Genomic DNA, 144,179 nt, shown 5'->3' with positions numbered 1-144,179 from the left:
GGTTAGAGAGAAAGATTAAAAACTTTCATTTAGTTTCACCGAATCAACAAGCTTGTCAGGCAGGCTTTCAGGTTCAAACACTGATGACATTTATTAAACAGGCAAGAAGCAAGGAACCATGCAGAGACAGAGTTAAATTTAGCTCATGAGGAGAACGCATGGAGCTGCACACTTAGTCACAGTCTGGACCTACGTTCTAAGGTACAGCTCCCGCGTCCCTCTATTTATTCAGGAGTTCCACAGTCAACATCAGTGAGACTGCCTCTAAAAGGAGTGGTCACATATATTATGCAAAGCAGGTCCAGTATGCACAATACGTGATGGAATGTGCTGAGGGCCTTGTGATTTCCTTCTTTTTGCTTCGTCTGCGTGCTGACATCTTATCTTCGTTGAGGTCCTTGAAGTCCTTGGCTGTGAGCGGGCTAAAACAAAGATAACATCTGTGGCTGAGGCCACCTCTCAGACAAGAAGTTTTGTCCTTACACCATACTTGCCAACCTTGAGACCTCCGATTTCGGGAGGTGGGGGATGTGGGGGATGTGGGGCGTGGTCGGGGTGGGGCGGAGGAGTGGTTGGGGCGGGGGGCGTGGTTAAGAGGGGCGGAGTATAATTCACCAACTCAAGTATTTCATATATATATATATATATATATATATATATATATACATATATATGTGGGCCTACCGAGGATGTCGTAGTGGTTTGTGTTGTGGTTTGAGCAGCCCTTTGAGACACTAGTGATTTAGGGCTATATAAGTAAACATTGATTGACATATATATATATATATATATATATATATATATATATATATATATATATATATGTCAAGTATTTCATACATATATATATATATATAAAAAAAAAAAAATATATATATATATATATATATATATATGTATGAAATACTTGACTTTCAGTGAATTCTAGCTATATAAATTAATTGTATTATATATATAATTAAAAGAATTAGTTGAATTTCAGATGGCACCTATCAAATACACAGTAATAAAAACACAGTTGTTCTACTAACTGTACTGTGCTTTCTGGTTACTAAAAAAAAAAAAGAAAAACAACACTTACCTTTCACTATTTGAGTAACCTTTGTTCTGCCATTTGCGTACTGGCGAGAGTCACTTGCCGTCAGGTGCACAACACCACGTAAATCGTTGGCCAATTAAAAAGCAACCCCATAACGCTATAGCCAACATTCACCAGGAGATGGCAATAGACACCATAGATTCACTCTATCACAGACGGCGTCCCCATGGCTGTAATTTCCTCGGTCTTCTGCTTCGTCTCCTTGTGTGTGCAGTTTTTTATTAAAATCCGTAGATGTTGTAACGTGATTGGGCCGGCAAGCTGTTTATATAACAGGAAAGCGGACATGAAAACAGGCTGTCCCCACTCATGTCCGCAAGGAGCTGGAGGGGGCGTGGCCTCCAGCTCCGACTGAATTTCGGGAGATTTTCGGGAGAAAATTTCTTCCGGGAGGTTTTCGGGAGAGGCACTGAATTTCGGGAGTCTCCCGGAAAATCCGGGAGGGTTGCCAAGTATGCCTTATACACAGATAGAAAAAAATGCAGCCTCAGACTTTACGGATACTAAAGTTTGTGTGGTAATATATATTACCCAGGCGGTCTTATACTACACTGTAAACCCGAAAGGGTAAGCAGAACTAAAAAAAAAAAGTGAGGCAAACAGTTTCCGCATATTTTTTGAGTTCATAAACTCAAATATTTAAGTATATCAGATGTTAAATATTTGGAGTTTATGTTAAATGTACTTTGAAATTATAATAGAATTAAACTATAAACCGGGCAGCACGATGGTAAAGGGGTTAGTGTGTCTGCCTCACAATACGAAGGTCCTGAGTTCAATGCCAGGCTCAGGACCGGGTACCCCGGCTTCCTCCCACCTCCAAAGACATGCACCTGGGGATAGGTTGATTGGCAACACTAAATTGGCCCTAGTGTGTGAATGTGAGTGTGAATGTTGTCTGTCTATCTGTGTTGGCTCTGCGATGAGGTGGCAACTTGTCCAGGGTGTACACCGCCTTCCGCCCGAATACAGCTGAAATCTAGCCTTTAAATAGACTCCCTTTTTAGACCAGTTGATCCGCCGTTTCTTTTCTTTTTCTTCTATGTCCCACTCTCCTTTGTGGAGGGGGTCCGGTCCGATCCAGTGGCCATGTACTGCTTGCCTGTGTATCGGCTGGGGACATCTCTGCGCTGCTGATCCGCCTCCGCTTGGGATGGTTTCCTGCTGGCTCCGCTGTGAACGGGACTCTCGCTGCTGTGTTGGATCCGCTTTGGACTGGACTCTCGCGACTGTGTTGGATCCATTATGGATTGAACTTTCACAGTATCATGTGAGACCCGCTCGACATCCATTGCTTTCCTCCTCTCCAAGGTTCTCACAGTCATCATTGTCACCGACGTCCCACTGGGTGTGAGTTTTCCTTGCCCTTATGTGGGCCTACCGAGGATGTCGTAGTGGTTTGTGCAGCCCTTTGAGACACTAGTGATTTAGGGCTATATAAGTAAACATTGATTGATTGACACATTGAAATAGGCTCCAGCGACCGCCCGTGACCCCGATAGCTGGATGGAAACTTTAAACCAATTAAGCCAACTCAAAAATGTTCCTCCTTGTGTCTGTTGCCTGAAGAGGAAGTGCAGGCAACTGCTACAAAATAAAAGCACTTCCTCTGTGTGTGCGTGTGTACGCGCGCACGCGTGCATGTAATCATTTATACATACATACACACGCAGAGTATAATAACAAGTGTGGAAGTCGCTTCCTACTCGTTCCACAATTACACACGCCGCAGGAGCCCGGCGAGCCGTTTCAACCAAGTTTTTAATGTTCATATAATAAGTCAAAAATCTTTTCAGGTGTTTTCTCTCTACGGGCTTTCCAACCTCCTCTTCTCCACTGGGCCGCTCACAGTTAAAGACAACAGATGATTAGATTACCACGTACCACCTGGGAAATCTAATCACCTGCCAGCTGTCTCTCGCCGTCAGCTATCCGATGGTGCTCAGCCCTCAACACCATCGACAGAGGCGCTGACCTTTTCTCCTGCAGGCGCGCTGTTCACACTCTCCCTCCACAAACACAAATCTATAATGCGATTGATTGGATCCACTATGGACTGGACTCTCACCGTTATGTTGGATCCACTATGGAGTGGACTTTCACAATATCATGTTAGACCCGCTCGACATCCATTGCTTTCGGTCTCCCCTAGTGGCGGGGGAGGCGGGGGGGGGGGGGGGGGGGGGGGGGGGGGTCCTCTCCAAGGTTGCTCATAGTCATTGTCACCGACGTCCCACTGGGGTGAGTTTTTCCTTGCCCTTATATGGGCTCCGTACCGTGGATGTTGTTGTGGTTTGCGCAGCCCTTTGAGACACTTGTGATTTAGGGCTATACAAATAATCATTGATTAATTGATTGATTGATTCATTCATTCTTAATTTATTCGTTTTATGATTCGTACTTGTCCAGGGTGTACCCGCCTTCCGCCCAAATGCAGCTTAGATAGGCTCCAGCTCACAAACCACCCCCAGCAACCCCGAAAGGGAAAAGCGGTAGAAGATGGATGGAAGGTTCACAATAGTTGTAGATTCCTAAAGTAGCCTTAAGCTTGACGCTCCTCTACTATCACATTCACTCCGCTTGCTGCGGCAACAACAAAACAAAACTCCCGACGTTCTTCTTCGTTTGTATGGTTTACTTGTGAACTTAATAATTCAAAACATAAAACAGTCACGATGTGGGAACAAATGAATGACAAAATAAAGAGAGTTTGTTGCAGTACTAGTTAAAAAAAGTATGAATGAGGATAAGTATGAGTGAGGTCAAAAAACTGTGTGGCTCGATTCCACCGCACCTGACAGCCATTACCCATGACACCTTGCGTCCAAAAACCCCCTTACCACACAGATCCTTCCGCCATATATGCACTTAAAACAGTTACGTCATCAAATCATTTTGACAAATGTAATCATTACAATTAAAGTGAGCTTTATATAATTACTCTAAGCATTCAATATATCAATTTTCTTATCATGCAAATAAAGTAAATAGTCCCATTTTGACTGAATAAACATAAAGCACCTTCAATAAAATGTAAATTAATTTAAACATCATTTAGGCTCCTACATTACCGGCCCCTAATTGTTATCAATGTCCTTGAAACAATTACTTAAATGTGTTAACTCAAAATTTAAGGTGCCTAATGTTGAGACGCATTTTTAGTGCCGTCTCACCCGGGCCGGGAGCAGGAAAACAATTCGAGGAGGCAGGAGTTGAGTCGAGTAGAAGTATTTTATTTAACGCAGTCTGCAGACAGCGGAGATCGTTTAGTACTCTTGAACATTAGTACCAGGAAAACCCAAAGCGATCTGTCTGAGAGTTTGTTGTACAGCATCTATATACCCTGTGCCAGTAGTTATCTGATAGGTCAGTCTACTGACTGACGTCAGTTGCTATGTGTCTCGTGTCTAGGAACCTCCCTTGGTCTCCTGTTAAGTTGGTTGTTGCTCAAGCATCTGTTTCCTGTTAATGCAGTGTTTGGCACACTGAGCCAAATTGAGGTCAGGACGTTTGCTTTTTAGACCAGTTGATCTGCCGCTTCTTTTCTTTCTCCTATGTCCCCCCCTCCCTTGTGGAGGGGGTCCGGTCCGATGACCATGGATGAAATACTGACTGTCCAGAGTCGAGACCCAGGATGGACCGCTCGTCGGGACCCAGGATGGACCGCTCGCCTGTATCGGTTGGGGACATCTCTACGCTGCTGATCCGCTTGAGATGGTTTCCTGTGGACGGGACTCTCACTGCTGTCTTGGAGCCACTATGGATTGAACTTTCACAGTATCATGTTAGACCCGCTCGACATCCATTGCTTTCGGTCCCCTAGAGGGGGGGGGGGGGGGGTTGCCCACATCTGAGGTCCTCTCCAAGGTTTCTCATAGTCAGCATTGTCACTGGCGTCCCACTGGATGTGAATTCTCTCTGCCCACTGGGTGTGAGTTTTCCTTGCCCTTTTGTGGGTTCTTCCGAGGATGTTGTAGTCGTAATGATTTGTGCAGTCCTTTGAGACATTTGTGATTTGGGGCTATATAAATAAACATTGATTGATTGATTGATTGCTTTGTACACTCATTACTAAATAGCCTTAATACTTCTCAAAAAGCTTGTAGTCCTTGCCCCATTCCAGTCGGGGTCTTTGCTTCGTCGCCATACTTCTTTACATGTCCTCTTCCCCTCTTCACATGGAACGGACCAAAGTAGTCCACACCGACTCTTGTGAAAGGTGGATCGTCAGGTAGGACCCTGGTGAGAAACCTTCTGATGGCTCCAATGGCTCCAGGTATCTAACATTTTTGACATAGATTTGCCATCATGTCATTCCTTCCGGCGTGAGCTGTTAGCTCATGAATGTGTCTCAACACAAGCCTTGTGATGTGTGAATCCTTAGGCAATATAGCTTGCTGCTTGGAGTTTTTAGGCATTGCTGCACGGCTCAACCTTCCGCCAACTCTCATAATTCCATCTTGAAGAATTGGATTTAACTTGAAAAGTGAACTACTTTTCTTTACTCTTTGATTTTTCTCCAGCATCGCCCAATCTTCCTTGAAACTTTGTCTTTGGCAGAATTTCACAATTTCTGTTTCTGCTCTAGTCATGTCATCACAAGCCAGATACTTTCCTTCAACATCTTTCTTGAATTCAAGCATCTTACTTTCTTCTCCTGATCTTCTTAGTTCTTTTCTCTTTTCCTTTAGCTCTTTCAGCAGATCTTTGAGTTTTAGAAACCAGGCTACAGCACGCTTCAATGCTGTCCAAGAAGAATAATGGTTTATCCACTGATCCACAAAATCTTTGGCTTCTCCTGTTTGAATGGCATATGCATGAGTCACTTTTTTGACCTCTAGGTCGTCCATATCCAGCATTCCAGGATCTGGATTTTTAGGCCACTGGTCTTGTGAGCTGAGCAAAAAACTTGGTCCTGAAAGCCAGCTCTCATTTTTTTAAAATGCTTCCACAGTCTGTCCTCTTGAAACGTGATCAGCGAGATTCAGAGTGGTGTTAACATATCTCCACTGAGATGTTCTAGAGTGCTCCAGGATTGCTGCGACCCTGTTTGCAACAAACGTCTTGAATCGGGTACACTCACTGTTTAAGTACTTGAGCACCACCGTGCTATCCGTCCAAAAGATAGACTCCTGTATTTCCAGCTCAAGCTCTTTTCTCAGAAGCTTATCCATCTTTGTCGCAACTGTGGCTGCAGTTAATTCCATTCGAGGAATAGTCGGAGATTTTAGGGGCGCCACCCTTGTCTTTGCCATGATCAAGGTGGATTGAGCTTCACCTGTTGAAAAGCGTGTCAGCAAGTAGCTTGTGGTTCCGTAGGCGTCTTCACTTGCGTCAGCAAAATGATGAAGCTGCGCAAAGGCTGGCACACCAAACTTCTTCAACTTGACGCATCTGTCAACTCCAAAATTTTCAAGCTGTGCCAAACTTGAGATCCACTTTTTCCATCTCTCAATCACTGTGTCAGGCAGGTCTTGATCCCAATTATATCTTTGCCGACATAGATCTTGCAGAATTCTTTTAGCAGGCAATATTACTGGAGACAGAAAGCCCAAAGGATCAAAAATTGAACTTACTATGGAAAACAATCCTCTCCTTGTGTATGGTCTATCTTTGAGGTTGATCTTAAACTTGACGTGGTCTGATTCGGCACACCACTGGATGCCTAATGTTCTCTCTATCGGCAGGTAATCTTCATCCAAGTCCAGATCTTGAAAGCCCTGTGCTTTTTCCTTTTCTGGGATCGAGTTAAGCAACTTCCTGCTGTTGCTTGACCATTTTGTCAGCCGAAATCCTCCTTTTGCCAACATTTTCCTCAACTCAGCACACAGGGTAATGGCTGTATCTTCATCAGCAACTGACTTAAGGCAGTCATCCACATAAAAATTCTTGTTGACAGACCTTGCCGTTTCCTGTCCAAACTCATCCACAAAGTCTGTTGCACATTTTTGAAGTGCAAAGGTTGCAACACTTGGTGATGATGTTGCGCCGAAAATGTGAACTAGCATCTTGTGTTCAACGAGATCCAGCTCGTAGTTTCCATCAGGCCACCAGAGAAACCTCGGGAGATCAGTGTCTTCATCGCTTACTCCAACCTGATGGAACATGGCTTCCACGTCCGCCATAACCGCCACAGACTCCTGGCGAAATCTTATAAGGACTCCTAATAGTGAGCTGGTGAGGTCAGGTCCCTGCAGAAGCTGTTGGTTTAATGAAGTACCTTGAAAGCTTGCACCGTAGTCGAAGACAACACGTAACTTCTTTTTGGTTGGATGTCTTACTCCATGGTGAGGCAGATACCATGTTCGCCCCTCAGCAGGTTTGTGCTCTTCACCTTCAAGCTTTACTGCGTAACCTTTTCTTAAAAGGTCATCCATGAACGCCATGTACTCTTGGTAAAACTTGACGTCTCTCGAAAATCTCTTCCGTAGGTTCAGTGCACGTTGCTCTGCAATTGCCCAGTTATTTGGCATAGACAAAGGCTTCTTCTGTAAATTAATTTAAACAGCATTTAGGCTCCTACAATAGTATTTCAATGAAGAGGGTTGTTGGCCTGTCGCTGGAGCCTATCTCAGCTGCATTCGGGCGGAAGGCGGCGTACACCCTGGACAAGTCGCCACCTCATCGGAGGGCCAAACAAGTTAATATTTATCAAAAATAAAAATAAAAGATTTGATCAACTTAAAGGCCTACTGAAATGAGATGTTCTTATTTAAACGGGGATAGCAGGTCCATTTTACGTGTCGTATTTGATCATTTCGTGATATTGCCATATTTTTGCTGAAAGGATTTAGTAGAAAACATCGAGGATAAAGTTTGCAACTTTTGGTCGCTAATAAAAAAGCCTTGCCTGTACCGGAAGTAGCAGACGATGTGCGCGGGACATCACCGGTTGTGGAGCTCCTCATATCCTCACAGTGTTTACTATCATGGCCACCAGCAGCGAGAGCGATTCGGACCGAGAAAGCGACGATTTCCCCATTAAAAATGAAAGATTCGTGGATGAGGAAAGTGAGAGTGAAGGACTAGAAAGTAAAACAAAGGCAAGGACAGTGGGAGCGATTCAGATGTTATTAGACACATTTAGTAAGATAATTCTGGAAAATCCCTTATCTGCTTATCGCGTTACTAATGTTTTAGTGAGATTATATGAAACCTGAAAGTCGGAGGGGTGTGGCCACGGTTGTGGTGACTGCCGGTGTCTCCGGTGGGAAGAGGTAAAAGAGAGTCCGCAACTGCAGAAGGACGCAAGCTCCGCTCATGAATACGGTAAGAGCCGACTTATTACCACAATTTTCTCACCGAAACCTGCCGGTTGACATGTGGTCAGGAACCATGTTCGACTGACCGCTCTGTTCCATAGTAAAGCTTCACATTCGGGAAATGTAACCAAGGAAACACCGGCTGTGTTTTGGTTGCTAAAGGCAGCTGCAATACACCGCTTCTCACCTACATCTTTCTTCTTTCACTTCTCCATTATTAATTGAACAAATTGCAAAAGATTTAGCAACACAGAGGTCCAGAATACTGTGTAATTATGCGATGAAAAGAGAAGACTTTTAGCCGTGAGCGGTGCTGGAAGAACATGTACGCTACATTCCGCTACGTTTTCAACAAGAAACTCCGCGGCAAATTTAAAATTGCAATTTAGTAAACTAAAAACGCCGTATTGGCATGTGTTGCAATGTTAATATTTCATCATTGATATATAAACTATCAGACTGCCTGGTGGGTAGTAGTGGGTTTCAGTAGGCCTTTAAAAAGAAGGAAAATGTTAGTCACACTCAACACTTTTAAGTAAGTACCGTACAACTTATTTTTTTTTTTACAACTTTTTAAGTTTCCACTACTTATTCTAATTAATTATTTTCAAGCATTCGGGTATGGTGGCAGAGGGGTTAGTGCGTCTGCCTCACAATACGAAGGTCCTGCAGTCCTGGGTTCAAATCCAGGCTCGGGATCTTTCTGTGTGGAGTTTGCATGTTCTCCCCGTGAATGCGTGGGTTCCCTCCGGGTACTCCGGCTTCCTCCCACTTCCAAAGACATGCACCTGGGGATAGGTTGATTGGCAACACTAAAATTGGCCCTAGTGTGTGAATGTGAGTGTGAATGTTGTCTGTCTATCTGTGTTAGCCCTGCGATGAGGTGGCGACTTGTCCAGGGTGTACCCCGCCTTCCGCCCGATTGTAGCTGAGATAGGCGCCAGCGCCCCCCGCGACCCCGAAAGGGAATAAGCGGCAGAAAATGGATGGATGGACGGGTATACAGTGGCATACTCACTCCCACACTCCACCACCTAAAAGGTTGTCCTCACTTGGTTTTTCCGCACACTTTCACCCCCAAAAACTAGAACATAACTTCTCTCATAATCCTGTCTTGCCCTCTCACTGCCTGCTCATCACTGCTGGGCCACCGGTGAAATATGAGCTGCCCGTCACTTATTGATCCCACTCTCTGAAGATAGATTGATCGCAGAGAAGACAAAGCAATCGTGGTGCGTCCTCGTTCCACGCCGCAGACACGCTTTGCCCATGGCTTAAGAAGCTTGCAACTGATTCATGTGATCAATTTGGAACAGTGTTGCACCGAGTCGGATTTTGTCGCAGTTTCGCTTCAAATAGGCGAGCTGAGGGAAGAGCAGTCTCACAACACAGATTTGTCTGACAACTGGCTTGGAACTAGGAGTTAGTCTGTGTGGCCATCAGTCAGGGCTTCTTTATATGCTATTGCAGTGGTTCTCAACATTTTTTCAGTGATGTACCCCCTGTGGACATTTTTTTATTCAAGTACCCCCTAATCAGAGAAAAGCATTTTTGGTTGAAAAAAAGAGATAAAGAAGTAAAATACAGCACTATGTCATCAGTTTCTGATTTATTAAATTGTATAACAGTGCAAAATATTGCTCATTTCTAGTGGTCTTTCTTGAACTATTTGGGGAAAAAAAAAAATAATAACATATTTCCTTGAATTGCCGCAGGGCATATAGTATGCGCCTGCCTTGAATTACTGCCGGGTCAAACTCGCTTCGCAAAATAATTAGCGCATGCTTAGTATTACCGCCTGGTCAAACTCGTGACGTCACGAGTGACACTTCCCCTGTCATCATTTTCAAAACGGAGGAGGCTGTTTTCAATACCGGTAATTTGAAATCGCATAAAGGGGAAGAAGATTAAGAGCTTTTCAGTAGGATTTAAGGTCCAAGCTTACATCACACTCAAATTTTTACTGCATGCCTTTGGTAAGTGCAGGGGTGAGAAGAGGTTTTGAATTAATTAGCGCCCCGGCGGAAATTCAAGGAAATACAGTAACTAAAAACTTGTTGAAAAATAAACAAGTGATTCAATTATAAATAAAGATTTCTACACATAGAAGTAATCATCAACTTAAAGTGCCCTCTTTGGGGATTGTAATAGAGATCCATCTGGATTCATCAACTTAATTCTAAACATTTCTTCACAAAAAAATTAAATCTTTAACATCAATATTTATGGAACATGTCCACTAAAAAATCTAGCTGTCAACACTGAATATTGCATTGTTGCATTTCTTTCCCCAGTTTATGAATTTACATTCATATTTGCTTGAAGTATTATTCAATAAATATATTTATAAAGGATTTTTGAATTGTTGCTATTTGTAGAATATTTTTTAAAAATCTCACGTACTCCTTGGCATACCTTCAAGTACCCCCAGGGGTATGCGTACCCCCATTTGAGAACCACTGTGCTATTGTATAGTATCATGGTAGGGTATAGTATACACTCGAAGTTCAGTTGGTCGCGCGTTAAAACAATGATCGCCGTTAAAGGAACTTATAGTTAACGCGTTAACATTGACAGATTTAATAGAAATCCATTATTCTCTGCTTGGTGGATAGTGCACCCCCCCCCCACACACACACACACACAACAGACTCAGTGTCAGTTTCAGAGTGTCCGCCCTGAAATCGGTAGGTTGTGGGTTCAATCCCGGGCTTGGGATCTTTCTGTGTGGAGTTTGCATGTTCTCCCCGTGAATGCGTGGGTTCCCTCCTAGTACTTCGGCTTCCTCCCACCTCCAAAGACATGCACCTGGGGATATGCCCCTCCCACTTCCAAAGACATGCACCTGGGGATAGGTTGATTGGCAACACTAAATTGGCCCTAGTGTGTGAATGTGAGTGTGAATGTTGTCTGTCTATCTGTGTTGGCCCTGCGATGAGGTGGCGACTTGTCCAGGGTGTACACCGCATTCCGCCCGATTGTAGCTGAGATAGGCGCCAGCGCCCCCCGCAACTCCAAAAGGGAATAAGCAGTAGAAAATGGATGGATGGATGGATAAACAAAGTGCAAAGTCATGGGCTTATTCAGATTCAGTAAATAACTTAAATTTGGAACACAGCATCATCGTTTTCACAGCTTTTTTGTTATTAGAGGTAGAGAGCGTTTTATTGTAAACTTAAAAAATGGACGTTTGTTTTTTATTGTAAACATTCCACAAGATGGTGTCATTTCCCCATTCTTTGAAGTGACATCAATCAATCAATCAATGTTTACTTATATAGCCCTAAATCACTAGTGTCTCAAAGGGCTGCACAAACCACCACGACATCCTCGGTAGGCCCACATAAGGGCAAGGAAAACTCACCCAGTGGGACATCGGTGACAATAATGACCCAGTGGGACGTCGGTGACAATGATGACTATGAGAACCTTGGAGAGGAGGAAAGCAATGGATGTCGAGCGGGTCTAACATGATACTGTGAAAGTTCAATCCATAATGGATCCAACACAGTTGCGAGAGTCCAGTCCAAAGCGGATCCAACACAGCAGCGAGAGTACCGTTCACAGCGGAGCCAGCAGGAAACCATTACAAGCGGGGGCGGATCAGCAGCGCAGACATGTCCCCAGCCGATACACAGGCAAGCAGTACATGGCCACCGGATCGGACCGGACCCCCTCCACAAGGGAGAGTGGGACATAGAAGAAAAAGAAAAGAAACAGCAGATCAACTGGTCTAAAAAGGGAGTCTATTTAAAGGCCAGAGTATACAAATGAGTTTTAAGGTGAGACTTAAATGATTCTACTGAGGTTTTATCTCGAACTGTTACCGGGAGGGCATTCCAGAGTACTGGAGCCCGAGATGAAAAAGCTCTATAGCCCGCAGACTTTTTTTGGGCTTTGGGAATCACTAATAAGCCGGAGTCCTTTGAAGGCAGATTTCTTGCCGGGACATATGGTACAATACAATCGGCAAGATAGGATGGAGCTAGAGCGTGTAGTATTTTATACGTAAGTAGTAAAACCTTAAAGTCACATCTTAAGTGCACAGGAAGCCAGTGCAGGTGAGCCAGTACAGGCGTAATGTGATCAAACTTTCTTGTTCTTGTCAAAAGTCTAGCAGCCGCATTTTGTACCAACTGTAATCTTTTGATGCTAGACATGGGGAGACCCGAAAATAATACGTTACAGTAATCGAGGCGAGACGTAACAAACGCATGGATAATGATCTCAGCGTCTTTAGTGGAGAGAATGGAGAGAATTTTAGCGATATTACGGAGATGAAAGAAGGCCGTTTTAGTAACGCTTTTAATGTGTGCCTCAAAGGAGAGAGTTGGGTCGAAGATAACACCCAGATTCTTTACCGTGTCACCTTGTTTAATTGTTTGGTTGTCAAATGTTAGAGTTGTATTATTAAATAGAGTTCGGTGTCTAGCAGGACCGATAATCAGCATTTCCGTTTTATGTAAGGCTTCACCTTGCTCGTTATCAACCCCCCGATTATTGCATCCAAGGGCTTCATTTACCTTGACTTTCGTTCATTTTGTTTTCTTTTCCCGTTGCTAGTATCTGGTTCTAATTCCTAATACAGCGGCTGAAAGGCTCAAGTAGGTTCAGGTGCTTATTAAACTTCTCCCCTAAGTCAACTACCTGCGTGAGTGCGCGCCCATGATAGCTTTCACACGAGTAGAACCTACTGGGACAACTCCAACCCGTCAATGTCATTACTCCTTCAATAAATAAAGCCTATAAAGTTTGTTATCCTGATTGTCATTCTGATTCTATTAGGGCAGCGTGGGTAGTTTGGATTAAAAACGGCTCTCCAACGTAGGCATTACAACTGCAAATTTGTTTTCCTAGTTCACTTAAAAGAGCCGTTTTGAAAGACCCAAGTCGTTCGCATACGCCACATTTCTGCCCCCGAGTCACACAATGGGGCGGGCACTTCCCACCGGTAGATGATTGATTGATTGATCAAAATTTTTATTAGTAGATTGCACAGTACAGTACATACACCCGAATAAGTTTTTCAACTTGTTTAAGTCGGTCCACATTAATCATTTCATGGTTTGGACATCACTGGGTATATATATATATATATATATATATATATATATATATATATATATATATATATATATATATATATATATTAGGGCTGGGCAATGATTAAAAATTTTAATCAAAGTTAATCGCACTATTTCTCTGATTAATCGCGATTAACTGCATTGTATACGCAAAGCCCAATTATGAATTCAAAAGTAGTGTGTAGTGCACCTTTATTGGAATATTCCCCCACATGAACAAAAGCGCCAAAACATTTGTTGTGCAAACACAATTTAAATCAGTCTTTGTTAAACAGTAGCAGTTAAATAGCATATTTTATGAAAATCAACTAAAAAAATGTAAATACAAACATTTAAGCTTATTACCACTGCCAGTCGGACACGTTTCCAGTGAGGGTTGGACTCCGCCAAGGCTGTCCTTTGTCACCGATTCTGTTCATAACTTTTATGGACAGAATTTCTAGGCGCAGCCAAGGCGTTGAGGGGATCCGGTTTGGTGCTTTTTGCAGATGATGTAGTCCTGATGGCTTCATCTGGCCGGGATCTTTAGCTCTCACTGGATCGGTTCGCAGCCGAGTGTGAAGCGACCGGAATGAGAATCAGCACCTCCAAGTCCGAGTCCATGCTTCTCGCCCGGAAAAGGGTGGAGTGCCATCTCCGGGTTGGGGAGGAGACCCTGCCCCAAGTGGAGGAGTTCAAGTACCTAGGAGTCTTGTTCACGAGTGGGGGAAGAGTGGATCGTGAGATCGACAGGCGGATCGGTGCGGCGTCTTCAGTAATGCGGACGTTGTACCGATCCGTTGTGGTGAAGAAGGAGCTGAGCCGGAAGGCAAAGCTCTCAATTTACCGGTCGATCTACGTTCCCATCCTCACCTATGGTCATGAGCTTTGGGTCATGACCGAAAGGATAAGATCACGGGTACAAGCGGCCGAAATGAGTTTCCTCCGCCGGGTGGCGGGGCTCTCCCTTAGAGATAGGGTGAGAAGCTCTGCCATCCGGGAGGAGCTCAACGTAAAGCCGCTGCTCCTCCACATCGAGAGGAGCCAGATGAGGTGGTTCGGGCATCTGGTCAGGATGCCACCCGAACCCCTCCCTAGGGATGTGTTTAGGGCACGTCCAGCTGGTAGGAGGCCACGGGGAAGACCCAGGACACGTTGGGAAGACTATGTCTCCCGGCTGGCCTGGGAACGCCTCGGGATCCCCCGGGAAGAGCTAGACGAAGTGGCTGGGGAGAGGGAAGTCTGGGCTTCCCTGCTTAGGCTGCTGCCCCCGCGACCCGACCTCGGATAAGCGGAAGATGATGGATGGATGGACTACCACTAAGTTATCCTGTTTGTTATGGAAAATAAATATAATCTACATACAAATCTCTGAGCCACAATCATAACATCTGAACAGGCAATTTCTGAGGTAACAGCAGAAAAAAAATTTTTTTTATCAGGGATCTTATGTTTAAAAAACCTATATTATAGGTAGTGGGCTGTTTTAGGGAATTGTTGATCAAATTATCCGTAGTAGCAATATTAATAATGTTGTGTTTATTCTGCCTAGTGCACTTAAAATAATTATGACCATATCTAGTAAATGATATGATGGGAATTTTCCGATTGTTTGCTTGGTGCTTTGATAAACTGAACGCATCATATACATGGTACTATGCTGTGATGTTGTGAGCCAGGGGAAAAAAGAACTACCCTACCCAGCATGCAACAGGAGTGACGAGCATGCATGGTAGCCCGGTAAAGGTTGTGTCGCCATGACGGCATCTTGTATGTTGTGATATGCACGCTCTGAAAGCAAATGTTAAGAACTCAGCCAACACTCCTCGTCTGCATTATTCATAAATAGACAGACAACACATATACTCCGCTGCTTCACAAGCCGCTGGATGTAGCCGGCAAAGTATTCCCATGCTAGCTAGCCGGTCTAGCAAGCACATGTCATTCAGTCCAAAACGGCCCGATCTATCCACATTCAGAATTGTCTGGCGGTCGTAAGTGATCCCGGAGTGACCACGCTGTAAGCCAGCCATGAAATTTGCAGAATTGTTCGGTATTTTTGCCAAATGTTCCATCTTTACCAAGAGCCCCTCGACGCCGGGCGACTCCATCTTGTTAAGAAAAGGCGTCAACAAAATAAAAGCATGTAAACAACATGCGCAAATGTGCGATAAAATAATTGTCGGCGTTAATAGATTGATGAGTTAACTCATAATTAACGCATTAATTTGCCCACCCCTAATATATATATATATATATATATATATATATATATATATATATATATATATATATATATATATATATACGTATATATATATGTATGTACATACATATGTATCTATATATATATGTATGTATGTATGTATATGTATGTGTAGGGAAAATCACAAGACAAAAGGGCCGTCTGCCCCTAGACAAAGAGACTGCAACTGCCGCAAAAAACCTGATTGCCCTTTCAACAGGGGGTGCTTACAAACAGCAGTCGTTTACTTATCGAAGTTTACATGCAAGGACATTAACACATCCGACACGTACGTATGATTAACCGAGGGGGAGTTAAAGGCCAGATGGAACAATCACAAGGCTTCTGCGGAATTCTACAGAACTCAGCAAGCACATTCGGAACCTCAAAGACAATAATGTCGGATATTCAATAACATGGCAAATTCTTGCATCCAGCACACCTTACAACAGTGGTAATAAAAGTTGCAACCTATGCTTAAAAGACAAACTGTTTATTATATACCACCCAGACCTGTCATCCGTCAACAAGCGCAGTGAAATTGTATCAGCATGCCGTCACAGACAAAGACACCTCCTAGCTAACACATGAGCCAATCACCACACCCTACGCCTGCCTGTACCTACCCGTTCTGTGCCCTATATAAACCATGGTATGTGAATGCTTCCATTAAAATCTCCTGATGATTGAGGGAACCCCTCATGAAACAGTTCTGTAGAGATGAAATAGTCTTGTAATTTTTTCCCACACATACATATATTTCGTTCTACCACGGTATCGAGCACTATTCTCTGGATCATCTAATTAAGACATGCACCTGGGGGTATAGTTAATTGGCAACACCTGTGTTGGCCCTGCGATGAGGTAAAGACTTGTCCAGGGTGTACACTGCCTTCCGCCCGATTGTAGCTGAGATAGGCACCAACGCCTCCTGCGACATCAAAGGGAATAAGCGGTAGAAATGGATGGATGGATATAATTCCTTCTTTTTGGAGACTTTCATAAAGAGTTACTGTGTAAGTTTGTAAATATGCGATGATTTGGTGAATTAATGTGGTGGAATAAAACGGGCAAAAATTCAGGGTCCATCGCATTTTATAGGACGTTGCCTTACATAGGACCACACAATTAAAACTTTGGGTGTAGTATGGTATGGAACATAGTATGTATGATATGGTTCACTGTCCCCTACAAGGTTTCTCATTGTCTCCCATTGGGTTGAGTTATTTCTTGCCCTGACGTGGGATCTGAGCCGAGGATGTTGTTGTGGCTTGAGCAGCCCTTTGAGATACTTGTGATTAAGGGCTATATCAGGGGTTGGCAACCCGTGGCTCTGGAGTCGCATGCGGCTCTTTAGCGCCATCCTAGTGGCTCTCTGGAGCTTTTTCAAAAATGTATGAAAAATGGAAATGATGAGGGGGAAAAAAAACGTATTTTTTGTTTTAATTTGGTTTCTGTAGGAGGACAAACATGACACACACCTCCCTAATTTCTATAAAGCACATTGTTTATATTAAACATGCTTCACTGATTTGAGTATTAGGCAAGCGCCGTTTTGTCCTACTAATTTTGGCGGTCCTTGAACTCACCCTAGTTTGTTTACATGTATAACTTTCTCGGACTTTCTAAGATGTGTTTTATGCCACTTCTTTTTCCGTCTCATTTTGTCCACCAAAATTTTTAACGTTGTGCATGAATGCACAAAGGTGAGTTTTGTTGATGTTATTGACTTGTGTGGAGTAGGGATGTCCCGATCCAGGTTTTTGCACTTCCGATCCGATACTGATATTGTTTTTGCACTTCTGATCCAATACCGATACTGGCCGATTCTGGCCTATCCGAGCATGTATTAAAGTTTAAAGTTATTTACCCTACTGAGTTGTCAGATTCATGTTGAAAAGGGTTTCAGTACCCTTGATAATAACTAGCCAGCTGAATTAGGTGAGTTTGAATAATACACAGTGGTTGGTATTCAAGGATAAACACAAAATACAAAAAAATATACATGACAAGCAGAAATGGCATCATTAAACAGTAAAAAAGTGAACAGTATAAAGTGCAAATAATGCTGTAAACATTTAAAAAAGCAAAACACACAAACAACCTGAGTGGGATAAAATGTCTATAACTCAACATCAATACTTGATGTTTAAGTTTACTCTTGAACAAGTGTAAACTTAAAAAAATTTAAAAAAATAAATAAATAAAAAGAAAACTATCTACACACTCCTTTTAATTGTTTGCCCCAGTCAGGGGGGACAAACAACTGAAGTTCAAGCATAATGGGGAGATTATTTCTAACAAAGACAAGCACTTCAAGATGCTCAGCTGTCAGCCTGCTCCTGTGTTCATCTATGATGAGTGCTAAAAAGCCTCTCACTCTCAAGAGTCATTAAAATGTCTTACAACTTTACCACCACGCTTGACTTTATTGTGGCATGTTTTGCACTCCACCTCTTCATATTTTTCAGTTTTTTAGGGTAAAATAATCCCACACAGCTGACATTTTTACCTTAACTTTTAATTCACATGGCCGTCTTAACGGTTAGAACACAGACCTGTGGATGTGTTGACGGTGTGCTGGAAAATGCGGAAAGGAGCGTAGGGAGCAGCAGAAGAGTGGAATGTATTATTTAAATTGTTGCGTTGGAAAACACGGACCGGATTTTTTTTTAAACTGGATCTGAATCAGCATTTTCCCATGCCTTGCCGATACGCATTTTTTTGGCAAATATCGGCGGCCGATCCGATCCCTATATCGGATCGGGACAACCCTAATGTGGAGTGCTAATCAGAGATATTTGGTCAGTGCATGACTGCAAACTATTTGATGCTAACATGCTATCTAGGCTAGCTGTATCTGCGTTCAAAGGACTCCGGCTTATTAGTGATTCCCAAAGCCCAAAAAAAGTCTGCGGGCTATAGAGCGTTTTCATTTCGGGCTCCAGTACTCTGGAATGCCCAGTTTGAGATGCTACCTCAGTAGAAGCATTTAACTCTCACCTTAAAACTCATTTGTATACTCTAGCCTTTAAATAGACTCGCTTTTTAGACCAGTTGATCTGCCGTTTCTTTTCTTTTTCTCCTATGTCCCGATCTCCCTTGTGGAGCTGGTCCGGTCCGATCCGGTGGCCATGTACTGCTTGCCTGTGTATCAGCTGGGGACATCTCTGCACTGCTGATCCGCCTCCGCTTGGGATGGTTTCCTGCTGGCTCCGCTGTGAACAGGACTCTCGCTGTGTTGGATCCGCTTAGGACTGGACTCTCGCGGCTGTGTTGGATCCATTATGGATTAAACTTTCACAGTATCATGTTAGACCTGCTCGACATCCATTGCTTTCGTCCTCTCCAAGGTTCTCATAGTTATCATTGTCACCCACGTCCCACTGGGTGTGAGTTTTCCTTGCCCTTATGTGGGCCTACCGAGGATGTCGTAGTGGTTTGTGTTGTGGTTTTTGCAGCCCTTTGAGACACTAGTGATTTATGGCTATATAAGTAAACATTGATTGATTGATTGATGATGTACATATTGCATCATCATGCCTCATTTGTAGGTATATTTGAGTTCATTTAGTTTCCTTTAAGTCTTCTTAATTCATTTTATATCTCATGACACACCATGTCTATGTAATATGGCTTTTAATTTTTTGTGGCTCCAGAACGATTAGTTGTTGTATTTTTGGTCCAATATGGCTCTTTCAACATCTTGGGTTGCCGACCCGTGGGCTTTATGAATAAACTTTGATTGACTGAAGTGGTAATAAATCAAACGGAATATTTTGATCATGAGTAAATGCAGTTTTAGACATAAGCATATCATAGAATCCATACATCACAACCAGTGAGGCAAACCTCCTCCCTCTCGCTATTTTATAGCTTTTTTAGTTTTGCTCATATAGTCCCAGTTGACACTTACATTTGTCACGGCCTGTGTGTGAGAAGGAGGTGCGAGCATCTGAGCAACAACCCTACAAAGTGCATCACAGATAGGTGCCATTTGATCGATCACTTCACCGAATCTCACCTATTTATATACCTTACCTGGTGTCTGCCTTTTGCATTTTCTATTAAAACTCGCAGAGCCTCTTAGAGTGTCCAACATCTTGCAGTGGTAAAGGATTGTGCAGACTGGAAACCCTTTCTTTCCTTGTCAGGACATAAATTGTTAACGGCAGGAAAAACAAAACAATGCTTAAATTACTCTTTGATAGTAAACGTTTGCCGCCAGAACAAAGTAAGTGTGCCCAGATGTCGAGTGACAATCATGCGGTTTTACAATGTATTCTGAATTAAATCACACAGAAGGGACTTGGAAGGAATGTATCAACAGGAAACATTGCATCCTCAAAACTGGAGTAAAAATACAAAATGTTCCTGTTTCGTGGGCTCATTTTTCTGTCACATCAATTATTACTTTAAAACGGGTGTCAAAGTCAAGGCCCGCGAATAAATGATCTATGCTTTTTGATTAGTATTAAAACCGGCCCGCCGGCCACAGCTGCCTGCTGCTGTTTTGCACGCACCAATATTCCTTCAGTGTTGGAGCTAGGAATTTTCAAAATGGGGTCCCAGGGACCCCTTCGAGTCATAAACATGGGGTCCCACAGTATCTTTTGTGTAAGCTGTGGAGTTTGCCCTCCGGGGGGGTTTTCGGACCACTAATCAATGCCATTAGAGCCCAGATCAGGGTTACAATACAGTTTTATTTGCTTCTTTCCACAGGTTGCTTTTCAGCGATTGTGTTTTCTGTCCGTCTTTGTCACCCTCTCGCTCTCACTCCAGCTTCCCTCCAGCTCCAACACGTCTCTCTTTCCGCTGCTGCCTTTTAACAGAGCGACAGGTGATTAGATGAAGTTAAAGTTAAAAGTTAAAGTACCAATGATTTTCACACACACTCTTGGTGTGGCGAAATTATTCTCTGCATTTGACCCATCACCCTTGATCACCCCCTGGGAGGAGAGGGGAGCAGTGGGCAGCAGCCCGGGAATCATTTTTGGTGATTTTACCCCCAATTCCAACCCTTGATGCTGAGTGCCAAGCAGGGAGGTAATGAGTCCCATTTTTATAGTCTTTGGTATGACTCGGCCGGGGTTTGAACTCACAACCTACCGATCTCAGGGCGGACACTCTAACCACTAGGCCACTGCGTAGGTAAGCAGGCCCAGGTGGGCCATCAACGCACCTGTCACTGATCTCCAAGCCGGTCCTGGCCCACCCTGCTTGGCTGCAAGTTTGCAGACCACGCCCCCCTCCACATAAGTTTTTTTGAAAACAAATGATAAATGTATGCATTATTATGTTACAGTATATCTCACATTCTATATTGTGTTTTTTGGAAAAAGGTTGTCATAAACCGGTGGTTCTTAACCTGGGTTCAATCGAACCCTTGGGGTTCGGTTAGTCGGCCTCAGGGGTTCGGCGGAGCCTCCACTGAGGAGGTCAAGACACACCTGACTCATCGTGTAGATGAAACTTCTCCCCATCAGCGTTATTATGGATACCCCAAAAGAAAGTTCCCTCTAAGTTTCCATTTGATTTGCAGGTGTGTAATTTGTTCTGAGTTCATGCACTGTGTTGGTTTTGTTCTTTGAACAAGGTGATGTTCATGCACGGTTCATTCTGTGCACCAGTAAAAAAACAACATATAAATTCGTCTTGAATTTGAAAATAAAACAACATTCTATTATTCACTAAAGGGTTCGGTGGATCACATATGAAACAGGTGGGGTGTGGTACCTCCAACAAGGTTAAGAACCACTGTCATATACGTTGCTTGATTCTTAAAAAAAAATTACAATAGAAAACACATTTTTATGCATATGTAGATTTATTCTGATATAAACATTCATTCACTTTCTTCTTTTCTTCATGGATGTAAACTTACCGCTGCCTGTATTTTTTTCCCCCTATTTTTCATTGAAATATTTTCAGAATGTGTTTTATTTTTGGCCAAAGTAAGACAAAGAAAAAAATCTGAAGTTGTCTTTATTTTTTTTAGTTTTCATGACATGATTTTAATAGTCCGGCTTCCATGTGCACGGATTGTTCGTCCATGCAGCCCCTGAGCTAAAATGAGTTTGACACCCCTGCTTTAAAATGGCCAGTCATTGGCTAGAATATTTGCTGTGCTTGCATAACCATTCCAAAAATGTTCTGAGCCAAAAAATGTATCTTCCTTTAAAAAGACACGGTCAGCAAGCTGCTAATGAAAAATAACGCAAATGAATCATTATGGAGCGAACCTTTGATGCTACACTGCTTAATGATACAATAACAGATGTCCCATAGTGGCCAAATAAACATGGTATTAGATTTAAACAGGGGTGTCAAACTCGTTTTAGATCGGGGTCCACATGGAGAAAAATCTACTCCCGAGTGGGCCGGACTGGTAAAATCACGGCACGATTACTTAAAAATAAAGACAACTTCGGATGGTTTTCTTTGGTTAAAAATAGAACGAGCACATTCTGAAAATGTGATAATCATAATGTTGTTGTTGTTTTTTTTACACATACATGTTGCAGCTAATAGTATTTGGTCCGTGTACCTTCCGTTCATTCTATTTCCGAGTGTGAAACGCAAAATCAAAAAAACAAAGTTAGGGCCGTTTTTTGATTTTTACTATATATGGCAGAGGACTTTGAATATGACCAATGTATGTTATAAGTTAAGTTAAAGTACCAATGATTGTCACACACACACTAGGTGTGGCAAAATGTGTCCTCTGCATTTGACCCATCACCCTTGATCACCCCCTGGGAGGTGAGGGGAGCAGTGAGCAGCAGCGGTGCCGCGCCCGGGAATCATTTATGGTGATTTAACCCCCAATTCCAACCCTTTGATGCTGAGTGCCAAGCAGGGAGGTAATGGGTCCCATTTTTATAGTCTTCGGTATGACTCCCAACCTACCGATCTCAGGGCGGACACTCTAACCACTAGGCCACTGAGTAGGCATGATACCTAAATGTGTGATATCACAGAGGGAGGCGGAGAGACTCGAAGGAGCCAGAGGGAAGCTGACGCGGAGCGAGAGAGGAAGAGAGCCAGAGGCAGACGACGAGCGAGCGGAGAAGAAGAGCTGAAAAGCAAGCTGGACTGAGTCTTTTATTTGCAAAAATAAACAAAGTCAATCCTTCTCAACAATGTCCCTATTTGGTGGTCCTTGGAACCCACGCGACGGCATGAGACCGTCAGAGTAACTTATCTGAACAATATCGATTTGGAGCGGCATGGCGTAGTGCAGGGGTGTCCAACTCAAATACAGAGTGGGCCAAAATTTAACACTGAACAAAGCAGTGGGCCAAGGTTGAACAATTAACCTTTTAACAAGTTTTGCATTGAATATTTAACAAGCAGGGCTCATATAACTTTATAGTGACATGCAAAATGGAGTTTCAAATAATAATAATAATAATAATAATAAATATCAATGGCATATCACATACAATTTAAATAAAAATTGAATGCCTCTTTTCTATTTGCAGCCTTCTGAGGTAGATATCAAAATATATTGGAGCTTCCCGGATGAGTCAGTGCTGCAAGGGGGTCTGGGTATTTGTTCTGTTGTGTTTATGTTGTGTTACGGTGCGGATGTTTTCCCGAAATCTGTTTGTCATTCTTGTTTGGTGCGGGTTCACAGTGCGCCGCATATTTGTAACAGTGTTAAAGTTGTTTATACGGCCACCCTCAGTGTGACCTGTATGACTGTTGATCAAGTATGCCTTGCATTCACTTATGTGTGTGTAAAAGCCGCATATATTATGCGACTGGGCCGGCACGCTGTTTGTATGGAGGAAAAGCGGACGTGACGACAGGTTGTAGCGGACACCCCCAATATTGTTGTCCGGGTGGAAATCGGGAGAAATTTGGGAGAATGGTTGCCCCGGGAGATTTTCGGGAGGGGCACTGAACTTTGGGAGTCTCCCAGAAAAATCGGGAGGGTTGGCAAGTGTGAAAAATGGCGGCGTTATAATACCGGCGGGCCAGCTGTAATGTTAATTTGATATTGCCTCAAGAGCCAAATGAAATTACACGGTGGGCCAAATTTGGCGCGCGGGCCAGAGTTTGACACCCATGGCGTAGTGGGTAGAGCGGCCATGCCAGAAACCTGAGGGTTGCAGGTTCGCTCCCCGCCTATTGACATCCAAATCGCTGCTGTTGTGTCTTTGGGCAGGACACTTCTCCCTTGCCCCCGGTGCCGCTCACACTGGTGAATGAATGATGAATGAATGATTGGTGGTGGTCGGAGGGGCCGTAGGCGCAAACTGGCAGCCACGCTTCCGTCAGTCTACCCCAGGGCAGCTGTGGCTACTGATGTAGCTTACCACCACCAGGTGTGAATGAATGATGGGTTCCCACTTCTCTGAGTGCTTTGAGTATCTAATAATAGAAAAGCGCGATATAAATCTAATCCATTATTATTATTATTATTATTATTATCCAGTTTTGTGGTATTTCAATTAACTGGAATGCAGTATAATTTGGGTCCCTATTGTAGTGAATCCCACCTGAGCTATCATAAATTAATCAAATCTTTAATGGACACGTGAAAGTAAACAATGTGATAAAGAACATTTTACATCAATCAAACTAGGGATCTAGATATCTGGTCAGGAATCTTCTCACTTTTTGGCCTTCACCTTCATTGTCCATTCGTTTTTGGTGATTTTATATCATCTGGACCTAGACGTTTGGTCCGTGACATACTGGGCGGACAATAAATAATACAGTCTGCTTTGCCAGTCCAAATTCATTCGCTGTTTTCCGTAGTCTTCCCTCGACGGCCAGGTAATACAAAGCACAAGCTACCTTTTTTTTTAATCACATCCACAGGAGCTCGCATTCTCGTTGTCTCTCCTTCGACAAATGGACAAAGTTTTTCGGTAAGTAAAACACAGCTGACCTGGAGATTTGAAAGTTCTCTTTCCCTCTGAGAAGTGTTGAATCCAAATAACTGCAATCACTTTCTCTTAAAGTATTCATGTGTGATTTCCACAAGTGTCTGTACAGACGGAAGGACAAACACGGGCATGTCTGCATGACTCAACTCCATCTTTCCAGTGATTAGCTCCCAGATACTAAACCGCTTTATTATGAAGCTGGCTCTGGCGCGTTCTTTCTAATGTCACTTCCTGTGTGGGGCACGGTCTTTTTGGCGTCTTCCTTTCCGAACTCAGATTGTAAACGATCAATGAGTCCATACAAAGCTAAGAGCCGGAGATTCAAGAAATAGACGGCGCAGTAACCCGTGGAAAAAAATTATCCAAGGAGGGGACCTTAAACAATGATTTTTTGTGGCCGAAACGGGGCTTTGGTTAAATACTTATTCGTTTAATGAGTTATCCGGCTTAATGTAGAAAGGGTCTTAGTAGATCAGGCCCCACATGTATAATCATACTTGCCAACCCTCCCGGATTTTCCGGGAGAATCCCGAAATTCAGCGCCTCTCCCGAAAACCTCCCGGAAGAAATTTTCTCATGAAAATCTCCCGAAATTCAGCCGCAGCTGGAGGCCACGCCCCCTCCAGCTCCATGCGGACTTGAGTGGGGACAGCCTGTTTTCACGTCCACTTTCCCACTATGTAAACAGCTTGCCGGCCCAATCACGTTACAACATCTACAGAGTTTAATAAAAAACTGCACACACAAGGAGACGAAGCCGATGAACGAGGAAGTTACAGCCATGGCGACGCCGTCAGAGTGATTCCATGTTGTCTTTTGCCATCTCCTGGTGAATGTTGGCTATAGCGTTATGGGGTTGCTTTTTGATTGGCCAATGATTTACGTGTTAAGTGTTGTTTTTTTTTTTAGTAACCAGCAAGCACAGTACAGTTAGTAGAACTGTGTTTTTATTACTGTGTATTTGATAGGTGCATAGGTGCCGTCTGAAATTCAACTATTTCTTATATATATATATATATATATATATATATATATATATATATATATATATATATATATATATATATATATATATATATATATATACATATATATATATATATATATATATATATGTATATATATATATATATATATATATATATATATATATATATATATATATATATATATATATATATACCCGGAGAAGGGTGAAATGTCATCTCCGGGTTGGGGAGGAGACCCTGCCCCAAGTGGAGGAGTTCAAGTACCTAGTAGTCTTGTTCACGACTGAGGGAAGAGTGGATCGTGAGATCGACAGACGGATCGGTGCGGCGTCTTCAGTAATGCGGACGTTGTACCGATCCGTTGTGGTGAAGAAGGAGCTGAGCCGGAAGGCAAAGCTCTCAATTTACCGGTCGCTCTACGTTCCCATCCTCACCTATGGTCATGAGCTTTGGGTCATGACCGAAAGGATAAGATAACGGGTACAAGTGGCCGAAATGAGTTTCTTCCGCCGTGTGGCGGCGCTCTCCCTTAGAGATAGGGTGAGAAGCTCTGTCATCCGGGACAAATTCAAAGTAAAGCCGCTGCTCCTCCACATCGAGAGGAGCTAGATGAGGTGGTTCGGGCATCTGTCATGATCCGTGGTCTGGATCATGTTTAGTTTAGTTATTTTCTGTTATTTTCGACTCCCTTTGTTGTTTGTGTACCTTTTGTGAGTTAGTTTGGTCACCATGGTAACGTATTAATTTCTCCTGCTGCCGGTTCCAGGCGCACACCTGTTTTTGTTAATTACTTTCTTATTCAAGCCTGCCTTGTCCCGTCAGTCGGTCTTGGTCCCTTGTTTGCGGTATGCAACTCTTACGTTGGTTTGTTCTAGATTTCTTGTTCCCTGATCCTGTGCTAATGTTAGCATTAGCTTCTGTGCGTTTCGGCACGCATTTATTTTGTTCTTTTGTCTGTTTTTGCACCAGTGTTTTTGTTATTAAATCACCTTACCTTTACGTTGTTGTCCGGAGTGTCTGTGTTTGCACTGGAGGAACAATCCCGCAGTAAAATGCGACCCCCACGTGACAGCATCTGGTCAGAATGCCACCCGAACGCCTCCCTAGGGAGGTGTTTAGGGCACGTCCAACCGGTAGGAGGCCACGGGGAAGACCAAGGACACATTGGGAAGACTATGTCTCCCGGCTGGCCCGGGAACGCCTCGGGATCCCCCGGGAAGAGATAGACGAAGTGGCTGGGGAGAGAGAAGTCTGGGCTTGCCTGCTTAGGTTGCTTCCCCCGCGACCCGACCTCGGGTAAGCGGAAGAAGATGGATGGATGGATTGATGGATATATATATATATATGAAATATAAATGAAATACTCGAGTTGGTGAATTGTGGCTGTAAATATATTCCTTCCCTCTTAACCACGCCCCCAACTACGCCTCCTCCCCACCCCCCCACCTCCCGAAATCGGAGGTCTCAAGGTTGGCAAGTATGTGTATAATATCCCTGACGTCTGTGAACATCACCTTTTTTTCCCCCCACAAATAGATCAATACCTGGTTCCCTGTCTTGGTCAAAATGAGAACTCTTGGGGTACAGCTTTTGTGACTGAAGCATGTGAAAAATAATGCAGTGGATCGATTCAAGCCATGCACATCTAATAGAAAAGGAAGAATGGGGTAGATTTTCCATGAATGTTTGCGTTTTTTAACACTAACTCTGCAGAGGTCTCTGTTCCCCTCACCGTCTGTGTGTTCTTCAATTGGGACCAAGGAGTTCCATCACGGTAAAATATGCACAAACATGCTCGGCAATTCTATCCTATCTATTCTGTATATGTGAAGCCTGATAGAAATATGGATCTGTTCTCCTATGGTCTGTGGCACAGTGACATTTGATTTTATGAGTTGATACACTGACTGGCCCCAATCTGGTGTCTGTGACTCTTTGGGAAAACTCTCGACAAATCGTGAGCATGTAAGTGAGAAATGTTTTCACACTGCTGGGAATAACTTTTAAATGAGAATGCAGGGGGGGGGATTGACACAACCCACATTCAAACGGCCCATGCACTTTCACCTTTAGGGTGACGTCAGAAAATCTGGGTGCCGTCCAAACTGTCGTAGTGAGTGTCTATGACAATGATTGTGATTCTGCAACATAAATGTTACGTGAGATTGCAAATGATAACCTTTCCAATAGCAACGAGTGAGCACTGAGGGAAAAGCTAACCTTTAGATTGAAATAGCTTGCCCTGTAATTTTGCTGCAGTGTCACAGTACCATCTAGCGGTGAAAGTCAGCACTACGCTTCTATGTTCTCATTGGTGGAAAGCCAGTATTTATTTATTTTCATTACACCTTGAAAATACTTCCAATTTTATAACCTGCTTGTATAATCAGGGTTAACAGCCTTTTGAATTTAAAGTGTACAACATCAATAAGTGTGCATGTATAATTTATATTCTTCCCATTTATCAGCTGTCAGGTGCAGTCCATTTTTCTTTTCAGCACATGGAAGTAGTTCCATTATGGCAGGGGTGTCAAACTCAAATACAGAGTGGGCCAAAATTTCAAACGGAACAAAGCCGCAGGCCAAGGTTGAACAAATTAACCTTTTAAGAGGGATCCAAACAAGTTTTGCGTTGAATATTGAACAAGCAATGCTTATATAACTTTATAGTGACATGCAAAGTCGAGTTTCAAATCATCCATCCATCCATTTTCTACCGCTTGTCCCTTCTGGAGCCAACCTCATCTGCATTCGGGCGGAAGGCGGCGTACACCCTGGACAAGTCGCCACCTCATCGCAGGGCCAACACAGATAGACAGACAACATTCACACTCACATTCACACACTAGGGCCAATTTAGTGTTGCTAATCAACCTATCAATAATAATTGAAAAATATCAATGGCATATCAATTAAAATTAAAATTAAAATTGGGGGGTCCGGGTTTGGTGGTAGCGGGTTTGTATATTGTCGTGTCCAGGAAGAGTTAGTGCTGCAAGGGATTCTGGGTATTACGTGTGTTACGGTGCAGATGTTCTCCCGAAACGTGTTTGTCATTCTTGTTTGGTGTGGCTTCACAGTGTGGCGCATATTTCTAGCGGTGTTAAAGTCGTTTATACGGCCACCCTCAGTGTGACCGGTATGGCTGTTGACCAAGTATGCGATGCATTCATTCGTGTGTGTTAAAGCCGCAGATATTATGTGACTGGGCCGGCACGTTGTTTGTATGGCGGAAAAGCGGACGTGACGACAGGTTGTAGAGCAGGGGTCTCAAACTCAAATACAGAGTGGGCCAAAATTTCAAACGGAACAAAGCAGCGGGCCAAGGTTGAACAAATTAACCTTTTAAGAGGGATCCAAACAAGTTTTGCATTGAATATTGAACAAGCAAGGCTTATATAACTTTATAGTGACATGCAAAGTCGAGTTTCAAATTATCCATCCATCCATTTTCTACCGCTTGTCCCTTCTGGGGTCGCTGGAGCCAACCTCAGTTGCATTCGGGCGGAAGGCGGCGTACACCCTGGACAAGTCGCCACCTCATCGCAGGGCCAACACAGATAGACAGACAACATTCACACTCACATTCACACACTAGGGCCAATTTAGTGTTGCTAATCAACCTATCAATAATAATTGAAAAATATCAATGGCATATCAATTAAAATTATAATTAAAATTGGGGGGGCCGGGTTTGGTGGTAGCGGGTTTGTATATTGTGGTGTCCAGGAAGAGTTAGTGCTGCAAGGGGTTCTGGGTATTACGTCTGTTACGGTGCAGATGTTCTCCCGAAACGTGTTTGTCATTCTTGTTTGGTGTGGCTTCACAGTGTGGCGCATATTTCTAACGGTGTTGAAGTCGTTTATGCGGCCACCCTCAGTGTGACCTGTATGGCTGTTGACCAAGTATGCTTGCATTCATTCGTGTGTGTTAAAGCCGCAGATATTATGTGACTGGGCCGGCACGTTGTTTGTATGGCGGAAAAGCGGACGTGACGACAGGTTGTAGAGCAGGAGTGTCAAACTCAAATACAGAGTGGGCCAAAATTTCAAACGGAACAAAGCCGCGGGCCAAGGTTGAACAAATTAACCTTTTAAGAGGGATCCAAACAAGTTTTGCATTGAATATTGAACAAGCAAGGCTTATATAACTTTATAGTGACATGCAAAGTCGAGTTTCAAATCATCCATCCATCCATTTCCTACCGCTTGTCCCTTCTGGGGTCGCTGGAGCCAACCTCAGTTGCATTCGGGCGGAAGGCGGCGTACACCCTGGACAAGTCGCCACCTCATCGCAGGGCCAACACAGATAGACAGACAACATTCACACTCACATTCACACACTAGGGCCAATTTAGTGTTGCTAATCAACCTATCAATAATAATTGAAAAATATCAATGGCATATCAATTAAAATTATAATTAAAATTGGGGGGGCCGGGTTTGGTGGTAGCGGGTTTGTATATTGTGGTGTCCAGGAAGAGTTAGTGCTGCAAGGGATTCTGGGTATTACGTCTGTTACGGTGCAGATGTTCTCCCGAAACGTGTTTGTCATTCTTGTTTGGTGTGGCTTCACAGTGTGGCGCATATTTCTAACGGTGTTGAAGTCGTTTATGCGGCCACCCTCAGTGTGACCGGTATGGCTGTTGACCAAGTATGCGTTGCATTCATTCGTGTGTGTTAAAGCCGCAGATTTTATGTGACTGGGCCGGCACGTTGTTTGTATGGCGGGAAAGCGGACGTGACGACAGGTTGTAGAGCAGGGGTCTCAAACTCAAATACAGAGTGGGCCAAAATTTCAAACGGAACAAAGCCGCGGGCCAAGGTTGAACAAATTAACCTTTTAAGAGGGATCCAAAGAAGTTTTGCATTGAATATTGAACAAGCAAGGCTTATATAACTTTATAGTGACATGCAAAGTCGAGTTTCAAATTATCCATCCATCCATTTCCTACCGCTTGTCCCTTCTGGAGTCGCTGGAGCCAACCTCAGCTGCATTCAGGCGGAAGGCGGCGTACACCCTGGACAAGTCGCCACCTCATCACAGGGCCAACACAGATAGACAGACAACATTCACACTCACATTCACACACTAGGGCCAATTTAATGTTGCTAATCAACCTATCAATAATAATTGAAAAACATCAATGGCATATCAAATAAAATTTAAATAAAAATTGGGGGGGCCGGGTTTGGTGGTAGCGGGTGTGTATATTGTGGCGTCCAGGAAGAGTTAGTGCTGCAAGGGGTTCTGGGTATTACGTGTGTTACGGTGCAGATGTTCTCCCGAAACGTGTTTGTCATTCTTGTTTGGTCTGGCTTCACAGTGTGGCACATATTTGTAACAGTGTTAAAGTCGTTTATACGGCCACCCTCAGTGTGACCTGTATGGCTGTTGACCAAGTATGCTTGCATTCATTCGTGTGTGTTAAAGCCGCAGATATTATGTGACTGGGCCGGCACGTTGTTTGTATGGCGGAAAAGCGGACGTGACGACAGGTTGTAGAGCAGGAGTGTCAAACTCAAATACAGAGTGGGCCAAAATTTCAAACGGAACAAAGCCGCGGGCCAAGGTTGAACAAATTAACCTTTTAAGAGGGATCCAAACAAGTTTTGCATTGAATATTGAACAAGCAAGGCTTATATAACTTTATAGTGACATGCAAAGTCGAGTTTCAAATTATCCATCCATCCATTTCCTACCGCTTGTCCCTTCTGGGGTCGCTGGAGCCAACCTCAGTTGCATTCGGGCGGAAGGCGGCGTACACCCTGGACAAGTCGCCACCTCATCGCAGGGCCAACACAGATAGACAGACAACATTCACACTCACATTCACACACTAGGGCCAATTTAGTGTTGCCAATCAACCTATCAATAATAATTGAAAAATATCAATGGCATATCAATTAAAACTATAACTAAAATTGGAGTGGCCGGGTTTGGTGGTAGCGGGTGTGTATATTGTGGTGTCCAGGAAGAGTTAGTGCTGCAAGGGGTTCTGGGTATTACGTGTGTTACGGTACAGATGTTCTCCCGAAACGTGTTTGTCATTCTTGTTTGGTGTGGCTTCACAGTGTGGCGCATATTTCTAACGGTGTTAAAGTCGTTTATACGGCCACCCTCAGTGGCTGTTGACCAAGTATGCATTGCATTCATTCGTGTGTGTTAAAGCCGCAGATATTATGTGACTGGGCCGGCACGTTGTTTGTATGGCGGGAAAGCGGACGTGACGACAGGTTTTAGAGGACGCTAAAGGCAGTCCTTTCGAGGCACGCCCCCAATATTGTTGTCCGGGTGGAAATTGGGAGAAATTCGGAAGAATTGTTGCCCCGGGAGATTTTCTGGAGGGGCATTGAAATTCGGGAGTCTCTCGGGTAAATCGTGAGGGTTGGCAAATGCGTTGTTACAGCAGCACCGCCCCTGTATAATACCGGCGGGCCAGCTCTAATCTTCATTTGATATTACCTCAAGGGCCAAATGAAATTACACGGCGGGCCAAAGTTGGCCCGCGGGCCAGAGTTTGACACCCATGCATTATGGCACCTCTGGTAGTAGGAAAGTCACTTTTGACAGACATATTTGATTGTGTGGTTAAAAATATGAAAAAAAAAATAATGTGCTAATTTCACACGTCATCTCTCTAATAATTGCCGCCATCAATATCAGCTCTGACAGTAGTGCCCTCATTTGCAGAAACTGAGTTTGGGATTTTTTTTAAGACGCCTCTAAGAGTCTTGATTAATACAGGCTGACAAAGGGTAAGAAATAACACAATGTATCAGAATAACTTTGAGGTAGACCCAAAGTACTTCATTGGAGGTGCGGTAATATAAGGATTACTGGTATATTTGTTTGCATTGCAGTGATAATCTCACCATTGCAGGAGACCTAAGAACAGGTGCAATGAGGATGAAGGATATGGCCTGAAAACTATATTGACTTATATATTGCAGCCTTCTGTGCTAATGATATACAGTTGTGGTCAAAAGTTTACATACACTTGTAAAGAACCTAATGTCAATCATTTATAGAACTCTTATTTTTTGTAATAGAGGGATTAGACCACATACTTGTTGGTCACAATTCTTTTATGAATTTATTATGGGTCTACTGAAAATGTGACCAAATCTGCTGGGTCAAAAGTATACATACAACAATGTTGATATTTGGTTACATGTCCCTTGGCAAGTTTCACTGCAAAAAGGCGCTTTTGGTAGCCATCCACAAGCTTCTGGCAAGCTTCTGGTTGAAATTTTGACCACTCCTCTTGTAAAAATTGGTGTAGTTCAGCTATATGTGTTGGTTTTCTGACATGGACTTGTTTCTTCAGCATTGTCCACATGTTTAATTTTGGACTTTCAGATGGCGGTGAGGAGGCGGGGATGGCGAGCGAGCGGCGAGGCGTCTAAAACCTTAAAGGCCTACTGAAATGAGATTTTCTTATTCAAACGAGGATAGCAGGTCCATTCTATGTGTCATACTTGATCATTTCGCGATATTGCCATATTTTTGCTGAAAGGATTTAGTAGAGAAGATCGACGATAAAGTCCGCAACTTTCGGTTGCTTATAAAAACGCCTTGCCTGTACTAGAAGTAGCAGACGATGTGCGCGTGACGTCACTGGTTGTAGAGCTCCTCACATCCTCACATTGTTTACAATCATGGCCATCAGCAGCTAGAGCGATTCGGACTGAGAAAGCGGGGATTTTCCCATTAATTTGAGCGAGGATGAAAGATTCGTGGATGAAGATAGTGAGAGTGAAGGACTAGAAGAGAGAAAAAAAAGGCAAAGGCAGTGGGAGCGATTCAGATGTTATTAGACACATTTACTAGGATAATTCTGGAAAATGCATTATCTGCTTATTGTGTTACTAGTGTTTTAGTGAGATTATATAGTCATACCTGAAAGTCGGAGGGGTGTGGTGACCGCCAGTGTCTCTGAGGGAAGCCACGGAGGAGCCAAGAGTCGCAGCTGCCTCTTTGACAGCTGCAAGAGGAACGACACAAGCTCCGCTCATGTCTACGGTAAGAGCCGACTTATTACCACAATTTCCTCACCGAAACCTGCCGGTTGACATGTGGTAGAGAACAGTGTTCGCTTGACCACTCTGTTCCATATTAAAGCTTCACCGTCATCTTTAGGGAATGTAAACAAAGAAACACTGGCTGTGTTTGTTTTGCTACAGGGCGTATTAGCTCGGTTGGTAGAGTGGCTGTGCCAGCAACTTGAGGGTTCCAGGTTCGATTACGCTTCCGCCATCCTAGTCACTGCCGTTGTGTCCTTGGGCAAGACACTTTACCCACCTGCTCCCAGTGACACACACACTGTTTAAAAAAATGTAACTTAAATATTGGGTTTCACTATGTAAAGCGCTTTGAGTCACTAGAGAAAAGCGCTATATAAATATAATTCACTTCACACTTCACTACAGCCGGCTTTCCACCAACATCTTTCTTCATTGGGGTCTCCATTATTAATTGAATTGCAAAAGATTCAGCGATTAAAGCAGACTACTTACAGTGTAGCTTGGATCGGGCTGGAAGAACATGTCCGCTACAACCGGTGACGTCATCATACGTGTCATCATTCCGCGACGTTTTCAACAGAATACTTCCCAGGAAATTTCAAAATTGCAATTTAGTAAACCAAAAAGGCCGTATTGGCATGTGTTGCAATGTTAATATTTCATCATTGATATATAAACTATCAGACTGCGTGGTCGGTAGTAGTGGGTTTCATCCATCCATCCATCCATCATCTTCCGCTTATCCGAGGTCGGGTCGCGGGGGCAGCAGCCTAAGCAGGGAAGCCCAGACTTCCCTCTCTCCAGCCACTTCGTCTAGCTCTTCCCGGGGGATCCCGAGGCGTTTCAGTAGGTCTTTAATTCTAGTCTAATTTAGCCATTCCTTTACCACTTTTGACATGTGGTTGAGGTCATTGTCCTGACATCACATGGACAAAGATAAGACCTTTTAGAGCAGGGGTCGGGAACCTTTTTGGCTGATAGCCATGTAAGACAAATCATTTTAAATGTATTCCCGTGAAAGCCATATGATATTTTTTAACACTGAGTACAACTAAATGTGCGCATTTTTAATTAACATTTCTAGAGTATAAGTCTATTTTTATTTTTAATAACATTGATATTCTGAAGGTAACCAATAAAAAAATAAAATACTTCTTACCATTTTCAGAACTAACCACTCCACTTACACATGCCTTCTCTATCTGACCGACCACATCAAACATGAGGTGGACGCGGGCATATACTGCGGCATGGTCATGCTGGACATTCAGAAGGCCTTTGACACCGTTAACCACGCTATATAGCGTTGGATAAGCTCAGGCCAATCGGATTCGATAAAACCTCATCGAGCTGGATGCAATCTTACTTGGAGGGGAGGAAACAGGGGGTAGAGGTGAACGGCACCATTTCCCCTCCCCTCTCAGTAAGCTGTGGAGTCCCCCAAGGCAGTATACTAGGACCTTTACTGTTCCTAATATACATAAAAGACATGCCATCAGCATGCGACTGTGAATTTTTCCTGTTTGCGGATGACTCGGCCCTGCTGGTATCCGGCAAGGACAGTTGGAACAAATCCTCAGTGCTGAACTCCTTAATATTTGTACCTGGCTCGATGACAACAAGCTATCCATACACTTTGGTAAAACGGAATCCATATCAACCTTAAGAAAGTCAGTGACTTCACTATAAAAGTGGGTGACAGGAGAGATGAGATCACCTACCTAGGTTCCATTCCAGAGGCTAATCTTTCCTGTGATAAAATGGCAACCAAGGTAATCAAAAAGGTCAACCAAAGAACGAGATTCCACTACAGAATCTCCTCTCTGGTCAACAAAAGCCCCTTGAAGATTCTAACGGGAACTCTCATTCAACCCTTTTTCGATTACGCTTGCACCTCCTGGTACCCCTGCACCTCCAAAACCCTCAAATCTAGACTCCAAACATCCCAGAACAAGCTAGTCCGGTTACTTTTAGACCTCCACCCCATATCACACCTTACTCCAACCCACTTCTCCAAAGTGGGCTGGCTCAGGGTGGAGGACAGAGTAAAACAACTTGCACTGAGCCTGGTCTATAAAATCCGCTACACCTCCTTGATACCGAACTACATGTCAAACTACTTCCTTAACGTAAATGACCGCCATAACCACAACACCAGGGGGAGCTCCACAAACCATGTTAAACCCAGATTCCGATCTAACAAAGGTCTTAACTCATTCTCTTTCTATGCCACATCAATGTGGAATGCACTCCCAACAGGTGTAAAAGTAAGTGCATCTCCATATTCCTTCAAAACCGCTCTAAAACAACACCTCCAGGCAACATCAACCCTTTTTCTAATACCCACCCCCATTCACATCCCATCTCCCCGGATTGTAAATAACCAAATGTAAACTATCAAATGTACTTCTTATGTATTTACTTGTTCTTATGCTATGTGAACTCACTATGTTCTCTGCTGGCTGTACATATCCTACTAAATAAGACCTGTACTGTTTCAATGTCCATTTCTCTGTTGATGCAATTGTTGATGACTGAAGTACTGATATCAACCAAAGCTCCTCATCCCACCCTCCCCGATTGTAAATAATGTAAATAATTCAATGTATATACTATGATGATTAACTTGTGTGATGACTGTATTATGCTGATAGTATATATTTGTACCATGAATTGATTAATAAGTTGAAAAACTTATTCGGGTGTTACCATTTAGTGGTCAATTGTACAGAATATGTACTGAACTGTGCAATCTACTAATAAAAGTATCAGACAATCAATGCGACTTCTTGAACAGGTTCGGTAAAAAAAACGGATGGATGGATTTAAATGCACCAGAATTTTTTATATTTTTAACGTTATTTTTAACACTGTGATTACTTGCAGAAATATTTATTACTTATTATGTTAAGCAATGTCAGCTAAGATTTATCTGAAAGCCAGATGCAGTCATCAAAAGAGCCACATCTGGCTCGGGAGCCATAGGTTCCCTACCCTTCTTCTAGAGCAGGGGTCGGCAACACCCGGCTCCGGAGCCGCATGCGGCTCTTTGGCCACTCTGATGTGGCTCAGGTGCATAATCACTCGCGGGATTGGGGCAGGCAGAGCACAGAGCGAGAGTGTTGTCGTTCACTGAGTGATTCATGTCGTTAATCCGCGGTGAACGAATCCTTCGCGCAGTCCCTCCCCCACCCCCATGATGAGTAGCTGACTGCGTCGTTCGCCGACGTTGAGGGTTCAGTGAGTCACAGAATGCGCCAGTTCCACTCATACCGGCATTGTCGCGGCGGAGCTCAACTGAACTGAGAAAGGAACGAATCAGTTCATGAAGTGATTCGGTTCAGTACATTCACTCATAAGATTCGTTCGTTCGAACGAATCGTTCGCGCAGTCCCTCCCCCCGCCCCCATGATGAGTAGCTGGCTGCGTCGTTCGCCGACGTCGAGGGTTCAGTGAGTCACAGAATGCGCCAGTTCCACTCATACCGGCATGGTCGCGGCGGAGCTCAACTGAACTGAGAAAGGAACGAATCAGTTCATGAAGTGATTCGGTTCAGTACATTCACTGACAAGATTCGTTCATTCGAACGAATCGTTCACGAACGACACAACACTAATCCACTTTGGACTGGACTCTCACGGTTGTGTTGGATCCACTAAGGCATGGGTGTGAAACTCTTAATTTGACCCTAGAGGCAATATCAATTTAGCATTAGAGCTGGCCCACCGGTATTATACAGCGTCGGTGCCGATGTAACACCGCATTCACCGCTAATATTCATACTTGCCAACCCTCCTAATTTTCCCGATAAGACTCCCGAAGTTCAGTGCCCCTCCTGAAAATCTCCCGGGGCAACCATTCTCCCGAATTTCTACCAATTTCCACCCGGGCAACTATATTGGGGGCGTGCATTTAAGGCACTGCCTTTAGCGTTCTCTACAACCTGTCATCACGTCCGCTTTTCCTCCATACTAACAGCGTGTCACATAATATTTGTGGCTTTTACACACACACAAACAAGTGAATGCAACGCATACTTAGTCAACAGTCATACAGGTCACACTGAGGGTAGCCGTATAAACAACTTTAGCACTGTTACAAATATGCGCCACACTGTGAACCCACACCAAACAAGAATGACAAACACATTTCGGGTGAACATCCGCACCGTAACACAACAGAACAAATACCCAGAAACCCTTGCAGCACTAACGCTTCTGGGAAACTTCCAGCAAACTGACCTATAATTAACGTTGAATGTTTGGCTTGAATGTTTGGTTCATTCATTATTGTTATTTTATTTTCAAATGTATTATCAGCCTGTGGAAAACAATTTATATTTACCTCAGAAGATTGCAAATAGAAAAAAAGACATAACATTTTTATTATTTAAATTTTATTTGATATGCCATTGATATTATTTTAAGTATTATTATTATTATTTGAAACTGGATTTTGCATGTCACTAAAGTTATATAAGCCTTGCTTGTTCAATATTTATTGCAAAACTTGTCTGGGTCCCTATTAAAAGGTTAATTTGCTCAACCTTTGTTCCGTTTAAAATTTTGGCCCACCCTGTATTTGAGTTGGACACCCCTGCACTATGGATTGAACTTTCACAGTATCATGGGGGCTGGGTTGCCCACATATGCGGTCCTCTCCAAGGTTTCTCATAGTCATCATTGTCACTGTCACAGACGTCCCACTGGGGCGAGTTTTCCTTGCCCTTATGTGGGTTCTACCGAGGATGTCGTTGTGGTTTGTGTTGTGGTTTGTGCAGCCCTTTGAGACACTAGTGATTTAGGGCTATAGAAATAAACTTTGATTTGTCCAGGGTGCACGCCGCCTTCCGCCCGATTGTAGCTGAGATAGGCGCCAGCGCCCCCCGCAACTCCAAAAGGGAATAAGCGGTAGAAAATAGATGGATGGATGGATGATTGATTGATTGATTTAGGTTCGTGTTTGAGCTGCGTTTGTATTTGTCAAGCAAGAGCCGTTTCCTCTCCAGGCCGGTAGGGGCGCCATTGAGTGCCCACGACCCGCGTTCGGCAACGCTGTCAGCCATCTGGCGCAGTCAGCTAGCTGCAGCAGGATTTGGAAAATGGAGGCTTTGCCGAGCGAGGAGTAAACGAGGGCACGTCGTCTCTATTTCTCTTGCATAGGTGGGTGAAACATTATGCGTGTTTTTACAGATGCATTTTATTGCTATACATGACATGCATGGGGGTTGTTTTCCAACCAGGGACTTTGCAGGGTTGACGCCTACTGCGATTACCTAATACAAGGTTGAACGTGCTTACACTATTTGTTAACTTGACCAATCAACGCGGATTAAAATTGTATTAATGTTGATCGTCGCTGACATAAATAATCCCCACGGGTGTGATGAGACTTGTAAATGCGGTCCAAAATGGGTTTTAACCGCAAAAAGAAACGAGCTAGTTGGCTAGCTCGCTAGCTCCCGCTACTCGTGGACGGCGGAGTTCCAAGTGAATAAATCAAATCACGACATAATCGCTCGTTGCCTAAATAATATCAACTAATATGTACGTGCGACGTAAACATGGAGCGATCCAATTGTTTCGAGCGAGTCCCCGTGGATTTATCTCGTTTACCTTTTCAAGTAAAGCCGGTTTTTCACTCTGCGTGTTAAAGGCGAGCTAACACGGATTAGCAAAGATGGCGTCCATTCCGGACTCAGGCTGCTGGCTTTATAGTCATGATCGTGTTTTTCCTTCAACAGTAAAAAAGACCGATTATGGTGTTTTGACATTTTTACGTGATATTAAATATTCCGTGATTAAGGTCTTTGGTAGTTCTTGGATCACGCGTATTAAAGGCCGTGCTCGGGCCATCGACGTCATCAGCCAGCAGACGCGCTATTAACGATGCTGTTGACATATTTTGCACGTTGAAATGCTTTTCGAGGGTTTTTAAGAATGTGATGCTTGGATACGATTGTCATCCGGAGCCATCTTCCAAATGTTGGACTATAACCCCGAGTCACATGGCACGGTACCGAGACGCAGAATTTACCATGAATTGATTAACGTGGACCCCGATTTAAAGGCCTACTGAAATGAGATGTTCTTATTTAAACGGGGATAGCAGGTCCATTCTATGTGTCATACTTGATAATTTCGCGATATTGCCATATTTTTGCTGAAAGGATTTAGTAATGAACATTGGCGAAAAATTTCGCAATTTTTGGTCGCTAATAAAGAAGCCCTGCCTCTACCGGAAGTTGCAGACGATGACGTCGCAAGTGTGGGGGCTCCTCACATATTCACATTGATTTTAATGGGAGCCTCCAACAAAAAGTGCTATACGGACCGAGAAAACGACAATTTCCCCATTAATTTGAGCGAGGATGAAAGTTTCGTGTTTGAGGATATTGATAGCGACGGACTACAAAAAAAAGGGAAAAAAACGAGCAAAAACAAAACACGATTGCATTGGGACGGATTCTGATGTTTTTAAACACATTTCCTAGGATAGTTCTGGGAAATCCCTTATCTTTCTATTGTGTTGCTAGTGTTTTAGTGAGTCAAATATTACCTGATAGTCGGATATTACCTGATAGTCGGAGGGGTGTGTCCACGGGTGTGTTGACGCCAATGTCTCAGGGAAGTCGACGGCAGCTTCATGGACGGCCCGAGCTCAGCTTTTCTCCGGTAAGAAGCGACTTTTTAACCACAATGTTCTCACCGAAACCTGCGGGTTGACAAATGGTCTGGATTCATGTTCGCTTGACCACGCTGTGATCCATAGTAAATTTTCACCTCCGGGAATTTTAAACAAGGAATCACCGTGTGTTTGTGTGGCTAAAGGCTAACGCTTCCCAACTCCATCTTTCTACTGTGACTTCTCCAATATTAATTGAACAAATTGCAAAAGATTCAGCAACACAGATCTCCAAAATACTGTGTAATTATGCCGTTAAAGCAGACGACTTTTAGCTGTGTGTGTGCGTAGCGCTCATGCTTCCTAAAAACGCGTGACGTCTTGCGTACACGTCATCATTACACGACGTTTCCAAGACGAAACTCCCGGGAAATTTAAAATTGTAATTTAGTAAACTTAAAAAGCCGTATTGGCATGTGTTGCAATGTTAATATTTCATCATTGATATATAAACTATCAGGCTGCGTGGTGGGTAGTAGTGGGTTTCAGTAGGCCTTTAAGGGCCTACTGAAATGAGATTTTCTTATTCAAATGGGGATAGCCGGTCCATTCTATGTCATATTTGATCATTTCGCGATATTGCCGTACTTTTGCTGAAAGGATTTAGTAGAGAACATCGACGATAAAGTTCGCAACTTTTGGTCGCTAATAAAAGAGCCCTGCTTTTACCGGTGTTGTACCAAAATCTGTTACCCATCGGAATTTGTAACTCCGGGTGGCGATGTTCCCATGGCGTTTGTTTGATGGTTAAACAGCATAGCCAAAGAGGAGGAGAAGAAGAACGCCTGCGTAAATGTCGTAAACTATCCTTAAAGGGTAACATTATCACAATTTCAGAAGGGTTAAAACCAATAAAAATCAGTTCCCAGTGGCTTATTTTATTTTTTGAAGTTTTTTTCAAATTTTTACCCATCATGGAATATCCCGAAAAAAGGCTTTAAATTGCCTGATTTTCGCTACCTGTAAATCCACCGTCCATTTTCCCGTGACGTCATCTAGTGATGCCAATACAAACAACATGTCGGTTAGCACAGCAAGATATAGCGACATTAGCTTGAATTCAGTCTCGGATTTCAGCGGCTTAAGCGATTCAACAGATTACGCATGTATTGAAACGGATGGTGTGCAGGCAGATAGGGAAACAAAATTGAAGAAAAAAATGAAGCTTTTGAGCGAATAGCTATTGAAGCTATTTGGCGATCGCCTTCTAACCGACGATTGCATCTTTTGACCAGACCACTGGAGCAACTTAAATCTGTCGATTGGTATGTGTTTGTTTGGCAATAAATGTGGGTGGTGGGAAAGGCTGGATGCAAATATAGCTACAAATGTACATACAGCTAGCCTAAATAGCATGTTAGCATCGATTAGCTGGCAGTAATGCCGTGACCAAATATGTCTGATTAGCACATAAGTCAAAAACATCAACAAAACTCACCTTTGTGATTTCGTTGACATTATCGTTGGAAATGCATCTACTTTAAGTGTCGCAGGATAGCCACACATTTCTCTGTGCCACGTCTGTCGTAGCATCGCCGGTAAAATGTGCAGACCAAACGAAAGTCTTTCGCATCTTTTGACACTGGTGCAACTTGAATCCGTCGATTGGTATGTGTTTGTTTGGCATTAAATGTGGGTGGAGGGAAAGGCTGGATGCAAATATAGCCACAAATGAGGCAAAACGATGAATATGTACATACAGCTAGCCTAAATAGCATGTTAGCATCAATTAGCATGCTGTGCTAACTGATGCACACTCCACGTAAATCAACTTGATTCCGTCGCTGATCGTGTTGTTAAACCCTCCGACAACACACCGACAAGGCATGAGGTCTCCAAGGTACGGAAAACAGTCGAAAAAACAGAAAATAACAGCTGATTTGACTCGTATATAATGTGTTTGAGAAAATGGCGGATTGATTACCTATTTGACGTCACGCTGTGGCGTCATCGCTCCGAGAGCGAATTATAGAAAGGCGCTTAATTCGCCAAAATTCACCTATTTAGAGTTCGGAAATCGGTTATAAAAATATATGGTCTTTTTTCTGCAACATCAAGGTATATATTGACGCTTACATAAGTCTGGTGATAATGTTCCCCTTTAATGCTGAAACATCAGTTGTCAGAATTTCAGCATTAATAAATTACACATATTCTAGAAAACAATGACTTACTTTCATTATAGTTTGAATCCATTGTATCAGCTGTGTAATTTATTAATGGTGAAATTCTGACAACTGACGTTTCATTCAATGATAGCTTTTAATCCGGAAAATGTACGTGTGTGAGAGGATCAACAGCTGATGCAATGGACTCATACTATAATGAAGATAGTTTATGCCATTTACGCAAGCGTTCTTCTTGTCCTCCTCTTTGGCCTTGCCGTTTAACCATCAAACAAATGCCATGGGAACATCGCCCCCTGGAGTTACAAATTCAGATGGGTAACAGATTTCGGTCCAACACCGGAAGTAGCAGACGATGACGTCACCGGTGCGAGGGCTCCTCACATCCTCACATTGTTTATAATGTGAGCCTCCAGCATCAAGAGCTGTTCGCACCAAGAAAGCGACAATTTCCCCATTAATTTGAGCGAGGATGAAAGATTTGTGCATGAGGATATTGATAGTGAAAGACTAGAAAGAAGAAAAAAAAGTTATTAAAAAAGGCGATTTATTGGGAGCGATTCAGATGTTTTTAGACACATTTACTATAAAAATTCTGGGAAATCCCTTATTTTTCTATTGTGTTGCTAGTGTTTTAGTGAGTTAAATAGTACCTGATAGTCAGAGGGGTGTGTCCACGGGTGTGTTGACGCCAGTCTCTGGTGGAAGTCACGGCAGCTGCATGGACGGCGCAAGCTCAGCTGATCTCCGGTAAGAGGCGACTTTTTACCACAATTTTCTAACCGAAACTTGCCGGTTGACAAGTGGTCGGGATCCATGTTCGCTTGACCGCTCTGATCCATAGTAAAGCTTCACCTCTGGGAATTTTAAACAAGGATACACCGTGTGTTTGTGTGGCTAAAAGGCTAAGGCTTCCCAACTCCATCTTTCTACTTTGACTTCTCCATTATTAATCGGACAAATTGCAAAAGATTCATTAACACAGATGTCCAAAATACTGTGTAATTGCGCGATGAAAAGAGACGACTTTTAGCCGCAAGTGGTGCTGGTTAATATGTCCGCTCCAACCAATAACGTCACAAACACGCGTCATCATATGCGTCATCATTCCGCGACATTTTCAACAGGAAACTGCGGGAAATTTAAAATTGTAATTTAGTAAACTAAACCGGCCGTATTGGCATGTGTTGCAATGTTAATATTTCATCATTGATATATAAACTATCATACTGCGTGGTCGGTAGTAGTGGGTTTCAGTAGGCCTTTAACAAGTTGAAAAACGTATTCGGGTGTTACCATTTAGTGGTCAATTGTACGGAATATGTACTTAACTTTGCAATCCACTAATAAAAGTATCAATCAATAATTCAAAAAGACGCAATATCGGTCGAGTGTTCTAATCCAGTGATCCGGAAAAGGGATATGCGTACCCCTGGGGGTACTTGAAGGTATGTCAAGGGGTACGTGAGATTTTTTTTTAATATTCTAAAAATAGCAACAATTCAAAAATCCTTTATAAATTATATTTATTGAATAATACTTAAACAAAATATGAATGTAAGTTCATAAACTGGGAAAAGAAATGCAACAATGCAATATTCAGTGTTGACAGCTAGATTTTTTTGTGGACATGTTCCATAAATATTGATGTTAAAAATATTTTTTTTTTGTGAAAAAATGTTTAGAATGAAGTTGATGACTCCAGATGGATTTCTATTACAATCCCCAAAGAGGGCACTTTAAGTTGATGATTACTTCTATGTGTAGAAATCTTTATTTATAATTGAATTACTTGTTTATTTTTCAACAAGTTTTTAGTTACCGTATTTCCTTGAATTGCCGCTGGGGCACTGATTAATTTAAAACCTCCTCTCACTTCGGAACTTACCAAAGGCATGCAGCAACAATTTGAGTGTGATGTAAGCTTTGACCTTAAATCATAATAAATAGCTCTTAATCTTCTTCCCTTTATGCGATTTCAAATTACCAATATTGAAATCAGCCACCTCCATTTTGAAAATGATGACAGCGAAAGTGTCACTCGTGACGTCACGAGTTTGACCAAGCGGTAATACTAAGCATGCGCTAATTATTTTGCGAAGCGAGTTTACCCGACAGTAATTCAAGGCAGGCACATAGTATATGCCCTGCGGCAATTCAAGGAAATACGGTACTTTTATATATTTTTCCCCCAAATAGTTTAAGAAAGACCACTACGAATGAGCAATATTTCGCACTGTTATACAATTTAATAAATCAGAAACTGATGACGTAGTGCTGTATTTTACTTCTTTATCTCTTTTTTTCAACCAAAAGTGCTTTGCTCTTATTTGGGGGTACTTGAATTAAAAAAATGTTTACAGGGGGTACATCACTGAAAAAAGGTTGAGAACCACTGTTCTAATCCCCTGCGGTCGGTTGCGTGTCGTTGTATTGGAGCCGAAGGTATAGAACGTCTGAACAAAATACGATTTTGTATGCTGCAACGCAGTTAAAATTGTTTTATCCCACCTTTGTGTAAAAGGGTCAATGTTGCTATAGTTATCAAATATACAATCGAAACCGTCTACGATTTTTATATTGTTGACATGAGGTAACTTATTTGGGCACGTTCTGGTTTGTAAACATGTCGTCACTATTTCCACATTTGCACAGTTGTCTCAGGCCCCGTTTACATTACGGTTATCCAGGTTAAATCCCACCTAACCATAACCGTATCCTCACACAACAATGCCACCGTTTGAGACCGCCTCCGCCCGCAGGCGCAACGCAACCTAGTACGCATGCGCGGAAAATGCACACGTCATAGTCAACTCCATTGTTGTTTTGTGTGCAAGTTCTTAAATTTAACTTATCTGAACAATATTCAGTGTTGTGGTATTTCAATTAACTGGAATCCAGTGTGCTGTGGGGTCCCTATTGTAGTGAATCACCCCTGAGCCATCATAAATTAATCAAAGCTTTATTAGACATGTGAATGTAAACAATGTGATGAACATTTTACAACAATCAATCTAGGGATCCAGATATCTGGTCAGGACACTCCTCACTCTTTTGCCTTCACCTTCATTGTCCATTCGTTTTTGGTGACTTCGACTTCATATACTCTGGACCTAGACGTTGAGTCCGCGACATACATGGCAGACAATATCTGATAGTCTGCTCTGCCAGTCCAAAAGCATTCACCGTTTTCCGTAGTCTTCCCTCGATGTCCAGGTAATACAAAGCACACACAACCATTTTTTAACATACCCACGGTAGCCCGCACTCTCGTTGTCTCTTCTTTGACAAATGGACAACGTTTTTCAGTAAGTAGAATCACAGCTGACCTGGACATTCGAAAGTTCTCTAGCCGTCTTGAGAGAAGTGTTGTATCCCAAATAGCTACAATAGCTTCCTCTCAAGATAATCATGTGTGATTTCCACAAGCGTCTGTACAGACGGAAGGACAAACACAGGCATGTCTTGATGACTCCCCTCAACATTTCCAGTGGTTAGCTCCGAGTTACTAAACCAATCAATCAATCAATGTTTATTTATATAGCCCCAAATCACAAATGTCTCAAAGGACTGCACAAATCATTACGACTACAACATCCTCGGAAGAACCCACAAAAGGGCAAGGAAAACTCACACCCAGTGGGCAGGGAGAATTCACATCCAGTGGGACGCCAGTGACAATGCTGACTATGAGAAACCTTGGAGAGGACCTCATAAACCGCTTTTTTATGAAGCCGGCTGTGGCGCGTTCTTTCTGATGTCACTTCCTGTGTGGGGCGCGGTCTTGTCGTCACCTCCTCTCCGAACCCAGTTAGTAAACGATCAGTGAGTCCATAAAAAGCTAAGAGCCGGAAATTCAAGAAATACGCGGCGCACTTACCCGTGTAAAAAAAATAATTCAAGGAGAGGGACCTTAAACGATAGTTAAGTGGGGCCGAAACAGGACTCAGGCTAAATTATTATTCGTTCAAGGCGTTATCCGGCTTAGTGTAGACATGCCTTACTTTTAAGTTGCAGTTTATTTCTCTGTGAGATCGTTAAATCCCAATTTGTTGTTCAGTTTGACAAATTGAAGTTGCAGTTTGACATATCGCTGGGCAATATGGCAGAGCACTGTATCATGATATCAGCTTTTTATATTGGTCGATACCGATAATACTGATGTTTTTTATGACCTATGGAAAATATGGACCAGGAGAAAAATATATTAAATGTTAACGTTTTTATTTCAAATGCAACCTTCCTTTGATTATGATCCCCTCAGTTTATCAAATCAGAATGGTAAGGAACTTGCAACACAACTATGGACAACAATCATAGTTGTAAAATCACTATAAACTTTTTCAAATTAAGTGTAAAAAAATAGTGCAGGGTGTAAAAATGTAAACAGGGAAACCTGAATTGACCTTTTTTTTCAGGTTTGCTGTGGTCTGTAACATTTAATTTGAGTTGTTATTCGAAAATGTATGTTTTGCAGTAATTATTATTTAAATATTATTGGACCAAATGATCATTTCAAGGTAGCACATTTTTAAATTTTGGAATTAATTTTGTTCATACAGTCCTGCACTTTAGTTCCTACCTGTTGTTTCCGTACATCCGAATAGGGAACGGACGAGGGTTGAAAGGAAAAGATTAGCGCGGCGAATAACTACGGTCCTTTTGAAAAAAATCCAATTTGTGTTCAGATTTTTTCACTCCACGCAGAGAATCAATAGCGAGACAGCAAGATGGTGCGACCAAGTTCATACTGTTATGCTATTGGCTGTTTAGCATGTCCTTCCCATTGCTCACTTCCTGTTTTGCTCGGTTACCAGACCACGAGTGCCATGCTTCTTCCTTTCCGGTTTCTCCCGACCAAAAAATATTTTAATTGATATTATGTGTCTATCACAATAAATATTGCTATCGCTTTATCGGCGAAGCCCTAGTCTTAACACTCTATAGTTTTGCACCATAAACTTGCACAAGGCAATTTCGTGGACAGGAATTTTTATTGTGGCGACTGTTAGAAATGATGCATAAACTTACAGAAATGATGCATAAACAGAGATTTTATAGTGTGAGCTACATGTCGACAACTTTTTTTGTTGCTGTGTATTGCAGCTTTTTAAATTGATCATTATGGTCATACAGAACTTGCGATTGCTTTCAGTGAATAATTTCAACGTGTTGTAGTAATGAGAATGGATGAAACCTGTAGTGAATCTTGTCTGTTTTTAAACCTAGTGGGATTTAATGCAAATCTGTTAAGGATGTTTTGCAAAAACACTAAAGGCCCTCATTTTGTTTTTGAAGGCAAACATCTGATAAATGACATCGATTTGGTTAGTTTGTATGTCATGCATTCAATAATTTGGGATGGTGTTAAAACCAGCAAACCTAATTTTCCAATTATCTGGTGATCTCCTGAAGTGGTCAACCATCATTGCAACATATTAGTGACCATGTTGTGCTCTTTTCTTAGACATTCAGTTTGAAATTAGTGATTGACTCCATCATCCATGGAGGAGAATACGAGCCCAGAGTTCACTGTAGCTCCTGAGCCAGAACAGAGCCAGGACCGTATGGATAACTGCTCTCAAGGTATCTTGAAGGAGCTTCTTTTCCCTTAATAATGCAGGCTGTGAATATCTGCACTGTACTGGGTGGAACTGTGGTGTCAGGTTTTAAAATCTCCAAATCACTTGGTTGCTTGGAAATTCAAGAGACAATTGAGCACCCTCCCCGCCTCTTTGTCGTCATATTACCCTACATAATGATTTTAAAAGTGCATGGAGCTAGTGCCGTGATTTCTTTTCCCATTGTGATCATATGTCTACAGGTGACAGTCAAGGGGGGACCAGCGAGCCAAACCAAACACAAAGTGAAAATGTGGTTGAACAGAGAATAGAGAAGTCTTCCAAAGCCAGCGGCGAACTAAAGAAAACTTGGGGGTTCCGTCGGTCCACTGTTGCAAAGCGAGAGATGCCGGTGGAGGCAGCAACTGACAACACCGAGAGACGCTATCCTGTACGCCGCAGTGGCAGGCAGGCAAAGCGTACGGACAAGCTGGAGGAGTTCCTCTCTACTACCAAAAGAGCCCTAAGAAAGAGCGCTCCCCCGTCTCTGGAAAGCGGAGATCCTCCTTCACAAACCCCAACTGATGCGGAAACCGCTTCTGAGGCCAGCTTTGATGGAAACGCGGACACAAAGACAATGGAGGAGAAGCCAGAGTCGTCCGGTAGGAGAACTCGAAGTGGCACGAGAGAGCAGACTCCAAGGCCCAAACGAATTGGCAGATGGACGCGGAAAAGCGCCTCAGTCAAAGATGAAGATAGCTCTGACAATGAGGAGAGCAGAGATGGCACTGAGATACAAGAAAAAGAGGCAGATAAAGTTGGGGGCTTGACTAATCCCAGCTCCAACACAGATGAGGGAAGCACCAGTAAGGAACAGCACCACCCTGAGTCGGATTCCAAAGACAAGGAGGAAACAAAGGAAAATGTTACAGTGGGAAATGATGACCACACCAAAACCACAGGGGATGAGAGCACAGAAAAACCTGGATTGGCGGTAAAGCGTGGACCAATTAGAACATATATTAATAAAAAAAGGGCTGCCAGTGTGAACCCTGCCACTGTCAAGGGGGGTGCTCCCGGGCAGGCAGGCAACAAGTCTCAAGCACAGGGTGACAGCGACGACGATGCATCTTCCTCGTCTTCTTCATCGTCAAGCAGTGAATCTGATGGAGGCTATGACCCCAATGCACTTTATTGCATCTGTCGGCAGAAACACAACAAAAGGTTTGTTTTCAATGCTTCATTATGTAGCTACCGCTCAGTTCTCACATTGTTATAACTGCTGTTAATATCCCTACCTTTGTCATAATGTCCAGCAAGCAGATTGAAATGTACAATTGCATTCAGACTTGATAAGGTCGGACCTCATTTTGCCTGCAGTTAGGGTAATACCAACCACTGCATATTCTGTCACCAGACATTCTTAGCTTGCTACAAGTGCAAAACTAGCTAAATTGTGAAATAAATCAGAAGTTATACAAAGAAATGTCTGTACAACAAAGCCTTTGCCATTGTTGCCATTATCAGACAATGAAATTCTACATATAGCGTAGATTAGATTAGATTAGATAGTACTTTATTTATTCCGTCAGGAAAATTACAATTTTCAGCACAATCCCATTCAAGATCAGACAAACATTACAGGGAGACAGAACAGGATCGCTGACGGGTCTGCCGGCTTCCAGCGCCCCTTACAAAAAAAAAAGATGACATACAGGTGAACAGGGGGGGGGGGGGTAGTGGTAGATAGATTAAAATAAAATAAAAAAAAATAAAAAATCGGTCTTAGCCTAGGCCCTGGAGTGGGGGTGCAGACTGAGGACAAGGGAAAAGAACAACTCATAGCCATAGTACACATCACTCTTACATGTGTGTAAGAGGGAAACATCAAAGAGCACAGAGGACATTAAAGACATTAAAGCAGCAAATGACGATGGAATAAAATAAAAAACAATGGAAAGTAGGAGTGACAAAATATCAATATGGTCTTGCAAGGACAATAACTGCTCTTTATAAACACAGACTGGGATATTAACGCTGATGTGCAGCAAACCAGAGTAATTCACAAAATGAACACTGCGCACATTTTAGAAATACTTAAAAGAGAGCAGAGGTGCTGCCAGAAATTCTCGCCCCATGAAAAAAAAAAATCACATTGGGTTTCTATGGGCAGCTGTTGACTCCACAATCGTGTTGGAATTATCTTAAGTCCCCTCCCATACGGCGTCCCTGAGTGGAAGAGTAGTAATTCTACACTTGATGGTAAAAAAGGAGACTGTCGTCTTTCAAGTGATTTTAATCCAAAGGTGTCAAATTAAACACTATTGACACTATTGAAACTTCTAATGGCTTCTGCGTCTATCATGCTACCTTAGCTTCTCTTTGGGACATTAACTTTGTGCTTTTGTACATAAAGGACAATGGAAAATGTAATCTTTTTTGAAAAGCTTAAAACAAACTACATATACAGTTTTACTATATCTGACTATACATATGAATAAATCAAAATTAATATCTGAATTAAAGGAGCTGTTGGCAATCTTTACACAAATACCTAGGGGGTGCTAACTTTCCAATGTGTTTTAAGCATATCCTGCACCCTCTTACGGCTTTTAGTATGTCACACTTGTATTAACTTTTTATATCATTAGAAAATGACAGCTCTCGTCCAAAAACATGCACCTATGGCTATGTTGATTGGCAACACTAAATTGGCCATAGTGTGTGAATGTGAATGTTGTCTGTCTGTGTTGGCCCTGTGATGAGGTGGCGACTTGTCCAGAGTGTACTCCGCCTTCCGCCCAAGTGCAGCTGAGATAAGCTCCAGCAGGCCCCGCGACCCCAATAAGGACAAGCAGTAGAAAATGGATAGATGTTTTAATAACAGTACTGCAAATTGTTGGATGCTTCTGTGAGGCTGCTCTTGTGTATGTGGACGCTCTACATGTGCATGATTGTGGACGAGACCGTGGTGAGTGACCACAGCTTGAACGCAAGACTAATCCCTCAATTTGTACTCAATGCAATTTGGTAAGTGTGAAATATATAGACATCTGAAAATATTAATGTCATGTATATTTTCAAATGCTATCTAAGATAAGCAAGCAAGTCATGGTGTTAATTGTTTTGGTTAAAAAAACTTTGAGAACATTGCAAACAGCCCCTTTAATCAACGCAGCATGCAATTCAAATCAGGCGTTGCCAGACACTACATTACAACACAGTGTGTTAGATTTGACCAATTTGAGAGATAAGCAGTGTCATATTTTCTGAATGAGTTAAAAGATAGTGCGCTTCTGTTAAAACACCGCCTCAAATCACACAAAACAAATGTAATTGATTTTGTACTGTTGGTGTTTTCGACTGCGGCAGGTAAGATTTTAGAGCAACTTTGCCATATGAAGATATTGTGAGTCCTGAGTTGGATTTGAGAAATCCAAAGTATAGCGCTTTTAACTCCGTGAAACTATGAACGCAATCCACATAATTATTTATTTTCCTGTTAGGTCTGTTAAGTCCTCTATTAAATTATTTGTGTGAATACAGATTACTTTTGTAAAGTCGAGATAACTTAAAGGCGCCATATACTTGTTGTTCACATGCCATATAATGGTGGTGCTTTGGTCCAATGTGAGCATACATCAATTTTAAGCCGCTTTCTGACCATCCCCTCAGGTCTTAATTACGTGGTGTCCGCTCCCCACCATCTTTTTAGCACTTCCATAGCGAGGCTACTGACAGATATGCTACAACTATACGCTACTTTGTAGTAGAAATGACTACACCGAAAGATTCATGTACGCGCCAGTCCGCCCCACAACAATCGGATAGCAAACAAGAAGCTGATTGACTGCAGCGTGGTCTACAATGGCGGTCTCGCACAAAACACTTTGGGTAAATCTATACCATACATCTGTGGTTTGCAAACTTTTTTCACAAAGTACCACCTCAAAAAACACTTGGCACTCCAAACACCACTATACAGTATTGTTCTGGGCCTAAGTCCATCATCGCAGGGACAACACAGATGGACAACATTCACACTCACATTCACAAACTAGGGCCAATTTAGTGTTGCCAATCAACCTATCCCCAGGATTCATTAAAAACAAACAGTGGTTTTATTTAACAAGTATATTTGATATTTTTGCACAGTAACATTACGCACAGTTTGAACTGTAACATTGTGTTCGAATATAGGAAAACAAAACACTACTTAATTCAAGTGATTCTTTGGCGTACCACTAGAGGGTGTTGCACGTACCAGAGTTTGAGAATCAATTCCCTATGTTAGCAATCGGCTTATGTTAAAGGTCAGAAAATCGTCACAGAACGGATCAAATTCCAAAGGGCTCGTTTAGAGGAAGTTTGAAAGATGACAAGATTGTTTTATAAATATTTCCGCAATCCCTCCAGGGTTTGATTTGACATTTCTGAGACTTATGCAGATCCCAATACACAACAGCAGGTACCAAGAAACTTGCGAGTTGACATGTTGATTTATACACCCACTCAATCTAAAGCCAACACTTGTTAAGATTCATCCATCAAACCATCCATCCATTTTCTACCGTTTGTCCCTCTTTGCGTTGTCGGGGTTGCTGGAGCCTGTCCAAGCTGCACTCGGGTGGAAGGCGGGGTACACCCTCGACAAGTCGCCACCTTATCGCAGGGCCAATACATACAGTGGGGCAAAAAAGGATTTAGTCAGCCACCGATTGTGTAAATTCTTCCACTTGAAATGATGACAGGTCTGTAATTTTCATCATAGGTACTATTCAACTGAGAGAGACAGAATGTGAAAAAAAAAATCCAGGAATTCACATTGTAGGAATTTTAAAGAATTTATTTGTAAATTATGGTGGAAAATAAGTATTTGGTCACTTCAAACAAGGAAGATCTCGGGCTCACCCAGACCTGTAACTTCTTATTTAAGAAGCTCTTCTGTCCTCCACTTATTACCTGTATTAATGGAACCTGTTTGAACTCGTTATCTGTATAAAAGATACCTGTCCACAGCCTCAAACAGTCAGAATTCAAACTCCACTATGGCCAAGACCAAAGAGCTGTCGAAGGACACCAGGAAAAGACTGGGAAGAGTGAATCTACAATAGGCAAGCAGCTTGGTGTGAAAAAATCAACTGTGGGAGCAATTATCAGAAAATGGAAGACATACAAGACCACTGATAATCTCCCTCGATCTGGGGCTCCACGCAAGATCTCATCCCGTGGGGTCAAAATGATCATGAGAATAGTAAGCAAAAATCCCAGAAACACACGGAGGGACCTGGTGAATGACCTGCAGAGAGCTGGGGCCAAAGTAACAAAGGTTACCATCAGTAACATACCACGCCGACAGGGAATCAAATCCTGCAGTGCCAGACGTGTCCCCCTGCTTAAGCCAGTGCAAGTACAGGCCCGTCTGAAGTTTGCCAGAGAGCACATGGATGATACAGCAGAGGATTGGGAGAATGTCACATGCTCAGATGAAACCAAAACAGAACTTTTTGGAATAAACTCGTTGTGTTTGGAGGAAGAACTCCATACCTACTGTGTAGCATGGGTGTGGAAGCATCATGCTTTGGGGCTGTTTTTCTGCTAAGGGCACAAGACGACTGATCCGTGTTAAGGAAAGAATGAATGGGGCCATGTATCGTGAGATTTTGAGCCAAAACCTCCTTCCATCAGTGATAGCTTTAAAGATGAGACGTGGCTGGGTCTTCCAGCATATCAATGATCCCAGCAGACACACGGCCTGGGCAACGACAGAGTGGCTCCGTCCAGCATGACAATGATCACAAACAGACCGCCTGGGCAACGAAGGACTGGCTCCGTAAGCAGCATTTGAAAATCCTGGAGTGGCCTAGCCAGTCTCCAGACCTCAAACCCAGAGAAAATCTGTGGAGGGAGTTGAAAGTCCGTGTTGCTCGGCGGCAGCCCCAAAACACTGCTCTCGAGAAGATCTGCATAGAGGAATGGGCCAAAATACCAGCTACTGTGTGTGCAAACCTGGTAAAGACCTACAGTAATCGTTTGACCTCTGTTATTGTCAACAAAGGTTATATTACAAAGTATTGAGTTGAATTTTTGTTATTGACCAAATACTTATTTTCCACCATAATTTACAAATAAATTATTTAAAATTCCTACAATGTGAATTCGTGGATTTTTTTATTATTTTCACATTCTGTCTCTCACAGTTGAAGTGTACCTATGATGAAAATTACAGACCTCTGTCATCATTTTAAGTGGGAGAACTTGCACAATCGGTGGCTAACTAAATACTTTTTTGCCCCACTGTATAGACAACATTCACACTCACATTCGCACACTAGGGCCAATTTAGTGTTACCAATCAACCAACCATCCGTCCATCTTCTTCCGCTCATCTGAGGTTCGGGTCACTGGAGCAGCAGCCTAAGCAGGGAAGCCCAGACTTCTCTCTCCCCAGCCACCAATCAACCATATAGTTCTGAAATGTCTGGATTCAATAAGTCAATAAATTGTGTGTTAAAATCCTACACGAGATCTGATCAAACTGATTTAAAGTGGCTGATGAACATTCTGAATAAGTTTGTTATTTAAAAAAACTTTTTTAAGGTATTATGGAAATGATTGATCTTTTTTATGTATTTTTATCGGACTGACATTCTGTTTGAATATGGCCTGGGTAATAATGACATTGGCTGAGACTTGCTCATGAGTGCTTCATATCCAAAAACAGGCAAACTAATGTTTAGGAATGCTAAAATCATAGAATCAAATTGCACACAAGTCACACATTCTTAGCTTTTTGTGTATTTTTTTTTACAACCTTAAAAGATATCCATGTGATACGGCGTTACTGTCATGTGGACAAGCAGAGCAATTTAGGAGAACCAGACTTTGTTGCCATTACAAGTGTCCTTGCTCACTAGGTTCATGATCTGCTGTGACCGCTGCGAGGAGTGGTTCCATGGAGACTGTGTGGGCATCACGGAGGCCCGGGGGCGCCTGATGGAGCGAAACGGTGAGGATTACATCTGCCCCAACTGCACGGCTAAGAAAAGCCAGGTGATCCGGCCTGCTACCTCCACGCTGTCTATGAGCATAGACTTGGGGAAGCCCAAAGGTGGCACGGCACTTCAGATGTCAGTGCTGCAGATGTCTGCCGGCTTTGCCGGTTTTGCCGACTTCACTACCTCAACAAGTCCGAGTGTGACCATACCTTCGCCTGGAAGCGAGGACACTGGTATCAAAGGCAGAATTGAGAAGGCCACAAACCCAACGGGGAAAAAGAAGATAAAAATCTTTCAGCCGGTAGGTCCTAACCTGATCTGAGCTAGTTTCAGGATTGATTAACAATGATAAATTATCTACAGGAGTGCAACACTTAATAGTATTGTGATTGTATATGTAAATTGGCTCATAAGTTTTGTTTTGATTGTTTTGCTGGAATAGTGATTATTGCCCTAAATGTTGGATAGAATGTCCCCATTATTTTTTGTGATGTAAAATGCTTCTTAAAACTTGTTACAGTGAACTTGCTCATCAGTGGCTGTTGATTTTGTTGTGTATCGACCTTAAGCAGTCACTACAGCAACAGCCAGCACAGCCGACCGCTGTCCAGAAGGGGGCGCCAACGCCAGTGAAACAAGCAGCCTCCGCACCAGAGCTGAAAGCACCAGAGATGGAGCAGAAGGTGGCTTCAAACATCGAGGTGAACACAACGGCGGTGGCGGAAGGGAAAACTGGGACGCCGACACCGGAAAGTGCTTCACTTCCCAAGTGCATTGGTCCTGGCTGCGAGAACAGCGCTCAGCCGGAGTCTGTGTACTGCGGACACGACTGCATCCTGAAGCACGCCGCCGTGACTGTAAAGGCATTCACTGACGTCAAAGAGCCCAAGGACACGCCTCAGAATTCCAACTCCGCGCCAAAGGTAATTTTGACTGTTTTAAGTTGAGATGAATATGTTAATAATGACTTCTTTTACTGCTTTGGAATATTATGAACACATGTGGACAGTTGTAACTGAGGATAATGCCATTGTTGAGATGGCAGTGCTTTTTTTCCCATTCTACTCATATTTCCTATTTCTCTGCACATTATATTCTAAGCACAGAACATTTGTGTAAACGTATAGAAGGTATTTTTTTTGTATCTTGTCTTTGTTTGTCTTTTCCTATCATTTTGTCACTGTATGACTAAAGGCTTTGAACACTTTGTGATGTCAAATGTGCTGTGATTATAGTTTGCATGCCTGATATTCAATTTGTATTTGCATTTTACATGACCGTAGTTAACACTCTGCTCACTTGTTGGACTCTGCTCACTTGTTGGTGCTGCGTGCCATTAATAATAATCTGGAAGTAGACACATCCACTTTGAATGGTAATCTATCTTAAAAATATATCTGTTAAGCATCTATTTAAAAAGGTAGGTGGAGACCTGCTACACTGGATTTGCTGTTGGTGTGAACACTTGCAGTCCTCTGGGTTCTTGACTTTTAACATGGACACTTAAAAGTACTTGTAATGCTTTCCCTAACATCGAGAAGCTTTAAAATGTAGCTACCACCAGCGATTAGATTTTTGTTTGTCAATACAGTCAAGTAGGTGAGAAATAGTGTAATTATAATAATAATAATAATGGATTAGATTTATATCGCGCTTTTCTATTGTTAGATACGCAAAGCGCTCACAGAGAAGTGGGAACCCATCATTCATTCACACCTGGTGGTGGTAAGCTACATCAGTAGCCACAGCTGCCCTGGGGTAGACTGACGGAAGCGTGGCTGCCAGTTTGCGCCTACGGCTCCTCCGACCACCACCAATCATTCATTCATCATTCACCAGTGTGAGCGGCACCGGGGGCAAGGGTGAAGTGTCCTGCCCAAGGACACAACTGCAGCGATTTGGATGTCAATAGGTGGGAAGCGAACCTGCAACCCTCAGGTTTCTGGCACGGCCGCTCTACCCACTACGACTACGCCATGCCGCCATAACATAACTTCAACGTTAGCATTTTAGCACACTATTGCTCACTTGTAGTCAAAATTCATTGGTAGCTGTATTAGTTATATGTCCTTCAGTAATATATCACTGCACAGAAATTAGTCCTGGTTACCCTTCCAAATGATCTCTTTTGGGATGGTTCTAGTTAGCAGTGCTCACAATAAAATACACGGAAATTACAGTTTATGTGGAGTTTTAGTCATAACCCACTTGACAGGTCCCTTATTCATATACAGTACAGGCCAAAAGTTTGGACAAACCATCTTATTTCAATGTGTTTTCTTCATTTTCATGACTATTTGCATTGTAGATTGTCACTAAAGGCATAAAAACTATGACACCCGTGAAGTGAAAACCCTTTCGGGTGACTACCTCTTGAAGCTCATCGAGAGAATGCCAAAAATGTGCAAAACAGTAATCAGAGCAATCTAGAATATAAATCATGTTTTCAGTTATTGCTCCTTTTTTTGTTAAGTGCATAACAACTCGTTTGCATTCATAGTTTTGATGCCTTTAGTGACGGATAGATTGTACTTTATTGATTCCTTCAGGAGAGTTCCCTCAGGACAATAAAAATTCCAGCAGCAGTGTACAGAATTGAGATGAATTTTAAAAAGTAAAAGGTAAATAATGATGGTGTGAATGGAAACAAAATATAAACCTATTAAAATAAGAATACAAATAAAAAGCAACAATGAGAATAAAAATATAACGGTAAAACAAGAATATAACAAGAGAAACTAGGCAGTAGTGACCATGTTATGAACAAGTATTGCACTGTTATTTTTTTTGCATTCCCTGTCATCCTATTACCCCCACATCCCCCCGGAGAGGAGTTGTACAGCCTAATGGCGGGAGGGACGAAGGAGTTTTTTAGTCTATTAGTCCTGCACTTTGTATGAAGGAGTCAAGCACTGAACAGGCTCCTCTGGCTACTGATAAAAGTATGCAGAGGGTGACTGGCATCATCCAGGATGCTCACTGTTTTTTCAACAGTCCTCTTCTCTGCCACCATCACCAGTGAGTCCGGGTTTATTCTGATCGTAAAACCGGCCCGCCTGATCAGTTTCTCCAGTCTGGAACTGTCCTTAGATGTACTGCCCCCCCCCAGTAATGTAAATAGTCATGAAAATAAAGAAAACACATTGAATGAGAAGGTGTGTCCAAACTTTAAGCCTGTACTGTATATGAATAAGGGACAACATCTCAAGTGGGTGATGTCGGCTACACTATTTCCTTTGTTAATCCATATTTTATAAGTTAAGTTAAAGTACCAATGATTGTCACACACACACACTAGGTGTGGTGAAATTTGTCCTCTGCATTTGACCCATCCCCTTGATCATCCCCTGGGAAGTGAGGGGAGCAGTGGGCAGCAGCAGTGCCACGCCCGGGAATCATTTATGTTGATTTAACCCCCAATTCCAACCCTTGATGCTGAGTGCCAAGCAGGGAGGTAATGGGTCCCATTTTTTTCTAGTCTTTGGTATGACTCGGCTGGGGTTTGAACTCGCGATCTACCGATCTCAAGGCGGACACTCTAACCCAGGGGTAGGGAACATATGGCTCTAGAGCCAAATGTGGCTGTTTTGATGACTGCACCTGGCTCTTAGATAAATCTTAGCTGACATTGCGTAACACAATAAGTAATAATTAATTCCGCTGGTATTCACGATGTTAAAAAAACGTTCAAAACAAAACTTTCTCATGCATTTTAATCCATCCATCCGGTTTCTACCGCACCTGTTCAAGAAGTCGCATTAATGGTAAGAAGTAGTTTATTTTTTTTGTTGGTTAGCCTCAGAATAACAATGTTATTAAAAAGAATAAGAGACTTATTATACTCTAAAAATGTTGGTCTTTCTTAAAAATGCACGCATTTAGTTGTATTCAGTCTTTAAAAAATATATTTTATGGCTGTCACGGAAATACTTTTAAAAATATTTGGCTTGTATGGCTCTCTCAGCCAAAAAGGTTCCTGACCCCTGCTCTAATATCTAGGCCACTGAGTAGAGTATGTGGTGTATGTCTTAAATGAGGCAGTTTGTGGTGGAGTTGTTGATTGAGTGGAGTATAAGCGCTTATTTTGAATTGCTTACCTAATCAGAAGAAATTTAAGACAATAAATTGTCAGCATGTCAACAGCTTTGTTTCTTAGCAATCGTGTCCGGAATTTTAGTTTTGCCTACCTAGCGTTTGCTGTGATTGCACTGTGATGAATTGACTGACAGATTTCCCTAGCAGACTGCAGGACTCCCATCTTTAGAAGCCCCCAAGCAAGCTTTCATGTACTACTCCCCATTTGCTGTCAGTATACTCTTTGAACATGCTTCATTTTTACTCGATCCCATCCAGAGCGGAGCTGCCAGCGGGAATAAGAGCCCGAAGGACGTCAAGGATGACACGGAGCGCGATGGAGGTGTCAACCGCAGTCCGGATGAGGACGAAGACGATGCGCATGCGGTGGAACAGCGTCCGTCGCCTTCCACTGCGTCCTGGTTCAGCGACCATAATTACATTGCAGTACCACCAGAAAAGACTACACCCATATCTGCAACAGTGTTAAACAAAAAGTGTATGTATCTCTTTGAGGGTTTTTTTGTTGAAAGCATTTCATTGTTTTGCTACCCTAAATGTTGTTCCTTTCCTGCTAATGACCTAAAACGGTTGGTTCCGTGTATAGAAGTTTATAGAAGAACTTCTCTGTGGCAGACGTAAACATGACTTGTTAAGTGTTGTTTTGATGATGTAAGCATGTGCCTCTGGATGGGATAGTGGCTGCTGCTAAAAAGGTAAGTGTACACTCTGGCGTCTGGGTGAGTATGACATAATTATCAAAATAGGGCAGATCCTCCACATCAGATAATTTTAAAGGTTACCTACTATAAGGTTCTCCCTGATATGAAACATTAGGTTTATGGCAGTGACTAATTGTGCCGCCTTGTAATTTGTCAGCTAGATGAAGAGGGTTAAGCTTCTGCTGGACCCACTTCAGATAAAACCCCCATTAAATCATGCTTTGGTTGGATAGTTGGGTGGGTGTCTGTGTGGAGGGTCATTTTGTTAGTCTTGATTTCCTCACGTGAGTTTATAAGCAGGTAGGTCTAACACGTTTCTCCCGCCCTCTTTCAGGCTGATTAATGAATTTGTCATCAAGTTGCATTCTTTTCCCCTATAGGCTGATGCTTTGGTGACCTTTAAAAAAAAAAAAAAAAAACCTTTGAACTCATAACATCGAATGCATCACTTATCTTGGGAAAGTGGCTTAAAATAAAAAGATGTGACAGATTTTTGGATGCCTTCATTGATTGATTTCTGAGCAGTCTTGGCTTGCTGTTGGATAGCCTGTTAGGTTTCAATCAAACAAGAATTTTCATCTGCATCTGTTAAACTCAAGAGGGTGGATGTGAAGATGGTCGCTGCAGGTGACATGAGAGCTGCTGGTTGAGCTCATCCAACTCGAGGGTGGATGGGAAGATGGTCGCTGCAGGTGACATGAGAGCTGCTGGTTGATCTCATCCAACTCAAGAGGGTGGATGGGAAGATGATCGCCCCAGATGACATGAGAGCTGCTGGTTGATCCCATCCACGGTGCAGAGGAAAGCCAAGACTACTTGGAGAGGCTGCAGAGAAGTTGAGAGGCATGGTGGAAGATCGACGGTCATTTTACCAACTCAAAGATCCACCAAGGGTTGGCCACCATTTGAACGGAGGCCTATCACACGTGGCGCGTGGATCCTTTTTTCTTCGGATTGGCGACTTGAGGATGTGATACGCCATTTTATGGATAAATTAACATGTTTTCCATAGTCGCAGGAAAAGGTGGACACATTTTCCCAGTTTGAAAATGCAACAAACTAGTGGTTGGCTTTTAATCTAATGGAAGTGTATGGGTCACTGTTCTGCTCAATTAATATGAACATGGTTTAATTGGCTTTCACACCTACTTGTTTTATTTGTTGGGAATGTGGAATCATGATTCATCATGATGATCATGAGAATTAACCACAGTTGCTTTTGTGAGTATCTCCTTCTGTAAACCTATAAAGTGGGATTATTAGGGAGTGATGTTAGAGATCATGGACAAAGGTGTTGAGTTTAAGAAGTCATTTTTATTTAATCAACCAAAGTTTCATAGTGGGTGTACAACATTGTGATTTATTAATAGGTATAGTTTAAAGTCCAAAGTTCCCAGCTGGTTGATTACTTATGGCAAATATTTTGCGTCATTCACACTTATGTAATAGCATGAAATTATTCTTTTAAATTTTACAACGGAAAACCTTGACCATAATGGACTTACAAAGCATGTTCTCTTTGCTGCGGCCGCAAATAAGTATTGGTTATGTTTAAGTACGCAATCCAGGCTCTGTTCAATTATCACATACTTAGTTGTGGTATTGGTGTTGTCATGAAATGTTTTCGGTATAAGTAATTTAGCATTATTGTGATGTTTGGTATCTTGTGATTTTCAGCTCCCGCCAAAGAAGTGAAGACTAAGGAAGCAGCTCCAACTCATGAGGAACCTCCCTCTGAGTCCAAGCCCCCGGTTAAAGTGAAGAAGACAATGACCACCAGGTCGTCCAAGGTGTCCAACAAAGGCAAGAAGCCTCCTCAGTCCGCCACTTCCAAGTCAACCAAAAGGCCTGCAACTCCTCCCAGTACATCTGCAATAAAATCTAAGAAACTGCGGTCAACAACCACCACTGCCCCTGCACCGTCGCCTTACCCGCAAGGACCCATCCATGTCACAGGAGCGGTGAGAGTCAGGAAGTCCAACTTCACCATTCCTAAGAAGCAGCCTCAGCAAAAGGACGCTCCACCCCTCAGTCAGTCATCGCCGAGAGTCCCATCATCTCCGGTTTCGTCAGTTCCGCCCAGCCACTCTTCTTCCCCAAGACCTCACCATCCAGCTTCAGCACCCCCTGCATCTACCATGCCCCCTCCCGCCAACCACCAGATGAGGCAAAACATTCGTCGCTCCCTGACAGATATTCTGTATAAGAGGTGAGTTTCCTTAAAACACCCCCTCGCTCCGTCCAATATTTCAAACACCTGTTGTGCTTTTTTTTTTTTTTGACAGAGTGAGTGACAGTGACGATCTGAAGATGACTGAGAGTGAGGTGGCGCGGCTGTCTTTTGCCATTGAAAAGGAGATGTTCAAGCTCTGCCTGAGCACGGACAGCAAGTACAAAAACAAGTACAGGTCGCTCATGTTCAACCTTAAGGACCCCAAAAACAAAGTGAGTGAAGACAAACTGGCGAAAAATACATGTTGCTTTTTGGCTGTTAAATAAGCGTGTTCGCGTCAGGGCCTGTTCTACAAGGTCATCGGCGGTGAGGTGACACCCTTCCGACTAGTGAGGCTGAGTGCTGAAGAAATGGTTTCTAAAGAGATGTCGGAGTGGAAGAAGCCAGAGACTCCTCAGGTAAATGTTTTGTATTTGAAACTACGAAGACACAACAGTCTTAAAAGGAAACCTATGATGTCTTTTTTGGCCTAAGTAAAAGTTGTTCCAATGTTGAATACTGGTGTTCATTTTAAAGCGTCACATCTTAGGGTTCGTGCATTATGGCGTGAGCTTGCATACAGTTTTGAATTATTCTTTTTGCAACTGGCATCCGTTAAAATGTCAATTTATGAAAAATGTAATAAATTTAGTACAAAGTATTATTTTCATACAGTCTTAGTATGTGCACAGTAACATCAACTTGGAACATGCAATGACATAAATGCTGGTAAAACGCAGCTTTTTTCATAAATGCGGCTCTGAATCGATCAGCGAGTGTGCAAGTGTCCCTTATGTTGTGACCAGGTGAATCTATGTATGGTAATGTTTATTTCCGACACGTGTTCAGTTCAGTTCAGTTTCAGTTTATTTCCAACATGCATACAATACAATGTAATACATCACACAATTCCAGTTGTTTCATTACAGCAGGTCCTAAAAGGAGTAGGAAGAAGCAGAGCCCCTTTTCAAACCATAGCAATTTTATCCAATTTCTTTGTACTCTGTAACAGAACAGTGAACAAATAAATAACATACCATAATAAGCAAACAAATACTAAATACATAAATAATCTTTGTCTCAATAAAAAAAAGTGTTCAAGTTGTTGATAATTCTTGTTCTGTGTACTTTTTAAACACTTGTAGTTTGAACAGTCTCTTAAACTTCTTGTTCTGTGTACTTTTTGAACACTTTTAGTTTGAACAGTCTTTAAACTGAATCATATTGGTGCTTTGATTTCTTTGGTTAATCCATTCCATGATTTAATTCCACTTTCATCTGTATGCTAAAGGTTTTAAGTGTTTTACGAACATACACATGTTTTAAATTAGATTTTTCTCTAAGGTTATAGTTCTCCTCTTTTGAGAACAATTGTGGGGCGGCATAGCTCGGTTGGTAGAGTGGCCGTGCCAGTAACTTGAGGGTTACTGCCATCCTAGTCACTGCCGTTGTGTCCTTGGGCAAGACACTTTATCTACCTGCTCCCAGTGCCACCCACACTGGTTTAAATGTAACTTAGATATTGGGTTTCACTATGTAAAGCGCTTTGAATCACTAGAGAAAAGCGCTATATAAATATAATTCACTTCTCTTCACTTGTACATTCTCGGCTAGCAGGTTATAGTTTGCTTCATACATAATTTTAGCTGTTTGCATATGCACCAAATCGTTGAATTTCAATAATTGTGATATAACAAATAAAGGGTTGTTATGTTCTCTATATCCAACATTATGCATTATTCTAAATGATTTTTTTTTGTCACAATGTTAATGAATGAAGCGCACATTTACAGTTGTTTCCCCATATTTCTACACAGTAACTCAGATAAGGTAACACCAGCGAGCAGTAAAGAATATGATTTGCATGTGTTCACATTAACACAGACGTGCAAAATTTTGTAACATAAACGCTGGTAAAAGCAGCTTTTGCGGCTCTGAATCGATAAGCGAGTGTGCATCTTCTGTTTTGACCTTGTGAATCTAGGTAATATTTGTTTTAAACCGTGTCTGAAAAAACAAAAATACTAGTGACGACTTTAAGATATACATTTAAACAATATACATTTTCAAAAGATAAACTATGATACTTTTGAAGAGGACGTAGAGTGGTTTCATCTGCAATCTGGGAATAGCTCCAGACGGACTCAAAAAAGGGGTTCCAAAATTCACTGTGGAGTAAAATATACACCAGAGCAAATTCAAAATATATTATCTGGACGACAAAGAAGGGTCTTAGATGTTGATTGAAATGATCATCGTTCCAATTTAAAGGAAAAATGCCTCAACAGGTGCAATCGTTGGCTTCAAGGGGCCATTCGGGTCATTCCAAACAAGGCAATAGGTATGACTCCCACAGCATGGACGTGGAGGATGCCCCACCATCATCAGATGCGGATGTATGTATCTCTGCTGCAACCTCATCTGCTCGCATGGCTTCTGCTGTAGTAAGTGGTGGCGCTCTCCTACTGCCACTTGTCACTTTCTTCTTCCACCTGCACAAAATGACACTAGTGATGTGTGGATCAATACTGAAATAACGAAACCGCCGATACCAGGTCTTTATGTTCTAATATCTATTCTCAAATCAAAATATACTTTTCAGCAGTGCCCAAACTTTCCCCCACTAAAGGTCGCATGCTGAAAAGTATGCAGGACCATAAATATATATTTTTTTTTTATTTAAACATTATTTTATAATCAAATATTGTTTGCTTTGTATTATTGGTGTCCAGGTATATTATTATTAACTATTAAAACATTTAAGTTTTTTCCTCATCACATTTTAATTTTTTTGCTCTTTTTTTCTTACATTTTTACTGTGGTTCTCTTTCCTATGTAAGAACAGAATAAAAATATTGATACTACGATTGTGTAACTGGATAATCTAGTGTGTCAAAAATTCTGCCTTTACGAAAATATTAATATTCAGTTACACATTTGTTTTATTATGATGTTTGTATTTTTTTTAATTCATTCATAAGGTAGTATTTTCTTTTTTAATCAAAGAAAAATGTGTTAATATTTTATGTATACTTTATTTCTATTTTTAGAGCTTATAATATTTTACTTCAGGTGTCTAAACTTTTTCTACTAAGGGCACCATACTGAAATGTCAAGTATGCGGGGACAATTTGACCCATTTTTTATTCCCCCCAAAAAATCGAAAAACCGATATTACCGATATTTAACTTTGTTTTATAGGTGATGAAGTATATTATTATAATTAGTTTATAAATTTCAGCTTTTACTCATTACTATCCAATTATTCACACTTTCTTTATCTTACATTTTTACTGTTTTTTTAATCGATAAGAGTACTTTTTTGGGGGGGGGGTATTTATTTAGTTTATATTTTATTTTCATTAATCAGTCCAACTAAAATAATACAATTCCAAAACCTTACCCGGCCCAGCAACATTTAGAATAGTAATCAACAGAGCAATTGAGAGGACATACAAACATGACACAAAACAATCCAAAAGTAGTCAAACAAAAATTAATACTAACAACAGTATCAATATAAGAATTCCAACATAGCAATGATTAAAAATCCCTCACTTACATTATCATCACAGCCATTTATAAAAAAATAAAATAAAAACATTTAAAAAATGAACAATATTGTCACAGTGGCTTACACTTGCATCACAGCTTATAAGCTTGACAATATTTTCCAAAAAGATAAAATAAGTCATATTTAAATAATGGATCCCATATTCCAATATATGACTCATTACTATTTAAATCAAATGCAGTTTTATTCTATTAATATCATCTCCATAGACATAGACCTCCTTTTTATTGTCATTCAAATTTGAACTTTACAGTACAGATAAGAACAAAATTTCCTTGCATTAGCTCATGGTAGTGCAGGATAATAAAAGCAATAAGGTGCATATATATCTGCTTATGAGTTGGACTATCAACATCTATCCATTTTTTTAATATTACCCTTTTTGTTATGATGCATATTGAAAGAAATGTATTTTTACTCTTTGATGACACGTTACTAGATCACCAATAATACAAGTTTGCGGTGTCATTGGGATGTTTATATTTAGGAATGTGATTGCTTTTGTTGTTTTCAACCACAGCTCTTTTGTTCTCTGACAGTCCCACAATAAATGAACAAAAGTTCCCTCAGATGCCCGGCACTTCATACATACATAGCAAGATATCGACTGCACCAATTTTATACAGCTAACAAGATGTACAATACCGTCTATTCAAGATCTTGAATTGACTCAGCTTATTTTTAATGCTCCTGAAGGACCCTTTGGCATTTTTCCAAATATCATTCCGTCTCTTTCTTTTAAAATGTTTAAGTTGACCACCCATTTGCATTTCTTGTTTGATGTTCATTTTTTATGATGTGGTTTTTGAAAATTCACAACTTTTAAAATTTTAGTGACACGTTTGGTATATTTGCACAAAGTATCCATATTGGACCGGTATCGCCGATACCACCCTGAAATTTACCTGGTATTGGATCGGAAAGAAAATCAGTGATATCGCACATCAATAGTTAACACAGTAGCCTGGGTAGATTGGTTCCCTTCTCTTTTCTTATTAAAAAGCACAAAACCTACTTAACACCACAAGCAAGTTGTTATCATTCATTTAGGATTTCATAACAACCTTTTATTGTACCCTTAGGACCAAGATGAGCCAGGCCTCACTTCATCCGCAACTCAGCCGTCTGCCGTTGAGGGGAACAGTAGTATGCCGGATATTTTCAGCAACATGCTCAAAGACACAACGTCAGAACACAGGACTCATCTGTTTGACCTCAACTGTAAAATCTGCACAGGTAAATAAAGGACTGTCAATATTTATTGGGTGGCATGGCTCAGATGGTAGAGCGACTGTCCAGAAACTTCAGTTTCTGGTACGAGTCCGCCTTCATCAGTCTACCGACCCCAGGGCAATTGTAGCTTGCCACCACGTCTGAATGTGAAGTGATTAATTTATGCATGTGTAAGTCTCACTGTAAAGTGTCTGGAAAAGCGCTATATATATATATATTTTTTTTTTTTTATAATCATTATTATATTATTTGTTGATATAGTGTGTTTTTCTGAATGTTTTGCACGTTGAGTAACTTTCACTAAAGTGACACAAACTAGTTGCTTATTGTTAAAATTCAGTTAACGAGTTCAGTGGTAAATGGGTTATTCTTGTCTAGCGCCTTTCTACTTTCAAGGCACTCAGAGCGCTTTGACACTATTTAATATTATTATTTAGATTACATGCATTGAAACTTGTGTAACTTGGACTTTAATGAGTATAGTGAAACTAGAAATCGACCGATAGGGTTTTTTCAGTCGTGACATAATTTTTAATCCGGCGCTAATGTTGTGAATAATGTAGCACCAGACAACAACAGGGGCTTTCACAAATACATTTATTACATGTGTTTAGTGCTGCGGGTCATACAAGCATCAAAATTTGCATTTTAAAATATGGGGAACCTCTTGGGAAATTCGATTACAAAAATATGGAATTTCTCTATACACAATAACTCGCCACCTACTTAATTTTATATAATCATTTTATAATTGTAAAGTTTCCCCATGAGGAACACTATTATATTAGGCACATTTAAATAAAACCAGTTCTGGGCTCCTTCACGTAGCTCAGTGTTTCCTAACAGGCCAGGGACCATTTGGGGCCGTGAGCTCTACCTCAAGGGTTTGCCAAAATGTACCCGTTTCTCAGCAGTGGTCCGTGTGGGGATCAGCGGTACTCAGTTGTAATACACTATTCCACCACTTGTGGCAGAAATGACAATCTTAAACAGAAGAATTCTGGAGAGAGTTTCTTGAGCACCAAAAATATGACTAAATCGTATGGTGGTGAGACCTTTTTTTTCTGCACCATGACTTGGAAAGGTGGTTTGGATTGGGTCCCATAAGTAAAAGGTTGCTTGTTGAAATTTAACTTGTTCCGTCGTCTTGCCGGCCAAATTGAAGATACCAGCAGCCTGCATTTGGCCCACAGGCCGGGGTTTGGACACACCTAATATCTATACATCTATCCTATCCTATCCTATCCACCAATCTCTGTAGATGTAGATGTATCTAAAGTTAGTTATTTATGAGCTTGTTTTATTGCAATATATTTGGTTAATACTTATTCCAATCGCGATGACGTAAGCTGAAAGTTGTTATTAAATAAATAATTATTGTTGTGCTTAAACATGCTCTCATATCATTTGACAAAGTTGTTAACTGTAAGTAGGTGACATACAATTATTTAATATGATTACAATTAAGATTTCTTATTTAGTGGTAATATTTGAGTGGGCACCGGTCCACTCTGTAGTAAAAAACAAGTTGAGCCCCGAGGTGAAAAAGGTTAAGAACCCCTGACAAAGTTTAAAGGCGAGACATTTTTCAAGCTGGCAGGCACCTATTTTATAATATATTTACACAGAGTTTGGATTTTTGGCAGAGATATCTTTTTTTGTAAGGTCCATCTGTCCAGAACAGGGGTCGGCAACCCAAAATTTCAAAAGAGCCATATTTGACCAAAAATACAAAAAAAATCTGTCTGGAGCCTCAAAAAACGAAAAGCCGTATATGTTATAATGTGTGTTATAATGAAGGCAACACATGACGTAAGTAGTGTCTGTCTTAGCCAACTATCAAAATGACTGTGTCGCAGGCTGACACAAATCTTTGCTGACAGAAATGTTGAAATATGATATTTATTCTACCCATTTTTACAACATTGGAAAACATTAGTAAAACAGAGGGTGAGATAACGTTTAGATATTAATGGCTTACAATGGCCAATGGTCCAAGGTAAAGAAAATGGCGGGCTGTCTTCCAATGGATTTATAAAAATCTATGAAAGCTGAAATGCAGGCAAAAATTACATATAAAATTAGAAATGCAAATATAAATTAAATAGACAGAAGACATAGGAAACTAAATGAACTCAAATATACATAGAAGTGAGGCATAATGATGCAATATGTACATAAAACTATCCTAAATTGCATGTTAGCATTGATTAGCTTGCAGTCATGCACTGACTACACATGCCTGATTAGCACTCCACAGAAGTCAATAACATCAACAAAGCTCACAATTGTGCATTCACACACAGCATAAATAGTTTGGTGGACAAAATGAGACAAAGAAAGAGTGGCGTAAAACAACAAAGTTGTTCATGTAAACAAGCTCCGGTGAGTTCAAGGACTGCCAAAATTAGTCGGACAAAACGGCACTCGCCAAATACTCTCATCAGAAAAGCATGTTGAATATAAATAGTGGGATTGTCCTCCTAGAGAAACCCTATTAAAACAAAAATATATTTTTTCCCCATCTTTTTCTATTTTCATACATTTCTGAAAAGTTCCAGGGAGCCACTAAGGAGGCGCCAAAGAGCTCTAGAGCCGCGGGTTGCAGACCCCTAGTCTAGAATCACAGAAAAGCTCCTTTAATGAGCTACGTCCGCAGCTCCGAGCGCTGCGGACGTAGGCTTGATTTTTGCAGTTGCAAAAACAAACAAGATTGAACCGGTAAGACGCTGGGAAAGGACAAAAACTAGAATTCCTGCCATAAATTGAAGAAAAGTGTGCCTCAGTGGAAAGAAAGGGCAACTTTTCTCATGCATGGCTTCATTTACTTCATTTAGTATTTATTCTCCATAACACTAAATGCTGGTATCATGTGTATATAGTGAATCTGCTGATGTAGTACGGATAAAAAGAGGCCGATACTGACCAAATTCCAGCACTGATAATCTGTCGATTTTTAAATGAAACAAATATTAGTATGACTAGCTCACATTTTTCTTAAATTGTCATTCAGGTCAGAAAACGGAGGAAGAGCTTGCGTCAAAGAAAACGAAACCCACAAAGAAGCCTGACCCACCCAGACAAGAGTTGGTCCAAAATGTCGGCCCGCCGCAAGTCCCCTCAATCTACCAGCAGCACATCCCTCCACCCTACCAGTCTGGCATAGAAGCAGCACTACCAGATTCACAGCAGCAACTCTACCAAGAGATTCCCATCAGTCTGGCCCCACCTGTACAGATCCCCCCAGTCATCAACCCCACTGTGTCATCCGTCACCAACGCGCGCCGAGACCCGCGCATGGCCAGACATGCCTCAGGCGTTACCGTCACCTACACTGCTCCGGAAAAACCCATAAACAACATGATGGAGGCACTACCAGCTGCGATAGCTGTTCCCATGGAGGTTGTAGCCAAGGCAGTGCTTCCTATGCCCCCTGCTCCACTTCCACCACCCCCACCCCCACCACCACCCTCAGTGGCTTTGTCCAAACCATCGAAAACAAGGTATTTAGTAATACTTTCACTTTTTGATGCACTTTCGTGGATACATAGTTAACTATTAGTTTGAAAATATTTATACCATTAAATTACTTATTAATTGATGATTAAGTGTTTTTTTTTCAAAAAAAAATAACCCCAACAAAAATAACCAATCTTTAAAATGTTTTTGCTTTTTGCAGTACCTCTGATCCACCTCTTGAGGGAGAGACGGCAATCTTCCTCCATGGCCAAGAGAAGATATGGAAAGGGTTTATTAATATGCAGTCTGTGGCCAAGTTTGTAACCAAAGCTTTCCTGGTTTCAGGCTCATTTGAGTATCTAAAAGAGGTATAAAAAAAAAAAAAAAGTTATTCTATACTAATTGTATTCCTTATATTTTCCATATATTCAGATTCTATGACCAATTTGCAATGTTGTGCAGGATTTGCCAGACACCATCCATGTGGGAGGACGGATCTCTCCAAGTACAGTGTGGGACTACGTTGGGAAGCTTAAAACCTCATTGTCCAAGGTTAGTTTATACAAAGATTTATTTAGATACATTTAAATACAAATAAATAATTACATTGGCTTGCTCTGTTCACAGGAGCTCTGTCTGATCCGTTTCCATCCAGCCACAGAGGAAGAGGAAGTAGCCTATGTGTCTCTCTTCTCGTACTTCAGCAGCAGGAAAAGATTTGGTGTGGTAGCTAATAGCAACCGGCGCATCAAAGATCTTTATCTCATCCCATTGAGCTCCAAAGACCCATTACCCTCCAAACTCTTACCGTTTGATGGACCAGGTAAGCTTATAGACTTAAGAGTAGTCATTGTTACGTGTGGTCGATTGTAATGGAAGATCATGAATGTTGATTCATGTGTTTGTACCGTAGGGGGCACTCTGACCATATAATATCGAAAGGGCTGTGTGCTTTGCATCACATTTTTTTCCCCAAAATATGTTAAGGATTTTCTGATCAGGGTTTTATGCTGCCGATACCGATCATCTGGGAGTGAGATCGGCTACCAATAGCCATTACATGTATCAGCTGAAAATATTTTCATTTATTAATGGTAAGTGCTATTGACAGTTTAACAATATCAACATAATATTTAGACTAGTTCCTTATCTTGTATTCCATGCACTTTAATGGTACAACATAACTAACTAACTATTTAAATCCTTTGGGTTTGCCCACCATTCATTGAGTTTGTAAACATTACAAGAACCAACAAAATAATTGACAATAAAAAATACTATCTGATTACTCTTGTATCGATTATTTACTGATTTTACCTCTGGTATCTACACCACCAATTTATGAATTGATCCTTGCTCCTCTTTTTACATGTTATGTGACTGACAATGCTGACAGTGTTTTTTATAATATCTTCTCTCGAGACTCTTATTAATAATACTTGCTAATTTCATGTTAACCCCTGCTTACTTTCTGCTGCAACATGGGTACATAAACACTTCTTGAAGTTTACTAAGCACTTCCTGGTGTTTTTTTTTTTAAAGACAGCTTAGCGATTAGCTTAGCTATTAGCATGCCTACTTCTAGCTTGTAACATGTTTTGCCTCGTTCTTCAATAGAAGCGGGAATCTTTTGGCACCTCACGATTCGATTACGATTCAGGAGCTACGATTTGATTAAAACTTGATTAGAAATGCATCTTTGATTCATGTATATTGATGCAGTTTTACATTTCTTTTAGTGTCACTAAATTAGCATTTATCCCTTGCAACTTAAAAAAAAAAAAACAATTCATTTGGAATAAGAAACAGTTATTTTAACACCCACATTTATTAAATTCATGAAAATGTGGGCAAAACTGGACCAGAAGTGCCCGAAAGTAAAGAAGCTGGTCGGATCTCTCAGTGAGGTGGCTCGCTGCAGTCAGTCAAATTTTATAACTATCTGCATTACTTTATTTAGAATAAATAAATGGATTATTGTTCAATAATCAATTCTGTAATCGTCCATATCTGAATTGCGATGCATCTAAAAATCGATTGTTTCCCCCACCTCTATTGTTCAGTGATGATTATTTTTGGCAATGATACTTAACAATATACTAGAAAATGCAGTTTATTTGCCGTAGCGGACTGATAATTATAAATTAGTGGGAGCAGCTCCACACGGTGTATGGCAGCACATAATTAGCTGCTGGCCGATTGTCATCCGCGAGAAGAAAAATAAATAGTGTCAGACGGGATCAATTTTTGACAATCGGTGATGGCCGACCACATACTTTTCCACAAAAATTGTCCGATACCAGCACATCCCTCAATATATCACTTAAGAAAAACAATCCTTGTACTTACTATAGCTGCCAACTCTTACGTTTTTTGCGGAAGACAACGTAAATTGCACTTGTCTTCAAAAATCCTGACTCGATTAAAAATCTCCCAGATTGTTATTTTTGTGAAGATATAAAACACTAAAATCAATCAAATTATAGAAATAATACATTTTGCATGAAGGTAGATAAAATATGTTAATAAAGACATTAGGGGTGTAACGGTACACAAAAATTTTGGTTTGGTACGTACGTCAGTTTAGAGGTCACGGTTCGGCTCATTTTCGGTACAGTAAGAAAACAACAAAATATAAATGTTTTGGTTATTTACCAAATTTGTAAACAATGGCTTTATCCTTTTAACATTGGGAACACCATAATAATTCTGACCACGTAAATCTATATTAAACTGCCTCAATTTGTTGCTTTGATTAAATAAATGACAAAACCTTTCTTCTACTTATAAAAAGTGCAACATTAAAGAATTTCAAGTCAATTTATCATGCTTAATTTATTACAGCATTTGGGAAGCCTGTAGTTGACTTTTATTATGTAAATGTTATATTTTTGTCAACATGTGATAGCAGGGACCCTGACATTCAAAACTAGGCTGCTACATTACTAATGTTGCTGAAAAAATAGTACAATAGAAATAGGAGAGACTATTCATCCCTGAACACCATGGAGTTCAAGTGAAATAACAGACAGACAGGGCTTTGCTGCCCCTAACACACACACACACACAGAAAAATGAGCTAACGTTACGCTAAAAGCTAATTAGCCTTCACCTCAAGCCAGAAAGAACTGTGAGCGAGCTGAGCTGCAGTTTAAGTTTCTAGAAGGTCAACGGGCTCATAGTGATGTTAGTAGTAGTTGTAACTGGGAGGTGTTTTATATAATTTGGGGAGAGTACGCAGTCCGCTGTTCACCTGCTAAACACATATCTGCTCGACGCTATAGCATTCACTACATGCGCTCTGAATACGCACTGCTGATTGGCTGTTACATCGCTCTGAATACGCAAAGCTGATTGGCTGTTACATCGCTCTGAATACGCAAAGCTGATTGGCTTTGTATGGAACCAATCAGATGGTTGTGTGGGCGGGACAATGAGGCAGAGACAGAGACAGAGGCAGAAAGCAGAGCAGCTTGTGAAGACTATTGCTTCCGAACTTGTTCGGTACACCCCCTTACCGTACCGAACCGAAACCCCTGTACCGATACGGTTCAATACAAATACACGTACCGTTACACCCCTAAAAGACATGTAAGTTTTACATTATATGTACAAAATAGAAATACTACAAATAATGATTATGTACCGATCTATTGGGTGATTTTCATTTCTAGGTATGGGTTTACTATTGCCGAGTAATGCCTTTTAAAGGCAATCACAAAAGTCAATCCCCTGGTTGAGGAGCTAGCAGCTAATTGCATATGTCCATACACAGAGTGAAGATACTCCCCAAAAAGATAATAATCACCTCTATTGCAGCAAAAAAATATCCCAAGTAGGATTATCAATTAATAGGACGGGGCTACAAACAAGATAAGGCATGCTAGCTAGCTAGCTAAGTTAGCTTGAAAAAACGGAAGAAATAAGTGTATAGTAAAATTTAAGAAGAGTATTTGGAATAGGGATACATTCTGGGCCCATTACTATTCTCCATCTTCCTAGATGATGTTGTGGAACATTGTGAGAACACCATATTTTTGCATGCAAACGACTCTACCATCTTTGCACCTACAACAACATTAAATGGACTAGAGGTGGCTGCATCGCTAAACAAAGACCAAGGACAACATCCGAAAGTGGGCAGATAACTGGAAGGTCACTTTCGAGCCCAACAAGTGCAAGGCTATAATCCTGTCCAAGAAGAAGAATCCTTCCCAGGCAGATCTCTTGTAGTGGCCCGTGACACCAGATCGAGGTTCTAGGACTTTGTATTGACACCAAATGCCTCGACAGGTGCTCTCTCCAATCCTATTACAATATGGAATAGCCTTCTTCCTGTAGTTGTTGGAGACATTACTTCAAGCAATATTCATGCCTTTAAAAGGGAACATTATCACAATTTCAAAAGGGTTGAAAGCAATAAAAATCAGTTCCCAGTGGCTTGTTTTATTTTTCGAAGTTTTTTTCAAAAATGTTCACCTCCCGGAATATCCCTAAAAAAAGCTTTAAAGTTCTTGATTTTCGCTATTTGCTATGCGACTGTCCATTTCCCTGTGACGTGATACAGGGCTGCCAATACAAACAACATGGCGGTTACCACAGCAAGATATAGCGACATTAGCTCGGATTCAGACTCGGATATCATCGGCTTAAGCGATTCAACAGATTACGCATGTATTGAAACAGATGGTCGGAGTATGGAGGCAGATAGCGAAAACGAAATTGAAGAAGAAATTAAAGCTATTGAGCGAATAGCTATTGACGCTATTCAGTCATAGCATGGATGTACCTAATGAAGTGGCCCATAGCATGGCTGCCTTATTAGCATCGCCGGTAAAATGTGCGGACCAAACGATCAGGACTTTTGCATCTTGTGACACTGGAGCAACTTAAATCCGTCGATTGGTAAGTGTTTGTTTCGCATTAAATGTGGGTATCTAGTTTCAAATGTACATACAGCTAGCGTAAATAGCATGTTAGCATCGATTAGCGTAGCATGTTAGCATCGATTAGCTGGCAGTCATGCCGTGACCAAATATGTCTGATTAGCACATAAGTCAACAACATCAACAAAACTCACCTTTGTGATTTCGTTGACGTAATCGTTGCAAATGCATCTGCAGTTTATCCATACATCTCTGTGCCATGTCTGTCTAAGCATCGCCGGTAAAATGTGGAGACACTGGCACATTCAATGGGGGTCTGCCGGCAGATTTCTTGCCAGTGGTGCAACTTGAATCCCTCCCTGTTAGTGTTGTTACACCCTCCGACAACACACTGACGAGGCATGATGTCTCCAAGGTTCCAAAAAATAGTCGAAAAAACGGAAAATAACAGAGCTGAGACCCGGTGTTTGTAATGTGAAAATGAAAATGGCGGGTGTGTTACCTCGGTGACGTCACCGCTAAAAGACCAATAAACAGAAAGGCGTTTAATTTACCAAAATTCACCCATCTAGAGTTCGGAAATCTGTTAAAAAAATACATGGTCTTTTTTCTGCAACATCAAGGTATATATTGACGCTTGCATAGGTTTGCTGATAATGTTCCCCTTTAAGAAGAAGCTGAACAAACGCCTCCTCAGTTTGTGACTGTAATCCCTTAAAGCTCAAGGACTTTAATCATCACACATTGAGTATATATATACCTCTGAGTAGATGCAGATCTGAGATAGGTTTTTTTGCTGTATTTTCTTACACCTGTATCAGGAAAAGTGTGATTAAATAAAATTGTCTTTTTGTTGTATTTTCTTACACCTGTATCAGGAAAAGCGTGATTAAATAAAATTGTCTTATTGCAGAAAGTAAGCCGATATTACAACAACTGTTGGTGTGTCAGCCTTGTCACAGTACATGACACATAAGAGGAGGGAAGATCGATCCATAAATTGTTGGTGTCGAGTAAGAGTAATATCATTATGTGATCTTTACTAGAGTCATGAGGTCCATATTTTCATTTCTGTTTTTGTTCATGTTTGCATAATTAGACACAGGAGTTCTTTGAGGTCAAGTATATTTATGTGTAATGGATAGTATTTTTTTAAAATTAATTTAGTTATTGTGCACCATTGAATTTGTGTGGCTCAAACAATTGTATCTAATAAAAATAGATTAGAGAACTATTTATATAATGTGCTGATTTTGTTTAACTGTCAATAGCAATCACAACTAATAAACAAAACACACCGTTTATAGAAACCCAGTTTCCATTTGTGTTGGGAAATTGTGTTAGATGTAAATATAAACGGAATACATCCATCCATCCATTTTTTTACCGCTTATTCCCTTTGGGGGGCGCTGGTGCCTATCAGCTACAATCGAGCGAAAGACGGGGTACACACTGGACAAGTCGCCACGGAATAAGATGATATGCAAATCATTTTTAACCCATATTCAGTGGAATATGCTACAAAGACAACATATTTGATGTTCAAACTGATAAACTTTTTTTTTTTGCAAATAATCATTAACTTTAAAATTTGATGCCAGCAACACATGACAAAGAAGTTGGGAAAAGTGGCAATAAATAATGATAAAGTTGAGGAATGCTCATCAAACACTTATTTGGAACATCCCACAGGTATGCAGGCTAATTTAATTGGGAACAGGTGGGTGCCATGATTGGGTATAAAAACAGCTTCCACAACTGCGTGAGCAAATAGTCAAACAGTTTAAGAACAACGTTTCTCAAAGTGCAATTGCAAGAAATTTAGGGATTTCAACATCTACGGTCCATAATATCATCAAAAGGTTCAAAGAATCTGGAGAAATCACTCCATGTAAGCGGCATGGCCGGAAACCAACATTGAATGACCGTGACCTTCGATCCCTCAGACGGCACTGTATCAAAAACCGACATCAATCTCTAAAGGATATCATGGGCTCAGGAACACTTCAGAAAACTGCTGTCACTAAATACAATTTGTCGCTACATCTGCAAGTGCAAGTTAAAGCTCTACTATGCAAAGCGAAAGCCATTTAACAACAACATCCAGAAAGGCCGCTGGCTTCTCTGGGTCCGTGATCATCTAAGATGGACTGATGCAAAGTAGAAAAGTGTTCTGTGGTCTAACGAGTCCACATTTCAAATTGTTTTTGGAAATATTCGATATCGTGTCATCCGGACCAGAGGGGAAGCTAACCATCCAGACTGTTATCGACGAAAAGTTCAAAAGCCAGCATCTGTGATGGTATGGGGGTGCATTAGTGCACAAAGCATGGGTAACTTACACATCTGTGAAGGAACCATTAATGCAAAAAGGTACATACAGGTTTTAGAAAAACATATGCTGCCATCTAAGCGTTGAATTTTTCGTGGACGCCCCTGCTCATTTCAGCAAGACAATGCAAAGCCTCATTCAGCACGTGTTACAACAGCGTGGCTTTGTGAAAAAAAGAGTGCGGGTACTTTCCTGGCCCGTCTGCAGTCCAGACCTGTCTCCAATTGAAAATGTGTGGTGCATTTTGAAGCGTAAAATACGACAGCGGCGACCCCGGACTGTTGAACGACAGAGGCTCTACATAAAACAAGAATGCTTCAACAATTAGTTTCCTCAGTTCCCAAATGTTTATTGAGTGTTGTTAAAAGAAAAGTTGATGTAACACAGGGGTGAACATGCCCTTTCCCAACTACTTTGGCACGTGTGGGAGCCATGAAATTCTAAGTTAATTATTTGCAAAAAAAAAAAAATAAAGTTTATGCGTTTGAACATAAAAAATCTTGCATTCAATTGAATATGGGTTGAAAAGGATTTGGAAATCATTGTATTCCGTTTATATTTACATCTAACACAATTTCCCAACACATGGACACGGGGTTTGTACATTTGATCGGTGTTTGTATCAGCTGATCTCACACATGGGTGATCGGAATCGTCAGCATGAATCACTGATAGGAACATCCATAATAATTACTTCACTTTTTCACTTGTCTCCCTTGACTGCATGTCACTGTAGCACATGATGAAGAGGCACAGTTCCAAATTTGTGTTATGCTTGATGTAAATGTAGAAGTGTCCTTGTGAAGCTCTTTGTAATTCTGTTTATATTGTTTTTTTTAATTTATTCCATTTGCAGGACTTGAACCAGCACGACCCAACCTACTCCTGGGGCTTCTGATCTGCCAGAAAGACAGAAAGCGTGCTGCTACTCCACTGGAAACTGACGAGAAACGTTCCAAGATTCAAATTAAAGAGATTGATGACACCGGCCTCCCGAAGCCACTTACCTTAGTCAAAGCAGAGCGAAGCGCACGCCAAAGTTTGGAAATCCCCTTCAGCACAACTCCTCCAGGGTCACCTCCAGCCAGCTCCTCTGAGACGTCCAGCGCTGCTGTAGCCACCCCATCTGTATTTTCTCTTTTGTCGTCCATTAAAGCACCTGTCACGTCCTCTGTGGCATCCACTGGTGTGGAATCCCCATCCTCTTCCAGCTCTGTGGCATCCTCGGCAGCAGCTGCCACTCCTCTTCAGACAATCCTCAACACGCTTTTTGGCAAGAAAAAACAAGATGAAGCTTCGAACTCTCCGTCTGACCAAAGTGCCGAACTTTCTATACCTCGCTCTACAATGCTAGATCCTATTGTACAGCAGTTTGCACAGATTTCAAAAGAGAAATCGGAAGACATGGATGAAGATGACCGACCGTACGACCCAGAGGAAGAATATGACCCCAGTATGGGCTATAGTGTTACTAATAAACCAGTTGAGGTGGTAAATAAATCTGAAGTGGTACCAAGTGAAGGTGATGATATTGCATACGATCCTGAGGATGATTCAATATTTGATGAAGTCAACACTGTTTCAGGAGAACATATAACTGATCCAGAAAAAAATGTTGAGTGTCTTAAAATGAAAGGAGATCAGACATTACAGAAACAGGAAGAACCGCAGATGCCATCCACTGGCAATACTGAGGATTCGCTGATTCCTCCAACTCTTTTGGGGAGTCAGTTACTGCAGCTTGGCAAAAAAGTGGAAGAACTTGTGAAATCTTCAACTGCTCCCCTCATCATCCAAAGGAGAGATCCTCGTCAGATGCCTCGCAACGTAGAAGGTGGCACAAAATCAACGGATGAACCTGACGAAAAAGAGGAATCGTCAGCAGACAGCTGTACTCCACCACAACAGGCAGTTCTAGAGCCGCAGTTGCCTTCCTCTGCGGACCTTCCCGACTCTTCAAAAGACCCAGACACACCACTGTCGGAGGAGGAAGTGAAATCGGACACACTGCCCTTCATGGACAGCGAAAAGTCAGAGGTTTCGATTCCTTTATTAGGCGAGACGATGGACCCTGATGTGGAGTACGACTACATGGAAGAGAAAGAAGTCAACATTAAGCAAGATGAGTTGCCCAAGGCTGAAAAGGAGATGGACATGTACAGTATTTGGCCAAATGCAGCGAGTATCTTAAGAAGTAGCGAGGAGTCAGACTATGATGACAATAGCCAAGACACGGCCACTTCTAGCTGCGGCAATGAGCCTTCCAACTCATCTTCAATTACCTCCACAATACCAGTTTTCACTCACAGTTTAGCCGTCAGTGACACTCATACCCATCATGTGCGACAGCACATGCCAGCGTCACGCTTCGATGAGTATAGACCCCCAGCTGACATCCCTTCCCCAGCTAATTTCCTCCTCTCTCAACAGATCCAAGGACAAAACCCCGTGGTTAGACCTCCATCGATGTCAATACCACCTCCAATACAAGGTCCTCCTTCTATGTCAGCTCCGCCTCCTATGCAAGGACCTCCACCATCCATCTTCTCCCCTGTTCATGGTCCTCCTTCAATGCCAGCTGACAGCAAACGTCCGTATGGTCCGCCTCCAACTCCTTTTCCTCCCTACCAAAGCCAATGGCCATGTACCCAAGCACCCCCACAACAGCAACCACCCCCAAGACCACCTCAGAACCTCATACCACCACTCTACTCACCAATTGGCCAGAGAGGACCTCCACCTCAAATATTTGATCCTCTCATCCATCCTCAGCGTGCTGGGCAACAAGGCCCGCCTCCAGGCCTTCCACCACTTCCTACTTTTGATGCACAGAATCCACTGCCTACACGATTTACCGGTCCTCCTCCACCCTTTAGTTTCCCTGGAAACAGAGGTCCTCCTCCACCTTTCTCAGGACCACCACCAGGGCATTTTGAAAACAGGCTTCCTCCACCATCCCATTTCCCGGGGTCAAGGGGTGCTACTCAATCTCAGTATGGTGACCATCAAAGTCAAACGTCAATCCAAGTCCAATCACCAATGGTAGACCAAACTCATGGGCCAAGGGAGCAGTATAACAAAGACAGCCACTCGTTCACGCATGGTGACCAGCTTCAAACTCGTCCTCACCATTCTTTTAAAGACAATTTGCCGCAATCACTTGGTCAGGTTTACCGTGGCCCTCCTACCAGCCAATACAAGGACTCAAGAGGTCTGCCTTCTACCGTGGAGATTATGGGACAACACATCAATCTACCTAGCCAGTTTGGGGTTCCAAGGCTACACTCACCACCACATCGAGGATCTTTTGATGAGCTTATATCTCGTCCTCCTCTTCCGGACAGTCGAGCCCCTTTTGGCGGAGCCGACCGTTACCGCTTTGATAGGTTTACTGAGGAGCCTAGACCTGTTCGTCACAGCGGCGCACTGCTACCAACTCCTGCAGAGGCTCCCATAGATCCCCCAAAACGCATGGGAGGCCACAGTCCAGACATGCGACGAGATGACTACTGGCGCCGCCACTCCCCTGAAATGCTGAGGAGAACCAGCACCAACCGAGAAGCCTCAGAACCTCGGAGCACAGATGTCTTCAGTCACTTTGAAGCAGTGCTAAGAGAATCTGGTTCTGGTCCCTCTCAATTATTAGAGGACAGACTGAGGGAGATCTCTTGCGATAACAGGAGAGACAGAGAGCGAGACATCCCTCACCCCGGAAGGTCCTTGTGGGACAGGAGTAAGAGCAAGAGGTGGAGCCGAGAGCGTGAGTGGGAAAGAAGCCGTGAGAGGGACCTCAATCGAGAGTCTAGCCGAGAACGAGATCGGAGCAAAGGGAAGGATGTCGAGAAACACCAAGAGACCGAGATTGAGCGACAGAGAGATCAAGACAAAGATGACAGGCGTGACCGTGAAAGAGAGAGGGAAATGGACAAAGATGATAGGCGAGACCGTGACAGAGAAAGAGAAAAGGATAAAGACAGACCCAGGGACAGAGAGGCTGACAGAAGGGACTCTGATCGTGACAGAGGAAGAAACAATCGTGACAGAGAGCGAGAACGTGACCATGAGCGAGACAGGCGACGAGATAAGTCCCGGAGCAGAGATAGAGACCGGGGGAAAGACCGGGGTAGGGAAAAGGACAATGACCGAGACAAAGATAGGGAGCCTGACAGAGATAAGGACAGGGAGCGGGACAGAGACAAAGATAGGGAGACCGACAGAGATAAGGAGCGGGATAAAGATAGGGAGACCGATAGAGACAAAGACAGGGAGCGGTACAGAGATAGGGAGACCGACAGAGACAAAGACAGGGAGCGGGACAGAGATAGGGAGACTGACAGAGATAGGGAAACTGATAGAGAAAAAGACAGGGAGCGGGAAAGAGATAGGGAAATTGACAGAGACAAAGACAGGGAGCGGGACAGAGATAGGGAGACCGACAGAGACAAAGACAGAGAGCGGGACAGAGATAGGGAGACCGACAGAGACAAAGACAGAGAGCGGGACAGAGATAGGGAGACCGACATAGAAAAAGAAAGGGAGCGGGACAGAGATAGGGAGACCGACAGAGAAAAAGACACAGAGCGGGACAGAGACAGGGAGACCGACAGAGACAGGGAGCGGAACAGAGAAAGAGAGAGGGACAGAGAGAAAGAAAGAGATAAGGACAGAGAAAAGGAGAAAAACCGGGAAAGGGATAGACAGAAAGACCGGGATAGGGACAGAGAAAAAGACCATGACAGAGATCGAGACAAAGACAGAGGTAGAGACAAAGACAGGGACCGGGACAAAGATCGAGACCGAGATAAAGACAGACACCGGGATAGAGAGAGAGAACGAGACAGGGAGAGAGACAAAGAGCGCGACAGGGACAGGGACCGGGACAAGGAGCGCGACAGGGAACGTGACAGAGATCGAGACAGAGACAGGGACAGAGACCGCGACAGAGACCGGGACAAAGACCGCCAAGAAACAAGCAGAAGCAGAGAAAGGAAAGAAGAGAAAAAAAACAGTAAACATGAAACATCCAAGGAAAGAGAGGACGGCAGAAAATGACAAAAACGTTTCCAAGTGTGTTTTATTCACACTACTTGACTTTGGACAATAATTTATAACCGTTGAAAATCACTTTTGTGAATAACAACGGCAGTATTTCATTTCCATAGATTCCAGTGTTTGTATTTTCTGTCATACAAAGATCTTAAGTTGTTTTATCACGTTTGCAAAACAAAACTCAAGGCCGTTTAAGTGACGTGTCTTTGGAGCGAAGTACATAGTTCGAGTCCTAATACATATTACTCTTGTCAAAAACATTAACAAGAATACTGCATCCGGTCTCACACTAAATGTAAATATGACTGTATTTGTGTATATACTGATGTTTTTAATGATACTTTTCTAAGTAGATAAAATACAAGCCATATACTTCGGAAGGATCATCAAGTGTAACTTACGGCTTAGAACTGTGGCCATTGTGCAGACAAATAAAACCCTTCATTTATTCACAGTTTAGTACCTAATTGATCATTTGTTTCAACTCAACCAATTAAACATTTTTGATCACTCATGGAATTGTCTCTGAATATTATTTAAACTCCGTACTAAGATCCTACAGGCCGGAGTTAAAAACCTCTGAATAGACATAGACTCGGTCATTAGACCTGAATAAACAAAGGAACATTTTTTGGGTAGTTTTTATTTATGTAAATAATAGCAGTGTTAGGCGTGAACATCATTGGCTCCTGCTATTTGGAGGGACTTGACTTTGACCACAGACTCTGTATCTTCTTTGGACACCACACAAACTCTTCATTTTGGTCGTAGTTCAAGTAAGCAAACTTGATAAGCTTCCTGCGCTCTTTCCTGTTAACTACAGTAAATATGAAGTAGTTGAGTACACTGGCTTGGACACTTTGGAGTTCTTTGTGGACCAGAGTTTGTTTCAGGAAGAAGTCGACCAGGGGGGCTTGGTAGTGACGGTAACCCAAGTTCCCCATGCACTTCAAGATGCGGGTGATTCGGAGGTTGTTGTGAGTGTGTCTGAAAGAAACAATTACTGATCATTCTGTTTGTTCCACTTAATTCAAATTCAGAAAGTTTTGATACCTGTTTAAGTCGTTGAACCTGTCCCTCCAGTTTCTTGCCCTTTTGACGCTACCCGTCTCTTCGTTGCACAGCTCTATGCCGTAAAAGTCCAACATGAGCTTATAGGACTTCAACAGATTTTCCTTTGCAGTTGGTTCTTTCAGAAACTCCTAAAGACAACTTTTTAGTGGGATCATGTATCCTCGTGGTTCATGAGTCGAACGTGGGAATTTACCTCGATTTCTGCTTTGGTCAGGGTACTGGCTTGGGTGTTCACTCCTGGCACTTCCAGTGGGAACAACCTTTACACAAAGTATGACTGCCATATATAATCTTACCTGGAAGTTGGTATGTTGCAAATTGCTGTTTATGTTGATGAAATTACTTACCACTGAATATAAGTGTGCGTAAACTCCAGACTGTCATACTCTCCATACCATGAACTGTGGAACTCTCCAATGTAAATACCTGAAATTCAGCACAATAGGCAACATTGTTTCTGCAATGGTGCCAACATTAGGACGAATTCGCTCACTGCAGGTGCTCCCGGTTGAAAATGTATTTTCAGTTTCGTGCCTTGAACAGGTAGAATATCCAATTTCGTCCACTATTAGTCTGTAGTGTTTCTGCGCGAAAGGAATCCTTATCCATCAAACCAAGCATTTGTAAGTTTTATATGACTAAAACAATTCATACTTACTCATCTGTCCCTTGTGTGTCATGCATATTTGTACGTGCTACCATGTCTTTTAAAGGCCTACTGAAATTAGATTTTCTTATTTAAACGGGGATAGCAGGTCCATTCTATGTGTCATACTTGGATCATTTCGCGATATTGCCATATATTTGCTGAAAGGATTTAGTAGAGAACATCGATGATAAAGTTTGCAACTTTTGGTGCTGATAAAAAAGCCTCGCCTTTACCGGAAGTCGCAGACGATGACGTCACAAGGGTGAGGGCTCCTCACGTCCTCACGTTGTTTTTAATGGGAGCCTCCAGCAGCAAGAGCTATTCTGACCGAGAAAACGATAATTTCCCCATTAATTTGAGCGAGGATGAAAGATTTGTGGATGATATTGATTGCGAAGGACTAGAAAAAAAATAAAAATAAAATACAACGGCTCCGGCAGTGTGAGCGTTTCAGATGTAATTAGACACATTTACTCGGATAATTCTGGAAGATCCCTTATCTGCTTGGTGTTTTAATAGTGTTTTAGTGAGATTGTAAAGACATACCTTGAGGTCGGATGGCTGCGGTGAACACACTGTGTCTCAGAGAGAAGCCGAGGAGCCAAGCTCCCAGCTGCCTTTAAAACAGCTACTGCAGGAGGACGAATAATCCAACGATGTCTCCGGTAAGATATATATCGCAATTTTCCCATCCAAAAACATGCTGGTATAGGTGGAGAAACATGTTCGCTTGACCGCTCTGTGTTAAAAACAAAGAAACACCGACTGTGTCTCAGTGCTAAAGACAGCTGCAATACGCCGCTTTCCACCAACAGCATTGTTCTTTATAGTCTCCATTAATAATTGAACAAATTGCAAAAGATTCAGCAACACAGATGTCCAAATTACTATGTATATATGCGATGAAAAGAGACGACTTTTAGCCGTAACTGGTGCTGAGCTAATATTTCCTAACAGTCCGTGACGTCACGCCCACGCGTCATCATTCCGCGACGTTTTCAACCAGAAACTCCGCGGGAAATGGAAAATTGCAATTTAGTAAACTAAACCGGCCGTATTGGCATGTGTTGCAATGTTAATATTTCATCGTTGATATATAAACTATCAGACTGAGTGGTCGGTAGTAGTGGGTTTCAGTAGGCCTTTAAGCTCGCGTCATTAGCATTAGCGAAAATGCTAACACTTTTACAAATGTCTGTTAGTATTATACATAATAAAAATACAAATGCAATAATTAATGTTCTGTACAAAATAACAAAATTAACCGAATAAAATAAACTTTGGCTTTTCAAAATTGCATTATGATTTAGTTTAGTTTTTAGTTCTTTTTTTTTTTTATCTTGGCAAGAAGGCAGCCCCAGAATCCAAGCTTGTGGACAGTCCGAAAGGACGAAGGGCAGTTTTCCGCATTTGACTTGTCTCCATTCAACAGCGTGCGTAACATTATTTTTGGATGCTAACAATGACGTCTGTGTTCTTGCCTCACGTGAGGATTGTGGAGGATGGGCAAGATTCAAACAACTTAAGAAGGAGGGTCTGTCACATGTTGCTACTTGATGCTTTACCGTCGGGCCTTGAGGGTCTCTTTCCAAGGTAGAAATTCAAATTGGCCATGTCCTCCTGTAACAGTGAAACAAACCTCTAACACAAACCCTTTGGACGTTCTCGTCGAGATCATTCTGTGCGCTCTTACATGTTTTGGATGGTGTTGGCTGGTTACAGACTGTGGACCGACATAGCACCATTTTGTCATGTATACAATCTGCAGGAGGTTTTTGTGTGTGTGTGTGTGTGTGTGTGTGTGTGTGTTAATTAACTTACTGAGTAGCCATGCCTGTAGACTTGCGTGTCTCTCGCTGCGTTCCGAAACCTTTCAAACTTCAACTGATGAGTAGAATTTAAATGTGTTACCTATTCACTAAAACAGTGGTTCTCAAACATTTTTTACCAAGGCTTGAATAAAACTCTCCAACTTCTGCCATTATAACCGACATTAAATTGCAGCCGTGGAGTAGGCCTAAATATTTATGTACAAAACCCAAAACTATTGAAGTTGGCACATTGTGTAAATCATGAATAAAAACAGAATACAATGATTTGCAAATCCTTTTCAACCTATATTCAATTGAATAGCCTGCAAACACGAGATAATTACCGCTCAAACTGGTAAACCTTGTTATTTTCTGCATTTGGAATTTGATGCCTTCAACATGTTTCAAAAAAGCTGGCACAAGTGGCAAAAAAGACTGATAAAGTTGAGGAATGCTCATCAAACACTTATTTGGAACATCCCACAGGTGAAGAGGCTATTTGGGAACAGGTGGGTGCCGTGATAGGGTATAAAAGCAGCTTCCATAAAATGCTCAGTCATTCACAAACAAGGATGGGGCGAGGGTCACCACTTTGTGAACAAATGCGTGAGCAAATTGTCCAAACAGTTTAAGAACAACATTTCTCAACGAGCTATTACAAGGAATTTAGGAATTTCACCATCTAAGGTCTGTAATATCATCAAAAGATGATATTACGGACCTTGGACCCCCTCAGGCGGTTCTGCATCAGAAAGCATCCGTGTGTAAAGGATATCACCACATAGGCTCAGGAACACTTCAGAAAACCACTGTCAGTAGCTACAGTTTGTCGCTACATCTTTAAGTGCGGGTTAAAACTCTACTATGCAAAGCGAAAGACATTTATCAACAACACCCAGAAACGCCGCTGGCTTAGCTGGGCCTGAGTTCATCTGAGATGGACTAATGCAAAGTGGAAAAGTGTTCTGTGGTCTGACGATTCCACATTTCAAATTTTTTTGGGTAACTGCGGATGTCGTCTTCTCCGGAACAAAGAGGAAAAGAACCTTCAGATTGTTCTAGTCACAAAGTTCAAAAGCCAGCATCTGTGATGGTATGGGGGTGTATTAGTGCCCAAGGCATGGGTAACTTCCACATCTGTGAAGGAACCATTAATGCTGAAAGGTACATACCGGTTTTGGAGCAACAAATGTTGCCATCCAAGCAACGTTATCATGGACGCCCCTGCTTATTTCAGCAAGACAATGCCAAGCCACGTGTTACAACAGCGTGGCTTCTTAGTAAAATAGGGCGGGTACTAGAATGGCCTGCCTGTAGTCCAGACCTGTCTCCCATTGAAAATGTGTGGCGCATTATGAAGCCTAAAATACCACAACGGAGACCCCGGACTGTTGAACATCATAAGCTGTACATCAAGCAAGAATGGGAAAGAATTCCAACTGAATAGCTTCAAAAATTGGTCTCCTCAGTTCCCAAATGTTTATTGAATTTTGTTAAAAGGAAAAGCCATGTAACACAGTGGTAAGAATGTCCCTGTGCCAACTTTTTTGCAATGTGTTGCTGCCAATAAATTCTATGTTAATGATTAATTGAAAAAAAAAAAACACAAGTATTTCAGTCCGAACATTAAATATCTTTTCTTTGCAGGCTATTCAATTCAATGTAGGTTGAAAAGTATTTGCAAATCATTGTATTCTGTTTTTATTTATGAATTACACAACGTGCCAACTTCACTGGTTTTGGGTTTTGTAAAAACAAGGCAGAGGTTTTATTTCAAGTACAGTTCATATATTCGGCCACACAGTTTGAACATTAACACTGTGTTTGACTATAGCAAAAACAAAACTGTACTTACAAACCCCGTTTCCATATGAGTTGGGAAATTGTGTTAGATGTAAATATAAAAGGAATACTATGATTTGCAAATCATTTTCAACCCATATTCAGTTGAATGCACTACAAAGACAAGATATTTGATGTTCAAACTCATAAACTTTATTTTCTTCTGCAAATAATAATCAACTTAGAATTTCATGGCTGCAACACGTGCCAAAGTAGTTGGGAAAGGGCATGTTCACCACTGTGTTACATTACCTTTTCTTTTAACAACACTCAATAAACGTTTGGGAACTGAGGAAACTAATTGTTGAAGCTTTGAAAGTGTAATTCTTTCCCATTCTTGTTTTATGTAGAGCTTCAGTCGTTCAACAGTCCGGAGTCTCCGCTGTCGTATTTGACGCTTCATAATGTGCCACACATTTTCGATGGTAGACAGGTCTGGACTGCAGGCGGGCCAGGAAAGTACCTGCACTCCTTTTTTACGAAGCCACGCTGTTGTAACACTTGTCTTGCTGAAATAAGCAAGGGTGTCCATGATAACGTTGCTTGGATGACAACATATGTTGTTCCAAAACCTGTATGGACCATTCAGCATTAATGGTGCCTTCACAGATGTGTAAGTTACCCATGCCTTGGGCACTAATGCACCCCATACCATCACAGATGCTGGCTTTTGAACTTTGCGCCCATAACAATCCGGATGGTTATTTTTCTCTTTGTTCTGGAGGACACCACTCCTCTGTTTCCAAATATTATTTAAAATGTGGACTCGTCAGACCACAGAACATCTTTCCACTTTGCATCAGTCCATCTTAGGTGAGCTCGAGCCCAGCCAAGCCGGCGGCGTTTCAGGATGTTGTTGATAAATGGGTTTGGCTTTGCATAGTAGAGTTTTAACTTGCACTTACAGATGTAGCGACCAACTGTAGTTACTGACAGTGGTTTTATGAAATGTTCCTGAGCCCATGTGGTGATATCCATAACACACTGATGTCGGTTTTTGATGCAGTACAGCCTGAAGGATCAAAAGTCCGTAATATCATCGCTTACTTGCAGTGATTTCTCCGATTCTCTGAGCTTTTTGATGATTTTACGGACCGTAGATGGTAAAATCCCTAAATTTCTAAACTCGTTGAGAAATGTTCTAAAACTGTTCGACAATTTGCTTACAAACTGGTGACCCTCACCCCATCCTTGTTTGTGAATGACTTAGCATTTCACGGAAGCTGCTTTTATACCCAATCATGGCACCCACCTGTTCCCAATTAGCCTGCACACCCGTGGGATGTCCCATATAAGTGTTTGATGAGCATTCCTCATCTTTATCAGTATGTATTGCCACCTTCCCCAACTTCTTTGTCACGTGTTGCTGGCATCAAATTCTAAAGTTAATGATAATTTGCAAAAAAAAAAAAGAAATGTTAATCAGTTTGAACATCAAATATGTTGACGTTGTAGCATATTCAACTGAATATGGGTCGAAAACACAATTTCTCAACTCATAAGGAAACGGGGTTTGTAAATGAAGTGATTCTTTGGCGCACCACTAGATGGAGCCAGCGTACCACAGTTGGAGAAGGACTGGAATAGAAATGGCTAAAAGAAGACACTTACACTTGTGGACTTGTGTCCAGCTGAGTCACCACCGGACACCTCCTGGCTCGGCTCCGTCTCCCACGTCGAGTCATATTCGCAGTAAAACTCATCCGTGGTCCTGACCTCGTACTCTTCGCCCCACTCCTCCTCGTCAGCCGGGGGTGTGACACTGACAACATTGACCTCCTGCAAGGAGTTTTCACACTCTTTCACCAGTTCCACGCCTGAACCGCCGCCGACGTCGTCGTCCCGCGGTCCTAAAAGTCGACCTCTGACAAGTGGGAAAACTATTCTTGCAATCCATCGCCACGAAGAAACGAGCCCACGCCACGCGGCTTGGAAAAAGACAGCAGCCATCGGTTAGGATGTTGTTTTGATGGTTTCACTTTCGGTTTCACCGAAACGAAAGTTGAACACTTCCCTGCGATGGAGCAATCAGGTGGGATGGACTCTGAACACAACAAACAATGGAAATGGATTAAAAGAATGAAACCTAAACATCACTGGATACAATATTAAATAATGAATATACTAATGAATACCGTAGTTCCTTGAATTGCCGCCGGGGCGCTAAATAATTTAAAACCTCTGCTCACTCCTGCGCTTACCAAAGGCATGCAGTAAAAGTAAGCATGCGCTAATTATTTTAAAACCTCTTCTCACTCCGGCACTTACCAAAGGCATGCAGTAAAAATTTGAGTGTGATGTAAGCTTGGACCTTAAATCCTACTGAAAAGCTCTTAATCTTCTTCCCTTTATGCGATTTCAAATTACCGGTATTGAAATCAGCCTCCTCCATTTTGAAAATGATGACAGGGGAAGTGTCACTCGTGACGTCACGAGTTTGACCAGGCGGTAATATTAAGCATGCGCTAATTATTTTGCGAAGCGAGTTTGACCCGGCAGTAATTCAAGGCCCTGCGGCAATTCAAGGAAATACGGTATGTAAACATTTGCATCACAAACAAAAATGTCTAAAAAATGTGACTACAAAATATTGCAAATAAATTGTAATTTTAATTATTATATTTGCGATGAGGTGGCGACTTGTCCAGGGTGTACCCCGCCTTCCGCCCAATTGTATCTGAGATAGGCGCCAGCGCCCTCCGCGACCCCAAAATGGAATAAGCGGTAGTAAATGGATGGATGGATATTCCATCCATCATTTTTCTACGGCTTATTCCCTCTGGGGTGGCGGGGTGCGCTGGTGCCTATATCAGCTACAATCAGGCGGAAGGCGGTGTACACCCTGGACAAGTCGCCACCTCATCGCATTTAATTATGATAATATTATTCAAAATCAATACAAATGAAATATACTTAAAATATAAACAAAGTTGTCACCTTATTTCCTTGAATTGCCGCTGGGGCGCTAATTAATTTAAAACCTCTGCTCACTCCTGCGCTTACCAAAGGCATGCGGTAAAAGTAAGCATGCGCTAATTATTTTAAAACCTCTTCTCACTCCGGCACTTACCAAAGGCATGCAGTAAAAATTTGAGTGTGATGTAAGCTTGGACATCAAATCCTACTGAATAGCTCTTAATCTTCTTCCCTTTATGCCATTTCAAATGACCGGTATTGAAATCAGCCTCCTCCATTTTGAAAATGCTGACAGGGGAAGTGTCACTCGTGACGTCACGAGTTTGACCAGGCGGTAATACTAAGCATGCGCTAATTATTTTGCGAAGCGAGTTTGACCCGGCAGTAATTCAAGGCCCTGCGGCAATTCAAGGAAATACTTATGTAAACATTTGCATCACAAACAAAAATGTCTAAAAAATGTGACTACAAAATATTGCAAATAAATTGTAATTTTAATTATTATATTCCATCCATCATTTTTCTACGGCTTATTCCCTCCGGGGTGGCGGGGTGCACTGGTGCATATATCAGCTACAATCAGGCGGAAGGCGGTGTACACCCTGGAAAAGTCGCCACATCATCGCATTTAATTATGATAATATTATTCAAAATCAATACAAATGAAATACACTTAAAATATAAACAAAGTTGTCACCGTATTTCCTTGAATTGCCGCTGGGGCGCTAATTAATTTAAAACCTCTGCTCACTCCTGCGCTTACCAAAGGCATGCGGTAAAAGTAAGCATGCGCTAATTATTTTAAAACCTCTTCTCACTCCGGCACTTACCAAAGGCATGCAGTAAAAAATTGAGTGTGATGTAAGCTTGGACCTCAAATCCTACTGAAAAGCTCTTAATCTTCTTCCCTTTATGCGATTTCAAATTACCGGTATTGAAATCAGCCTCCTCCATTTTGAAAATGCTGACAGGGGAAGTGTCACTCGTGACGTCACGAGTTTGACCAGGCGGTAATACTAAGCATGCGCTAATTATTTTGCGAAGCGAGTTTGACCCGGCAGTAATTCAAGGCCCTGCGGCAATTCAAGGAAATACGGTATGTAAACATTTGCATCACAAACAAAAATGTCTAAAAAATGTGACTACAAAATATTGCAAATAAATTGTAATTTTAATTATTATATTTGCGATGAGGTGGCGACTTGTCCAGGGTGTACCCCGCCTTCCGCCCAATTGTATCTGAGATAGGCGCCAGCGCCCTCCGCGACCCCAAAATGGAATAAGCGGTAGTAAATGGATGGATGGATATTCCATCCATCATTTTTCTACGGGTTATTCCCTCTGGGGTGGCGGGGTGCGATGGTGCCTATATCAGCTACAATCAGGCGGAAGGCGGTGTACACCCTGGACAAGTCGCCACCTCATCGCATTTAATTATGATAATATTATTCAAAATCAATACAAATGAAATACACTTAAAATATAAACAAAGTTGTCACCGTATTTCCTTGAATTGCCGCTGGGGCGCTAATTAATTTAAAACCTCTTCTCACTCCTGCGCTTACCAAAGGCATGCAGTAAAAGTAAGCATGCGCTAATTATTTTAAAACCTCTTCTCACTCCGGCACTTACCAAAGGCATGCAGTAAAAATTTGAGTGTGATGTAAGCTTGGACCTCAAATCCTACTGAATAGCTCTTAATCTTCTTCCCTTTATGCGATTTCAAATGACCGGTATTGAAATCAGCCTCCTCCATTTTGAAAATGATGACAGGGGAAGTGTCACTCGTGACGTCACGAGTTTGACCAGGCGGTAACACTAAGCATGCGCTAATTATTTTGCGAAGCGAGTTTGACCAGGCAGTAATTCAAGGCCCTGCGGCAATTCAAGGAAATACGGTATGTAAACATTTGCATCACAAACAAAAATGTCTAAAAAATGTGACTACAAAATATTGCAAATAAATTGTAATTTTAATTATTATTTTCCATCCATCATTTTTCTACGGCTTATTCCCTCCGGGGTGGCGGGGTGCACTGGTGCCTATATCAACTACAATCAGGCGGAAGGCGGTGTACACCCTGGACAAGTCGCCACCTCATCGCATTTAATTATGATAATATTATTCAAAATCAATACAAATGAAATACACTTAAAATATAAACAAAGTTGTTACCGTATTTCCTTGAATTGCCGCTAGGGCGCTAATTAATTTAAAACCTCTTCTCACTCCTGCGCTTTCCAAAGGCATGCGGTAAAAGTAAGCATGCGCTAATTATTTTAAAACCTCTTCTCACTCCGGCACTTACCAAAGGCATGCAGTAAAAATTTGAGTGTGATGTAAGCTTGGACCTCAAATCCTACTGAATAGCTCTTAATCTTCTTCCCTTTATGCGATTTCAAATGACCGGTATTGAAATCAGCCTCCTCCATTTTGAAAATGCTGACAGGGGAAGTGTCACTCGTGACGTCACGAGTTTGACCAGGCGGTAATACTAAGCATGCGCTAATTATTTTGCGAAGCGAGTTTGACCAGGCAGTAATTCAAGGCCCTGCGGCAATTCAAGGAAATACTTATGTAAACATTTGCATCACAAACAAAAATGTCTAAAAAATGTGACTACAAAATATTGCAAATAAATTGTAATTTTAATTATTATATTCCATCCATCATTTTTCTACGGCTTATTCCCTCCGGGGTGGCGGGGTGCACTGGTGCATATATCAGCTACAATCAGGCGGAAGGCGGTGTACACCCTGGACAAGTCGCCACATCATCGCATTTAATTATGATAATATTATTCAAAATCAATACAAATGAAATACACTTAAAATATAAACAAAGTTGTCACCGTATTTCCTTGAATTGCCGCTGGGGCGCTAATTAATTTAAAACCTCTTCTCACTCCTGCGCTTACCAAAGGCATGCGGTAAAAGTAAGCATGCGCTAATTATTTTAAAACCTCTTCTCACTCCGGCACTTACCAAAGGCATGCAGTAAAAATTTGAGTGTGATGTAAGCTTGGACCTCAAATCCTACTGAATAGCTCTTAATCTTCTTCCCTTTATGCCATTTCAAATGACCGGTATTGAAATCAGCCTCCTCCATTTTGAAAATGATGACAGGGGAAGTGTCACTCGTGACGTCACGAGTTTGACCAGGCGGTAATACCAAGCATGCGCTAATTATTTAGCGAAGCGAGTTTGACCAGGCAGTAATTCAAGGCCCTGCGGCAATTCAAGGAAATACGGTATGTAAACATTTGCATCACAAACAAAAATGTCTAAAAAATGTGACTACAAAATATTGCAAATAAATTGTAATTTTAATTATTATATTCCATCCATCATTTTTCTACGGCTTATTCCCTCCGGGGTGGCGGGGTGCGCTGGTGCCTATATCAGCTACAATCAGGCGGAAGGCGGTGTACACCCTGGAAAAGTCGCCACATCATCGCATTTAATTATGATAATATTATTCAAAATCAATACAAATGAAATACACTTAAAATATAAACAAAGTTGTCACCGTATTTCCTTGAATTGCCGCTGGGGCGCTAATTAATTTAAAACCTCTGCTCACTCCTGCGCTTACCAAAGGCATGCGGTAAAAGTAAGCATGCGCTAATTATTTTAAAACCTCTTCTCACTCCGGCACTTACCAAAGGCATGCAGTAAAAAATTGAGTGTGATGTAAGCTTGGACCTCAAATCCTACTGAAAAGCTCTTAATCTTCTTCCCTTTATGCGATTTCAAATTACCGGTATTGAAATCAGCCTCCTCCATTTTGAAAATGCTGACAGGGGAAGTGTCACTCGTGACGTCACGAGTTTGACCAGGCGGTAATACTAAGCATGCGCTAATTATTTTGCGAAGCGAGTTTGACCCGGCAGTAATTCAAGGCCCTGCGGCAATTCAAGGAAATACGGTATGTAAACATTTGCATCACAAACAAAAATGTCTAAAAAATGTGACTACAAAATATTGCAAATAAATTGTAATTTTAATTATTATATTTGCGATGAGGTGGCGACTTGTCCAGGGTGTACCCCGCCTTCCGCCCAATTGTATCTGAGATAGGCGCCAGCGCCCTCCGCGACCCCAAAATGGAATAAGCGGTAGTAAATGGATGGATGGATATTCCATCCATCATTTTTCTACGGGTTATTCCCTCTGGGGTGGCGGGGTGCGATGGTGCCTATATCAGCTACAATCAGGCGGAAGGCGGTGTACACCCTGGACAAGTCGCCACCTCATCGCATTTAATTATGATAATATTATTCAAAATCAATACAAATGAAATACACTTAAAATATAAACAAAGTTGTTACCGTATTTCCTTGAATTGCCGCTAGGGCGCTAATTAATTTAAAACCTCTTCTCACTCCTGCGCTTTCCAAAGGCATGCGGTAAAAGTAAGCATGCGCTAATTATTTTAAAACCTCTTCTCACTCCGGCACTTACCAAAGGCATGCAGTCAAAATTTGAGTGTGATGTAAGCCTGGACCTTAAATCCTACTGAATAGCTCTTAATCTTCTTCCCTTTATGCGATTTCAAATTACCGGTATTGAAATCAGCCTCCTCCATTTTGAAAATGATGACAGGGGAAGTGTCACTCGTGACGTCACGAGTTTGACCAGGCGGTAATACTAAGCATGCGCTAATTATTTTGCGAAGCGAGTTTGACCAGGCAGTAATTCAAGGCCCTGCGGCAATTCAAGGAAATACGTATGTAAACATTTGCATCACAAACAAAAATGTCTAAAAAATGTGACTACAAAATATTGCAAATAAATTGTAATTTTAATTATTATATTCCATCCATCATTTTTCTACGGCTTATTCCCTCCGGGGTGGCGGGGTGCACTGGTGCCTATATCAACTACAATCAGGCGGAAGGCGGTGTACACCCTGGACAAGTCGCCACCTCATCGCATTTAATTATGATAATATTATTCAAAATCAATACAAATGAAATACACTTAAAATATAAACAAAGTTGTTACCGTATTTCCTTGAATTGCCGCTAGGGCGCTAATTAATTTAAAACCTCTTCTCACTCCTGCGCTTTCCAAAGGCATGCGGTAAAAGTAAGCATGCGCTAATTATTTTAAAACCTCTTCTCACTCCTGCGCTTACCAAAGGCATGCGGTAAAAGTAAGCATGCGCTAATTATTTTAAAACCTCTTCTCACTCCGGCACTTACCAAAGGCATGCAGTAAAAATTTGAGTGTGATGTAAGCTTGGACCTTAAATCCTACTGAATAGCTCTTAATCTTCTTCCCTTTTTGCGATTTCAAATTACGGGTATTGAAATCAGCCTCCTCCATTTTGAAAATGATGACAGGGGAAGTGTCACTCGTGACGTCACGAGTTTGACCAGGCGGTAATACTAAGCATGCGCTAATTATTTAGCGAAGCGAGTTTGACCCGGCAGTAATTCAAGGCCCTGCGGCAATTCAAGGAAATACGTATGTAAACATTTGCATCACAAACAAAAATGTCTAAAAAATGTGACCATAAAATATTGCAAATAAATTGTAATTTTAATTATTATATTCCATCCATCCATTTCCTACGGCTTATTCCCTCCGGGGTAGCGGGGGGCGCTGGTGCCTAGCTCAGCTACAATCGGGCGGAAGGCAGTGTACACCCTGCACAAGTCGCCACCTCATCGCAGTTAATTATCATATTATTCAAAATCAATACAAATGAAATACACTTAAAATATAAACAAAGTTGTTAGTTTATTAAAAAAAAAACAGCTAGTGTTGTTCAAATTAGTGTTGTCCCGATACCAATATTTTGGTACTGGTACTAAAATGATTTTGATACTTTTTCAAATAAAGGGGAACACAAGAAATTTCATCATTGGCTTTATTTTAACAGAAAATCTTATGGGTACATTAAATATATGTTTATTATTGCAATTGTGTTCTTAAATAAAATAGTTAACATACAGGACAACTTCTCTTTTATTATAAGTCAGAAAACAAGGGCTCCTAATTTAGTCTGCTGATATATGTTAAAGTTAAAGTACCAATGATTGTCACACACACACTAGATGTGGCGAAATTATTCTCTGCATTTGACCCATCACCCTTGATCACCCCCTGGGAGGTGAGGGGAGCAGTGGGTAGCAGCAGTGCCGCGCCCGGGAATCATTTATGGTGATTTAACCCGCAGTAACATATATTGTGGCATTTTCCATCTTATTATTTTGTCTAAATCAGGGGTGTCAAACATAAGGCCCGTGGGCCGGATCAGGCCCGTGAACAGGTTTTATCCGGGATGAGTTTTGTAAGTATAAAAATGAGCCAACATTTTTGAATGAAAGAAACAGCTGTTCTAAATGTGTCCACTAGATGTCACAATAGCAATTATTTGTATCTTTGTAGATGATGCTGCATATGTAAAAAATGTAATAAAATAAACCACGTGATGTTTTAGTGCACCAGTCAAGGAAAATGAGCAAACTACATAAATAACATGCTGTAATTTATTTCTGTGGTCTCACACAAATAATAAATGAACCCACGCATCGCAACGGTAATACGATAGACTTAGTGCTTGTCAGGGGTATCACCGCTTCCAAAGTTACGATACTCCCGTATACTAAAGTATTGTCCGATCATTACCTTATAAAATTCGAGGTTCAGACGCATGTTCGTCAAACTAATAATAATAATAACTGCTATAGCAGCCGCAACATTAATACGGCCACAACGACAACTCTTGCTGACCTACTGCCCTCGGTAATGGCACCATTCCCAAAATATGTGGGCTCTATTGATAACCTCACTAACAACTTTAACGACGCCCTGCGCGAAACCATTAATAACATAGCACCGCTAAAGTTAAAAAAGGCTCCAAAAAAGCGCACCCCGTGGTTTACAGAAGAAACTAGAGCTCAGAAATTATTATGCAGAAAGCTGGAACGCAAATGGCGCACGACTAAACTTGAGGTGCACCATCAAGCATGGAGTGATGGTTTAATAACTTATAAACGCATGCTTACCTTAGCTAAAGCTAATTATTACTCAAATCTCATCCACCGTAATAAAAACGATCCTAAATTTTTGTTTAGTACGGTAGCATCGCTAACCCAACAAGGGACTCCTTCCAGTAGCTCAACCCACTCAGCTGATGACTTTATGCAATTCTTTAGTAAGAAAATTGAAGTCATTAGAAAGGAGATTAAAGACAATGCGTCCCAGCTACAACTGGGTTCTATTAACACTGACACGATGGTATATACGGCGGATACTGCCCTCCAAAATAGTTTCTCTCGTTTTGAGGAAATAACATTAGAGGAATTGTTACAACGTGTAAATGGAATAAAACAAACAACATGTTTACTTGACCCTCTTCCTGGGAAACTGATCAAGGAGCTCTTTGTATTATTAGGTCCATCAGTGCTAAATATTATAAACTTATCACTTTCCTCGGGCACTGTTCCCCTAGCATTCAAAAAAGCGGTTATTCATCCTCTTCTTAAAAGACCTAACCTCGATCCTGACCTCATGGTAAACTACCGACCGGTGTCTCACCTTCCCTTTATCTCAAAAATCCTTGAAAAAATTGTTGCGGAGCAGTTAAATGAACACTTAGCGTCTAACAATCTATGTGAAACCTTTCAATCCGGTTTCAGGGCAAATCACTCCACGGAGACAGCCCTCGCAAAAATGACTAATGATCTATTGCTAACGATGGATTCTGATGCGTCATCTATGTTGCTGCTCCTCGATCTTAGCGCTGCTTTCGATACTGTCGATCATAATATTTTATTAGAACGTATCAAAACACGAATTGGTATGTCAGACTTAGCCCTGTCTTGGTTTAACTCTTATCTTACTGATAGGATGCAGTGTGTCTCCCATAACAATGTGACCTCGGACTACGTTAAGGTAACGTGTGGAGTTCCCCAGGGTTCGGTCCTTGGCCCTGCACTCTTCAGCATCTACATGCTGCCGCTAGGTGACATCATACGCAAATACGGTGTTAGCTTTCACTGTTATGCTGATGACACCCAACTCTACATGCCCCTAAAGCTGACCAACATGCCGGATTGTAGTCAGCTGGAGGCGTGTCTTAATGAAATTAAACAATGGATGTCCGCTAACTTTTTGCAACTCAACGCCAAAAAAACGGAAATGTTGATTATCGGTCCTGCTAGACACCGAACTCTATTTAATAATACAACTCTAACATTTGACAACCAAACAATTAAACAAGGCGACACGGTAAAGAATCTGGGTATTATCTTCGACCCAACTCTCTCCTTTGAGGCACACATTAAAAGCGTTACTAAAACGGCCTTCTTTCATCTCCGCAATATCGCTAAAATTCGCTCCATTCTGTCCACTAAAGACGCTGAGATCATTATCCATGCGTTTGTTACGTCTCGCCTCGACTACTGTAACGTATTATTTTCGGGTCTCCCCATGTCTAGCATTAAAAGATTACAGTTGGTACAAAATGCGGCTGCTAGAGTTTTGACAAGAACAAGAAAGTTTGATCACATTACGCCTGTACTGGCTCACCTGCACTGGCTTCCTGTGCACTTAAGATGTGACTTTAAGGTTTTACTACTTACGTATAAAATACTACACGGTCTAGCTCCATCCTATCTTGCCGATTGTATTGCACCATATGTCCCGGCAAGAAATCTGCCTTCAAAGGACTCCGGCTTATTAGTGATCCCCAAAGCCCAAAAAAAGTCTGCGGGCTGTAGAGCTTTTTCATTTCGGGCTCCAGTACTCTGGAATGCCCTTCCGGTAACAGTTCGAGATGCTACCTCAGTAGAAGCATTTAAGTCTCACCTTAAAACTCTAGCCTTTAAATAGACTCCCTTTTTAGACCAGTTGATCTGCCGTTTCTTTTCTTTTTCTTCTATGTCCCACTCTCCTTTGTGGAGGGAGTCCGGTCCGATCCGGTGGCCATGTACTGCTCGCCTGTGTATCGGCTGGGGACATCTCTGCGCTGCTGATCAGCCTCCGCTTGGGATGGTTTCCTGCTGGCTCCGCTGTGAACGGGACTCTCGCTGCTGTGTTGGATCCGCTTTGGACTGGACTCTCGCGACTGTGTTGGATCCATTATGGACTGATCTTTCACAGTATCATGTTCTCATATGTTCTCATAGTCATCAGCATCATCAGTATCACAGTATCATGTTCTCATAGTCATCATTGTCACCGACGTCCCACTGGGTCATTATTGTCACCGATGTCCCACTGGGTGTGAGTTTTCCTTGCCCTTATGTGGGCCTACCGAGGATGTCGTAGTGGTTTGTGCAGCCCTTTGAGACACTAGTGATTTAGGGCTATATAAGTAAACATTGATTGATTGATTGATTGATAATTTGATTTTGATATTATTATTTTTATCTTGATGGATTGAAAATTAACACCAATGAGTTGACTGATTACCATTATCACATAATTTATTCAGAAAGAATAAATAACAACAAATAAAGATAGAATACTTTTTGTTAACCACAACATCATTCATTTTTAATCGAAGAAAACAATCTGAAGTCGTCTTTATTTTTAAGTTATCGTGCCGTGATTTTACCAGTCTGGCCCACTTGGGAGTCGATTTTTCTCCATGTAGCCCCCCATCTAAAATGAGTTTGACACCCCTGGTCTAAATTATTAAGGACAAGCGGTAGGAAATGAATGATTAGTCTACTTGTTTATTTACTGTTGATATCTGCTTACTTTCTCTTTTAACGTATTCTATCTACACTTCTGTTAAAATGTAATAATTACTTATTCTTCTATTGTTTGAATTCCTTAAATTCATTTTGGATGATACCACAAATTTGGGTATCAATCTGATACCAAGTAGTTACAGGATCATACATTGGTCATATTCAAAGTCCTCATGTGTCCAGGGACATTTTTCCTGAGTTTATAAACATCCATCCATCCATCCATTTTCTACCTGGGATTGAACCCTGACTACTCAGGACCTTCGTATTGTGAGGCAGACGCACTAACCCCTCTTCCACCGTGAAGCCGTTTATAAACATAATATAAATAAATAAAAAAACAAAAGAAGATGTAATGCCAAAAAATATTGACGTAATCGTAGTATCAATGAGATACGCTCCTGTACTTGGTATCATTACAGTGGATGTCAGGTGTAGATCCACCAATGGTATTTATTTACATTTTGACGCCAGCGAGCTACAGTGTATAGTGAAGGTGGGGTATTGCGTTACTATATTAATACCGGTATACCGTACAACCCTAGTCCCAATGATCCTAGGAGCTGTGTTTTCCAGGGTATCTATGGCCCTGGTAGGGTCTCCCATGACAAACAGGTCCTAAATGAGGGACCAGACAAAGAGCAGCTCAAAAAATACCATGAAGAGACATTATAAAGGGTCAAGGTTTCCCTCGCCCGGACGGGGTCACCGGGCACCTCCTCTGCAGCCAGGACTGAAGGTGGGGCCTTTTATATATATATATATATATATATATATATATATATATATATATATTGGGGCTGCAAATCTTTGGGTGTCCCACAATTCGATTCAATATCGATTCTTGGGGTCGCGATTCAATAATATATCGATTATTTTTTTTGATTCAACGCGATTCTCGATTCAAAAACGATATTTTTTTCGATTCAAAACGATTCTGTATTCATTCAATACATAGGATTTCAGCAGGATCTACCCCAGTCTGCTGACATGCTAGCAGAGTAGTAGATTTAAAAAAAAAAAACACTTTTATAATTATAAAGGACAATGTTTTATCAACTGATTGCAATAATATAAATTTGTTTGAACTATTATACGAACCAAAATATGACTTGACTTATTTTATCTTTGTGAAAACATTGGACACAGTGTGTTGTCAAGCTTATGAGATGCGATGCAAGTGTAATCCACTGTGACACTATTGTTCTTTTATTTTATTTTTATAAATGTCTAATGATAATGTCAATGAGGGATTTTTAATCACTGCTATGCTGAAATAATAACTAATATTAATACTGTTGTTAATAATATTCATTTTTGTTTCACTACTTTTGGTTTGTTCTGTGTCGTGTTTGTGTCTTCTCTCAATTGCTCTGTTTATTGCAGTTCGGATTGTTGCTGGGTCAGGTTTGGTTTTGCAATTGGATTGCATTGTTATGGTATTGCTGTGTAGTGGTTTGGATTGATTAAAAAAAATAAATAAATACAAAAATAATCGATTTAAAAAAAAAAAGAGAATCGATTCTGAATCGCACAACGTATTTGATTTGATTCGTATTCGAATCGATTTTTACCCACACCCCTTATATATATATATATATATATATATATATATATATATATATTCCTCGTGCACTAATTGACTGAAAGAGTGCGATCTTGATGTCATGTTATCGATGGAAAAATGCATTTTTAGACCATATGATTTGCCTGAGTGGCTAGAAGACACCAAGAGTAACAAGTCGTAAAAAATGGATTACAAAGGACAGATTTAAAAAAAAATAATACAAAAAAAAATTCAAATAATTATAAAACTGGTACTTCCCTCGGCCCAGATTTTGGGGACCCCTTTAATAATAGGATTAAATTATTTGAAACACATAGCCCTATGTAATCAGTTGAAAGCGGTACGTACTCTCGCGGCGGGAATCAAATTTTGACACAGAATCAGTTTTTGCCGCAACACAGATAGCAGCAAAAAATAGATTTGACATACAGTTGAGTCAATAACAGAATCGACGACTTGCCTGTAGTAGGCATCAAGCGGGGGGAGAAAAAAATGTGTCCTGTTCGCTATCTCCTTGGTGTACAAATATTACACGTCAAAGCCACACATTGCTTTGACGGGGACTTCTTTATGCCGCAAAAAAAAACATCTGATGGGCTTTTGTTCATACCTAACCCCAGCCCTCTTTCAGTGTACGCCATTTAAGAGCTGTGATTGGATATATTCCCAATTTCACCCGCCCATCGACAAGATGAAATTGAATATGATTGGATTTCATTTATGTCAACTTCTTTTTCTTGTCATTACTAACATGTCAGTTAGTCGTCTTGTTGTCTTAGTCATCGTACCTTTGCTTTGATAACTGACCATCATATTTCTAAATGCTCCTAAGTAAAAAAAAAAGCAATAATAAAATAGAATAAACAGCTTTCACCCCAGGGTGGTATCAAAAGTATCTATATTTTAGATCAGTCCTGGGCAAATTAAGGCCCGGGCCTTAATACGTGTTAGGCTTTTCAATCTGGCCAGCCGGAATTCCCAAATAATAGTTTTCGATCTCTAAGATGGAAACTGTAGCTGCCATTATGATGTGCAGTGATATTTTCAAATTAATGTAAGTCTTGAACTATACAAAGTATTTCAATGGTTGGAATCTGCTATTTTGCATGATATACTTGTTACTATGGTCATCTAAGTCAGTGGTTCTCAACCTTTTTTCAGTGATGTACCTCCTGTGAAATTTTTTTTAATTCAAGTACCCCCTAATCAGAGCAAAGCATGTTTGGTTGAAAAAAAGAGATAAAGAAGTAAAATACAGCACTATGTCATCAGTTTCTGATTTATTAAATTGTGTAACAGTGCAAAAATATTGCTCATTTGTAGTGGTCTTTCTTGAACTATTTGGAAAAAAAGATATAAAAATAACTAAAAACTTGTTGAAAAATAAACAAGTAATTCAATTATAAATAAAGATTTCTACACATAGAAGTAATCATCAACTTAAAGTGCCCTCTTTGGGGATTGTAATAGAGATCCATCTGGATTCATGAACTTCATTCTAAACCAGTGGTTCTTAAAGGGGAACATTATCACCAGACCTATGCAAGCGTCATTATATACCTTTGATGGTGCAGAAAAAAGACCATATTTTTTTAACAGATTTCTGAACTCTAAATGGGTGAATTTTGGCGAATTAAACGCCTTTCTGTTTATCGCTCTTTTTGCGATGACATCAGAACGTGACGTCACCGAGGTAATACAGCCGCCATTTTCATTTTCAACACATTGCAAACATTGGGTCTCAGCTCTGTTATTTTCCGTTTTTTCGACTATTTTTTGGAACTTTGGAGACATCATGCCTCGTCGGTGTGTTGTCGGAGGGTGTAACAACACTAACAGGGAGGGATTCAAGTTGCACCACTGGCGCGAAGATGCGAAAGTGTCTGCCGCCAGACCCCCATTGAATGTGCTGCAGTGTCTCCACATTTTACCGGCGAAGACAGACATGGCACAGAGATGTATTGATAACCTGCAGATGCATTTGCAACGATAAAGTCAACGAAATCACAAAGGTGAGTTTTGTTGATATTGACTTATGTGCTAATCAGACATATTTGGTTGCGGCGTGACTGCCAGCTAATCGATGCTAACATGCTACGCTAATCGACGCTAACATTTTATTTACTCGCGGTGTAAAAGCAGACATGGCACAGAGATGTATGGATAACCTGGGGATGCATTTGCAACTATATTACGTTTCCTTCCACCCACATTTAATGCAAAAAAAACACTTACCAATCGACGGATTTAAGTTGCTCCAATGTCACAAGATGCGAAAGTCCTGATCGTTTGGTCCGCACATTTTACCGGCGATGCTAACGCAGCTATTCGGCCATGCTATGGCTATGAATAGCGTCAATAGCTATTCGCTCAATAGCTTCAGTTTCTTCTTCAATACTTTCATACTCCAACCATCCGTTTCAATACATGCATAATCTGTTGAATCGCTTAAACCGCTGAAATCTGAGTCTGAATTCGAGCTAATGTCGCTATATCTTGCTGTGCTATTCGCCATTGTTTGTTTACATTGGCAGCACTGTATGACGTCACAGGGAAATTGATAGTCTCATCGCAAATAGCGAAGATCAAGCACTTTAAAGCTTTTTTTAAGGATATTCCGGGACCGGTAACATTTTGAAAAAAACTTCAAAAAATACAACAAGCCACTGGGAACTGATTTTTATGGTTTTTAACCCTTTTGAAATTGTGATAATGTTCCCCTTTAACCTTGTTTGAGGTACTGAACCCCACCAGTTTTATACGCGCCTTCACCGAACCCTTCTTTAGTGAAAAATGAAACATTTTTTTTTTCAAATTCAAGACAAAGTTATGTTTTTTTTCAAGTGCACAAAAGGAACATCACCTTGTTCAAAGAACAACACAAACAGTGCATGAACTTACAACAAAATACACACCTGCAAATCTGAGGGAAAATTGGAGAGAATATTGTTTGTGGGTATCCATAATACACCGATAGGGAGAAGTTTTTATTTACACGATGAGTTGGGTGTGTCTTGACCTCAGCGGCGGAGGCTCCACCGAACCCCTGAGACCGACTCACCGAACCCTTAGGGTTTGATCGAACCCCGGTTAAGAACCACTGTTCTAGACATTTCTTCACAAAAAAATAAATCTTTAATATCAATATTTATGGAACATATCCACAAAAAAATCTAGCTGTCAACACTGAATATTGCATTGTTGCATTTATTTTCACAGTTTATGAACTTATATTGGCCCTGCGATGAGGTGGCGACTTGTCAAGGGTGTACCCCGCCTTCCGCCCGATTGTAGCTGAGATAGGCGCCAGCGCCCTCCGCGACCCCAAAAGGGAATAAGCGGTAGGAAATGGATGGATGGATGAACTGACATTCATATTTGGTTGAAGTGTTAATCAATAAATATATTTATAAAGGATTTTTGAATTGTTGCTATTTTTAGAATATTTTTTAAAAATCTCACGTAGCCCTTGGCATACCTTCAAGTACCCCCAGGGGTATGCGTACCCCCATTTGAGAACCACTGATCTAAATCACAGCAGCTCAGACGAGATACCAAACAGTGTGGGTGTGGATCGTTTCTACAGCGTGTTTCCAGAGCGGCCAGCCTGCAATGTGTTTTTTTTCCCGTTTTTCACGTTTATATTTAGCTGTGTTTGTTGCATTTTTGTTGCGTTTCGCTTGATTGTAAAATATGTCGATCGAGAGGGGATGTGGCGTTCATACGCAATCAATATTCAGTATTTTATCGTTCATAGTTGATATTGTAAATCTCACATTCGCTATTGTCATGTACATTCTGGGTGTCTCATTTAGTAAAAAAATCTTGAAATCCCATTCCGGTTTTTAAGGTGGTCCATCATAACGTTTTTAGCATTCAATCAGACATTATTAGGAGGTTTTGTACAAACCCCGTTTCCATATGATTTGGGAAATTGTGTTAGATGTAAGTATAAAAGGAATACAATGATTTGCAAATAATTTTCAACCCATATTCAATTGAATGCACGACAAAGACAATATATTTGATGTTCAAATTCATAAACCTTATTTATTTTTTGCAAATAATAATTGACCCCGAAAGGGAATAAGCGGCAGAAAATGGATGGATGGATGGATAATTAACTTGGAATTTTTTGGCTGCAACATGTGCCAAAGTAATTGGGAAAGGGCATAATCACCACTGTGTTACATCACCTTTTTCACTAATGCACCCCCATACCATCACAAATGCTGGCTTTTGAACTTTGCGGCGATAACAGTCTGGATGGTTCGCTTACCCTTTGGACACGATGTCGGAAATTTCCAAAAACAATTTGAAATGTGGACTTGTCACACCACAGAACACTTTTCCACTTTGCATCAGTCTATCTTAGATGATCCCGGGCCCAGAGAAGCCGGCAGCGTTTCTGGATGTTGTTGATAAATGACTTTCGCTTTGCATAGTAGAGCTTTAACTTGCACTTACAGACGTAGCGACCAACTGTATTTAGTGACAGTGGTTTTCTGAAGTATTCCTGAGCCCATGTGGTGATATCGTTTAGAGATTGATGTCGGTTTTTGATACAGTGCCGTCTAAGGGATCAAATGTCACGGTCATTCAATGTTGGTTTCCGGCCATGCCGCTTACGTGGAGTGATTCCTCCAGATTCTCTGAACCTTTTGATGATATTATGGACCGTAGATGGTAAAATCCCCACATTTCTTGACATTGTTCTTAAACTGTTTGACTATTTGCTCACACAGTTGTGGACAAAGGGGTGTACCTTTCCCCATTCTTTTTTGTGAAAGACTGAGCATTTTTGGGGAAGCTGTTTTTATACCCAATCATGGCACCCACCTGTTCCCAATTAGCCTGCACACCTGTGGGATGTTCCAAATAAGTGTTTGATGAGCATTCCTCAACTTTATTAGTATTTATTGCCACCTTTCCCAACTTCTTTGTCACCTGTTGCTGGCATCAAATTCTAAAAAAAAAAAAGTTTATCAGTTTGAAGATAAAATATGTTGTCTTTGTAGCATATTCAACTGAATATGGTTTAAAAATGATTTTCAAATCATTGTATTCGGTTTATATTTACATCTAACACAATTTCCCAACTCATATTGAAACAGGGTTTGTAAGTCTTGAACTATACAAAGTATTTCAATGGTTTGAATCTGCTGTTTTGCATTATATACTAGTTACTATGGTAATCTAAGTCACAGCAGCTCAGGCAAAATACCAAGCAGTGTAGGCGTGGAGCCTTTTTTCCGGCGTTTTTCCAGAGCGACCAGCCTGAAATGTGTTTTTTTTTTCTTCCGTTTTTTCACGTTTATATTTTGCTGTGTTTGTTGCATTTTTGTTGCGCTTTGCATGATTGTAAAATATGTCGATCGAGAGGGGGCGTGGGGTTCATACGTTGTCAAAATTCAGTGTTTTATCGTTCATAGTTAATATTGTAAATCCCACATTCTTCATTGTCATGTACATTCTGGGTGTCTCATTCAGTAAAAAATCCTGAAATTCCATTGTTTTTTAAGGTGGTCCAGCATTCAATCAGACATTTTTGGGAGGTTTTGTATTAGTGTAACCCAAAATTCAGATATACCGGCCCCCAGGCACATTTTTTTTCTCAAAATTTGGCCCCCATGTCAAAAAAATTGCCCAGGCCTGTTTTAGATACTGTTTTGGAGATTAACGCCGTTGAGCATAGGTAACACTCACATTGAGAAAGATAACGCCGTTCAAGTCACACCTAAACTACAAATACTAGTGGATAATAAGTGCATCAAATTGGAACAACAGGTGATTTTTTTGAAAGAAAGACATATAGACACCACAGAGTTGCCAAAATGTTGTTTATTTGGAAGCATGCTATGTGTGACATCTTGCACCAAAAATACCGCCTCCAGTAAATGCCACATAACGACTGTGTTGACAAGTCTTTATTTACACTGTCATAACCTGCTCTTATCAGTGTAAAGATAGCCCCATGCATCATTGCACTGCCTCATTTTCACCGAGGACGGCACTTGGATGGATGAGGTTCTCGACGGAAGCCTGTGGACATCCTGCACTTAATGTCTTCCTGTGCCAGATAAACTGATGCACTATCTGTCCTGCAGAATCAACCGCTGAGAAATGGGATGTGACAATATGACTTCACGGATTGAGTCATTAAAACCTCCAGGCTAAAATCGGATATAACTCAGGTGTGTCCTTTTGGGGTCCTTCAGTAAGGCTGTTAGAAAAAAAGTGGTGTTAACATAATTCGGAGCAATTCAGAAATGTACAAAACCGAAAACCAGTAAATTTGCAAGTCATGTAATTCTTAAAGGCCTACTGAAACCCACCTCTACCGACCACGCAGTCTGATAGTTTATATATCAATGATGAAATATTAATACATGCCAATACAGCCTTTTTAGTTTACTAAATTGCAATTTTAAATTTCCCGGGAGTTTCTTGTTGAAAACGTTGCGGAATGATGACGTGTACGCGTGACGTCACGGACTGTTAGGAAATATTAGCGCTGCACACACACACAGCTAAAAGTCGTCTGCTTTGATCGCATAATTACACAGTATTTTGGACATCTGTGTTGCTGAATCTTTTGCAATTTGTTCAATTAATAATGGAAAAGTCTCTGTAAAAAGATGGAGCTGGGAAGCTTTAGCCTTTAGCCACACAAACACACAGTGATTCCTTGTCTAAAATTCCCGGAGGTGAAACTTTACTATGGATCAGCGCGGTCAAGCGAACATGGATCCCAACCAAATGTCAACCAGCAGTTTTCGGTGAGAAAATTGTGGTAAAAAGTTGCCACTTACCAGAGATCAGCTGAGCTTGTGCCGTCCATACAGCTGCCGTCGACTTCCATCAGACACTGGCCTTAAGACACCCGTGGACAAACCCCCTCCGACTATCAGGTACTATTAAACTCACTAAAAATCTAGCAACACAATAGAAAGATAAGGGATTTCCCAGAATTATCCTAGTAAATGTGTCTAAAAACATCAGAATCCGTCCCAATGCAATCACATTTTTTTTTTTAACTTTATTTTATTTTTTTTTTCTAGTCCGTCGCTATCAATATCCTCAAACAGGAATCTTTCATCCTCGCTCAAATTAATGGGGAAATTGTCGTTTTCTCAGACCGAATAGCTCTTTTTGTTGGAGGCTCCCATTATAAACAATGTGAGGATGTGAGGAGCCCTCAACGGGTGACGTCATCGTCTGCGACTTCCGGTAAAGGTAAGGCTTTTCTATTAGCAACTAAAAGTTGCTAACTTTATCGTGGATGTTCTCTACTAAATCCTTTACGGAAAAATATGGCAATATCGCAAAATGATCAAGTATGACACATAGAATGGACCTGCTATCCCCGTTTAATAAGAAAATCTCATTTCAGTAGGCCTTTAAATAAAAACAGAATACAATGATTTGCAAATCCTTTTCAACTTATATTGAAATGAATAGACCGCAAAGACAAGATATTTAATGTTTGAACTGAGAAATGTATTTTTTATTTTTTTTGCAAATCATTACTTACAATTTAACAGTCGGCACAGGGGCATTTTTACCACTGTGTTACGTGGCCTTTCCTTTTAACAACACCCAGTTAACGTTTGTTCCGAAAGACACAACGTCCACAGTTTCCGAAAACAATTTGAAATGTGAACTCGTCAGACCACAGAACACTTTTCCCCTTTGCATCAGTCCATCTTAGGTGAGCTCGGGCCCACCGAAGCCGGCGGTGTTTCTGGGTGTTGTTGATGAATGGCTTTCACTATGCATAGTAGAGTTTCAACTTGGCTTTACAGGTGTAGCGACCAACTATAGTTACTGACAGTGGTTTTCTGAAGTGTTTCTGAGCACATGTGGTGATATCCTTTACACACTGATGTCGCATTTTAAAGCAATACTACCTGAGGGATGAAAGGTCTGAAATATCATCGATTACGTGCAATGATTTCTCTGTAGATGGTGAAATCCCTACATTCCTTGCAATAGCTCGTTGAGAAATGTTCTTAAACTGTTTGACAATTTGCTCGCACATTTGTTCACAAAGTGCTGACCCTCACCCCATCCTTGTTTGTGAATGACTGAGCATTTCACCGAAGTGGGGACTTGTTGTCCCCTGCACTTTTTAGCCTCCAAAAATAATGTTACGCACACTGTTGTATGGAGACAAGTCATACGCGGAAAACGGCCGTTCGCCCTTTCCGACTATCCACAAGCTCATGAATTCTGGGGCTGCCTTCTTGCCAAGGTAAAAAAACAAAAACAATTAAAAAGTAAACTAAATCATAATCCAATCTTGAAAAGCCAAAGTTTATTTTATTCGGTTAATTTTGTTATTTCGTACAGAACATTAATTATTGCACGGTTTGTTTCCCATTCATATTACTTCAAAACATACATCTGGGGGGCGTTATAGCTCGGTTGGTAGAGTGGCCGTGCCAGCCACTTGAAGGTTCCAGGTTCGATCCCCGCTTCCGCCATCCTTGTCACTGCTGTTGTGTCCTTGGGCAATACACTTTACCCACCTGCTCCCAGTGCCACCCACACTGGTTTAAATGTAACTTAGATATTGGGTTTCACTATAGAAAAGTGCTTTGAGTCACTAGAGAAAAGCGCTATATAAATATAATTCACTTCACTTCATCGAATTCCCTCAAGCCATGTGTGTAGACAAGCCAGTTGTGTACCCCACATTTCTGAAATCCAAATTTAAAATCCACCAAAATTCTCAGGGATCCAAAAAGACCCCAGTCATAAAAGTTTTAAAATTAAGTCACACATTGTTATTTTTTTTACTTTCAACACCTAAATAATTGGATCAAACTCAGAACAATCCATCGATTATATGTTTGTTTTTTCAATCTTTTTTGTTTGATTGTTTTACGCAATTTTTGAAAAATAAATAAATACAAATTTATACGTCAAACACAGAATATTTCCATATTTCAAAGTGGAATATTTTTTGTGAAGTAATTTTTGCCTTCAATATGTCAACAATTCATCACAACATTAATTTGGATAAATTATTATTTTTGGAGCAAAAAGTTTTAAATAATACATAAATGATTAAATACATTCCAACAAAATTCTCAGGGATCAAAAATGGGCCCCCAGTCATTGAAGTGTTAAAGGAGAACATTATCACAATTTCAAAAGGGTTAAAAACAATAAAAATCAGTTCCCAGTGGCTTTTTGTATTTTTTAAATTTTTTTCAAAATTTTACCGGTCCTGGAATAGCCCTAAAAAGCTTTAAAGTGCTTGATTTTCGCTATTTGCGATGCGACTATCCATTTCCCTGTGACGTCATACAGTGCTGCCAATAGTAAACAAACAATGGCGGGTACCACAGCAAGATATAGCGACATTAGCTCGGATTCAGACTCGGATTTCAGCGGCTTAAGCGATTCAACAGATTACGCATGTATTGAAACGGATGGTTGGAGTATGAAAGTATTGAAGAAGAAACTGAAGCTATTGAGCGAATAGCTATTGACGCTATTCATGCATAGCATGGCCGAATAGCTGCGTTAGCATCGCCGGTAAAATGTGCGGACCAAACGATCTGGACTTTCGCATCTTGTGACACTGGAGCAACTTAAATCCGTCGATTGGTAAGTGTTTTTTTCGCATTAAATGTGGGTGGAAGGAAACGTAATATAGTTGCAAATGCATCTCCAGGTTATCCATACATATCTGTGCCATGTCTGCTTTAGCACCGCCGGTAAATAGCATGTTAGCATCGATTAGCGTAGCATGTTAGCATCGATTAGCTGGCAGTCAACATCAACAAAACTCACCTTTGTGATTTCGCTGACTTTATCGCTGCAAATGCATCTGCAGGTTATCCATACATCTCTGTGCCATGTCTGCTTTAGCACCGCCGGTAAATAGCATGATAGCGTCTATTAGCGTAGCATGTTAGCATCGATTAGCTGGCAGTCACGCCGCGACCAAATATGTCTGATTAGCACATAAGTCAACATCAACAAAACTCACCTTTGGGATTTCGTTGACTTTATCGTTGCAAATGCATCTGCGGGTTATCCATACATCTCTGTGTCATGTCTGTCATCGCCGGTAAAATGTGCAGACACTCTGGCACATTCAATGGGGGTCCGGCGGCAGACACTTTCGCATCTTCGGGCCAGTGGTGCAACTTGAATCCCTCCCTGTTAGTGTTGTTACACCCTCCGACAACACACCGACGAGGCATGATGTCTCCAAGGTTCCAAAAAATAGTCGAAAAAACGAAAAATAACAGACCGGAGACCCAATGTTTGCAATGTGTAGAAAATGAAAATGGCGGCTGTATTACCTCGGAGACGTCACGTTCTGACGTCATCGCAAAAAGAGCGATAAACAGAAAAGTGTTTAATTCGCCAAAATTCACCCATTTAGAGTTCGGAAATCAGTTTAAAAAATATATGGTCTTTTTTCTGCACCATCAAGGTATATATTGACGCATACATAGGTCTGGTGATAATGTTCCCCTTTAAAAGAAAATCTTACATAATTTTTGTATTTTTTTTACTTTTAACGCCTAAATTACTAAATCAAATGTCTCTCTTTTTTGTGCACTTTAGTAGTAAAAAACTGCGAGCAAGAGTCAGCTAACGTAAAAAGTTAAGTATTTAGACAATAAAGTACTTGAAAAAAAAACCCTCCAACAACATTTGATATGCATGTTGTTAGTATGTATGTGATATAGTGACAGGTGCATTCTGATTAACTCAATATTTATTGTATTTTGGTCATTTTAAGCATCGCCAGAGGTTTTTTTCTGGGCGTAATGATTTCACAGACATCAAGAGTGTGTTCTGTGTTTGCTACCACTAATCATGGAAGACTTTGTGGGAGCCGACAACTACTTTTAGACACATTATTTCACTGTACTTTCAGGGCTACAGAGCTGTATTGAAGCCGCACCCACCACATTTCAGAAGAAATAAATATTTTTAGATAGCCTCTACTATATATATATATAGCTGTCCAGAGTCGGGACCCAGGATGGACCGCTCGCCTGTGTATCGGCTGGAGACATCTCTGCGCTGCTGATCCGGCTCTGCTTGGGATGGTTTGCTGTTGGGTCCACTATGGACGGGACTTTTGCTACCGTGTTGGATCCACTTTGGACTGGACTCTCACGGCTGTGTTGGATCCACTATGGATTGAACTTTCACAGTATCATGTTAAACCCACTCGACATCCATTGCTTGCGGTCCTCTCCAAGGTTTCTCATAGTCATCATTGTCACTGTCACCGACGTCCCACTGGATGTGAGTTTTCCTTGCCCTTATGTGGGCTCTACCAAGGATGTCATTGTGGTTTGTGCAGTCCTTTGAGACACTAGTGATTTAGGGCTATATAAAAAATCATTGATTGATGATTGATTGATATATAATATATACCTATTTCCTTGAATTGCCGCCGGGGCGCTAATTAATTTAAAACCTATTCTCACTCCTGAGCTTACCATAGGCATACGGTAAAAGTAAGCATGCGCTAATTATTTTAAAACCTCTTCTCACTCCGGCACTTACCAAAGGCAGTCAGTAAAATTTGAGTGTGATATAAGCTTGGATCTTAAATCCTACTGAATAGCTCTTAATCTTCTTCCCTTTATGCGATTTCAAATTACCGGTATTGAAATCAGCCTCCTCCATTTTGAAAAAGATGACAGGGGAAGTGTCACTCGTGACGTCACGAGTTTGACCAAGCGGTAATACTAAGCACGCGCTAATTATTGTTATGTGTAACTAAGAGGTGATGACGGCGGCTTAACACCTGGTGGCAGTAGTGTACAGAGATTTAATATATATATATATATATGGTAAATATATAATACTACTAATAACAATAATAAACAATACTAATAAACTAGAGAATGGTGTGTGTGTCCAAAACCCAAGAGTGTGTATGGTGTAAGACTATGTGAAGTATATTAACTGAAGTGTGTGTTACCAAGTGTTGTAGAGAGCGAAGGAACAAGGCAGTCCGAGAGGCAGGCAGATGATCATTCAGGGCAAGAGAGAAAAGGCAAGATCCGTGTTCAGGCGAAGGTCGGGAATCGAGGAAGGCAGTCCAAAACACAGGAGGAAACGACAGACCATCTCGAAGGGGAAGACTCTGCGGGAGAGCAACACGGACGTCCAAAAAACACGGAGGAAAACACAACAACGATCAGCAAACATCAGGCTTACGGTACACCATTTGAGAATGAAGTTCCCGCGCCGATCCTTTGTCCAGTGGTCCCTTTTATACGGCTTCACGTCATCAGTCACAGGTGTGGACTGCGGCCGGCTGCGGTGGAGAGTGGCCGCGGTCCGCTTGATGAGCGCGGGGGCGTGTCTAGAGTGCGCTGTCAGCGGGTGCTCTGGTTGGCCCTGCAGCGGAGGGAGACGCGGAAGGCGCATGTCCCACAACAATTATTTTGCGAAGCGAGTTTGACCCGGCAGTAATTCAAGGCAGGCGCATACTATATGCACTGCGGCAATTCAAGGAAATACGGTATATTACATTTAGATAGCCTCTCTGTTTTTACATGTTTTGTTTGTGTTTTTTTTCCTTTTGGTTGGGGACCCTTTGGGGCTGTGTGACAAGGGGTGGAAGTTTCGTGACTTCTGCAGTGCTTTTTGTGAACTTCTGGATCTGCCTCCCGGGAGTCTTTTGGCCATGGAGACCAGCTGCGGGGCCTCTGCCACACCAGAGTCCATTTGGAGGGATTGGAAGAGATGTGGATGAAGAGACAGGGCTGCGGAGCTGGCGCTGAGCGCCGGGACGGACGGGCTTCACAGTGTCTTGGCTGAATGAGCAGGTATCGGACACTTCGGTCTCCTTGGACGCATCCATACGTCTCGCTCATTCATGCAGACTGGACACTGACCGAGAGTTGGTGGAGTCGACTCTCTTGGTTGCTTTGTTGGGTCTGCTCCTGTCCTTGGCCATGCTCCCCCCACCCCAGCAGACAATGGCGTGGAACACTACAGAGGCCACCACAGTGTACATGTTTTTTTTTGTTGTTTTACGTTTGTGACTGTGTGTAGAAGTGGCACAGCTGGAGTGGAGGCTGGTTGCATCAGCTCCGCTACTTTAATTTCTTTAATGTCCTTCGTGATTTTTGATGTTTGATGTTTCCCTCTTACACACATGTTTTTGTGTGCTATGGCTAAGGGTTTTTTTTTTCCTTCCTTGGCCTCAATCTTGCCCCCCTCTCCATGGGCCAAGGCATAAACTGATTTTTTTTGCTCTCAACCCAACCCCCTTCCTCCCTGTTTCGTCAACGATCCTGTTCTGTCTGGGATTGTGCTGAAAATGTTAATTCCCCCAAGGGGATTATTAAAGTATTTCTGATTCTGATTAGCCACACCGGACCATAAGCCGCAGGTATATACTAGTACGAACGATTTTGTAAATGTTTAGTTACATACCTTAATCGTTTCCAAACGATGCCTTTCACACGGCAGTAAAACGGCTGATCAAACAAAACAGAAGTCATCGTCATGGCCCCACACTAACTGTGGAAGATAGCTCTCCAACCAGCTAAACAGACTCGCTAATAATATAATCCTACCCCTTTTCATACCACGGCAATTTTATCCAATTTCCTTGTTCTCTGTACCAGAACAGTAAATACATAAATAATATACCATAAGTAAACAAATATTAAATACATCATCCATCCATCCATTTCCTACCGCTTATTCCCTTTCGGGATCACGGGGGCGCTGGCGCCTATCTCAGCTACAATCGGGCGGAAGGCGAGGTACACCCTGGACAAGTCGCCAACTCATCGCATCAATAATCTTTAAAATAATCATCTAAAAAAATAATAGAAATTAATTGACGGATTTTTGGAGTAGAAAACTATATATATGAATGATTGGGCATTCGCATAATTAGCAAGACTTTTAAGATCCTGGTCCACTGGGGGACTATATATACCCACATATGCGGTCCTCTCCAAGGTTTCTCATAGTCATCATTGTCACTGTCACCGACGTCCCACTGGGTGTGAGTTTTTTTTCCTTGCCCTTATGTGGGCTCTGTACCGAGGATGTCGTTGTGGTTTGTGCAGCCCTTTGAGACACTTGTGATTTAGGGCTATATAAATAAACATTGATTGATTGATTGATTGATTGATTGAAGACTTTTAAGATAGAAATACAATTTGTATCATTTATTATTCGGGCTTCACGGTGGCAGAGGGGTTAGTGCGTCTGCCTCACAATACGAAGGTCCTGCAGTCCTGGGTTCAATTCCAGGCTGAGGATCTTTCTATGTGGAGTTTGCATGTTCTCCCCGTGAATGCGTGGGTTCCCTCCGGGTACTCCGGCTTCCTCCCACTTCCAAAGACATGCACCTGGGGATAGGTTGATTGGCAACACTAAATTGTCCCTAGTGTGTGAATGTGAGTGTGAATGTTGTCTGTCTATCTGTGTTGGCCCTGCGATGAGGTGGCGACTTGTCCAGGGTGTACCCCGCCTTCCGCCCGATTGTAGCTGAGATAGGCGCCAGCGCCCCCCGCGACCCCGAAAGGGAATAAGCGGTAGAAAATGGATGGATGGATCATTTATTATTCAACTTGCCTTGAGATGTTGCAGGATCTTAAAACAAGATTTTCTATGTGGAGAAAACCAAAATACTGTATGTGAATAATAACTTTCTCAATTTTAACATTGTTAAACTAGAATAGAAAAAGGAATTATTCATGCTAAATTTGAAATGAGTCAATGACTAAAAATAAGTAAATAGCTCTTAAAACTAGGGACATTTCTAGAATGTCCCTTTTTAATCTTGGCAAGTGGCAAATGATTTGCAGTGTGGAATTTCTCACGAGGAGGAAGATAAAAACACTGTTAACCAAAATGGGTTGTACTTGTATAGCGCTTTTCTACCTTCAAGGTACTCAAAGCGCTTTGACACTACTTCCACATTTACCCATTCACACCCTGATGGAGGGAGCTGCCATGCAAGGCGCTAACCAGCACGCATCAGGAGCAAGGGTGACGTGTCTTGCTCAGGACACAACGGACGTGACGAGGTTGGTACTAGGTGGGGATTGAACCAGGGACCCTCGGGTTGCGCACGGCCACTCTTCCACTGTGCCACTGAGATAAACATCTATTGTTGGGGCTATAAATGTGGATTTTAATCAGAATCAGAAATAGTTTAATAATCTCCGAGGGGAAATTAACAATAACAATAATTAACAATAACGATAAAAAAAAACATAATGGCTTATGTCAGGTTCTTTATGACTGTGTTGAGTTGAATCACTAAGAAGATTTGTTTTGTTTTTTTGTGAATTTCTCTTGCTTTGTTATGCGAAACACAAATGTCCACTGCAGAGGACAGCGGTCGGGTTCCTGTGGCGTGAACCCAATTAGCGTGGCGCTGAGTGGAAGCCCTGCGGAGGGTACTAAAAAGCCTCAACGAGCCCCTGCAAACGACACACACTCTCCCAGCTTGTGCTGTTAATGAGGAGGGCTCGGTGGGTCTCTCGGCGGCCGAGTGTGCTTGATAAAGGTCAGCGCTGCCTCCACGGCTGACGCTTGATTGCACACAGTAGTACTTAGAGCGAGCTCATTGCGAGCACGCCACACACACGACCGTTTTATGAGGTGAATTAGAAAAGGAAGGAGTGAAGGCCAGCTGCTGCTTCGGATGTGCCGTTTGGAACAAACATACACTTGCAAATATACATTTGGACAAAATAGCATCAATCAAGTTAATTAATGTATACAATTAGTTGTGTCCTGATCTTTTTTTACTAATTGTTTTATTTTGTCCTGAAATCGTATTGTTGATGTATTTACTTTACTTGAATATTTTAATCAATCAATCAATCAATCAATCAATCAATCAGTGTTTATTTATATAGCCCTAAATCACAAATGTCTCAAAGGACTGCACAAACCACTAAGACTACGACATCCTCGGAAGAACCCACATAAGGGCAAGGAAAACTCACACCCAGTGGGACGCCAGTGACGATGACTATGAGAAACCTTGGAGAGGACCTCAAATGTGGGCAACCCCCCCCCCCCCCCCTTAGGGGACCGAAAGCAATGGATGTCGAGCGGGTTTAACTTGATACTGTGAAAGTTCAATCCATAGTGGTTCCATCAGTTCAAAGCGGATCCAAGACAACAGCGAGAGTCCCGTCCACAGGAAACCATCCCAAGCGGAGTTGGATCAGCATCGTAGAGATGTCCCCAACCGATACACAGGCGAGCGGTCCATCCTTCGTTCCGACGAGCGGTCCATCCTGGATCTCGACTCTGGACAGCCAGTACTTAATCCATGGTCATTGGACCGGACCCCTGTCGTGGAAATTTCTTAAAGACGATCCTTTAGTGACAAATGCCTTTAAAATGATTTATAAAAGTAACAAACAAATAATAACAAGCTTTGCAAAGCGAGACCAAACCAGAACGACACATCCGTTCGTTCCAGCTTGTTCTAACTCCTTTAGAATTTGACATGACAATTATACATTCTCAGAAGTCCCACCCTCCATGCTCATTTACATACAGTACACCAGTGGAATGAATACCCAAAGTCCTGTGAAGAAGGAGAGGGTGTAGTTTGCCCAGAAGGGGGGGGTCACTCAGGAAAGGAGAACAATTTAGCTCTGTTGGGGGTCAGGAAGAGGAACACACATGCCCAGGTCAACTATAGTCCACATGTCACATCAAAGACACAGGAGAAAGAGCCCGATCAGATTAGAGTCCTCTTGCAGAGCGTCACATTCCTAAACCTAATAAACAACTTTTGGTACCCAGTTCAAAGAACATCATCTATTTAAACAAGTATAAGTAATTTTGCTATTACACCCCCTCCACAAGAGAGGGGGGGGGACAGAGGAGAGAAAGAAAAGAAGCGGCAGATCAACTAGTCTAAAAAGGAGGTCTATTTAAAGGCTAGAGTATACAAATGAGTTTTAAGGTGAGACTTAAATGCTTCAACTGAGGGTAGCATATCGAACTGTTACCGGGAGGGCATTCCAGAGTACTGGAGCCCGAACAAAAGAGAGAGTGGGATACTTCTTTTGTTGCCGTATCTATATTTGACGCAGCTGGAGCTGGAGGGGGATAGAATGTAATGTAATGCAGTGTTTTTCAACCATTTTTGAGCCAAGGCACATTTTTTGCATTGACAAAATCCGCCGGCACACCACCAGCAGAAATCATTAAAAAACAAAACTCAGTTGACAGTAAAAAGTCGTTGTCGCAATTGTTAGATATGACTTTTAAAGAATAACCAAGCATAATTTAGGAGATTACTATTTAAAGCATTTATCAGCCGATAATATCGTCTGTCCGATATTATCAGACATCTATAGTCGTACCAATAAAGTATCGGAATTGTATCAGCATCGGCCAATACTCAAAACTCCAATATTGGTATCGTATCAAAAGTCAATCATCAATCAATGTTTATTTATATAGCCCCAAATCACAAATGTCTCAAAGGACTGCACAAATCATTACGACTACAACATCCTCGGAAGAACCCACAAAAGGGCAAGGAAAACTCACACCCAGTGGGCAGGGAGAATTCACATTCAGTGGGACGCCAGCGACAATGCTGACTATGAGAAACCTTGGAGAGGACCTCAGATGTGGGCAACCCCCCCCCCCCCCCCCCCCCTCTAGGGGACCGAAAGCAATGGATGTCGAGCGGGTCTAACATGATACTGTGAAAGTTCAATCCATAGTGGCTCCAAGACAGCAGTGAGAGTCCCGTCCACAGGAAACCATCTCAAGCGGATCAGCAGCGTAGAGATGTCCCCAACCGATACAGGCGAGCGGTCCATCCTGGGTCTCGACTCTGGACAGTCAGTACTTCATCCATGGTCATAGGACCGGACCCCCTCCACAAGGGAGGGGGGGACATAGGAGAAAGAAAAGAAGTGGCAGATCAACTGGTCTAAAAAGGAGGTCTATTTAAAGGCTAGAGTATACAGATGAGTTTTAAGATGAGACTTAAATGCTTCTACTGAGGTAGCATCTCGAACTGTTACCGGGAGGGCATTCCAGAGTACTGGAGCCCGAACGGAAAACGCTCTATAGCCCGCAGACTTTTTTTGAGCTCTAGGAATCACTAATAAGCCGGAGTCTTAAAAATAAAAAAGTAAAAAAAATAGTATCAGGTCATCCCTATAAATAGTATTTTTACACTTATTTTTACTTTCCAAATGTTTCAAATAAGAGTGTCCAGTTCGGGGTTACTTGCCACTAAAAAGGATCGATTTGGTTTATACTGTTTAAGGACCTGAAGAGGGTTCTTTTTATCCCATTCAACACACCAATAATAAGAAAACATTTTATGTTCTGATTGTATCTTAGATTAACCCTTGGCTGACTGCACCCATTAGTTCAGAGTCGAGGTCACATGAGATGCTAGACAAACACCAAAGTCCAAAGTCAAGGGGATGAAGCTCAGGTAACACAACCGCAGTCAACTTTGGTGCAAGTTTGCACACAACAGGCAAGACTATTTCTCGTAATTGAATTTGTCCAGTGCCGGCGATCCCGGCAGGCGAGATGATTATAGCTGATGTAAGCGAGGCTGATGTTGAGGATGAAAACGCAGAACGTCAGGACCGTCCTACTCGTTCTCTCCACGCTCATTTATCTGCTGACAGGAGCCGCCGTGTTCGACGCGCTGGAGTCCGGGAGAGAAGTGTCCAAGCTAAGGGCGCTGGAGGAGAAGCTGGCTGAGCTCAGGGAGAAGTACCACTTAGCTGAGGATGACTTCAGGGAGATTGAGAGCGTGGTCCTCCAGTCGGAACCTCACCGAGCAGGAACGCAGTGGAAGTTCAACGGAGCCTTCTACTTTGCCATCACGGTCATCACCACAATTGGTGAGTAGATTCTACACAACTACGGCAAATTGAGACTTTTATTAGTAGATTGCACAGTACAGTACATATTCCGTACAATTTATTAGTAGATTGCACAGTACAGTACATATTCCGTACAATTTATTAGTAGATTGCACAGTACAGTACATATTCCGTACAATTGACCACTAAATGGGAACACCACAATAAGTTTTATCAACTTGTTTAAGTCGGGGATCACGTTAATCAATTCATGGTGATTTGGACCGTGACCATTTGGACTTAGACCAGGACTTGGCAACGCAAAATGTTGAAAGAGCCATATTGGACCAAAAATAAAAAGAATACAATCTGCCTGGAGCCGCAAAAATTAAAAGCCTTATAAAATCTTAGTAATTTGTCAGTATTATGATAAAAGTCCTAAATTTACTCAACGCAAGTCAAAATTTTAGAAGAAAAACTGAACATTTGTGCAATATTATGATAAAAGTTGGAATTTTACTCAGTAACAGTCGCAATTTTCCAAGGAAAACTAGCCTACTATCAAAGGCTGGCATTTTCATTGACAGAAATGCTGATTCTGATTCACTGCACCGGACCATAAGCCGCAGATATATACTGGTACGAAAGATTTTGTAAATATTTAGTTACATACCTCAATGGTTTCCAAACGATGCCTGTCACACGGCAGTAAAACGGCTGATCAAACAAAACAGAAGTCATCCTCATGGACCCACTAACTGTGGAAGATAGCTCTCCAACCAGCTAAACAGACTCGCTAATAATATAATCCTACCCCTTTTCATACCATAGCAATTTTATCCAATTTCCTTGTTCTCTGTAACAGAACAGTAAATTCATAAATAATATATCATATGTAAACAAATAATAAATACATCAATAATTTTTAAAATAATCATCAAATTTTTTTTTTTAATTATAAAAATGAATTGATGGATTTTTAGAGTAGAAAACTATTTTTGGGAATGCTTGGGCATTCACATAATTAGCAAGACTTTTAAGATCCCGGTCCCCTCTCCAAGGTTTCTCATAGTCATCATTGTCACTGTCACCGACGTCCCACTGGGTGTGAGTTTTTCCTTGCCCTTATGTGGGCTCTGTACCGAGGATGTCGTTGTGGTTTGTGCAGCCCCTTGACACACTTGTGATTTAGGGCTATATAAATACACATTGATTGATTGAAGACTTTTAAGATAGAAATACAATGTTAACACCCAAATAAGGTTTTCAACTTGTTTAAGTCGGGGATCACGTTAATCAATTCATGATAAATTGGACCATGACCATTTGGACTTGGACCAGGAGTTGGCAATGCAAAATGTTGAGATAGCCGTCTTGGACCAAAAATTAAAAAAATGTAATCTGCCTGAAGCCGCAAAAATTAAAAGCCTTATATAAGTGTTATAATGAAGGCAACACATAGTATAAGTGTCTATATTAGCTATTCTAGCCTACCATCAAAGGCTGGCACGAATCTTCGTTGACAGAAATGTTATATTTTAATTTTTTTACTGCACATTTTTGCAGCATTGGAAATCTTTAGTAAAAAACGGAGGCTTCTCAGAGGATGAGATAACTCCTGGAAATTACTGGCTCAGAATGGCCAAAGGTACAGTCATGGTCAAAAGTTGACATACACTTGTAAAGAACATAATGTCATGGCTGTCTTGAGTTTCCAATAATTTCTACAACTTTGTTTTTTTTTGTGATAGAGTGATTGGAGCCCATACTTTTTGGTCACAAAAAACATTAATGAAGTTTGGTCGTTTTATGAATTTATTATGGGTCTACTGGAAATGTGACCAAATCTGCTGGGTCAAAAGTATACATACAGCAATGTTAATATTTGGTTACATGTTCCTTGGCAAGTTTCACTGCAATAAGGCACTTTTGGTAGCCATCGACAAGCTTCTGGTTGAATTTTTGACTAATCCTCTTGACAAAATTGGTGTAATTCAGCTAAATTTGTTGGTTTTCTGACATGGACTTGTTTCTTCAGCATTGTCCACACATTTAAGTCAGGACTCTGGGAAGGCCATTCTAAAACCTTAATTCTAGCCTGATTTAGCCATTCCTTTACCACTTTTGACATGCTTTTGGGGTCATTGTCCTGTTGGAACACCCAACTGCGCCCAAGACCCAACTTACGGGCTGATGATTTTAGGTTTTCCTGAATAAATTTGGAGGTAATCCTCCTTTTTTCATTGTCCCATTTACTCTCTGTAAAGCACTAGTTCAATTGGCAGCAAAACAGGGCCAGAGTATAATACTACCACCACCATGCTTGACGGTAGGTGTGGTGTTCCTGGGATTAAAGGCCTCACCCTTTCTCCTCCAAACATATTGCTGGGTATTGTGGCCAAACAGCTCAATTTTTGTTTCATCCGACATCCAATAAGACCTTTTGGAGGAAAGTTATTTTGACCACGACTGTATAGATGTGTGAGTCCAAGTTTAAGAAAACGGCAGGCTGTCTTCTTCTACCTATAACAATCTTTGCAAGCTGGGTAACATTTGCTGTGGTCTGGAACAACATGGCACACAAACAACTATCAGAAATGCACGCAATATTACATATAGATAATGTGTCATGAGACATCCAAATACAAATGAAATGCGGAGGACATAAGTAAAGACATTAAATGAGCTCAAATACACATACAAACAAGGAATAATGATGCAATATGTACATACAGCTGGCCTAGCATGTTAGCATCGATCAGCTTGCAGTAATGGATTGACCAAAGCTTGATTAGCACTCCAGCAAATCAATAAAATCAACAAAGCTCACCTTTGTGCATTCCCGCACAGCATCAAATGTTTGATGGACAAAATGAGACAAAGAAGGAGTGGCATAAAACACGTCTTTCTGTGGCAGCATCGGAGAAAGTTGTACATGTAAACAAACTATGATAAGTTCAAGGATCGCTGAAATTTCCAAATACTCCCATCAGTGAAGCATGTTTAATATAAACAGTGGGATTTCTAACAGTTTGGAAGGTTTGTGTCATGTTTGTCCTCCGACAAAAAATATACATTTTTCAAAATCTTTTAACATTTTCACACATCTCTGAAACAGGTCCAGGGAGCCACCAGGCTAGCGCTAAAGATCTAATGCCATAGGTGGCTGACCACCGACTTACACTTTTCATTGCTGTAGCTGTAGTGTACAATTCCATTTCATTATGCAGCAGTACAATCACAATTTTGTGTACAGTGCTCCCTTGGTTTTGCTGAGTAATCTTGTATTCATCCCATTAGACAGGGATGTCAATCATGCGGGCCGGTTCAGGTCTGCAAGATGAGTTTGCAAAGTCTAAAATTGAGCTGCATTTTTTAATTAAAGAAACTGCTGTTCTAAATGTGTCCACTGGATGTCGCAATAGCAATTATGTTCAGCAAGTGACCCAACATAAAACAAACAGGAGTAAAATTACCCTATTTTAACCCCAATTAAAATGCTGCATGAGAGACTTCACATTGATGTAGTTCTGTAAAAAAATATTGTCTTCTTTGCAAATTTAAAGAAAGTGAAGCGTTTGCGATCTACTGCAATACTGTCAGTCTTTTAAGTTTATATTTTTTGGTTTGTTGAAATTTTCATACAGTTTTTATTAATTTGTACAAATGGCAAATGAGGTAGTTGAAACATAGAAGAGTTTTTATTTATGATTAATTTTGTCTTTTTGTTCAGTCCTACATGGGCTGTGACTGAAAGTTTAATTACTTTGTAGATACACTGAGAATAAGACTAAGTTCATCATCGTGTTCTTAATGTTTTTGAAACTGCACCAATTTTTTTTCAGAATTTTCAACTAATGAAGTGTTTTGTCAAGAGGATTATTTGTGATATGTACATTTTTAGAATGGGCTTGTTCTATTTTTATGTTGGTAAAACAAAGAGAACAATCTAAAGTTGCCGTAATTGTAATTTTAAGTTATTATGCCATTATTTTACCCATCCGTTCCATGTGGGAATAGACTTTCCTCCATGCGGCCCCTGAGTTACAATGAGTTTGACACCCCTGCCATAAGAAATAATGTAAATTAATTCAACCTGTCCCAGATGTAGAAAATATTAACACAGAAACATTTGATAAAGAATGATTATCGTTCGACATGTAGAACACAATGTAGAACTATGTCCCATAACTAGAAGATAGAGAAAAAGAAGAAGCTTATCGACTACGGTGTTGTCACAGACTACAAAGGCCGAGACGTGCAATTTTTCAGGATTTATGCAGATCCCAAATACAGATCAGCAGGTACCAGATGGTAAGGAAATTTGCTTTTGCATAATATTGCGAAACAAAAGGCCAAATTTTGATAGATTTCTGAGCACCGCGTAATGTTGTATATTTTGAATGGAAGATATAACATGTTGGTGTTTTTTACTTGAGTTATATTGCAGTCTACATGTATACCTCCTATGTGTGACTGCCATCATATTGCGGTCTACACGTATCTCTTATGTTTGACTGCCATCTACTACTGATCACAACCATAATTTCACTGTGCACCAAATAAAATAGCTTAGAGGTCGGTAAGCAAATTCAAAATTATTCCAGGCGCACTATTAAGTTTTGAGGACAAAAACGGATTTTAAGTGCGCCTTACAGTCCGGAAAATAAGTTATATAATGATATGTTGTTGACAAAATGTCTCCCCCGTTCCGCAGGGTATGGCCATGCTGCCCCACGGACCGACGCCGGAAAGGCTTTCTGCATGTTCTACGCTGTCTTGGGCATCCCCCTAACGCTGGTCATGTTCCAGAGCCTTGGCGAGAGGATCAACACCTTTGTCTGTTTCCTCCTGCGTCGAGCCAAGCAAAGCCTGGGCTTCCAGAAGACAGACGTGTCCATCGGCAACATGGTCATTGGGGGTCTGCTGTCCTGCGTCAGCGCTTTGTGCATCGGAGCAGCCGCCTTCGCTCACTTTGAGGACTGGACTTTCCTCAACGCCTACTACTACTGCTTTGTCACGCTCACCACCATCGGCTTTGGGGATTTTGTGGCCCTGCAGAAGAACGACGCTCTCACGAAGCGTTCCTCCTATGTGGCCTTCAGCTTCCTGTATATCTTAATCGGGTTGACAGTAGTCGGGGCTTTTCTTAACTTGGTAGTTCTGAGGTTTCTCACTGTTAGCACACATGAACGCTGTGGAGTCGCAGGGGGGGAGCAAGCCGCCACACAACTAGTGGAGGTGGAAACTTCCGAGAGAGAGTCTAAGGAAGGCAACGATGGGCACCACAAGCTGGGTCTGCCCTTTGATGCAGGCAGCAGCCGCTTCAACCTCCTCCCCTCTGCTGCCGAGCAGAGAGAGCACTGGAAACAGCCTAAAATGGGGCATTTTCGGGTGCTGTTCTGCTGCTTGGACTCGACCAGCAGCCAGACCCACTGTGAGCAGGAGGGCGGCCTCAGCAACCCTGTCTTTTACAACTCCATCTCCTACAAGATAGATCAAGCCTCCTGCTGCTCCAACACCATGTCACCACAAACGCCCCCTAGCGGCACGACCCTCTATTTGGGCAGGAATCATCTTCGTAGTAGGAGGAAGTCTTTATAAGAAAGACCCTTTTGGATAGGTCCCCAACTACTTTGATTGTTTTCACTCATAATTCTCAACATTCGACAATGCAACATACACTATACCACCCATCCAAATGAGAAGAATCAGGTGTATAAAATCCAGCACTTACGCATGGAGACTGTTTCTCCAAACATTTGTGAAAGAATGGGCCGCTCTCCGGATTTTCAGAGTGGAATTGTCATATGACACCACCTGTGCAACAAATCCAGTCGTAAAATTTCCTTGCTCCTAAATATTCCAAAGTCAACTTTATTCTAAGAAAAGTGGAGAGTTTTGGAACAACAGCAAGTCAGCCCCCAAGTGCTAGGCCATGTAAACTGACAGAGAGGGGTCAGCAGATGCTGAAGCGCATAGTGCAAAGAGGTTGTCGACTTTCTGTTGCTACAGAACTCCAATCTTCAAGTGACCTTCCAATTAGCCCACGTACGGTACGCAGAGAGCTTCATGGAATGGGTTTCCATGGCCGAGCAGCTGCAACTAAGCCATACATCACAAAGTCCAATGCAAAGTGTCGGATGCAGTGGTTTAAAGCACGTCACCATTGGACTCTAGAGCAGTAGAGATGCCTTCTCTGGAGTGATGAATCACACTTTTGCATCTGGCAAACTGTTGGACGACTCTGGGTTTGGAGGTTGCCAGGAGAAAGCTACATTTCGGACTGCATTGTGTTAAGTATGAAATTTGGTGGAGGAGGAACTATGGTGTGGGGTAGTTTTTCAGGAGTTGGGCTTGGCCCCTTAGTTCCAGTGAAAGGAACTTTGAGTGCTCCAGGATACCGAAAACATTATAGGCCTACTGAAATGAGATTTTCTTATTCAAACGGAGGTAGCAGGTCCATTCTATGTGTCATACTGCTGCTCCGTTAATAATTTAAGTAAAGTCTGATTGTCATTAAAACAGTTAGCTCCATCTGTGGCGCCGAAATGACAACACTGGCACGGCTTCTTAAAGACGGGCTCTTTACTTGAGTTTATGCCGTGAAAACTACAGGACAAGACATGAAATACAATGGTTTGAGAAATAGTTCAGTCCCAGGCAAATAAGGTGCTAAACAAAATAGCTACCTCGTGGCCGCCTGCCACTTCGGAGGTTCTTGGGCAGCAAATATTTCAGTGTTGTGCAACTACATGAGCGTACAAAAATTAAACCAATGCACTCCACAAATATACAGAACAATTCAACACAATATGACAAATACCTTGTTCAGCTAGCCTAATGTTCTTGCTGCTGCTGATGCCTCAAAGTATTTTGCATGTCTGCAACCCCAAATACTACACCAAAATCTTGCGAGAATAGCGGTGTCACAAAGGAAATAAATTGCCCTTTTTATAGTAAACCACATGTGTCTTATTTACAAAAAATATAACATGAATTCACAACCATAATAATTTTCAACAAAAAATGTTAACCCTTAAAACAAAAAATATTAAGTGTAAGTTTCAACAACACTTACACCATCTTTTGACACTTCTTCCACTCTCGTCCTTGCACGCTACACCGCTACAACAAAGATGACAGAGAAAAGACGCTGCCGAAGGTGAGCCACGTAAATAAGACCACCCACAAAATGGCGCATTCTGAAGTGACTGTCAGAAAGTGGCTTGAAGATGATCTGTAAAACACAACCTATGCAACATTTTGACCAAAGAACCACCATTACATGTAATGTAGACCACAAGGAAGTGTTTTACATTTAGATTTTTTTTTTTAAAATAATTTGACGCCCATAATGCGCCCTATATTCCGATGCGCCTTTTGTATGAAAATAGACTTGACTAGACCCGCTCATTGGCAGTGCGCTTTATAATCCAGTGCGCCCTATGGTCCTGAAATACGGTACACAATGCAAGTCTATATATATATATATATATAAATATATAAATATATATATATATTTAAGTATGTATATGTATATATGTATACATATATAGATATATATGTGTGTATATATATATTTATATATTTCTTATATAATAAATGTATATATATATATATTTATTTTGTGTGTGTAAATGTGTATGATTGTTAAATATGTATAATCTGTATTGTTAAACTGATCACACAAAATGGTTGATCGATTATATGACCGAAATAAACTTGTTTCATTAATTCGTTCATAACAGACGTATTTTTATGTATAGACACCGGAACTCGAAGTTAATATTCAAAAACTGCTGATTGGTGATTACAATAGTTGTACAAAAATATAAAATTAATATCAATCTGTTTTTTTTTTAATCTGGTCATCGCTATTTGACACTGAACAAGAAAAAAGCCTTCAGTTCAATTTTTTTCAATATTTAAAAATTTAAATTTAAATAAATCAATCGTTTTTTGTTGTTCAATATTTGTTCATGAAAAGAAAATTCAACGACCAAAAGATAGACTTTCCATAGATTATCTTTTGGTTAATTAGCCGATTTTTACCTGAAACAAGAGCAATTTCCTGCTGGCACTGTCAAAGTAAAACAACGATCGGCGTCAAAGGCGCCCTGTAGTCACGAAGATGAACGGACGTGGTCTTATTGTGAAAGGCAAGATGAAAGCATAACTGCCAACATTACCGTAGCTTTGTACAACGCTGGTATCTTCAAACTGAAACGAGAAAAAGGTAGGTGACTTTTTAGTGCTGACGCTTTTTACACCAACAAGTCAATATGATGTTGGGTGTATCATTTAAATGGTACAGTGCTGACACATCAACAAATAAAACATTCTAAGTAGAGAATTGTACATATTTTAAAGTCGAGGACGGGTCTATCCAGCGGTTCACACGGGTGTGAAACAGGCAGAAACGACGTCAAACTCTCGCCAATTCTCGCGAGAGGACTACAGCTATAATTTTAGATATTTTTACGCCTAATCGTTACTTTGATTAATCTTTTTTTTTAAGATTCTAATTCTTTCCTCACAGGCGGTTATTATTTCAAAGAGGTCTGCCTGACTGTGACTCAGCACTGAAGGTTTGGCAGGAGTTTTGTATAATATTTGAGACCTGGGGTCACCGCGAAGGACCAGATGAGTAGCCCACTGGCCTGTTCTAAAAATAGCTCAAATAGCAGCACTTACCAGTGAGCTGCCTCTATTTTTAAAAAAAATATTTATTTACTAGCAAGCTGGTCTCGCTTTGCTCGACATTTTTAATTCTAAGAGAGACAAAACTCAAATAAAATTTGAAAATCCAAGAAAATATTTTAAAGACTTGGTCTTCACTTGTTTATTTTTTACTTTGTTTCTTATAACTTTCAGAAAGACAACTTTAGAGAAAGAATTCAACCTTAAAAATTATTTTAGGATTTTTAATAACATATACCTTTTTTACCTAAGAAATTCCTTCCTCTTCTTTCCTGACAATTTAAATCAATTTTCAAGTAAATTAATTTTGTTATTGTAAAGAATGATAAATACATTTTAATTTAATTCCTCATTTTAGCTTCTACTTTTTCGACGAAGAATATTTGTGAAATATTTCTTCAAACTTATTATGATTAAATTTCAATAAAAGTATTTTGGCAAATCTAGGAAATCTTTAGAATCAAATTTCAATCTTATTTCAAAGTCTTTTGAATTTCTTTTAAAAATTTTGTTTTGGAAAATCTAGAAGAAATAATGTTTTGTCTTTGTTAGAAATATAGCTTGGTCAATTTGTCATATATTCTAACAAAATGCAAATTGGATTTGAACTTATTTAAAACATGTAATCAAAATTCTAAAATTAATATTAATCAGGAAAAAATACTAATGATTTTCCATAAATTCTTTTTTTAATTTTTTCAAAAAGATTCGTATTAGCTAGTTTTACTCTTCTTTTTTTTCGGTTGAATTTTGAATTTAAAAAAATCAAAATTGAAGATAAACTATGTTCCAAAATTAAATTTTCATTTTTTTCCTGTTTTCTCCTCTTTTAAACCGTTCAATTAAGTGTTTTTTTCATTTATTTTCTACAAAAAAACTTCTGTAAAAGGAAAAAAATGTACGACGGAATGACTGACAGAAATACCCATTTTTTTTATACGTATAGATCTATTTATTAAAGGTACATTGACCAAATTGGCTATTTCTGGCAATTTATTAAAATGTGTATCAAACTGGTAGCCCTTCGCATTAATCAGTACCCAAAAGTAGTTCTTGGTTTCAAAAAGGTTGGTGACCCCTGTCTTAGTGAAACAAACAGTGCCTGTTGTGGCAAGCGTTCTTCTCATAATTACCGCTAGAGGGCAGCATTGGTGTACGTAATGTCTGTGCACCCTGCACAACAAATAATGTCAAGGTGACCACTAACTGGCGAATAAAGGTGGGAATCTTTGGGTACCTCACGAATCAGGAGCTATGATTCGATACAAATCGATTATTGATGCATTCTTAATTTATTAATGCAGTTTTACATTTCTGTTCGTTTCACTAAATAAGTATGTATAACTTGCAACTTTAAAGAGCAGTGCATTTGTAATATCCATCCACCCATCCATCCATTTTCTACAGCTTATTCCCTTCGTATTGTGAGGCGGACGCACTAACCCCTCATCCACTGTGCTGCCTCGCATTTGTAATATGAAACAGTTAAATCAATTCAGACATTTATGAAATTATTGAAAATGTGCGCGAAACTGGAATAAAAATGCCCGATAATAAAGGAGGTGGTCGGGTCTGTCAGTGAGGTCGGGTCAAATTTTAAAACTGCCTGCATTCCAATAAATGAATTGAATATCAATTATTGCTGGTTACTAATCAATTGTTTTTTTTTTACAAACCAGTGAAGTTGGCACATTGTCTAAATTGTAAATAAAAACAGAATACAATGATTTGCAAATCATTTTCAACTTATATTCAATTGAATAGACTGCAAAGACAAGATATTTAACGTTCAAACTGAGAAACATTTTTTTTCATTTAGGTAGGTAGGTAGGTAGGTCTTTATTGTCATTGCAACAAGTACAACAAAACTTTGTTTTCAGCACAAACCTGTTCAAGATCAGACAAACAAACAGTGTACAGGGTTACAGCACAAGAACGCTGATGGGTCGCCATAAGGCGCCCCGTAAAAGATGGGAAAAAGGTAAACGCTGGGGAAAGATGAGTAAAAAAATACAATCCAGACTGGGCTCCTAAGGGGGCCCAGTTCGGAGTGAGAAAAAAACCTCCATAGCAAAGCACATATACATATTACAACATACATCTCGAGATATCTAGCAACAGAGGGAAGGTAGTTCAAGGTCATGGTGGTAGTTCGCAGCTCTCAGGCGCTGACCATCCATTCATCACCCCTACGGGATTAGCGTCGAGGGCGTCGGATTGGGGGACAGGGGGGTGTATGTGTGGCATATATTTTTTTGTGGATGTGTGTGTGTATAAGGCCATAGTGTGTCTCTGTTCCGCGGCCTTGATGTATTTGCCGTCGCTAGTCCAAAGTCCACAACAACAGGTGTGTGTCCATGAGAGACAAGAAGGGAGTTTGTTGTGTCTTCCTGCAGTGATCTTCGGGAGAATCGAAGCCAGGGAAAAAAAATCCAAGTTAAAATGATTTGTATGCGAGTGAAAATAAAATTTGCTTTTCACTCTAAAATTGTCTATGACTGGTCCTCAAAAACTGTGGGGTAGACAGTCCGATGTAATCCACAGTTCTTCCCGCATCCTCCAATCATTTGTGGCAGCTTTGGGGTACTTTGAAGACTGCCAGCAACTTCCAATTTGTCGACAAACCAGAGCAACGCTTACTCCAATCAGCAGATGTCCTGTTGTCATAATTCCGAATAGTCGGATATCTTCATGTCGTCGAGAGAAAAGGGTCGCCAGGCTCGGGGCCCTCCTTCTTCTCCCGAGAGTCCGTCATCTATTCAGCAACAACTGCTTCGTCACGACAGCAGGTTCCCCCAAGCCCAAGATCTTGTCAATTTTGTTGAGGCCAGTTAAATAGTTCCAATGTTTAGATTTGGAGAGCAGTGCAAAAAGAGGCAACAAGAAAGTTAAAGACAAGACAAAACAAAGAAGCAAGCAGGAGAGATAAGGGAGAGGAAAGGGGAGCGTCCACCCTCGATGAGTGCCAGAGAGAGAAAAAAAACATTAACTTAGAATTTAACGGCAGCAACACATTGCAAAAAAGTTTACACAGGGGCATTTTTTACCATTGTGTTTCATGGCCTTTCCTTTTAACGACACTCAGTAAATGTTTGGGAACTGAGGAGACCAATTTATGAAGTTTTTCAAGTGGAATTATTTCCCATTCTTGCTTGATGTACAGCTTAAGTTGTTAAACAGTCTCCGTGGTATTTTAGACTTCATATTGCGCCACACATTTTCAATGGGAAACAGGTCTGGACTACAGGCAAGCCAGTGTAGTACACACACTTTTACTTTTTTAATTTTCCCGGGGGAACTCTCCTGAATCAATAAACTTCTCCATCCATCTATCTATCTATCTATCTATCTATCTATCTATCTATCTATCTATCTATCTATCTATCTATCTATCTATCTATCTATCTATCTATCTATCTATCTATCTACCTACTTACCTAGCTATCCGTCCATCCGTCCGTCCATCCATCTATCTATCTATCTATCTATCTATCTATCTATCTATCTATACAAACCCATCCATCCATCTATCTACCTATCTATCTATGAAGCTATGCTGTTGTAACATATGCAGAATGTGGCTTGGCATTGTCTTGCTGAAATAAGCAGGGGCGTCCATGAAAAAGACGGCGCTTGAATGGCAACATATGTTGTTCCAAAACCTGTACGTACCTTTCAGCATTAATGGTGCCTTCACAGATGTGTAAGTTACCCATGCCTTGAGCACTAATACACCCCCATTCCATCACAGATGCTGGCTTTTCAACTTTGTATAACAATGTCAATAGTGCAAAATAATTAAAGAAAAGTGAAACCTACTATTAACTCTTATTTCCTGAGTTTGTAAACAATAACAAAAATGCCCAAAAATATTTTGTTATAAGACATATCTATTTAATCGCTGTAGTATCAACCATACTTTACTTGGTATTGTTGCTGTTTATATTTGTTTCAATCCGCTCACCCCTGTTTTACATTCCAGAGATTTAGCTAAGCGGTTAGTTACGCGTCTTTGTATCCTTCTACAGTGTGTAGTGTGGCATGTTTAGCTATTCCTCATCCTCCAGTGTTACTGCTACTTGTTAGACGCTAACAAGGACGCTACATTGTGTTGAGTAGGCTTTCGTTCATTGTCAAATTTTGCGGGACGCTGTTCGAATGTGTCATCAACATGCATTGTCACGATGTTACCGTTTTTTTTTGTCCTGTCCAGCTTCTTAGGCAAATCACATAGTTGATGTAGATGCCCATATCGGCTGTTCAGATTTACTTTACAAAAGAGAAGTGTAGGATACTTCTCTTGTTGCCTTATTTGAAATTGACTTTATTAAATGTATTTATATTATCATTTGGTGCAGCCGGGCCGGAGCAGGAGGGGATAGAAAGAGAAAAAAAGGAAGACAGAGGGAGAAATTGTGGGGATAAGAGGGGGATTAGACAGAGAGACAAAAACAACAACAGCAAACACAACAATAACAACAACAACAATAGAACAACACCAGCATATACGATGTGTACAAATATGATCGTAAAAGTGACAGCAAATAAGCAGTTGGTGAAATAAATAATAATATAGTAATGACAATGAGCATTTTTACACTACAACTGGAGCAATACAAATACCAATAGAAAAAGAGCTATTTAATATGAACAATACCAATAGTTTACCTCTATTATCAACAATAAAGTTGTTCAAATGCAACAATACGTGTACATAATAACTAGAAAGATAAATAAAATAAAATAAAAATAATAAATAAATAAAAAGGAATACCGAAAGATGGAGGGGAAAAGAGAGAGGCAACCTATATTAATCTTGTAGATTGTTATAGTAACAATGGGTTAAGCTTTGTCAGTATGCCATGTGTTACCCAGTTTACCCTAGGGCAACAACATTGATATATGTTTGATGAAACGTGATTATGTGCATGAGTGTATGTACTTGTATATGTACTTTTTTTTTTTTTTTTTTCCAAGATGGCGCTGCTGTAGGCAGGAGCTCTGTGCTCTTGTGTCATCCTTTTGTGTTTCCCTCTTGTTTTCATGTGTTGTTATATTTTTTTGCATTTTGGTCCGGGACCCTTTGGGACTGTGTGACAAGGGGTGTCACTTTCGTGACCTCTGTGGTGCTTTTTTTGTGGACTTCTGGATCTGCCTCCCGGGAGCCTTTTGGCCATGGAGACCAGCTGCTGGGTGTCTGCCACACCGGAGTCGGTTTGGAGGGACTGGCGGAGATGCGGATGAGGGGACAAGGCTGCGGAGCTAGCACTGAGCGCTGGGACGGAGAGGCTTCGCAGTGTCTTGACTGGGTGAGCAGGTGTCGGACACCTCAGTCACCTTGGACGTATCATCGCTCATCCATGCGGACTGGACACTGGCCGAAAGTGGAGTCGGCTGTCTTGGTTGCTTTGTTGGGTCTGCTCCTGTCTCTGGCCATGCTCCCTCCACCCCAGCGGACGATGGCGTGGAACACCGCAGAGGCCACCACAGTGGATATGCTTCTTTTACTTTTTATTCATAGCTGTATGTAGAAGTGTCTGCTTTTATCTGCTGCTTTAATGTCTTTAATGTCCTCTGTGTTCTTTGATGTTTGATGTTTCCCTCTTACACACATGTAAGAGGGGTGTGTACTATGGCTATGAGTTGTTGTTTTGTTCCCTTGGCCTCAGTCTGCACCCCCACTCCAGGGCCCAGGCTAAGACCGTTTTTTACAGTAAATGTATATGTACAGTATATGTTTGTTTGTACAGTAAATTTATATGTACAGAATGTGTATGTTAGTACCGTGAATGTGCGTGTAGATGGACAAACTTGGTAAAAGTAGGTATGTATTGAATTTGTGTATGTATGTAGGAGCGTAGGTACCTATGTACAGTATGTACTGTACGTTTGTATGTATGAATAACGGTGTGTGTGTGTGTGTGTGAGTATATGTGTGTTTGTATCTACAATATATTTTACTCCCAGTGTGCGTGGGAGCCAGAGTACGGCCCCAGCCGCCCAGAGAGCCCAACCCAAACAGCAGGTGTGGCGCCCGGAGAACCAGGGACCACCGGCTCCACGCAGCCAGGCCGGCCAGCGACGGGAACCCCAGAGCCCGGCCCACCGCACCACCTGGAAGAGCCAGCAGCAGGCCGCAGACAGACGCGCCTGGTAGAGGACAGGGCACAAGAGAAGCAGTGGACGGCCAGACCCCAAGCCAGCGAGAGACAACCCCCCACACAGAGAGAAAGATGGGACGCCCCGCAGCCGGACGGGAAGACCACCCGGGCCCCCACGACCCCAACCCCAACCCCGGGGAGCACAGCGCGGTCCACACCAGGCCACCCCACTCTAGTCGGCCGCCACAGGATCACCCAGCGCAGGGCCGCCGGAACCACCCACCCCACCCGGAAGGACCCCAACGAGGGAGATGGAACAACCAGGGCGGTTGACTTAAGCCCACGTTGTACTCCATTGATCCAGCCAGCTGAGGGCCAGAATCAATCATCAGAGAAACTGGAGAAATCACTCCACATAAGCGGCATGGCCGGAAACCAACATTGAATGACCGTGACCTTCGATCCCTCGGACGGCATTGTATCGAAAACCGACGTCATTCTCTCGGCTGGGGCCGATTGATGGCTCGAGAAAGAGCCATCAATCTGTTAATCCTTTCCGTGTCCGGGCCAGGTAAGGGAGGGAGACTTCGACAGAGTTGTACCGTCAGTAGAATTCTCTTTCTTACATCACCTGCTTCTTGTCGCTCCTTCCAAGTGGAGCAGCTCAGTTTTGTCAGAGTGAGAAGGACTTCGGTGCTAATATGGGATTAGTACTGGGTTGTCATTTTATTGTCACACAATATCTCTATGACCATCTGGTCCTCAAATTGACCGAGGAGCGATCTGGCTCTCCTAACCGATTATTTATATATTTATTTTTTTGCACACACTGGAGATACTGTTGCTCTAAAATCCAGTCAGCAGCAGGAGCCTGAGGATTTTAAAACAACATGCAACATTATCCTACTATTTCTCCTGTCAGGACACGGAATGTTAATCAATCTACTAAAACAATACAGAGAAACCCCAACTCCTACCCAATCTCAGCTTTATAATACTTGGGCACAAAGAGAAGATACGGTGTATCCGGAAATTATTCACAGTGCTTCACTTTTTCCACATTATGTTATGTAAAAGCCTTATTCCAAAATGGAATGCACTCCTTTAGGCCCTCAAAATACTAGCAGACAATACACCACGATGACAAGATGAAAATGTAAAAATGTTTTTTTTTTCCCCCAAAAAAACAAAAATGTTATGTACATTAGTATTCACAGCCTTTGCTCAATACTTTGTTGATGCACCTTTGACTGCAATTACAGCCTCAATTATTTTTGAATACGATGCCACAAGCTTGGCACACCTTCTTTGCAGCGTCTCTCAAATTCAATCAGGTTAAATGGAAAGCCTTGTTTTTTTTCCCCTCCAGAATGTCTCTGTGCATTGCTGCATTCATCTTTCCCTCTATCCTGACTAGTCTCCCAGGTCTAGTCGCTACCAAACATGCCCACAGCATGACGATACCACCACAATGCTTCACTATAGGGATGGTATTGGCCTAGCGATGAGCTGTGGCGGGTTTTCGCCAAACCTGATGCCTGGCATTCATGTCAAAGAGTTCAATCTTTTTCTCATCAGACCAGAACATTTTGTCTCTCTTGGTCGGAGAGTCTTTCAGGTGTATATTGGCAAACGTTTTTTTTTTTTAACTAGGAAATGACTTCCGTCCGGCCACTATACCATAGAGACCAGATTGGGGGATTCCTGCAGATGCGTCGCAAAGAAGAACGAGCAGAACTGCTGAAAAGATAGGAGCGCCAAACTTTATGGCATCGTATTCAAAAAGACTTGAGGCTGTAACTGCTTCCAAAGGTGCATCGACAAAGTATTGAGCAAACGCTGTGAATACTTATGCACGTGCAATTTGTTTTGTTTTGATATTTTAATAGTAAAAAAAAAACAAAAAACATTTCCATATTGTAATTATGTGATATTGTGTGCAGAATTTTGAGGACAAAAACAAAATGTATCTCATTTTGGAATAAGGCTGCAATATAAAATATGTGGAAAAAGTGATTGTGGAGGGGGGCGTGGCCTGCGGGCCTGCCGCAGAACTGAGTGTGCCAGGACCAGCCTCGAAGACAGGGATAGGTGCGTAGATGGCCCATGTGAGCATTTTTATCTAATCACCTGTCGCCTCTATTAGCAGCAGCCGGAATGAGACAAGTGGTTGGAGTTGGGGGTGCTGCTGAGCGGATGAGAGAAAGACAGTTTGCTGGTAAGCAAAAGCCTCTGCATATTTATGAAAATAAAACAGTGTTATACCCTGAATTCCGGGCTCTCCTGGCAGTGTGTGGTGGTCAGAAGAACCCATTAGAAGGCAACCTACACAATGATATACTTACTAAATACAATACCAGGAAAATAAAAGGGAATTAAAAAAAACAACTAAAATTAGCAACAATTGTATTAATAATATTATTATTTATAATGATTAAAAATGAAACAACATAAAACACAATTAATTACAAAAACAGAAACAATATGTATCATTACTATTATTATGATTATTATTTTTTAAGTTCATTTAATAGATAAAACATAACTGCTTTTGATCTGCAGGGGGCAGTAGTGATCTTTTAGAAATATCCAATTTCAATATTCAGATATATCTGTTTAGATTATATTAGTTTATTTGGTCAGGCTCAAGTACCCTATGTCAGTGGTCCCCAACCTTTTTGTAGCTGCGGACCGGTCAACGCTGGGGGGGATTTTTTTATTTTTTTCCTTTGTCACGAAAAAGGGAGGTTTTTAGGGTTGGTGCACTAATTGTAAGTGTATCTTGTGTTTTTTATGTTGATTTAATAAAATAAAATAAAAATTACAAAAAAATAAATAAGATTAATTTAAAAAAAATTTAAATTAATAAAAAATTCTTCTGTGGCCCGGTACCAATCGAGCCACGGCCCGGTGGTTGGGGACCACTGCCCTAGATGGACACACCTCCACTCACCTCCATACAATTCATGAACATTAAAAATTAGTGGTGTGGGAAAAAATCGAATCGAATAGGTTGTGCGATTCAGAATCGATTCTCATTTTTAAAAAATCGTTTTTTTTTTTTTTTAAATCAATCCAACAAACCACTACACAGCAATACCATAACAATACAATCCAATTCCAAAACCAAACCTGACCCAGCAACACTCAGAACTGCAATAAACAGAGCAATTGAGAGAAGACACAAACACCACACAGAACAAACCAAAAGTAGTGAAACAAAAATGAATATTATCAACAACTGTATCAATATTAGTTAGAATTTCAGCATAGCAGTGATATAAAATCCCTCACTGACATTATCATTAGACATTTATAAAAATAAAAACAAAATAACAATAGTGTCACAGTGGCTTACACTTGCATCGCATCTCATAAGCTTGACAACACACTGTGTCCAATGTTTTCACAAAGATAAAATAAGTTGGTTCGTTTAATAGTTAAAACAAATTTACATTATTGTAATCAGTTCAATCAATCAATCAATCAATGTTTATTTATATAGCCCTAAATCACAAATTTCTCAAAGGGCTGTACAAACCACTACGACTACGACATCCTCGGAAGAACCCACATAAGGGCAAGGAAAACTCACACCCAGTGGGACGCCATTGACAATGCTGACTATGAGAAACCTTGGAGAGGACCTCAATGTGGGCAACCCCCCCTAGGGGACCGAAAGCAATGGATGTCGAGCGGGTCTAACATGATACTGTGAAACTTCAATCCATAGTGGCTCCAACACAGCCGCGAGAGTTCAGTTCAAAGCGGATCCAAGACAGCAGCGAGAGTCCCGTCCACAGGAAACCGTCCCAAGCGGAGTCGGATCAGCATCGCAGAGATGTCCCCAACCGATCCACAGGCGAGCGGTCCATCCTGGGTCCCGATGAGCGGTCCATCCTGGGTCTCGACTCTGGACAGCCAGTACTTCATCCATGGTCATCGGACCGGACCCCCTCCACAAGGTAGGGGTGGACAGAGGAGAAAAAGAAAAGAAGCGGCAGATCAACTGGTCTAAAAAGGAGGTCTATTTAAAGGTTAGAGTATACAAATGAGTTTTAAGGTGAGACTTAAATGCTTCTACTGAGGTAGCATCTCGAACTGTTACCGGGAGGGCATTCCAGAGTACTGGAGCCCGAAATGAAAACGCTCTATAGCCCGCAGACTTTTTTTGGGCTTTGGGAATCACTAATAAGCCGGAGTCTTTTGAACGTAGATTTCTTTCCGGGACATATGGTACAATACAATCGGCAAGATAGTATGGAGCTAGACCGTGTAGTATTTTATACGTAAGTAGTAAAACCTTAAAGTGACATCTTAAGTGCACAGGAAGCCAGTGCAGGTGAGCCAGTATACATTGATAAAACATTGTCCTTTACAATTATAAAAGCTTTTTTTTTTTTTTTTAATCTACTATTTGGCTTGCATGTCAGCAGACTGGGGTAGATCCTGCTGAAATCCTATGTATTGAATGAATACAGAATCATTTTGAATCGGAAACATATCGTTTTTGAATCCAGAATCGAATTGAATTGAAAAAAATCGATATATATTCGAATCGTGACCCCAAGAATCGATATTGAATCGATATTGAATCGAATCCTGGGACACCCAAAGATTCGCAGGCCTATTAAAAACACTTTCACAACAAGGTAAGAGTATAATAATAAAAAAGGACAACTTCAAATGCCATTTTTACTTGACTAGGAAACGCCATCCCACTAGAAACACACTGTAGCTATATGCTTGTTCTCTAATGTGTCACCATCATTCACAACGGAGCAAGTCAGTGAATAATTGATTATTGAGTTCCATATTTCTCTTTGTGAACATGTTCAGTCATTACTGCCTGCGGCTGAAGGCTCTTTTATGTGCTGTCACACAGTCAGGGAGGCAACAATTAATTAGAAGCAAGTAGTTGGTGCAGAGGAAAGAGTATTTGTCTTTGACATCGCTGGAATATGCACATAAAATGCATGCATATGGGGGGGAAAAAAAAACCCTGCAATTTAAAATCATTTCAGAGTAGTTTGGGTAAGTCATCATTTTCATAGGGCTCACAGTATAACTAATTAAATGTCATGATCCGTGGTCCGGATCATGTTTTTGTATATTTTTTGTTAGTTTTAGACTCCTTTAGTTCCTGTTTGTTTTGGTTGCCATGGTTATTCATTGTGTTCACCTGTCTTTGATTAGTGGTCGCTCGCTCACCTGCTTCCCGAGCACTAATCAGTCAGTCGGGCTGGAGTCATTGTTCTTTTCTTGCTCTGTGCTGACTGCTTTCATGCCTTGCCATAGTTTCATGCCTCATGCCATGCCAAGTTTTTATTTATTCATGCCATAGTTAGCAATTTTTGTTTTTTGTCCATAGTTCGGTGTAAGTTGTGTTTTCGCCTCGTGCGCCTTTTTGTTTGTTCCTTTTTTTGGTCCCGAGTAGTCCGTCTGCCTTCCTGGAAGAACGACCCCCCCCTTCGTGACGGTAAAAACACGATTTTTTAATTTATCCTGATCAAATGGGACCAGATCAGAGTTTTCCGAGATAGCGTTTGAGAAAAGTAGAAGTTCATTAAAGAAAGGTAATTGCTCATTTCCAGGCAAGTTTCTGTTTGTGAGGAACAGCTGGAAAAAGGAGGTTGATTTTCGGCCCGTGTTTCTTTCTGTGTGAGGCCCGTGGCCTGCTTGACTAATAGCAGTTCAAAGCACACATTGGACTGTTGTTCCTGGTTCTTTTTTTTATTTTTTATTTTACCTTTGAGATCTTAGCGTAATTCCTGTTCCTTTCACCCTTTAACCATAAACGTTGTAGTGGTTCACATCCAGCATACACATTATTGCAACCACTTTTATTTCGCTACATCTACTCAAGAGACAGCGCTATTTAAATGATTGTAATTACCGTATTTTACGGACCATAGGGCGCACTAGATTATAAGGCACACTGCCGATGAATAGAATAGAATAGAATGGACTCTATTGTCATATTTGCATATAACGAGATTAAAGACTCCAGCTTAAGGTGCGGTAGTGGGAACAAATATGGGGTGAAATAAATAACACAAGAGCAATTGAAATAAACAGACTACTATCCAATAAAAATAATAAGCAATCCTATACAATTTACAAAACACAATAGAAATACAAAATACTGTACAATATACAGAACAAGACAAGAGTACCGAAGTAATAAATAACAATCAGTGTCGGACGTATTGTCATTTATTACTTCAGTACTATTTTCTTGTTCGATGAGCGGGTCTAGTCATGTCTATTTCCATACAAAACGCTGCTTCCATACAAAAGCTGTACATCAAGCAAGAATGGGAAATAATTCCACCTGAAAGGCTTCAAAAAATGGTCTCCTCAGTTCCCAAACGTTTGCTGAGTGTTGTTAAAAGGAAAGGCCATGTAACACAGTGGTAAAAATGCCCCAGTGCCAACTTGTTTGCAAGGTGTTTGTCAAACATGGACTTGGACGAGGATCGTTTTCTTGAGGTGCAAAGCGAATGGAGTGGAAACGGCATGAAGGTAAAGACATTTCATTATTTTAAAGGGGAACATTATCACCAGACCTATGTAAGCATCAATATATACCTTGATGTTGCAGAAAAAAGACCATATATATTTTTAACCGATTTCCGAACTCTAAATGGGTGAATTTTGGCGAATTAAACGCCTTTCTGTTTAGCCCTCTTGAAGCGATGACGTCAGTACGTGACGTTGCCTAGGTAAGAAAACCGCCATTTTCCTTTTCTCAAACACATTACAAACACCCGGTCTCAGCTCTGTTATTTTCCGTTTTTTCCACTATTTTTTGGAACCTTGGAGACATCATGCCTCGTCTGTGTGTTGTCAGAGGGTGTAACAACACTAACAGGGAGGGATTCAAGTTGCACCACTGGCCCGAAGATGCGAAAGTGGCAAGAAATCTGCCGCCAGACTCCCATCGAATGTGCCGGAGTGTCTGCACATTTTACCGGCGATGCTAAGACAGACATGGCACAGAGATGTATGGATAACCTGCAGATGCATTTGCAACGATGAATTCAACGAAATCACAAAGGTGAGTTTTGTTGTTGTTGACTTATGTGCTAATCAGACATATTTGGTCGCGGCGTGACTGCCAGCTAATCGATGCTAACATGCTATTTAGGCTATAGCTGTATGTACATTTGAAACTATATTACGTTTGCTTCCACCCACATTTAATGCGAAAAAACACTTACCAATCGACGGATTTAAGTTGCTCCAGTGTCACAATATGCGAAAGTCCTGATCGTTTGTGTTAAATATGGGTGAATAAACACGACGTCTATTCCGGTTTACAACTTTTAATCAACTGCTGCACAGAGGAAAAACCGGAAAACACTTTTTCCTTCCCGCCCATCAACACTGCGCATGCGTTAACCCAATATAAGGAGAAACATGTTAACAATCTCCCTATCTTTTCTATATATAAAAAAAAAAAATAGCACATGTTTCTTAAGAACAAATACATGTCTTTTTATACAACAGAAACAATACAATCAACTTAGGTAAGAACCCATTTTCCTTCACTCAATGCTTTCAAAAGCATCAAGGGTGATGCCCCCTTTTTCGTAAGACAGTCAGCCAGTTGAGCTTTTGTTGCTGACCAAAGTAACTTTTGTATTTTTTTGTTGTGAATAAGTTCTTTGATGCCACTTATATCTAACCGAAGCCTTTTCTCTGTAACCTGTTTTGTTGATCGAAGAGCATCATAGAGGGAATGATTATCAGTCACACAAACTCACACTGGAGCATTTAGACCAGCGGTGCCAGTAGTGAGCTCAGAATAAAGGGTGGCAAGAAACATTTCATCCGACATAGCCAGAGTTTCTCCAGCAAAGGTGCTTCGCACCACACATCGAATTCTCTTGGACTGCCAGAAAAGGGGGGAGAATTGACCTCCTTTTCCCATTAGGGTGATCAACATGCCCCCTTGTGTACCTCCATCAGGAAGATTTCCTACTGAAGCATCGCTGAATACAGTTAGGTTTAAGGCAGTATCATTTCCCAAATGTTGAAATTTTAAAGTCACTTTTTCAGCTTTAAGTTTACGAACCAACTTATTAGCATTGTGAATTGATTGCACAGTCGCATTCTTTAGACTAGATGCCAGACCACAAGAATCAAACATGACATCAGGTCTTGTCTGTTTTGCAACCCAGAGTATCTGTCCTATTTTTGATCTGAGTTGTTCTTTTTCTGTTTCATTAAGAGGAGCATCTCTTTCTCGAGCACGGACTGGCTGTAAGTGAATGGGGTGCAGACTTTCAATGTAGCTGTGCTGATGCAACTGTACAGAATCATTAACAGTTTCAATATCCATTCCCAAATAGCAGAAATTGTCATGTTCCTCACGTCCCACTTGGAACTCGGACTTCAGTTTAGGGATCACATTTTCTGAAAAGTTTGATGAGCCTGCCCACATAAAATCATCTACATGACATGCGA

The 144,179-nt window shown here is 41.3% G+C and overlaps 3 protein-coding genes across 8 annotated transcripts; 2 read left to right on the top strand and 1 right to left on the bottom strand.

The window, feature by feature from the left end:
- Positions 1–38,603: 38,603 nt before the first annotated feature.
- Positions 38,604–83,009, top strand: LOC133535262 (death-inducer obliterator 1-like). 5 transcript variants are annotated; one of them, XM_061874928.1, is made up of 16 exons: positions 38,604–38,747; positions 47,863–47,981; positions 48,220–49,180; positions 54,874–55,255; positions 55,527–55,877; positions 59,308–59,527; positions 61,428–61,959; positions 62,036–62,195; positions 62,265–62,381; positions 64,251–64,406; positions 66,619–66,772; positions 69,783–70,272; positions 70,449–70,596; positions 70,691–70,780; positions 70,856–71,051; positions 78,303–83,009. In XM_061874928.1, the coding sequence occupies exons 2-16, from the start codon at positions 47,900–47,902 to the stop codon at positions 82,496–82,498; spliced, it is 8,235 nt and encodes a 2,744-aa protein (XP_061730912.1). In that variant the 5' UTR covers positions 38,604–38,747; positions 47,863–47,899; the 3' UTR covers positions 82,499–83,009. The 5 variants fall into 5 exon arrangements, with proteins under 5 accessions (XP_061730912.1, XP_061730913.1, XP_061730911.1 ...); XM_061874929.1 differs by having other exon boundaries at positions 55,524–55,877; positions 64,251–64,358; XM_061874927.1 differs by having other exon boundaries at positions 55,524–55,877.
- LOC133535264 (opioid growth factor receptor-like protein 1) lies at positions 82,503–89,867 on the bottom strand. The gene is made up of 8 exons (XM_061874935.1): positions 89,483–89,867; positions 86,040–86,102; positions 85,912–85,941; positions 85,784–85,838; positions 83,917–83,995; positions 83,763–83,829; positions 83,549–83,697; positions 82,503–83,482 (listed from the first exon to the last, which is right to left on the bottom strand). Exons 1-8 carry the CDS (start codon positions 89,819–89,821, stop codon positions 83,188–83,190), a joined length of 1,077 nt encoding a protein of 358 aa, XP_061730919.1. The 5' UTR covers positions 89,822–89,867; the 3' UTR covers positions 82,503–83,187.
- On the top strand, positions 89,142–128,232 carry LOC133535263 (potassium channel subfamily K member 15-like). 2 transcript variants are annotated; one of them, XM_061874932.1, is made up of 3 exons: positions 89,142–89,903; positions 120,425–120,942; positions 125,621–128,232. In XM_061874932.1, exons 2-3 carry the CDS (start codon positions 120,651–120,653, stop codon positions 126,505–126,507), a joined length of 1,179 nt encoding a protein of 392 aa, XP_061730916.1. In that variant the 5' UTR covers positions 89,142–89,903; positions 120,425–120,650; the 3' UTR covers positions 126,508–128,232. The 2 variants fall into 2 exon arrangements, with proteins under 2 accessions (XP_061730916.1, XP_061730918.1); XM_061874934.1 differs by having other exon boundaries at positions 89,147–89,903; positions 120,724–120,942.
- Positions 128,233–144,179: the final 15,947 nt, after the last annotated feature.

This window comes from Nerophis ophidion, linkage group LG16, assembly GCF_033978795.1.
Source record: "Nerophis ophidion isolate RoL-2023_Sa linkage group LG16, RoL_Noph_v1.0, whole genome shotgun sequence".
In the NCBI taxonomy this organism is placed as follows: domain Eukaryota; kingdom Metazoa; phylum Chordata; class Actinopteri; order Syngnathiformes; family Syngnathidae; genus Nerophis; species Nerophis ophidion.
Note: the sequence above shows the minus strand (reverse complement) of the source record. Positions and strands in the feature narration are given on the sequence as shown.

Excerpts from the sequence above, each read along its gene's own strand:
- LOC133535262 (XM_061874927.1), top strand. The coding sequence starts at position 47,900 with ATGGAGGAGAATACGAGCCCAGAGTTCACTGTAGCTCCTGAGCCAGAA. Across the intron at positions 70,597-70,690 it reads CATTTGAGTATCTAAAAGAG|GATTTGCCAGACACCATCCA; the intron begins GTATAAAAAAAA and ends AATGTTGTGCAG. Across the intron at positions 71,052-78,302 it reads CTTACCGTTTGATGGACCAG|GACTTGAACCAGCACGACCC; the intron begins GTAAGCTTATAG and ends TTCCATTTGCAG.
- LOC133535264 (XM_061874935.1), bottom strand. The coding sequence starts at position 89,821 with ATGGCTGCTGTCTTTTTCCAAGCCGCGTGGCGTGGGCTCGTTTCTTCG. Across the intron at positions 83,830-83,916 it reads ACGCACACTTATATTCAGTG|GTTGTTCCCACTGGAAGTGC; the intron begins GTAAGTAATTTC and ends CTTTGTGTAAAG. Across the intron at positions 83,698-83,762 it reads TGACCAAAGCAGAAATCGAG|GAGTTTCTGAAAGAACCAAC; the intron begins GTAAATTCCCAC and ends AGTTGTCTTTAG.
- LOC133535263 (XM_061874932.1), top strand. The coding sequence starts at position 120,651 with ATGTTGAGGATGAAAACGCAGAACGTCAGGACCGTCCTACTCGTTCTC. Across the intron at positions 120,943-125,620 it reads CACGGTCATCACCACAATTG|GGTATGGCCATGCTGCCCCA; the intron begins GTGAGTAGATTC and ends CCCGTTCCGCAG.